Genomic DNA, 106,336 nt, shown 5'->3' on the forward strand with positions numbered 1-106,336 from the left:
CTTCACTACTGCTTAGGGGAATAAGATCTGTCATCTTCACTCTATTCCACTATTGAATGCAGAGAGGTAGAGTTATCGGCTTCAATGTACTCCACTGTAGTCAGGGAGGTAAAATCCGCCATCGTCGATCTGCTTCGCTGCCAAATACAGGAAGGCAAGATCTGCAATCCTCAATCTATTCCACTGTCAAATACAGGGATAAGATCTGCTTTCTTCGATCTACTTCACCACCAGTATGGGAAGACAAGATCTGTATCTTGGATCCACTTCCTATCAATATAGGAAGATAGGACCTGCTATCTTCGATCTACTTCACGCCAATACATGAAGACAAGATCTGCTTTCTGCGATCTACTTCGCCACTAATATGGGAAGACAAGATCTGCATCTTCGATCCACTTCTTACCAATATAGGAAGATAAGATCAGCTATCTTCGATCTACTTCACGCCAATACATGAAGACAAGATCTACTTTCTGCGATCTACTTCGCCACCAATATGGGAAGACAAGATCTGCATCTTCGATCCATTTCCTACCAATATAGGAAGATAGGATCAGCTATCTTCGATCTACTTCACGCCAATACATGAAGACAAGATCTGCTTTCTTCGATCTACTTCGCCACCAATATGGGAAGACAAGATCTGCATCTTCGATCTATTTCCTACCAATATAGGAAGATAGGATCAGCTATCTTCGATCTACTTCTTGCCCCGGGAGATAGAACTATCAGCTTCAATGTACTCCACTGTAATCAGGGAGGTAAAATCTGCCGTCTTCAACCTGCTTTGCTGCCAAATACAGGAAGGCAAGATCTGCAATCTTCAATCTATTCCACTACCAAATACAGGGAGATAGAGTTATCGGCTTCAATGTACTCCACTGTGGTCAGGGAGGTAAAATCTGCCATCTTTGATCTGCTTCGCTGCCAAATACAGGAAGGCAAGATCTGCAATCCTCAATCTATTCCACTGTCAAATACAGGGATAAGATCTGCTTTCTTCAATCTACTTCACCACTAGTATGGGAAGACAAGATCTGTATCTTGGATCCACTTCCTATCAATATAGGAAGATAGGACCTGCTATCTTCGATCTACTTCACGCCAATACATGAAGACAAGATCTGCTTTCTGCGATCTACTTCGCCACCAATATGGGAAGACAAGATCTGTATCTTCGATCCACTTCTTACCAATATAGGAAGATAAGATCAGCTATCTTCGATCTACTTCACGCCAATACATGAAGACAAGATCTGCTTTCTTCGATCTACTTCGCCACCAATATGGGAAGACAAGATCTGCATCTTCGATCCATTTCCTACCAATATAGGAAGATAGGATCAGCTATCTTCGATCTACTTCTTGCCCCGGGAGATAGAACTATCAGCTTCAATGTACTCCACTGTAATCAGGGAGGTAAAATCCACCGTCTTCAACCTGCTTTGCTGCCAAATATAGAAAGGCAAGATCTACAATCTTCAATCTATTCCACTGCCAAATACAGTGAGATAGAGTTATCGGCTTCAATGTACTCCACTGTGGTCAGGGAGGTAAAATCTGCCATCTTTGATCTGCTTCGCTGCCAAATACAGGAAGGCAAGATCTGCAATCCTCAATCTATTCCACTGTCAAATACAGGGATAAGATCTGCTTTCTTCGATCTACTTCACCACCAGTATGGGAAGACAAGATCTGTATCTTGGATCCACTTCCTATCAATATAGGAAGATAGGACCTGCTATCTTCGATCTACTTCACGCCAATACATGAAGACAAGATCTGCTTTCTGCGATCTACTTCGCCACCAATATGGGAAGACAAGATCTGCATCTTCGATCCACTTCTTACCAATATAGGAAGATAAGATCAGCTATCTTCGATCTACTTCACGCCAATACATGAAGATAAGATCTGCTTTCTTCGATCTACTTCGCCACCAATATGGGAAGACAAGATCTGCATCTTCGATCCGTTTCCTACCAATATAGGAAGATAGGATCAGCTATCTTCGATCTACTTCTTGCCCCGGGAGATAGAACTATCAGCTTCAATGTACTCCACTGTAATCAGGGAGGTAAAATCCGCCGTCTTCAACCTGCTTTGCTGCCAAATACAGGAAGGCAAGATCTGCAATCTTCAATCTATTCCACTGCCAAATACAGGGAGATAGAGTTATCGGCTTCAATGTACTCCACTGTGGTCAGGGAGGTAAAATCTGCCATCTTTGATCTGCTTCACTGCCAAATACAGGAAGGAAAGATCTGCAATCTTCAATCTATTCCACTACCAAATACAGGGAGATAGAGTTATCGGCTTCAATGTACTCCACTGTGGTCAGGGAGGTAAAATCTGCCATCTTTGATCTGCTTCGCTGCCAAATACAGGAAGGCAAGATCTGCAATATTCGATCTACTTCACTCCAATACATGAAGATAAGATCTGCTTTCTTCGATCTACTTCGCCACCAGTATGGGAAGACAAGATCTGCATCGTCAATCCACTTCCTACCAATATAGGAAGATCGGACCTGTTATCTTTGATCTACTTCACGCCAATACATGAAGACAAGATCTGTTTTAATGACTTCAATCCATCCCACTGTAACTTCAGGGGTATAGGATTTGTTTCTTTGATCTGTTCTCTGGGGAACATGACCTGCAAAATCCATTTCATGGACCTATTTATGCCTAGTGTTTAGGATGACATGATCAGAATGAATCAAATGCTCCTAACTAGATGTGTATGTATTATATTTGTAGAATGTCATGAGAATGATCCATTTTTAATGCTTAGGTTGTCATTCCTCATTGTTCATCAAGGTTCTATCACTGATGCCTTCTTGTTCAGCTAGTTTGACAGAAAACCTAAAGAAATAGACGCTATTTAGACTATCATTTCTCAAATGTTTCCAACCCTTAGGTTTGGTTAGTTCTAAACAATAGTCCTGTTTCAGGTCCTCGTATTATTTAGAAACTTTTAGAGTAATATGCAGAACTCCTTCTGCATGTGTATTGTCAGTCCATTAATCGTTATTTCAATGAAAAATGCTTGAAAAAGATTATCAAAATGGACAAAATGAAATTTTGTTGAGAGCAAAGCTCTAAACAAACAAATCAATCAAGATAGCAAATTTTGCTGAGATACGAGATGAATAAGATGGAAAATATTATCACAATGGATAAGATGAAAATTTGTTGAGAGCAAAGCTCTAAATGAACACATTAATCAGGATAGCAAATTTTGCTAGAATGCAAAATGAGAATAAATTAATCAAGATGATGTATTTTGTCAAAAATACAAAAAATGAATAAAATGGGAATAGGTGCCCCAGATATCGTAGCATAAGCTTCTCTGCCCCAAACTTCTTAAGGACCCTTTTGAACTTGATATGTGTTTAGAAGTCCTAGAAGGCTTTGTTGATGCCCCAAGATGTAGCATCTCTCCTTCTTATTAATTCAGAAAGGGCAAGACTACCGCATGCCCCACCTTTGAACAAAGTTTGAACTGCCCATTCATGGGTTTTCAATTCAAAACCCTTTGGTCTTAATGCGCCCTTTGCGGGTTTTCACCTTGGCCTCTCCTTTTTCTTTTTCTTTTTTCTTTTCTTTTTTCATTTTTTCATTTTTCTTTTCGTTTTTTTTAAGTGAAGTATTTATTTCTTGAATCAGAATTCTCGAGATTAGGCAGGTTCTTGCCATCCATCCTGTCAATATCAATGCTTTTTCAGATAAGGCCTTCCACATAAGGTCCTTTCCAGTTCGGCATCCATTTTCTTCTGAAGTCCTTTTGTATGGCAAGAATATTCTTCGATATCAGGTCTCTGGGGCGAACTTTTTGGTGAGCTCGCGTATTTTATTTTTGGTACTTTTGACCAAGACGGATAACCTTGAATCTTTCCTCTTCAATCAAATTTAACTGATCATATCGGGTTTGGATTTGCTTCATCCAGATTCAGCTCTGACAAGACTTGAAGGGTAGAAATATCAACTTTGATGGGTAAAACTACCTCTATTCCATATACTAGTGAGAACTGAGTTGCTCAAGTAGAGGTTTTTCTTTTATTTGGTTTTTTTTTATTTTCTCGTTTTTTTTTTACTTTTTTTTTGTCTTTTTTTTTCTTTTTTTTTGCCTCCACTGAACTGTTCATTTTGGGCGGCATGGTGTTAATCTTGAACAGACTGCAAACTTCTGATGTCGTGCGGTTGTTCAAATTCAATGCATTGTCTAATATGATCCTTTTTGGCATTTCATATTGACATATGATTCTTCAAGAAATTTGCCGAGTGTCGACTTTATGATATTGGCATATGAAACAACCTCTACCCACTTGATGAAGTAATCGACGAACACAAAGATAAATCGATGACCGCCAGAAGCTTTTGGCGAGGTCAGCCCAAATAACATCCATGCCCCTCATAGAGAAAGTCCATGGAAAATTCATAACATGAAGAGATAAAGGAATCACATAAATCTTGTCTCCGTAAATTTGGCACTTGTGGCGTTTCTTGGTATAACTGGTGCAATCCCCTTCCATGGTGGGCCAGCAGTACCCAAATCTCATGATTTGCTTGGCCATTGCAAAACCATTAGCACGTGTTCCTCGTCCAAGATCTTCTTAACCTTAAGGGCGTCCATACGTCTTTGTAGCTCAAGCATATCTTGATAATGTGAAAACATCTTTGAATTCTTGGAGTAACTCAATGACATCTCGCTTCGTCTCTGGGGTGATACAGGCTCTGATCTTCACCTTTTTCTCTTCTCCTAAGCTCACAATTTCCAACTGATTTTTTTGTAAGGTAGGATTTGCTTTTCGACTTACTCTACCATCCTTAATAAATCAAGAGATAAATTACAGTCTCGATCATCTTCGAAGTCTTGAAGTTCCCTAGACACATATCTTGCTCAAAAGGAGATTCTGAGTCAATAGTAGTGTCGCTCATATCATTGATATTTGGAGACCTATTCTAGGGACGAAAGAAGACTCAAAGGACAAATGAATCAAAGGGTAATTATCTGTGTAGTATGAGTTTGAATGAAATGGAAGGAACAAAAGAATATTTGCCAAAACCAGACACAAAGATGCATTTCATTGAAATAAAAAAATGTGGACATACGCCTTTTTCACAAAAGGATTTTCTATTGCTCCTAGGCTTAGAGCAATAAGAGCGTTCCGAATGTTACTCTGAAATGGCCCTAAAAATTACAAGAATCTCCTCCACAGTCCAGTTGTTTTGAATGCCTCTAGGGATGTAGAAACAAGTCCCTGATAGGTTTTTTAGTTCTTTCTTCAAAGGCACAAACATCTTTACTTTCCAATCCATCGATATATTCAAAGAATTCTAATTCTTTTTCATCTATCTGGCTCTGTACTAAAGTTCTGAACTCAATACACTTTTGGATTTCAGGAAATTTATTGTATGCAATGAAATGTAATGTTAATGAATAAAAAGATGCTTGCAATGAAATATAATGCAGATACATGAATGCAAAAAGAGACGTTGATTCTTGATTCAATTTTATTAGAACAACTTTACTAGAAAACAAATCTCTTTACATAAAGCGGATACATATACGGCTTTGCTCTCATATGCGGAGACATTCGATCATTTTCTTCGTTCGAGCGTTAAGATAAGTCTCACGAACTCTTCAAAAGGGACGTATCTTATATCTCCTTTTTACTCAATCCGGGTCGTGACTCGTTGCTCACTAAACCTCATGGTGCTCGTTGGCTTCTCTTTTAAAAAAGTTCAGCGGCTCTCGAATAATCCTTGTCACATTAAATTCTCGGGCCACGGAGCAATGGTTGTGTGGTCCTCTATTAAACTATCATCCTTCATACGGCTTTGCCCTCATATGCAGAGACATTCGATCATTTTCTTCATTCGAGCGTTAAAATAAGTCTCACGAACTCTTCAAAAGGGACGTATCTTATATCTCCTTTTTACTCAATCCGGGCCGTGACTCGTTGCTCACTAAACCTCATGGTGCTCGTTGGCTTCTCTTTTAAGAAAGTTCAGCGGCTCTCAAATAATCCTTGTCACATTAAATTCTCGGGCCACGGAGCAATGGTTGTGTGGTCCTCCATTAAACTATCATCCTTCTCTTATCACGTTTTCTTGGACCATATTCGAACAACCGTATTATTATCCACTTTATCAAGAAACCCATTTCCTTATGACAAGCTCTCTATTTAACAACTGAACGTGAATCAACACCTCTTTTTATGATGAAAATGCAATGCAATCATAACAAAAGAAAACAGGTTAGTACAAAGCAAAAGCAAGCAAGAATAAATAGAACACCTATTTGGGTGAATACTAGGGGTTCGAAGTGGTTCTACCTAGGGTAGGCTCCTAGGTCTCTCTATATGTGGTTTGGTTCTTGAGTAAGAGTACCTGAACCAGCAGATTCCTCGATCCTCACCCATTGTAGGCTCATGCGGACCGAGTTCGGTTCAGGGGGATACATTTCTCTATGGCCATGCGGAGATGAAAATCTCACGAAGACATAGGTACGGATGTATCCCGGAAGCGATTCACTATCCCATGAGGAGGTGAAAACCTCACGAAGGCGTAGTTTCTAAAATAAAATACGGAACATGATAAAAAATATAACTCAAAACAAAAAGAGATGCAATGAGAGGATCGTAAATTTAAATCGAATTTTCCACTTTCAACAAAAAGACAAGAAATAATCAACACGTGGCTTGACTCTCTTATAGTCCCCAGTGGAGTCGCCAAGCTGTCGACACCATTTTTTTGGACAAAACGGGGTCGACTTGGATTTAAAAAAAAGAATGAAAACGGGAGTCGCCACCAATCTTTTTTGATGAGGTGTGATCGGGTCACCTCGTAAAACGGTTGTTTTTAATAAACGATTTAGATTTTATTAAAACAACGATTTTTGTCTACGAAATTCAGAAAAATGGGTTCGGGAGTCGGTTACGCACGAGGAAGGATTAGCACCCTCGATGCGCCCAAAATTGGTACCTAGTTAATTAGTTAGTGTCTTAATGTCGAAAATTAAAAACTCGAAAAGAATTTTAAAAATATGATCCCTCCTTATATCGTGTTATTTTAAAGATACTCGAATAAATCAAAATGGAAAATGCCTCCTTATCTCGAAGTAACAAGATGTTACATCCAGTAAGTTAGGACACGACACCTCATGTTTTTTAGAGTAAACTTGCCTTTCATTTTCTTTATTTAAACCTCATTTATTTTAATTTTAAAAGGATATTCGATTACTTAGAATCAACGAGAAAAATCGAAGCTCAGTAAGTTAGGGCACGATTTTCTCGAATTTTCTAAATACGGAATATTGCCTTTACTTTCGAAAAATCCTCATATCGAGAAAACCACGTGTCATATCCAATGCGTTAGGACACAACATATTGAAATCCCGATAATGAGTTTTTATTTATGTTTTTATTAAAGAGCATTCTCGAGCATTTAGATTCAACAGAAAATTAGAACCCAGCACGTTAAGGCCCAATTCTCTCGAAGATCCCAAGTATCGAGTATTGCCTTTATTTCCAAAATTTTCCTTTTTTACGAATTTGGGTAAAAATTGATGTGACGGAATAACAATTACGATAATGCGAGCAAAAATAATACGAGCAAAAATAACAAAAATAAATATATAAAAAAATCAATTATATACAATAACAAGTAAATAAACAAAATAAAAAAAACGAAAACATTTTTAAAAATAATAATGGACACATAAATAAATAAATAAACATAAAGTAAAACAATAATAATAATAAAGAAATGAATAAAATTATAAACATTTTAAAAATGTATGTATGAATTTTAAAAAATTTAATATGAAAACATAATTACATATATATAAAGAACATGCGCATGTGTGTATATATATTACATAAAGACAAAAAAAGATATAAATATGTATATTATAAAAATAAAATAACGTAAGTGTGTACATACATTTATAAGTATATGAATTAAAATATGTAAATATATAAGTATATATATATGCATGTAGAAAATATGAAATATAAAAATATATATTTAAAATAAATAAAGAATATGTACATGTATATAAATTATAAAAAGAATATGTATGTGCATATATAATGACTTAAATTAAATAATACAAATAAAAAGAAAGATATTAGGTAAATAATAAATATATATATATAACTTAAAATAAATAATAGAGGAACTCCCCTTTTCTAAAAAAAAAATAATTAAATGAACTAAAGGATGAAATTAAAATCAAATCAAAATCCGGGGGTCCAAACTGTAAATATATGAAATATGTGGTAAAGGGACTGAAATAAAAGGCGCTGAGGACATGGGGGACCTTTAGGGAGATATTCCCCATCCCAAAACGCAGTGAGAGTCTGCGCATGGTCCAAGGACCAGATTGAAACAGACGCCATATTTGCAGCCCAAATCTAAAAGAAATAAAGAGTTATATTGCACCTCCACGCAAGATGGAGGGACTAAATGCATAAATTACCCATTAGGGCAAAGCATGCGCAGATCTCCCCCTCAAACGGCGCCATTTTAATGTCTTTATTACTTAAACAAGAAAAATAAAATTTGAAACCCTCATCTGCAGCCCCTGTTACAAAAAGAAAAAAAAATGGAATCCTCTTCAGCCCCCTCCCACTATCCGGCCATAGGGCCACTGCTTGCGCCGCCGGGACCAAAGGCCGACGACGAAGAACATAGGCTTTTCAGCCCTTGTTTCGCGGCGTACCCGAGAGTCGGGCTTCCAACCCGAGGGACCGAAGGAGCATTAGACCCACCTTAAGACCCGATTCCGACGACGGCGAAAAGATACCCGCCGACGGAGCCACCGGTGATCCAGGTACGTTCCTTCCGGTCTCTTTTTTGTATTTATTTAATATGCGAAAATAAAATTAAAAAAATCAAACAGAAAAAGGAAAGAAAAAAGATGAAATTTTAACCTTTGAAAATCGGTGTTCTGTTTCTTTTTTATTATTAATGTTTTGTCGAAAGCCCCCCCCCCAAAGAAGCCAATACAAAGAAATTGGAATGGCTTTTTATAGCTGAGATTACAACGCTCCATCTCTATTGTTTTTTTGTTTTTTGCGATTTGTTTTCTTCTCTATACTGCGTGTTTATTGCTTTTTGCAGGTGGTGTTGGTGGTGGGAGTGTCAGACGATATGGGCGTCGTGGGGGCGAGGGCGCGCATGCGATGCTGGGGGGCAGACGAGGCTGAGCGGCGCACATGGGCATAGGGCTGCTGGCGGCTGAAAAGAGTTAAGGAGGCTAGGGTTTATTTTTGCTGAATGTTAAGATAGGTGGGCTAGGGTTTCTTAATTTCTGGGCCTGGGTATTTTATTTTCTGATTTAGGCCATATTGGCCTGCTTTAATGGACTGTGGCATTTTATTTATTTTGTTTTATTTTTGACACTAGGCCCGGCAAATTTGGGCTTCTACATTAAATTAATATAATTGTTTGTGTATGTAATATATTAATATAAAATGATACTAATTCGATAATATTGGTGGATTAGTAAAGAGTAATCCAAGTACGAGTAGGGTTAGTGGGTTACTGCAAATGGAGAAAGGCGATGTTGTTGTTGTGTTCTCCCAATCTGTTGGATTTGTTATTCCATGAATGGCTGAACTCATGGTTGTTAAGGAGGTGTTTAACTATTTCTTTGCATCCAAGTGTTGCAACTCACACAAGTTGCTGATTGAATCTGGTAGCCAAAAGATTTTCAATTGGTTTTTAGATCCTTTTGAAACTCCTTACTCCTTGAGGATTGTGGTCTTAGTTGCTTCAAGATTAGGCCCCAACGATAGATGGTTAATTCGACACATTGATGCCGATGGTTTTTGCAAATGTTAAGTCTGCGAGTGTAGTTAATTTCTTAATTATCTATTTATAATTTTTTAGATTGAATAAATAAAAATTACCATATGTTTTTTTTTTTATGATTATTGCATGTAAAGTAAAATAAATAAGTAAATATTTATTTATTGGTTACCTTAGATTTCATTAGTATTAAGTTACATTATATAGTTATATTATATAAGATTTTTTACAAAAGTAAAACTATCCCGTTTAATCGTTAAAAAAAATTATTTTTCAATTGAGAAGATTTTAATTTTCGATCTTTAAATATTTAAAACACTCATTTAAATGAATCGATTAAACGAATGTCTTTAACTTCATTTATAATTTTTAATAATATCCTTTTGGTAATGAGAATTAGAGAATTCATACACACATATATGGTAAGAGCACATACCATGTTTAAAGAGAACTACACAAATAAAAGCTTCCTACTTACTCCTTAAAGATTCAATCTCGAATAAATTTTATAAGTGAACAGCTCTAGCCCATTAGACGAATGATGAAAATTCTCCATATAATGATATTTGAATACATTTTGAACAACAATACCAAATATAAACACTAAATAAAAAGGAGTTTATACATGGATTCAATTTTCAATGACCTTATGAGACTTGAGTTACTGGAGTAACTTAGGGAGTAAAGACGCAAAACGAAGGGTTTACCAACCTAAACGAACCATTGGTCGGCGGGGCCGGGGAGGTTGGTTGACGCAGGAAAGCAAGAGAGCGATGGCGATAACTAGCGCTAGCAAAAGTCCCATCATATCCACGTTGAGCTCTATGCACAACTGCCCCATCTCTCTTCTTCTTCTTCTTCTTCTTCCTTTCTCTGCACTACTCCAGAAACAATGGCAATTATTAAAGTTTCAGCATAGGCGGCTATTCTACTTTTTGGAGTCAAACACTAAATATATAAAGGATGTTGTGAATCGTTTCCTATATTAAATTCCAATTTTAATTCATACACATGTTTTTAAAATAGAATGAAATTTGTAATTCAAATTTAATAATAATTTATTTATTTAAATTTATAAAAAAAAAGTGTAAATATTAAAACTTTTAAAATTTTTATTATAGTGGATGATAGTGATTCAAGGGTCAACCAAATTTGGCCAAAATCAAGTGCTGTCGGATTTTTGAATAAATTTATTTTCCAAATTGTGGCCATCGTTAATCATTTCAAAAAAATAAATAATTATATACAATCAAAATTGGTGACGTAGAGAGTGTGAATGACGTTGTAAGCTGTAAAATCGTGACTTTTTCTTCACAAAACGACAGGGCAATGACTAAGACGAAAGTAAGCAAGTGAACCAACTCAAAGTGACTTTATTCTAAACAAATAAATGTCAACATCCAAGTCAAGTCTCTAGATGTAATATATCTATTGTTTATGTATACTGGCATGGCATGCAATGCATACACTTTAATAAGTCACATTTTGCTATCCGTCGTTATATTATTTATATTACGTTAAAAATTTTAAATTTAGTTTCTATATTTTAATTTTATTACTTTTAATTTTAAATTTTAAAATTTTAATTTTAACTCAAATGGTAATAATTAAAATTATTTGGTTAAATTTTATTATTAGTACTATACTATGCATAATATTGGTAGATTTAGTTCATATTTTTTAGTTAACTCGTTCTTTGTCTTTATATTATTTGAATTTCAAAGTTTCAATCTTACTATAACCATTAAATTCATTTATTGGATTTTTTAAGCAATGTGTACAAATAGTAAACTAACATAACATTACACGTGCGATAATATTTGCCGCATCATATTTTGAAAATAACAAAATTTAGCCTAATGAATTTAATAATTATCATTTGACCAAGAACGAAATTTCAAAATTCAAAGTGTATAAAGACTAAAAAAATTAAAGCATAAGAGCTAAATTTATAATTTATGAAAAAAAGAAGGCAATCGGTCAATTACTATATCGTGTTTAATAGTTTTATTTTTATTATTAGTAACATAAATTTCTTTCTAAAAAATTAGTGATTACATCAATCTTTATTACGTTTATATAATTTATTTGCTAAATTATATATATTTTAAGATAGGATAATACAACAAATACTATTACAAGTTTTATTATCGTGTGATTTTTTTCAAGTTTCATATGCTTTTTTACTGAATCTTATTATAGGGAGTAGAATATATTTTTACAAGTGTTTGTTTTTAGAGTTTACTTTTTATCATTTAATTATTCAATTTTATTGTTTTTATCACCAATCATTAAATTAATTGACAAAAAAATTATTGATAACCTTTAAAATTGACATAATAACAATTTTAACCCTCAACATCTATACACTATATTAATTTTATTTTGATTCTAAAAAAATTTAACCCGATTTTGTATTATTTCTTATTACCATTTCACCTAAAAGCTAAAAAATATTAACTAAATTTAGTCGAAAATATATCAAATAAAAACACCCAAAAAGTCCAAAATAATAATTTTATTTTAGATTAACCCTCAATGTAAAAAAAAAAATCAAATTACACAATATCTAAATGCCAAATACATGTATATCCTCTAAGGCATGGGAATATTTAAGGCGAAAGCCTTGAATCTTTTAATGTCCTAAGTCTTTGAGCATCATTCGGAGTCCAACCATGCACAATTGCGATGCACGGATCTTTGATTTCAACATGTATGTCATAAATGAGTTTTATCCAATTATTTTCACTTACTCATCTAATTATGTTTTATACTGATTTAATTCTATGTTGGAATTGCTTGAGCATACATTTTTACTACAGTGCGTATTCTCAATCCTCGTATATCCTCCATATTATGTTCCCACTCCAACCAGATTTGCAACTATATTAATCTACATAAAGATTGATCTGGCAACACTGAGAAACATATGGAGGATGTACCTGATAATCTGTTCTTGAGATCGAATGAGCCGCCATAGTTTGACTACTTCAGATGAGATCTATGGAGAAAGCCTCAAAGCCAAATCTTCATCCTTCGTCCAAACAAAAGGAGGCATGTCAAACCTTGGCCCAGCCACAGATCGGTAGATATAGAGCTTATCAACTGTGCAGTTTTCGGGTCTTGAATCAGGAGGTCCCCTCTCATCTATAACTTCAACATTCAGCCTCAGCTTCTTCTGACTTAGCAGCTTACAAGCTCCGAAACTCACGGAGCAGGAAGACATCCAAAGGGATCGCATTGTCTCCAGCTTTGCAGCATTGGTCAAAAGAGCCTTGTCTCCGAAGGGGCAGTCCCTAATTTCTAGTTTCCGTAGGCTTTCACACCCTGAAAGCACGTGATGGAGTCCCAAATCACTATCTCCTGCAAAAGCCACGGATAGCATTTCCAGCTTTTTTGCATATTTTCCAATATATTCAAACACGCAATCTGTGAGGAGACCGGACAGGGAAAGCCGTATGAGATCCTTGCAATGCTCAACAATGGCTCCAAAACCAACATCAAATGGCTCTCCGGTCAGGTAATCAGTTGTATTTGGCTCAATTATACAAAGACGAAACCGGGTCAAGTTTGGACGGTTCTGAGCAATTGTGACTAGAGCTGCATTAGACATTCTGCGGCAGAAGTACAAAACTGATTGTAACTTAGGACAACCCAAAGAAACAGCAACAAGGCCCTGTTCTGTCAAGGATGCATTTGGTTCTGCATCAAACGGGTCAGATGGAAAAACCCGTAATTCCTGCAGGTCCTTGCAATTAGATGCAAGTGCTTCAAGGCCACTGTCTTCAATATAATCAAGTACCTGAAAGCATAATTGACAATTTAAAAGAGAAGGGAGATTCAGTTCAGTTATTAGAACATTTTATGCGACGGTTGGCATAGTTTAAAGGTGATCAGTAAACCACTTAATGTTCAAAATATGTGCTCAATTGTTTTAAAACAGTTATGAACAGAAGATACCATAACAAGCTTACCAATAGGCGCTGCAAACTCGGACAGTGGCTTACAAGCTTGATGAGATCAAGGCTTTGTATAGTTGCGTAACTCAAGTTCAGTGACGTTAATCTAGAGCAGACAGAGTAAATAGCTGGAAGGTAATCCAGAACCACATCCCAAAACCCACACAAACTCCTTAGTTCCATGCAATTAGAAAAAGCTCCAGCCAAGTTTGAGAAGACATCTGAACGTAGCTCAGCCGAATAGGTGCAAGTGCCGAATTCAACCAGCTGCGGTGCAAGTCGTAATATGTTCGCAGTCTTATCAAGGGGAACAGCGCGGTTGAGCTTAAGGGACCTGAGGTTCGTACATCTACTGACCAGGCGCTCCAAAGCTGAAAAACTAACTTCATCTGATCCTAAACAGGAAATGTTAAGAGACACCATGGATGTGTATGTCTCAGGAAAATGGCTGAGCCAATGCACACTCGAATCATCCACTTCACTTTCTCGCAAGTCCAGCTCTCTCAGGTTCCTACATTACCAAGCAGAAAATCAACATTTTGTATACTTTTACTAGATTAAATCCAAGAGTTGAAACATAAGAAATCAAGAAAATCTATGGTGGCTAATGAACAAAATTAGGAGATGACCATTGTCATTGAAATTGAAAATGATTAATCAGATCCGATAAAAGGAAACAATGAACCTTAAAAATCTACAAGTAAACAGTTCTTTCAATCAACTTCATTACTAGGTAACGTTATAATTACTCCATTAAGAAAAATGCAGCTAAAAACAAGACAATTTGAAGTAAAATTCCAATTGAAAGTTAAAACGAACAGGTGTTTATGAAGTTTACTTGCAACTAACAGCAATGGCAGCAAGTCCATCAGTTGAAAACCCTTCACAAGAAGCAAGCACCAATACTTTGAAATCCTTAAATGACTTAGCAATAAGCTCCAAGCTTTCATCCGTGACGACCATCCGTTTAAGCCGAATCTCTTCGAGCCAAGGGTAAGCGCCAGCCATCTCCGTAATCCACGGCAAAACGTAACCGCCCCAGCCGTCCGGTACCAAATTGAAGTCAGCGAAGTGCGGTTTCCCTTTCAACTCAATGGATCTAACTTGCGGGAACCGTCTGATCACCATCTTAGGGCTCACAGCATAACAGTTCCCGACGAATATCTTCCTCCGACACCACCGCTCAATCTCGTACCACGATTTACTCACTGCCGATACCACGTTCCGATCTTTATCCGATTGTATGAACGAGAATACATGCTCCAGCACCTCATCTGGGAGCGAATACGCTAATCTCTTCGGCATTAATTACCCCCCCCCAAAAAAAAAGAAAACTTCTGACAGAAAAGATGAAAATTTTCTCTCAAATTTCCTCCTTTTGACGGATACTACAGTTTCGTTAAGATTTTAAGTTCGTTTTCAGAAATGAGACACCATTAAAGGAGATTAAGCTTAGGCTGACGAGAGAACAGTGAAGAAGAAGAAGAGAGGATGAGGATTTTTATTTTCGTGTTGGGAAGAAGGGTTAGATTTTAACCATGATTAATTAAGGCATTCTCTTGTTTTTGTGGGGATATTGATAGACGTTTAGGGTAGTGACACGTGGGGGGAAGACATGTGGGCCCGTACGATGGACGGTGGGAGGGGTAGATCTTATCCATTGACGATGAAACGGAGCCGCACAAAACGGATTTGTGTATTTTGACTAAATAGTGTACTTTTTCTTTTTTTACATTTGTTGTATATTTTTTATTTCTTTTTTATACCACACTTAAGCAGTAACAGTTGGAATCTCAAGTATTAGCCTAACGATGAAGAGAGTTTATTGTTTTAGGTGTGATTTTGATTTAAATTGTGTTAGTCTTTATTTGTAATTCAAAAAAAAAGAATAGTAATAGTTTTCTTTTAATTTTTAAATAAGAGAATAATATATTTTAATAGACTCGATCAATATATATTTTTTAAATAAATTACTAAATTTTAAAAGTCCTTAAGCATTTTTTTCACCTAAATAATATAGTTTAATTTATATATAAGATTGATTTTATTTTAAATAATGGTTTATTCCAAGTAAAAATTAAGATTTAACGTTTATTTAAGTTTAAAATAAAAAAATTAAAGGCTTATTTAATCAAAATTTTTTCTTTAAATAAGTTTTTAATCTAAATAATCATCCATAATTTATTGTTTATATAATTAAAAATAATGGGAGAGTTGAGTTGTCCAACACGTAAAGGTTATTATTTAAATTTCAATGCAGAAAAAAGATGGTGATTAAGATTAAACATTGATGATTAGTTTAATAATAATAATAAATGATAATTAAGCCCCACGCATGGTTTCCACGGGAATCTCTCGTCCCCCTCGAGTGGGACGGCTTAGACTTAGCTACACATTCTGAATTTTCTTGAGAATATGATTATTAAAAGACGAGAATAAATTATTTATTTAGATGATTATCTTCATATTATTAAAATTTAAGATCGGTAGACTATTTTATTCGTTTTCGGTCCTATCATTAACCTTCTAATAAATTTAGATATTATAAATATATATTTATTACTTGTAACATTTCTCGGCCGTTTTAGTTACTGGGTTCAAGTTTTAGGATGTTATATTTATTATTAGAATAATTACTATTAATTATACAGTAATTAAATTATTTAATCATACATTCATGTCATAAATATATTTATATTATGATATATAAATTTTTTTGAATCTCAATCGAATCTATAAAAAAAAATTATTGACCTAAATATCTTGTAATCCAAATTTAATGATCAAATCAGACGATTAATGTTACATTAAGAAAACAAAAAAATTAATTTCTCGTGTATTATTAAAGAGAAATGCATAAACATAAACAAGGAAAATTTCCCCAAGTAATGAAACGATAGCCATCAAAGCACCGACATCAAACGAACTTTCACAACTATATATTTATTAATCCTTATTTTTAAAATTAAAAAAATTATTTTACTTATTTTTAAATGATGTATTTAACGAGTGAATCTATATAAATATTGATGGAATGGGTGGATCTACATGTTAACTTATATATTATTCTATAATTCATAGTTAAATAATAAATTTATATATTGTTTTTTTAACACAATATAGAAAATTATTATAATCTCTCTCCAACTCATAAATAGGAGGATAATATGATTCAACACATTTAAATTTATATCCTCTTACATTAATAACAATGCTCATGCCAATCAAGTTAAGATTTAATTGACTATATTATTAATTTTTTAAAATGATAATTTTAAAGGAGTTGGTGTATGTTGATTTAAAATCCATGTCTAGTCAAATAAAAAATATATTTTATTTTTTTATAATTAAAAATAAGATTTAAATATATATTTAAAGATTCATATAATAATATTAATTTGTAAGTAATGAAATATAAAAAATAATTATAGCAAATTTTATTTTTATCTTATTTAATAAAAACTAAATTATTTATTGTTAATTAATTAAAAAAATTTAAAAAAATAATTCTAGTTTACATAATGATGATACTTTTCTATACAATTTGTTTGGCCAGCTTTTCTCTACGAAATTGAGAGGAAGGTGGCATTGGGTCTTACATTAGATTTCACCACAGATTTAGCTTTGACTTCTCTGCAGCTAAATGATTCTAAAATTACTACCAAATCTTCAATTCTGACTTCAATTATTTGGTGCTATCTTTCGATTCTAACAATTCCAATAGTTTGAAGGCTTTTAATTTAGCCTTTTTTCCCCCCTTTAGAAGATAATTAATGAATAAACGATATTCAAGATTTTTAAATTATTATATATGATAACAATTAATTATAAATAAAAAGTTCGAACTTAAGTATTCGAAATTTCAATATCTCAACTTTAAACCTTCAAAGTTTCAATTTTATCGAATAACCAAATCCACATTAGTAATATGTTAAGATCTAAAGGTTTTTTTTTTTAATAATTGGGGAAGAAGAATTAGATTGTTTGGGATCAAACCTAAACTCTTATGTATACAACACAATACTCTTGTTACTAGGCCAAGAAATTATTGGCTAACAGGGGTGAAGCCAGGAGGTTGGCATGGGCTCTGACCCCCCTAAAATGTAAATTTATTCTTTTGGCCCTTAAAATTTTTTAAAAATTTAAATTAGTAAAGGTAAAATTACACTTTGGCACCTCTAAAATTATAAAAATTCGATTTAATCTTTTACAAGTTATAAATATATAAACTATAAAAAATTAAATTTTATCCGGCCCCCCCTAACAATTTGATCTAGCTTCGCACTTGTTGGCTAAGGCGTAAAGGGTTTAAAACTACATTTGTGTTATACCTACATACATATAATTTTAAAAATATTGTTATCCAAATACATGGAGGACACCATCAATAAGTAATGGGAAAAAGTAGAAGTGGACCTTTTTCTCAAGTATTTGGATCAAATTCAATAAGAGAGTTTTACCTGAATACCAGCCCAATTAGGATTAAACTTAGATTATAAAATAGATAAAAACAACTATAGTTATACAAAAGAAAAATACAAGGGGATGCTAGGATAGGCAAATACCTCAGCCTTAGAAATGATAAAATTATGAATGTAATCTTTTTAAAAATTGCAAGTTATTATCAATATAAAATTAAATTTGGTCTACTTAAAAGAATATTTTTTTCTTGAATTGTCCAAGTATATATATATAGTTAAGGGATGGCAATTCCCCAACAATTGAAGGTATTGTCCCTTAACGGGGGTTTTTAACTCCCCCTCACATACAGTACTTTGTTGAGAGCTAGTATATCGTGAACATCTACCCGTCGAACTACACATTGAAGAATTCTCCCTCAAAGTCGAAACCCCTCCTTAATAAGCCTCATCAAGTGAACTAGAACTTTTATCTCGTATGAAACTCGAATTTTAGAAGTAAAACTCAATTCAACTTGAGTTCAAAATTTTTATTAGGGTTAATGAATTTTTTCCTTGAATTTGAAACTAGGTCTAGTTTAATATATGTCCATTTTTTAGTCCATTTTGGTACAAGAACTTGACAAGCAAGTCAATTTTGATCCCAGAAAAATGTAAAAGTTTTGATGGTGTGATTGTTTTATGTCATCATATCTTTACGAAATCTAAATTTAAAGACTAAAATTAACTTAATTGTCAAATTCAGATATTAATATAGACAAAAAAAACATATATTAAAGTGGACCTATTTATCAAGTTGATGGGCCAAAATTTATATCAACCCTTTTTATAACTTAATTGTGGATAACATTATTATTTAAACTAGATAAAATTAACCAAATAAAAAATCTATGGATATATCAATTTAAGCATAAAATTTAGATAAATTAAACCAACTAAATAAAAAGCTGATAATTTGACTAATACAATTAGCTATGCGATTATTAAAACATGGCTACTCAGCTGGATTGAGTGTGCTAATGAAATCAACACGCCATGTTCTTGACAAATTTTACAAATGTTGTTCACAAGTTTTATGTACCAGATCACAGATTTAGATTCAACATCATGGTTGAGGCAAAGATTAAAAAATCATATTAAAAAAAATAAATTAATGCCGATTAAATTTTAGTTTGATTGGCATGAATATTATTATCAATAAAAGAATACATGAATTTAAGTACGTTGAAGCGCATTATTCTTCTATTGATCAAATTTTGATGGGAAAATTGTCTTTATTTAACAATCTATATAACTATTGACATACTTATTATAGGACTTTTCAAGTGTATGATTGGCCTCCAAATCATGTAATTTTATTGATTCCTTAATTTCCGTTAATAAATTCTATTTTTTTCTAAATAAAACATTAAAAATACATTATATTTAAAATTAAATAAAATATCATATTTTTATTATTGAATTAATCCGAATCTAATTAATCTAATTAAAAGATGATTAATATAAAAACTTGAACAGAATTTAAAATTTATATATTAGGTGAAGTCAAATCTACATATTAAATTAAAATCCAATCATACTTCCGAACACTTTTAACTACCATTTATTTACAAATAAAGTGACGTAAACAAAATTTGAGACACATATTTTAAAACATATCGAATTTAAATAGATGCATATGATAAAACATTGGTAAGTTCCTCAATAAATGTTGGCCCAGCCAACGTGAGGTGCAAATATTGTTAATGGGGAGCATCGTTTGTTAAATTGCCCACTATGGTAGACTCCATGGGACCATCAGTTGGTGAACCCTCACACCAAATGTTAGCTTTGGCTTTTTTTTCAACTTAATTGAATTATGTTATTTTTATTTTTATTATACATTTGTATTTTGATTTAATTAATTTTAATTTTTATATTTTTAAAAAATTTGAAATTTCCAATCTATTTAAATGGTAATTGTTAAATTTGTTAAGTTAAATTATGTTGTTTCCAAAATATTATATAGTAAACATATTATCACATATGTAATGTGATGTCAACTTAGTATTTTCACGTAATATTTTACCAACACACATGTTATTTTAGTTAATGAATTCAACAACGATTGTTTTAAGTCAAGATGAAATTTTAAAATTCGAAAAGTATAATGACAAAAAATAATTTACTTGGAGAATAGGGATAAACCCATAATTTGTTGGACTAATAACATAAATTGACGAAACAATTTAACTACTATAGATTGGTTCAGAGCTGAAATTTTAAATTTTAAAAAATATAAATACTAAAATTAATCGATTCAAAAAATAAAAAAATTAAAATAAACCAAATTAGAATATAAAATTAAATCTATAACTTACGCATAATACAAACATCCTTAAATTATTAATTTCATTTCAAGGATATCACTTCTTCTCATCATCATCATCGAGGAAGGACTGTATGAAACTGTGATTCCACGTCATCCCTATCATTTTCCAATAGGAAAATGATAGATTTTTTTTTTAAAATTTTTAACATTTTTAGTAGGATTTAAATTTTTTTTAAGAGGAAAATTTTGATTTATCAGTCTCCTATTAAAAAAATATAAAAATAACGTAAAATCACAATTTCTTACAATCATTTTACCATTATCATTTGATATGAGCTATCTCATGAGCAGTCCAATGGTTATTTTCCATTGATTGAGCCATTTATGACCATAAAACTAAGCTCATAACTTGAACCACTAATCCATTGATAACAAATATGTGTCCCCAACTCATAATATTTAGCCATTGGGTCCCTATTTTGCCCCCCTTGATTTGATGGTATCTTTATTTCTTCATTTAATAACAACCTGATATTAATGTCCCAGCCAGATTTTACTGCTTTGTTTTTCTTAAGAAGATAATACCATTTGGGAATAACAATACCAGCAATAGATTCAAACAACAAGTAGCATAGATCAAATATAAAAAGCAGAGGAAAATACAAAAAGAAACAAGGAACGAAAACATAAATCGGAAGGTGATTTCGTTTTTCGTTTTCTTTATTATCTTCTTATATCTGTTCCTTTTTCTTTTCTTCTTCATTTCTAACGTATATATACACATATATTCGAAAATAAAAAAATAAAAAATATAAAATTTTACCTTTTCAGCCACCGTGTACGGTGGCCGGCGTCGGTGACAGACGGCGGCCGACGATTGGCCGGTGACCGGCCCCCTGGCCGAATTCCCTTCCCTTCTCCCTTTTCTCTCCTTTTTTTTTCTTCCTCCCCTTCCAAATGATTTTTTTTTAAACTTTTTATCTTTTATAGGGGACCAAAACGGTGCGTTTTGGTCCCCCCATTAAACGAAAAACGACATCGTTTTGGCCCCGGGTCGGGTCGGACCCGCTCCAGCTAGGATCCGCCTGTTTTTTTAAGGGAGGGGTTATTTGCGCATTCGATCCTTCCGCATTTCCGTGTTTTGTAATCAAGTTATCTTTTATTTTTAAATTGGCCCTAAAATTTAGTGCGATTTGCAAATTAATCCCTCTTATTGCGCAGCGTTTTGCAAAATTTGAAATATTGCGCGTTTGATCCCCCACAGTGTTATGCGCGTTCTAATAAATCCCTTCTTCTTTACTTTCTTTTAAAATTCGCCCCAAAGATTTGATTTTAATCTAATTTCAGTCCTTTTTCATCTATTTTTCATATTTACCCTAAATTTCATATTATTTTTGCTATTTAATTCCGCTTTAAATATTAATCATGGTATATATAGTATTGTTATCACTATTATTTTTTATATATTATTATTATTGTATTATATTTAGCTATATATATATTTTTTATATTTCGTTTCTTACTATTTTATGCATATATATTTATTATTATATTTATTATTAATATTATTAGCATTAGCATTTTCACTTAATATGTATATATAGACAGGCATGTACGTATTAATAGTTTTTTATCATATGTATATATTGTATATATTATATTTATATTATGTATAGATTTTTAATGTTATTAGTTGTATATTTCTTATATTATTCCATATATGTTTTGTATTGTCTCATGTACATACTTTGAAATACTATTATATATATGTATTTTTTAATACCATATTGAGTATATATTATTATATTTATTTTTATTCCTATTATATTTATTATTAATATTAGTGCATATATTTCACTATACGTATATATATACATTTTTGTGTATATGGTATTATTTTCGTATACTTCATTATATTATTTTTTAAAAATAATTATATTATGTATAAATATCATGCTATTCGTATATTTTTATGTTATTTCATACATATATCTTTATGTTATTTGTTATATATTTCTTTTACTATTTCATGTATATGTTTTTTAAATACCATAATATTTATATTTTTTTTGTACTATCTCACGTATATATTTTATCCATACCATTATGAAGAATAGGATATGTTTTATTATTTATGTATATATCTTTAATACATATAGGTATATGTTTATTATTAATAGATGTTTTCAATAATATCATTATGTATGTATATATTATGTAAATATTTTAACATTATATCGTATATGCTCTTATACATAGTTTATATATATATATATTGTTAATATTATTAGTTACATGTTTTATCCCATTTCATATATATATATATATCTTCACTACTCTTTTTGCCGTTATTAATATTAGCATGCGTTTATCCATATATCTTTATCAAATGTACGTATATATGTATCTTTTAATGGTGTATTTTTATTTTTTATTGTTATGCATGTATTGTAATACGCATATGTATATTTTAATTAATTGTATATATTCCTCATGCTATTTCATGTATGTATTTTTATATAATCCTTATTATTGTTATTAATACTATTATATATTTCATCATATACGTGTATATGTATATATAGTAGTTTTCATTATTTCATTTCAATATTTTATATTATTTGTTTCTTTTTCGTGTTATAATATTAGTATATATATTGGCGTGTATATTTCTTATGTGCGTACATTTTTCAATATTTATTTTATATAAGTATATATATTATGTATATATTTTCACATTACAAGTTATATTTTTATTATCTTAGACATATACTTCAAACACTATATATGGTATATTTCTAATACTATTACTATTTATATATATTTTTACGTACATATTCTAAATATCATTATTATGTATATACATTCATTGTTTCCATTTCATGTTTAATTCTAGTATTACGTTTAATGTCGCACATATCTGTATTATTTTTAATATATTTGTCACACTTACATTCGCTTCAATATATTTCTAGCTCTGTCATCTATTTTCATCAATTCGCTTTGCATTATTTCGAAAATCTTATTCTTGTTTTTTAATAAGTAAGGCAACGTATCGGTTTAATACTAAGTAGCCGATTTTATCGCTATGTTGGGTGAACATCAATCGACTCATGTTAAAACGGTACACCCTTCTAAAAAACGAAAAACTAAAATTTCTCGTCTTTTCAAATGGATCACGACTAAATGTTACATTGAACTCGTATTTTTGAAAATCAAGACAACACGTGTTTTATAAGATACCAATTTTGGGCGTCGCGAGGGTGCTAATACCTTCCTCGCGCGTAACCGACTCCCGAACCCTGATTTTTTTTCTCTGAATTTTGACGTAGACCTAAACTCGGCCTTCTTTTTGTTTTAAAAATAAATTCATTAGGTGTTCGATCACACCTATAAAAGGATCGGTGGCGACTCCCTTTTTTATTTATTTCAAATCAAACTTCAGTTTTCAAGTTTTCACTAAATTGCTACAATTAGCGACCAAGCTAAAAAATTTTACGTCGCTATACCTCTATTACCAGATCGTCTACAGAATTCAAGATCATGCCTTTAATCTTTCAAGGCATGGAATAGATGACTCCCTGTTCATCTCAGTAAACACAAATGATCAGTCTCATTGTGTTCATGCTCCAAGGCAGATTCCAAAGAAAGAACTCATCAGACTCCTCCCGGAAAAATGGATTACTAGCTATGAACAATTGCTTGAGCATAGCTAACCAATCCAATCTACTACAAGTAAGATCACATCCAAGGGAGATGGAACGACTGAGATCAAGTTTGACCACAGTCATCTTCAAAGTCCAAAGAATCCTAGTATTTTCCAGACCCAGCTGATGATGCAACCAATTGAAAGACCAGCACAACTTCATGATCAAGAAGATCTAAATTGTTGCTGCCCTTTGTGTGAATCCGGCCCAGAAAGAAGCCTGATACAAAGTTTTTCTGCAGATGGAAAACCTTTGTATATGTTTAAAGACCCTATAACTGGACATTGTCCTTGGGCTCTAAATTGCTCATGTGAGTTATGCGCAGATGACAGAATGACCACCTGGATTGATAGCATGGACAAAACTGCATCAAAGTCAGGAAAGAAAAAGAAAAAGAAAAACTCCACTCAATCTGAGTTTTACAAGAGATGGATGGAAGGAGATCCAGATATCGGCCCTCTTAGAGAAGATAATGGTAAATTTATTTACCTTGTTGATTACTCATCTCATAAATCTTCACCAAATACACAGGTTCCACTAGAACCTTATAAACCTCCTCCTCCTCCTTTAAAATCATTCACTCTACCCCTTGAAAAAACTCCAAAACCATCAAAGCAGAAACTTTTCTCTCGGCCCTGTTTCAAAAAGATAAACAAATGGGTTAAGAAAAACCCAGATTTCCTTGCTTCTCAAAATCTAGTCCCTACTATTTGTATGATGCAACCTACAGCGTCATATGACAATGAATTCCCTCATCTTGAAGAGTATTCAGAAAAAAATTACACTCATGTACCAAAAATTCCTTCAAAAATTCAGACAAATATTTTCGATGCTTCTTCAAAAATAAGTGCTGCAGAAGGCACTCTAAATTGGCAAACAGAAAATGCTATTGCCCAAAATCATGCTTTAAAAATGATTGACACAAAGATCTCAGTTGTTGAAGTAAAAGTAGAAGACAATACCAAGATGGTCAGAGATCTTATCCAGCTTTTGCAAAAAAGATTAGATGCAATAGCAAGAGAGCCGGTAGCACCAGGACAAGATTTCTTTTCTCATCTTGCCTAATGAGAAAAAGAAATCCAGAAGCTGAAAGATCAAATTAAAACTCTTTAGGATACAGGAAAAATTCCTGAGCCACCACAAAGAATAGAAACAATTGAATTGTTTCCGTCGATCAGACAAAATAATTCTCTTTCAACAGAGGGAGTAAGAAACACTTTTCTAGAATTTCTAAAACGTACTAAACCAAGTACGTACGAGATCTTCTTAGAAATTAAGAAGCAAGAAGCTGAGAAGAAAAAGAAAAAGATTGCTGAAGAAGCAAAAATACCCAGTGAAAGTGAAGTTTACCAAGCTAAAAAGAATCTTGGAAAAAGGCCAATTATAGAAGAATCACCACCAAAATCGCCTCCTCCAAAACAGGTTTCAAAGTCCCTAATGATTCAGGACGAACATCAAAATCCTTTAACAACTTTTTTAAAGGATTACACAAAGTCTACAATCCCAAGAATTTCAACCTTACAAGATCAAAAAGAACAAAAGTCAGATGATACTGAATTTGATTTATGGGAAAATACAAGCACCCTAGAAGTGTCAGAATCTTCATCAGAAAAAACAAAAATAGAAGAAGAAAATCTTCTGAAAGCCTTCCAAACAACCAAAGTGGAAGAACCAAGTGATGATGAAGAAATGCAAGATATACCAGAATCATCTTCTACACCACAGAGACAGATGCCAAAGACTTCTATAGGCAGAACCACTTTCACTCTTGATGACTTACCACCAGAGAAATGGCCAGACAGGATTCAAGAATTCCATTTCTGGTTAGAAACCTGCAAATTAACTGAAGATAGCAATTACAACATTCTCATGCAATTTGTTTCTAGATTTACGAGAATGTTAAAAGATTGGTGGAATGCTATCACCCAACATGATCAAATGCAGTTTCTAGTCCTTCAAGACCTAGCCCAGCCAATCCGAATCATACATCAGTACTTTGTAGGAAACCCTGAAGATTTGTTGACCCTAAAAAGAAGGGAATTCTACAAAAGAAAATATTGTTCATACAGAAAAAGGGATTCAAAGCTCTTTAAAATAATGACTAAATTATTTTGTGCTTTAGGCTTAAATCCGAATCTCAAGCCAGTCATCCTATCATCTCTTCCGGATCTAATTTAAGATGCAGTCAATCAAGCTCTTCAAAAATAGAATAAAGACATCCTCCAAATTACATTTGGAGAACTTCAACAAGAAGTCTTTATTGCTTTAGAAAATATCTGCAACAGAAGAAAAATATTCAAAGATTATCTCCATGGTAACAAGAAGATTGACAGAGCCTGTGATGATTCTTATTTGAAGTACAAATATGCAAAAGAACAGTTATGTGACTGTCGCACAAAAAAGAAGAAGCATTTCAAGAAACATTCTTTTTCAAAAAATACTTTAAGAAGAAAGAAAAGAGTCAGGCCTCAATGGAGATATCTCAAGAAGAAAAGAAAGTCGACAAAATCTGATTATTGCTACAACTGTAATCAAAAGGGACATTTTTCAAAAAATTGTCCAAAAAAAAGCAAGCTAAAAAGATTGCACAAATGGTGAGACAATTAGGGATTAAAATTCGAGAGGAAGATGATATTGAGTCTGTTTGCTCCATTGAAGATGAACCATCAGACAAAACAATTTGTGCTATTCTTGCCTATCTTAGTGAATCTTCAAAGCCAGATTTAGATTATTCAAATATACAGATGATGCAAGCTAAAGTTCACAATCTTTCTGATACAGTTCCAGTTTCTCATGTACCTATCAAGATCTATTTAGACAAATATAGTAAACCTATTACTATAATTGCCTTTATAGATACTGGAGCAGTTGAAACCATCATGAACCCGGATGTTTTACCTCTAGAATGGTGGAAGCCCCATGTAAGGTATTTCAATTCTGCTGCTGATCATCTTTTTGCTATCCATTTGATTAGCAGGCCCATTACTATTCAGTTTTTCCCAGGCTGTTGTGTAAAAACTACAGTGCTTGGCTCAAAACTCCCAGAAAAAGATATTGTAGTAGGTTTTGATCTCTACACAAAAGCCCAACAATTGAGAATACTCCTAGACGGAGTAAGATTCAAAAATCTTTTCCAACCTTTTGTGAAAATTCCAAAACTTTTTTCTATTCAGTCAGAAAAAATCTTTCACATCATTCAGGAATTGAGAGCCCAATCCTGTGCAGATTCTTACTCAGAATTCCTAAAAAAATTCCCAAATCCTTTGTGGAAAAATTTAGAATTCTTCATTCATCTTCCTTTCAAGAAAAATGAAGATATCAATCCAACAAAGGCTAGTCACCAAGGAATGAATCCAAATCATCTATTGCTGGCAGAATAAGAATGCCAAGAACTCCAACAGTAAGATCTAATTGAACCATCAAACTCTTAATGGGCATGTGAAGCTTTTTATGTCAATAAAAGATCTGAGCAAATCAGAGGAAAATTAAGATTGGTGATAAATTATCAACCACTTAATCATTTCCTCTAAGATGACAAGTTCCCTTTGCCGAATAAAGATTTACTCTTTTCAAGTCTGGCAAAAGCTAAAGTCTTCTCCAAATTTGATCTTAAAGCTGGATTTTGGCAATTAGGAATACATCTTGATGACAGACCAAAAACGGGATTCTACATTCCTAACAGATATTTTCAGTGGAAAGTTATGCCATTTGGGTTGAAGACAGCACATTCTCTCTTCCAAAAAGCAATGATAAAGGTTTTTCATCCTTTGATGAAAAATGCTTTGGTCTACATTGATGATATCTTGCTCTACAGCCAAGATGAAGAATCTCATGCTCAACTTCTTGAGAAATTCAAATCTCTTATTTGTAAATATGGGATAATGCTTTCAGAAAGAAAGATGCAGATCAATAAAACAAAAATTGAATTTCTAGGAATAGCCATCAAAGATGGAAGATACTCTCCAGGTTCTCATATTGCTCAAGAACTCCTGAAGTTCCCATCCAAAAACCTGTCTTTTAAACAGGTACAGAAATTTTTAAGGATAGTTAATTATCTTAGAAATTTTATTCCTAAAGTTTCTAAGTATATTAATCCTCTAACAAAAATACTGAAAAAAGATCTTCCCTTATGGTCTTCCTTTCAAATAAGAGCAGTGCAAAGGTTAAAGGAATTAACCCAAGATTTGCCTCAACTTCAAATTCCTTCTAATGGAAAAAGAATTCTACAAACTGATGCCAATGAAAAATATTGGAGAGCAATCCTACTCGAAGAAAGCAATAGAAAAAGACGCCTTTGCGGATATAAAAGTGGAAGATTCACAGATGCAGAAATTAACTATCACTCCACTTTCAAGGAGATTTTTGCTGTCAAAAGAGGTATTGAAAAATTCAAATTTCATCTTCATGGATATCATTTTCTTGTTGAAATGGACATGTCATCCTTCCCACAAATGCTTAAATTCAAGCAGAAAATAGTTCCTCACCCTCAACTCCTCAGATGGGCTGAATAGATTTCTCAGTTTAAATTTGATGCCAGCCACATGAAAGGAAAATAAAATGTCCTTGTTGATCTACTTTCCTGGCCCAAACCAGAAATCCTTGCCTATAGAAGAATTTTTCAGCCCAAACCCATTATGATGTACAAACCATCTTCCTCATCCTCCACTTTCCCTACTACTTATCCTGTTGCTCTAAAACTCAATCCAGAGCTTCCTCCTGAGGTGATGACTTTGATTGAACAAGGAACCTTTCATTCAAAGACAAAAGGACATGATTTTTGAATACCATATCTAAGTCTTTAAAAATTTTGGAGGACTCATCTTACGACCATGGGGTGTACATCCTGATTATCCTTTCATCCACCCTATCAAGTTTGAATTTGTTGAACAACCAGATGAGGTAAAATGGTTCTTGTGGTAGCTCACTCATCTCCACCACATAGCCATTCAGTTTCTCATTCCTGATCTCCGTTATTTTCTGGTAAAAGCCATTAGAGGAAATGTTGAACCGCACCATCAAAATTTCTTCACTTTTTTATGTTGGTTCTATCCTCTAACTCAATGGTTAAATATGATTGATTAGTATTACTAAGAAAATAAATGAAATTATATGGTCATCATTTTCTACAAGCCTCAGTATTTTGTTACACGAGGAAGAGCAATCCATTTAGGTTCTTTCCCTACCGCCTGGATTCACAAAGTTCTTGATGAAGATATCAGAAAACATGATGTGCAATAGAGGATCATACAGAAATTCTTCTGCCAACTCAACAAGGTTATCCCATTTGAAGTATGGCCACCTCCAGAAATTGATGCTCCTTGGGACACATGGCCTATTAGATATAAGCCTTATCACAAAGGAATCTTAAATGCCATACAGGAATATTATGAGAGTATCCTAAATCCTTCAGAATGGTCCCAAGAGTACCTGTGGTATTGCAGTCAGATCAATCTCTTAAAATTGCATCAAGAACAAGACAATGATGGAAATAAGGATATGAATGAAGATAGCGGTGTTTTGAGAAACCAGACATGATAGCAAATAGTGATGATTCCATGGATAGTGCTTAGTATCCCCACTCAAATAGAAACACTTGAAAGATGTCACTCATAATTCAACTGCTTTATGTCTATAGTACTGTTATCCTTTAATAATGTTTGTTGTACTGTTTACTTTATGTCATAACAACTACTATTTGTTACTATTTACTATTTTGTTGTATTATCCCTCATTTGGCTATAAAAGGAGAAGAAATCAGCATGTAAGATCATCGAGCTTTCTATCAATAAAATACCAGTGTGTTTTAATACCCATGGCCTTCTAAATTCTCTCTTTTTCTCTAAGTCGTCTTCTTCTCAGAAAATTTTAGATGAGTGTTAACAAAATGAGTTACAATAAAGTATGCTTTGTGCTTGCCATATAATGGATCTTGCACAACAGAAATATTGAAATCCTGATCAGTGATAACAATATCGCTGAGGATAGCATATGTCTCTTGGATTAAGGATTTGAAGCTAAAAGGCAGTGCCTATTTGAATGACCTAAGAGGAGAGATCTGTGTTTTGGCATAGCATATCTGCTTCAAATTCTTCTTTCTTGCGGTCCATATGACTATCCTCCCTGTTGTTAGTATCAGATTTATAAATTACTTCATAAATTTGATAATTTTTCACATTAATTTTTAATTTTTTTAATAATCTCATTATAGATTTTGATCATATCTATTCTTTTTGACAGAATATCTAGAACTACTCATAGCCTCTCCTCAACCTATAAATAGGAGGATAATGCGCTTTAGTGCACTTGAACACACATCTTCATACATTGACAATAATACTCATGCCAATCGAATTAAGAATAAAAACTTGACCATTTTTAAAGGATGAATTGCACCCAAAGTATTAAACTATTAGTAAGTTTTGTGGTCATTCAATTTCAAAAAGTTATAAATTTGTCACTAAACTATTCGAAAGTTTTCATTTAAGTCATTGAACTATCCGTTATGTTTTCCTTTTTAAAAAGTTTGGCTAGTGAACTTCAAACGATGATTCAACGATCGATGTGGTAGATCAATACCAGTCGACAAGTAAAAAAATATACCTTAAACCCACATTGATTTGATAGTTAATATCGAAGATAAAAAAAATTTAATTGAGAAAAAAAACTAAATTGTAAAAGTGTTGAACATATCGCTATTCATAAATTTTAATTATTTATATAGTGTTAAACATCAAAAGCATTAAAACTTCTACAAACTGGTATAAATTTTCATGCAATTGAAGCCCATACGCAAGGGGGACAAATTCTATAATAAACCGCTAACTTTTTTCTGCTCATAATAATAGTATAATTTATTGTGATTTTCTATATTTTTCAGATACATATTTAAATACAATAAAATTATAATAAAATAGTTTATGATAAATTTAATTTTTTTAGTAAACAAAACACTTTTTCCTTTTCCAATTAATGCCTCAAATTTTGTAGTAAATTGCTGGTGTTTACATTATGTGAGGAAGATTAAATACTAGCTAAACCTGATCATGATGCAATATGTAAATTCGATTTTATTTAAAATTTTAATTTTCAATTAAGATTTTGAAAATAAAATGTCTCAACTAGTATTCTTGATGTTTTATATTATATTATTTTTTATTTGATAAGGTTTTATAAAAGTTAAAAGAGTCTTAACTAATATATATTTATAAAATTAGAAGATAGGTACTTCAATAAATATTTCTGGTGGATTTGTCCAGAACTGCCCTAAATCCAACCCAATGTTTGTGACAAAAAACGAACCCGTCAGACGTCAGAATTCTATTTTCAAGTAGGATAAACAAGGTGATTAATAAATTTACATTTTCATCATTTAATTTTAAAAAATTATAAAATAATCATTAAATTATTCAAAAAAATTTCATTTAAACCATTGAATTATTTGAAAGTTTCTATTTAAATTATTTGGTTAAGTTCTTTCTAAACAAAAAAAATTTGACTAACAAGTTTCAAGCGACCATTCGACAATCAATATGGTGGAGCAGTACTCAGTAACAAGTAGAACAAAATTGATTTGATGCAAACAGTACAGGCAATACAACAACAATTTTACTTTTTTTTTTTATTCTGAGTGAGCAAAACCTAAATTTATTAATAATTTAATTACTTTTGGATGTAATTTATCCTTCAAGCAACAATCCTTACAGGATCTGATATGATTGTATATACTATAAATTCTAACATTTGCAATTCCTTCCCTATAATTATCAGGAAAGAAAAAAAACCTCACATTTATTATTAAAAAAATCAGTAATGTCACCCATTCCCCCCCGCCTCCTCAAAAACTGATAAATCAAGTATATGTTCGCACAAACACATATCCCAAACCAATGCCAAACTGTGATAATCATAAATCAACCATTGCATAATCCCAGCTTAAGTTTGAATTTCTACATTGGCCTTAAAAATGCCAAAAGGAAAACAACAATGTCAAAGTTTGTCTTTTATCAAGTTATCACATTCTCCATATGCTTCAAGTCTAATACATAAATAACCCTTCTAAAACTATTAGCATGCAGCGGTAGTCATTGGAAAACTTCATGTTCAACAGCATCCATGGGCTTAATCTCTTTAGGTACAGAAGGAAGGCGCGTGGATTTTACCAGATTACTGATTAGCTTCAGAAGGTTGTGCGTTGGCATTGAAATTGTCAAACCCGCCACTTGTTGGGGCAGTAGGATTGGCCTGATATGGTGCAGATGTAGTGGGTGCTCCGTTAGAAGAACTGGGTGTCGTTGCAGTTCCAGAAACTGTTGTTGGGGGAGCCAATGTAGGAGGTCGTGGAAGGCCATTTACTTGTCCAGGCAAAGGAGCACCAGGTGGTGCCATCATTGGTGGCATGCCTGGAACGGGAATATAACCTGGCAATGAAACCAAAATGAAAATTTAATATTTTTAAATTCAATTCCATTTTATGTTTGTATTTGAGATCCATAATGGAAAAGCCGACGCCAGAGCCAATCAAACAAGATGAAGTGCTTAACATATAAAGTATCTCTATTGGTATGCAAACAAGTAAGAAATTCCCCAAGTTCACAAGCACCACATAAATTCATGATAATACTAATAACCAAATAACCAAACCCCGTATCAGCAAGAACACGAATAATACTAGTACATATGAAATCTTACATGGAGCATCTAGAAATGGTCTTGGCAGACTATGGGGCCTCATCCTAGGACTATTGGATGATTTACAGGTAACAGTGCAGCCCCAAGAATGAGACAGTGTATGCAAAAAAGCAGTTCAATGGAAACAAAACAAGCATGCAAAAGTTTCATCAAGTTCACCATCACAAGTCGCAACATCAATTCGGGATGGGATATGTTTATTAACCAAAGACTGAAACCCCATACTAGCAAGAACACGAAATATGCTAATATGAATCTAATTCGCATCTCACCTGGGGCACCTGGAATTGGTCTTGGCAGAACACGGGGCCTCATGCCTGGGACCATCGGTTGGTTTACAGGTAATGGAGCCCCAGGAATCGACATAACAGGAAGTCGAGGCCTCTGGGCCATTAAATGTTGATTGAAAGCAGCTCCAACCTGCTGGAAAGCCGCAGCTTGACCAAGATGTTCCTTGATCCTTTGGTCTATTAAGCTCTGGGTCTGTTGCTCCTCAAATTGCTGATAGTAAGTTCTAACATTCGCCTAAAATTACATACAAAAAAATTCAGCAAAAAAAAAAATGTATAACTCACAACATCAATCAATACAAAGACAAAAATCTCTACAAATTACCTTGTGCTTGTAACCTGCATTGTGTTGCTTTCTAACTGATGGCTGAAATTTAAACCCGGAAAGAAAAAAGAACGGTAATCAATTATTGTAAAAGCGATAACTCAAACTAATGAAGTTAATTAATTTTCGTAAAATTCAACCAAAAATTTGACCCAAAAGAAAAGAAATAGGAAACTTACAGAGTCATGGGTCAAATAAGTATCGCAATAATCACAGTAATACCTGCAAAATTTGAATCCAAATAAACATATCCATAAATTGTTAATGAAAATTTGTTGGTAGCGAGAACTTTAATTAAGGTTGGACGAATTTGTAAAGATCCGTACCGAGGCATTGCGAAACGACTCAGAATCGAAGCTAATTGCTTGAAGATCGTAAAACCCTAGAGAGAGGGCACCGTAGTAAAAGCCCTAGCTCAAGTACAGAGAAAAATTAGAATGAAAAACAGAACGGGGATTTTGCGTTTGTCTGTAGAAATTTTAATGGGAGTTTATATTCGATCTGTAATGCAGAGTTTTAGGATCCTCATTAAATATCTTATGTTATAATTAGGGGTAGTCCCACGATTCGGGTAATATTTAAACCCAATTATTATTAATTGAATTGTTGGAAATGTAAAAAACTTTTAATATTAATAAAATTGAAATACTTTTTAGGCTAAAATATTTTTCGGAAAATGATTTTCTGGAAAATAATTTATGGAAAATGATTTATTTTTCTGGTGTTTGGATGAATCTGTGTAAAATGTTTTCTGTTGTTTGGTAAATTTCTTGAAAATATTTTCCTGAAAAGCTGTTTTATAATAAAAATTTATATATTTAAAGAATTTATTATCTTTTCTTTGTTTGATTGAATTTATTTTATATATATATTAATACATTTATATTTTAAATTGTTTTTAACATGTATTGCAATGATTTATTTATAAATAAATAAATCATTTTAAATATATAATAATACTCAATTATTAAACTAGAATATTAACTGTCCTAAATTGAAAACAACCAAAGTCAAATAATTATTTGTAATTGTGTTATAAAAAAATAAAAAACAAGGATTGAATAATTATAAATTAGCTTCCAAACCACAATTAATACTAGAAATTAATAATATTATCCAAATGCATAATTAGTATTACACTACATGATAACAACAACATTATCCAAGTGCATAACTAATATTACACCACATGATAACTAATATTACAGCACATTATAACAACATTGTCCAAGTGCATAACTAATATTACACCACATTATCAATATCTTCAACCTTGAGAAAATTTTTGAAGCCAAATTTTTCTATGCTTCTTTCTTTTAACTAAAAAAGCTTTTGCCTCAGATTCATGACTCACTAAATAATCAAACACAGAACAAAGGAAGTCATCATCAAATCCTTCTACCTCCATTGACATCACTTCTTTGTAAAGATGTGGTGTCTTATCCGCAGTAAATTGTTTCAAAGCATTACCAATTTCGCCAAGTTGTTCACTCACAAGTTTAATTTGTTCATCTTCGACACTTTCTTGAGCCTTTTTTCTTTTACGTTTGGATGTGCCAGATGAAGATACATTTGTTCTTACCTCTTCAGTCGCTTCATTCTTGCAGTCTATAGGCACTGAACCTATGTTATCATCATCCAAATCTATGTCAGCAAATGTTCGGGCAAAACTCCCTGTTGCCATATCTTTGCCAACAACCAAAGCCATTTCATCATAATGATCAATGCTTTTATTCAAAAATGGTTCATACTTCTTGTGTGCCTGTTGGATATTATATAAAATTAGAATAACAAGTAAAAAATAATTGAAATATACTTAACATATACATACATATATTACCATTACTGCTGCATCATATGTCGCTCTATCACATGTGATCATTTTCATGTTATCATCCTATCCAAAACCACTTTCACCCTGAATTGTGCATATAATCTGCTACTGTTTCTTTACAGTCCTCAAATGATTTTCCACATGTTTTGCATCGCATTGGACTTGAAATTTTTCAGAAATAGCTTCGACAACTCGATTAATAGAAGCTGCTTTGAAAGTATTAGAAGGCTTATTTTCTTTGTGGGCCTCCTCAGCTAAAATTTCAAGAAAAAGATGTTCCATCGGTTTTGTCCACCTGAATTGCTTGGAGGTTCCTTCTTGGTTGCCCTTACCCATTCTACATTAATAATTGTCATTGTCAATCATTTCAATATCCAACAAGCTTAAAACATAATAAATTCAATATCTAACAAGCTTGAAACATAATCAATATCTAACAAAATCAAGACATAATAATTTTAGAATCCAACAAACATAATAAACTAAAATTTCAGAATCCAACATTAACAAAAAAAAATTAATAAAACATACATAATATAGAAACTACAACCCTAAGCCCTAAACCTACATAATATTTCTAGCCATATAATCAGTCCACATAGTTTGTGCAATTTCATCTCTCTTAGCAGACCATTCTCTTGCTTCTTCTCTTTCTTCTCACTCCGTAAGAGTTGATATTATCAAATCTTTCTTGATTAAGAAAATCACTAGGATTAACTCCCATGATATGATTATGAATGATGCAACAAGCCAAAACTATATCTACTTGAGTTTGAAAATTCCAAAATGGTTCAGCATCTAATACACGAAACCGTTTCTTCAAAATCCCAAAAACATGTTCAATAGTGATTTGCAATGATGAATGACGAAGATTAAAGAGTTCCTTTTCATTTTCAGGCCCTTGAGCACTAAACTCTTTTAAATGATATCGAACACCACGATATGGGGTAATATATCCATTACGGATGCCATATCCAGCATCAGCAAGATAATATTTACCTACAATTTGACAAAACATAATTATTACTAATAAAATATGAGCTTAGTAGAACTATTTGGTATTTAATGTTTTATAATTCTTACCTTCCGGAATTTTTAATCCTCTTGGGCGTGAAAGTGCATCACTTAAAATACGAGAATCATGTGCACTACCTTCCCAACCAGCTAGAACATACGAAAATTTTTCAAATCAAATGTAATGGCAGCCAATACATTTTGTGTCGTCCCCCCTTTACGGCTACGAAATCTTCCTTGAATGTTAAGTGGAACGGATGCACGAACATGAGTTCCATCTAATGCTCCAATACAATCTTTAAAATAAGGATAAAACATTGGATTGTTTCTGATTTCACTAGGAATTGACTCATCAGGTAATCTAATAACTAGCTTATACAATTTCAAAACAGCTCTCAATACAACCCTAAAGTAACGGTGAATTGTCTCAATTGATCTATAATATCTAGATCCTATCACTCGAAACCTTACATTATGACCAATTATATGTAAAAATATAACTACTTGCTCCCTAATATTCACCGATTTAGTTGATTGTAACAAATTATTTCTACTAAGAATATCACACAAATTAAAAAATACAACCGGTCTCATCCTTATCATATCAATACAATGCCGGTCACCACTATATAAAATACTATTAATATAATTTTCTCTTTCATAATCTCGATTTACACGAGGGTGAGAAGTAATTTCCTTCCTAGTTTTTAATTTTTTTATCCAAAGAGCCCCAAAAGCTAAAACTGAAGCCACGACTCCGACAATTGCATTTTGATGTTGATTACGATCCATCTACACAAAATAATATCACACAAATATTTGATCACTACAAAAAATACATAAACTTTTCATAAGGGCACATATATGACAAAAGTTATCTTGTCTAAAGTGCATACATATATATATAAGTTTCTCAAGCAATGACTCAAGCAATGCCTAAAGTTACCATGACTAAAAAGAATGGAGTTAACTAACCAAACCCAACATAAATAATAACAAAAAAAGGCATAATTCAAGACATATTTATCATAATCTGTAGTACCAAATAGAACAAATTTTACATCCTACACATATTTGTGATTATTATATTTTATTTTCCAATTAGTGAAAATTTTTAAATATTATAGAATAAATATATATTTTAAAAAAAATTAAGAAAACTGATAAATAAACGATTTTATTCAATTTGGTTATATACAATATTCAATTGAAATTGATCTCTATTCTTAATAATAAGACTACATGCGTACATATGTATGTATGTTTTTTAAAGATCAATTTAAGCTACCAATAGTTGTTAGATTATGGCACAATTATAATGGCAGTGGAAAAAAATCCAATGGACAAACAATGGCACCTACTTGGAACCTTTACTATAATATATATATATATATGGTTTCATTTTTTGCTTCTGCTATTAACAAAATGAGATTGACAATAATTTTCAATTGAGACCATTACAAGTTAATTTTGTGATGATAACAATAGTAGACCAAAAGACAATTGAACTACCAATTGCTTAAGGCAAAAAACTACACACTTTTACATCACTTTTTTTTTAATCATAAATCATATTTTAAAATGATAAATCTAGTAAGCATATTCAGACACTGCCAATAACCATGAACTTAAAAAATAAAATATATATTATTTGACTTATTGTTTTTTTTGCTAGTACAACAACTATGAAAGCTGCATAAAAACAAAGTAATCAGCAGGTACAAAATGACCCATCCTAAAAACATAAACATAGACAGATCGCAACAAACAGAACCTTAAAATCCCAAATTACACCTATCTGTTGAACAAACCTCAAACCAGACAAAAATCTAATTCCCACAAGTCACTCTAGGTGATTGTTTCCATGCTATTCCAAGTTCTCACTTTAAAGCTTCCAATCTTTGTAGCTTTGAATGCAATGGCCATCATAAGATACCTTAAAAATACCTCTTTGTTATTCAAAATTTGAAGCTTAAACAGTTACAAATGATTAAAAGTAGTAAGTAAAGTTCGTCCTCAATAATTATCAATTCAGACAAAATGACAAAAGAAAAAACAGAGATGAAAAAATAAAGAAAACCACTGCTACTTTTAACAGCATTTTAGTCATATAACTTGCAAAGGCATACTGCCTAAACACAAATAAACTCAGAAATAAACTGCATACTGCCTTGTGTTTCTTGTGTAATAGTCTAAATTTTAAGCTATTTATCAACTGTTTTTTTCCTGCAGATCAAAATGGAATTAGTCTATATATCACTAAAGGATATCTATCTTGTAAAGACTATTAGTTGAGGTCCCTCGTTAGATTTTGTACTATGTTGTTAGCTTTGGAACGGCCATAGAATCATTTGAACTTGATTTGTAGATTCCATAAAAATGAATTTACTGCCTTTCCTAAATTAATCATAAAACGTTTTGAAAATTTGAAGATTTCCAAATTGGAATTTTAGAATTTCAAGCACCTGGAATAGGATATATGTAACCTGTATTTTTTTATATCCTTTAAAATTCTATACTCCATGAAGTCTTAAGCATGTGGAGGGGTTGTACCCTCCACACCTTATTAGGATTTTTTAGTAGAAGCTTGCTGGGTATTTTTCTTTAAGAGTAAGCTCCTCTGAATTGAGCTCCCTTTCCCTCTGCTAGTTTGTCAAGATCGTTAATCAACATCTCTAAGTTCATCACTATGGCATTAATGTTTCCACACATGTCTTTGTTTCATGATTTAAGGAGTTTTTTTTTTGACAACTTCCAAGTGATAATCAACTAACCTCATTTAACTTAAACAAATGGAGATAAGCATATGTAATTTTAAATTGTTTAAAATCCAGAAATAGAAAATCCTGTCAATAACCTTCAATTCAATGTTTTAAACTGTCAAATGAAAAAAAAAGCAGATTGCAGAGATGGGGTAAGTGGGTATTAGCAGAAAAGGGAAAAACAAAAAGCCTAAGCGTGAGGTTTTTGGTGTATTTGTCTAAACCCTTAAATGCTCCTGTCCTCTGTATATTTGCTTAAATAACGTTTTTACACTTTCAATTAAAGATGAAGACTGGAAGAAGAAGAGGAGAAAAGTTACCTGGATGAGAAGATGAAGAACGACGCAAGGATGATACCGGTTGTATGCGAAAGAGAAAGCACCTAAGACCGAAAAGCTACCATTAGAAGAGATTATGCGAAAGGAAAAATGAAAGAAGAAGAACATAATAAGTAAAAGTAGAAAATACCTGGATGGATGAAGAAGAAGGAAGATGAACGGCGCAAGGGAAAGTGTGAGTTTGGAAAATGTCTTACGGAAAAAAAATCCGTAAGACAGTTTACATAAAAAGCATCCCATTTTACCGTGTTTCTGAAAAGTTTTACTTATGTAAAATATTTTCATGTAACCAAACAGCGTAAAATTAGAAAAACATTTTCCGGAAAATGTTTTCATGGTTACCAAACACAGCCTTAAATATTTTTACTGAATTGAAATATTTTAAAATTTTTAACAAAATTGAAATATTTTGATTAATTCAGTCCATTAATTAAATTAATTAAAATTTATATATTTCTAAACTAAATAAGGTTGATATGTCACTTTTTTAAAAAAAATTATACCTTTACGCCATTTTAAATTTTATTTAGGGAAATATATTGTTTTTAAAGAGAGTGTGGAAAAACGCTTCTCGTTGGATGTGTTTTCCCTTTAACTTACAATTTATTAATTTTTTTAATACAATTAATTTCTTTGGTTGGGTGATTAAACTTGGTAATTTTGTCCTTTTAAGCCCTAAGTTTAATTTCTCTTCCAGTTATACTTATAATTTTTATTTCATGTTGTTTTAAGCTTTTTTTTTAATGAACGTTTTTAACATATTAACTTCATTAGTTAAATAGTTAAATAATAATGATTTCATTATTAAGACCCAGATTCATTTCTTCTTTACTAAATATATTTATAATTTTTATTTCATATTATTTCAAGTTTTTTAATTAATAAATATATTATTTTCAATTTTTTATTTTAATTCATTTTAATTAATAAATATTTTATTCATAAAATCAAATAATTATTACAAATATGATTTTTTAAGTAAATATAATTTTTATATGTGTAGTATTTATTTTATAATATTTATGATCCTCTAATTTTATATGAAAAAACAATGATATTTAAAATATTTTACATATAGAAATAATAATTATATTAAAAATAATTATTTCATTTTATAATATTAAAAATAACCATACCCACAATATACGCGGAGAAAATAAATATTTGACATATAAATAGTATATATAAAGAAAAATATATCAAAAAAAAATTAGTTGATGTTTATATTATATAAAAAGGAGTTACTAATTTCATATATTTTTAACATAACTATATATGTAAAATATATATTTTTATTATATAAATATATATTTATTATTTATTTTTATGAATAAAAGAGTTATTAATTAAAAAGATGAATTAAAATAAAAAATTAAAAATAATATATTTATTAATTAAAAAAAACTGGAAACAGTATGAAATAAAAATTACAAATGTGTTACTTAGGTCTCAAGGATGAAATCATTATTATTTAACCCTTTAACTAAGGAAGCTAATATGTTAAAAACAATCATTAAAAAAGAAGAAGAAGAAGCTTAAAACAAGCTAAAATAAAAATTATAAATATGAGTGGGAGAGAAATTAAACCTAATACTTAAAACAAAACCATTAGCATTTAACCATCTAACTAAAGAAATTAATTATAATAAAAAAGAGGAAAAACGTGTCCAGCTAGGTGAGTTTTCTTGATATGAGTATGGAAAGCTTGCTAACTGGACGAACTTTTCCTCAAAATCGGCCTATATCCTTAAATAATTTTAAAAACAGCCTAGAAGGCTAAATAAATTTCAAAATTGGCATATAGGTTTTGTCGAAACCTTTTTTTGAATCGACTTTTTATTTTTAAAAAGAAGAAGGAGTTGTCACCAATCCTTTTTTTATTTAGGTGTGATTGGATCATCTCAAAACTTGGTCATTTTAATAAAACTTTAGATTTACTAAAACGGTAATCTTCGGTCTACAAAATCCAGAAAATGGGTTCGGTAGTCGGTTACGTATGAGGATGGATTAGCACTCTCATAATGCCCAAAATTGGTACCTAGTTGATTATTTGATGTTTTGATGTCGAAAATTAAAAATTCGAAGAGAATTTAAAATACGATCCTTTTTTGCACGATATTGTTTGATGGTATTGAAAATGTCCCTATCTAAGTTGAATTTTTAATGAGGAGGTTTTCTCATTTTGAATCGATCAAGACAAAAAAATCATGTCCTATAAATTGGGGCACAAAATCTCGAATTCTCGAAAACAAGAACACTCACAGTTTAATTATTGTCTAAATCTTATATATTTTAAATATTTTTTTTTTTAAAAAAAAGGGGAAGTATATCCAATTATTTCAAGTCAATGAGAGAATTGTACCCCGTAAGTTAGGGCACAATTTCTCGAATCACCAAAATAAAGAACATTGCCTTGATTCAAGTTACTAAATATAAATCGTATAAAAAATAGGCATAACATTTAAAGCAATATGTGATTGATTTATTCGAGTGGTGGCACAGAAATGAACGAATATTTAAACGTGTTACATAATATGGTGGTGGCAAAAATATAATAAAATAGCTTACACAGGTAAAGAATGATAATAAGATAATAAAAAGTAATAGTTGAAATAATTTTTAGCCGATTAATAATACTATTTAAAAACGACAATAATTAGTAAAATAAAAAGTGGAACATTAACAATGATAAAAATAGTATAAAAAAATAAAAAGTATGATAATGCTATGATCATGGTTGTGTAATATTAATAATGAAAAAAAAATTAATTAGCAATAATAATCCTTTAACAATAATATCAACATTTAAAAGTTAAAAAAAAAAACTAAAATGAAATGATTAAGAAACTTGAGGAATAAAAATGCAAATTACGTAATTTAAAGGGTAAAAAATATAAATAAGGGAATTAAAAGTGCTGGAAATTAAATAACAGACAGTAAAGGGGTGAGATTAAATATATAAATGGCTAAATTAAAATTTAAACAAAATTTAGAGCATGAATTGCAAAAAAGAAAAAGAAAAAAAAAAGAAAAGGGAATAAAGGGGTAAATTGAAAATATAACAAAATTAAAAGCCTAAATTATAAAGAAACAGAACATAAATGATTAAATTAAAACGGGATAAAATGTACAGGGACTCAAAGGGAAATTATCCCACCCACATATACGTTAGGCCCATAGTGGGTTAGGGGACTAAATCAAGAATAAAATAAAAGGGGTAAAAATAAAATAAAATAAAAGGACCCAGGACGAAATTAAAACAGATAAAAAACGAAGGGGCCAAAACAACAAATATCCCCTCCCTTAAAAAAACATGCGAATCTTGAAGGAATTCAGGTCAGGCATTCGTGTCTCCTCAAAACGACGTCGTTTTGGGCATTTTAAGCTATGCCCCAAAAATGACGTCATTTAGTGTTCCTGTATAAATTTAAAAAACTAAAAAAAAAATCATTTCTCTTTTTTGTTTTAAAAAAAATCCTTCTTCTTTTTTATTTTTTCTCAACTCTCTCCCCCTCCGGCCTCAAGGGCTGCCACGACCACCGATCATCGACGATTGCCGCGTCCGGTGGTTGAAAAATACCCAAAACGCCCCCTTTTTACTCCTTTTCTCACATGGGATGTTGATCTAGGATTTTTAACATGAAAAACTTAGTCGAACCTCGAAAAAAGGGGTGGAAACGTTTCAGTTTCCTCTTTTTCGGCAAGATAAGTTTTCTCTAAATCTTGTTTCTATTTTTTTTATGTTCTTTACGAAAATAAAAAAAAAAGATAAAAGATAAAAATAAACCACCTTTGTAACATGTTCTTTTTTATTTTTTTTGTTGAATTTTTTTTATTTCTCCCCTACATATACAACGAGTTTATTTGGCGTTTATAGCCAAAGTGATTACAATATTCTTTTTTGTTTTCTCTTTTTTGTTTCTGTCTTTGCTTTCTGTTCTTCTGTCTTTTCTTATCTTTTTTTTTTGTAGGTGTTCGTGGTAAGGTCAATGGCGCTGAGGAGTCATGCTTTGCCATTTCGGTGAAATGGTGGTAGAGGAGGGCTTCAGGAGGCGTGCTTGCTAATGTGGCTGGGGCAGCTGCTAGAGGAATTAGGGTTTTTTTTTTCAATTTAGATTTAGGATAGTGGGTTTTGGACTTTTTTTTTTGGCCAATCTATTTTTGTAAATAGACTTAATAATGGACTCTTTATTTATCATTTGTTTTTGTTTTCTAGTCCAAACGAATTTGGCCTATTATAGGTCTTATTTAGCATTTTATCTTTTGATTGAAATAAATATAAAACATATAAAAAGAAATAATTGCTAATTATTTTTAATAGTTCAAAAAAATATATTATATATAATATATTAGTTATTTTGATTAATATAAAAATTACATTGTTCAAAAAATATACTGTTAATATAAAAATATATTATATATAATATATTATTTATTTTTATTAATTTAATTAATTTGATTAATTACTCGACTTCAAATTGTATTAATTGATAATCAAATTTTCAAAAAATCATTAATTAACCTTTCACCAAATTAAATTTAATCACCAAACTGATTAATCAAATTAAATCAATTCGATTTCAATTAAACTATAAACACCTTTAAATATAATTGATATTTTTCTCCAAAGCTAATTGTTTTTCAGATTATAGAAGTAATCCGTTTAAGCTTAAAAGTACCCTTTGAAATTCGAGTTGATGTCTAAAAATGAATATGGATAAAAAAGTTGGCCTGTGGAAGAATTGGGCTTTTAAGTTTGAAGGCTCAAATTCAATTCGGCCTGATAGATAATTTTTTAATGTTTTATTTTATATATGTAATTTATAAATTTAATATATTATAATGTTAATAGTAAATAATATGTTAACTTATTTAATTTTAAAATTTAATCAAATAAATTATTAAATTTTAAATTAAAATATCATATTTAAAAATATATATAAAAATATTAAAATATAATGTGAGAGGCCTAAAATGAGTTTAGTTCACTATTTATAAATATGACAGACTTGACAAATTGTAAAACTATGTCAAGTTTTGACAATAGTGAATAATATTAATATCACATGTAGGTTTCTCTCAAACTTGACTTGGTCAATGAATACTGTCGAAACTATTTTTTTCGTTTTTTTTCGATTTAAAAATGATGGATCGACTTTTTGGAAAGCGAAAATGGAGTCGCCACCAATCTTTTCTTGTTTAGGTGTGATCGGATCACCTAGAAATTTGGGTTGTTTTAATAAAACATTTTGGTTTACTAAAACAATGATTTTGGTCTACGAAAATATGAGAAAATTGGCTCGGGAGTCGGTTACGTATGAGGAAGGATTAGCACCCTCATTACGCCCAAAATTAGTACCAAATCGATTAAATACTGTTCTTTTGTCTAAAATTAAAAATGTTTTTGAAATGTGGTTCTTGTTATTAACATTTGAATAACCCAAGTCCTTTGCCAAAATCTTCTTGTTTCGACGTTCGAAAATTTATAATTCGAAAATAACAAAAGGATGCCCTACTATTTGGTCCAACGAAAAATCGATACCCAGCTCAGTAGGGCACGATTCCTCGAATTTCCAAATATTGACCATTGCCTCACCTTGGAAGATATGAGTGAAATTCCGAAGAGACATTCGATTATTTTGAACAAACGGGAGATTGCAACCCAACACGATAGGGCACTATTCCCCGAATTGCCAAACATCGAACATTTCTTTCATTTTAAAGAGTTTTTAGAAAACGTGAGTGAAATTCCAAAGGAATCTTCGATTATTTTGAACAAATGAAAAGGCACAACCCAGCACGATAGGACACAACATTTCAAATCCTCGATACAAGATCATTTTATAATTTCCAAAACTCATGCTTTTGAAATTTCAAAAGGATATTTAGTTATTTAGGTTAAACAAGAAAAATTGAAACCTAGTAAGTTAGGGTACTATTTCTTGAATTTCCTAAATTTGAAATATTGCCTTATTTTTAATTTGAAAAAAACATGGACGAAATCTCGAGAGAATATTTATTTGGTAAAACAGAAAATCGAAACCCAACACGTTAGGGAACAATTTCTCGAATTACCAAACACGAAATATTACCTCGCTTTGAAATTTTATTTTTTTATTTTTTTTAAAAGGGAGTGATTATGGAAACAAACTTGCAACGCATTTATTCGATTCATTTGAAACAAAGAAAATGAAATGAATAATTTCAGGCAAATAGATTGATTTCAAGCAAATAGGTTGGCAATCTCAATCATAATATAATACATGGGGATGCAAAACAAAGTAACAAATATGGAAAACATATATCAATAATATATTATACAATTTTTTGAAAAGTACAAACACGAAAATTGAAATGTAACACCCCAAACCCGGCCTAGACGTTACGGCCGAATTTGACGTGTCACATTGAAGTGTTTTTCGAAAACCCTGTTTTCATTGAAAACCCTTTTTGATGTAAAACTCATTGGAGCATTATTGTAAAACTCATGTTTTAATTAAAAATATTTGAAAAGAATATTTTCGTTATAGATTAAAGTGAATGGAAGCTGTACACCAGGTAGGAAGCCAGAAAAGAGGAGGTGAGTCTATTGGACTGCTTAAGTACCAAGCTCTTCATGGATCCAATCCTAGACAAGCACACATCCATTGCCATACTTAAAGCATATTACTTGTCCACGAACAACAAATTAAGTTTAAGTCCATTTAAAATATTTATTTCCTTTGAAAACATTTACGTTGCGGAAGCTTTTCTCGGAAATCGTGATATTTTGAAAATAAGTAATTTATAAAACGCGCCCTAGAGCTAACCAATTTAATAACCCAAAATATTAAAAATAATAAAAAGAGCGGCCTTATTACAACTTAAACAAGAATAAAAATGATCAAAATAATAAATGCGAAACTTATTTTAAAGAAAACAGAAACTTAATCTTCGTGGCCACTCTGAATCCCGCCCAGCTCCAAGTCCACCAACTAGGGCTCACCTGCAAGGATGGAAGAGAAAGGGGGTGAGTTTGGAAAACTCAGTGTGTAAAGTATCCCAACTAGAGCCCAAATCAGTTCAAGCTTTACTGGGCCTAAGCCCTATTCAGAAATCAGTGTTAACTGGGCCTTAGCCCATATCAATATTAATCTGGGCCATAGCCCCTTACAGTAACAGAGTATACTGGGCCTAGCCCATATCAGTATCAATCTGGGCCGTAGCTCTATACAAGTCGAGATATATTGGGCCTTGCCCATGTCAGCACAGTTGGGCCCATTTCAATCAGTCTCATATGATTAATGCATGATAACCCCATCCAACCCTGCACTTCCTTCCGTCCATCCCTACACTTCCTGTGGGGAATAAATCACCCACGCCATCCCTACATTTACAGTGTTAGCACCGGTTGCGGCACTAACTATAATCCACAGCAAAGCTGCTTATATCGGAATATGTGGCACAACCACCAGAACGGGTTCTTCCTCCATAACAAAACTCAACCCCATGCAACAGATATACATGTCATGGCATACAACAAACATAATCAGAATATCATGCATTTCAGTCAAAATTAACCCCAGGGGTATGACGGTCATTTTGCACCTAGGGGTAAAACGATAATTTTCCTACTTAAGGGTATTCTAATAATTTAAATATTTTAAGGTTTACATACATATTCTAACCATTAACACATTAGCAGAAGCACTTACCGAGCGTTTTTACCGAATTGGGCCCATTGGCCCGCTAACTCGTTTTCGGCCCATTAAGCCCAAATATATCGAAGTGCACGAAATTGCACACTCTACAATCATACTACTTGCGATTACCAAAATTAACAACCAAACCACCTCGCAAGCGCTCGCACGCTCGCAAGTTCACAAATGCCCGCTTTTCGGCTTTTCGGCTTTTACCGATCTAGTCTATGAGTGGGTGTCGTTTACACACCTATTTTATGACGATTCGTTGACGAGATCCACGCACGAACTGCCTACAATTATATTACTACCACATTAATCTAACTACCGAAACGAACTACATATTAATCCCTTACCTTATTCGGCCAATAACACCTGAGGCACTAGCAATCTTACCTTTGCCGAAATTAGCGACTAGATTTAGATCCACTTGTTCCCCTTGTCCAAGCCCTTAATCAGCAGCCTCTAGATCACACTATCATCAAGATAAAACAGTTATCACAACCCCTTAGGGCTATAAACCCAAATCGACAGCCTCCCTAACCTTTAGGGGTTTCAATTTTTTTCTAAAATACGAAATAAAGACTAGGTTGGAAGGACTTACCACCGATTCCTTTAGTCAACGATTCCCCTTAATTCCTACTCGATTCTGATGCAGTTCTAAGCCCTCAAATGATAACAAAAGTCGAGCCTTCAGTGATATTAAAATCCGGCTGTGTCCCTATGGCTATGCGTTTTCGGCTTTTTGTAACAATGAATAAAAGATAAGGATTTTGTAATGGCTTTGTTGACAGAAACTTGGGGTTTAGAGGACTAGAGTATCGATCAAGAATGATGAAGAGAAGTAAAAAGATTTGCCTAGGAAAAATAGGCACAAAAGAAAATATAGGCTTTTGGGATTTCGGCTTTTTATGACAAATGGTTATGAAGGTTTAGAAACGACTGATAAAAGATGGAGATGTACAAGATGATAGGAAGATTCAGCTATAGAGGAAAAAAGAAAAAGAAGAGGAGAAAGTAAATGGAGAGAAAAAGAAAAGAAAAGAATAAGGAAAGGGAATGGAAGAAGAGAAAATATCAAAACCCAAAGGAAATATTCTAAAATACCCCAAATATATACTGAAGAAAAAAAATCAAAGGGAACAAAAATCAGCAATGGCTAATTTACTCAAATCCAAGAGACTAGCCGAAAAACTCCCCAACTAACACCCCCTAGTTGGCTTAAATACTTACCCCACCTCCTTCCAATTTGAATTCAATTAAAATTTCTTCCTTAATTTTGCCAAAATTTTAATTTGAATTACACCCAAATTCTTTCCCCGTACAGTAACCTGCTTAATTCAAATTCCAATCAAGGTCTGGGTGTTTCGGTCCAGTTCAAATACCTTCCCCACGTGCAGCAAAATAGCAATTTATTTACGTGTAAGGTAGCTCGAACACAAGACCTCCGGGCTACCATGCATGCTGCCATCAACTGGGACACGACCTTGCTCTTAAATATAATAGCGTCGCATTAATTATTAAACCTTACCTGCTGTAGCCTCGTCCATTTTAAAAATAAAACAAAATTCGCTCGGGTACGGAATCAAACCTGCACCCTCTCCATATGTCCAGCACGCTACTGCCACTGCGCCATAAGCACTCTTTGTGTTAAATTAAACCCGCAACTCCTCGTAACCCTTATTCTAGCCACGATCTGCATATTAAAAACAACCCAAACTGCGCACGCCACGCCTTGAACCCAGGCTCCTCCTCCGCCCTCCTAGCCACTAGGCCAAATGCTTGCTTCTGACATGAATTAGCCTGAACATTTAATAAGGCCTACCTGCGACAGCCCTTGGTTTTTCTAAAATAAAAACCCACATTTGCGCACGTAGGGAATCGAACCCGTACTCCCTTCCTACTATTTAACAAGCCTAACCACAAGGCCAGACTCCTCTTTATGTCCAATTTTAGCCCAACTTATTAATAAACCTTACTGCCCAGATCCCCTAAAGAAACAAAAATAATAATTTTTGCTAGAGTCTTGGACCGAATCTTTCCCACACTTTAAATACTTCTAAATTTATTTAAAAACTAAAATAATAATAATAATAACAACCATAATAATGAAAATTTCAAATACGATAATATATATATTTTCCTAATAATAATTATAATTTCCATAAATCAATAAAAATAGATACAGTAAAATTTTCTAATAATAATTTAATTTAAACACTAAATTAACAACAATAATTTTATAAATATATTTGTATCTAATATTTATAATGATAATAATTTTCATAAAAATTAAAATATTAGTAATAACATAAATATTTTATCAATATATATATTTTTAAACACTAATAATATTTAAAACTCCTCAATATTCAGGTTTCCTTCTATCCGAATCCCAGACTCAAAGTCCAAAATGGTTAAATAAAAATCTATTTTAAGAAAAATATTTTAAAAGGTAGTAAAAATGTTAAAACAAATAAACTTGGAATGAACAATTTAAAAGTAGCTAAATTATATATATATATACATAAACAGATAATACATGCAAAAAATTTACAATAGATCGTAAAATAAATAAAAATAAAAATAAATAATACATAAAGTATATAAAGTTTAACATATAAATGAGCTTCAAAATAAGTATTATAAGAGGAAATTTAAAGTTAGTGTTATGCAAAATAATTTAAAAACCAAGATTCAAAAAATGTATATATGTATATAATATATATTATGTGCATAGCAATAGTAATGTGTACTTATATAAAATTTTAAAACGAATAATGTACATATTAACAAGTTGTAACATAGATGAATTATATAAATGCAACCATGTAAGAATATACAAAAGAATATAAGAATGACATACTATATAATATAAATCAATAATTATACAAAATAATTTGAAACAAGGTTTACTTACCAACAATTAACAAGATACATAAAGCATAAAACTTAATATAAACATTGTATATAAAAAAATAGTAATATAGGCAAGTGTTTGAAATAAACAAAGTATAATTTAAAATTGGGGAATAAATGGTATACATAAATAAATTTAAAGGGAAAAATATAAACATATTTGCAATGGAATTCAAATAAGTAATTCAATTAAATTATGTATATATATATAAAATAAAGAAAATAAAATAACAAAAATGAAAAATGAACAAAGGGAGTACAAGAAATTAAAATCAACCTTTTTTTGCTTTAAATTTTTTATCTCTATGTGAAAATACAATGTTTTTTTTTATCCCTCATTCTCCTTTACATTTGGTTTTATGATGGCTTTTATAGCCTTGTTACTACATTTTTTATTATTATTTACTATCTTTTCTTTTTACAAGTGGTAGACAAAAGAGGACTAGGGCGGCGCTTAGGGCGGCACATGTGTGCATTCGATACTGAGTCACACAGTCTATGATGAAAATAATAATTATAGACGACTGTGTGAGGTGACCGAAAATTCATATATAGACTTATTTCGAATGTTCTAATTTTCCACCAAAAACAAAGTCGTTGTGGAATTAAAATTTTGGTCCTAAGGCCCGCTGGATTTTTCACAACCACTATTATTAGACTAGAATTATGTCTCCACGTATGATCGGGTTTAAAAAAAATTTATTAAAAAATTTATTTATTCTAAAATTATTATAATATTAACATAGAAATTAAATTTTGTAATTATTGTTTATAATAGAATATAAAGTCTTAAATTATAATGATATCATGATGGAGAAAAATATTTTAATTTATTAAATGTATAAAATTTATATATTATTTTTTGAATAATTTAAATTAGGGATAACTCTCGAAGTTATACATGAACTTTGATTTAATATGAAATTGTATACATAAATTTTAATTTGATTTAATAATTTACAAGAATTTGATCAAAATAAAATTTGATGTATAAAATTATATAAAAATCAAAGTTCATATATACAATTGTACATTAAACCATAATTCATGTATAGTTTTAAGATTTATCCATTTAAATTATAATGATAATTTTTATATATTAAAATTAATATATTTAATCTTCCTTTAAACGGAACAAGCTACTTGTTGAGTTATTCTATTTATTCTGTAATTTAATTTTAAATTTTATTTATCAATCTTTCACATAATTATTAGAAGAAGAAATTTATGACCATAAAAAATAAAGGTATATGTATCAACTAAATAATAAAAAATCATTTAAAAATAGAAAACTCCCACTAATAGTTATTAAAGAGATCTGTAGATTATCGAATGAAGGATATTTTAAAAACTTTGCTTAAAAGAGTCAGGATCATCAAATGCTGATAGAGCAATAATTTGAAGGAGTCAATAAACTTGTAGAAAGGGTATAGCAAGAGGATGGAAGCTTGACGCCAAAAGTTAAGAGATATCTCCATAATGGTCACTTGTGTTGAGTGTTCTGGGGTGATTGAATTTTCTACATTGAAAACGAAGCTAGAGGACAATTGTTTTCTTGTCACTATTGCTACAAATGCCATTGAATTTCCCACAGGAAATTTTCTACAAATGCTTTTCAATTTTGAATCAAGTTGGTTTATGATTGGAATTACTTGCTGCAATAAGTTAGTTATTTCATTTTTTTGATTTAATACCAACATTAAATAATTTTTTTTATTATTCTCATTAAAAACCCATTAAAATTTCAGTTTTTCTATTTAATATTGTAACTTTAATTCTATTGAATGTTTAGGTTACTCTTTGTTTTTCATTAATACTTTTGGTTTTCTTTTTTTTTACTATAAAAAGCTATTATATAGTAGTTATTACTTATTAAGATATCAACATTGTTAGAGCAAAAAAAAAATGTGTGTGATGGTAAAAAAAATTATATAATTTTTTTTGGTGAATTACAATAACAAGGTAAAATTCGAACAACCAACGTGCTTAACGCGACTCGAACCCAGGCAACACTTGAAGTGTAGTTAGGTGAGAAAGACATTGTATATAATAAAATACATGTGAAAAACAAAAATATTTTGTTTCATTAATTATTAATAAAGTAAAAATATGATTCATTTGGATTTGGTAAAATTTAATTAAACAATAAAATGTTTTTTTTTATTCTCATAGAAGTATATTTCATTGAATAATTTAATTGCTTTTATTGAAATTATCGTCGTATATACGAATGTTGCTTAGAAGTTTTTTTTGTAACAATTATTTTTCATTGTCATATATTGCATATGATATAAAGGCAATATCTGAATGAAGCATTGGTTAGTTTTTCACAGTGAATCCTCCACAACATTCCTTTGTTTGAAGTTGCGGAAATATGACTCATGTTTTTATAAGATACATGTATTTAATTGGTTTCAAACAATTTTCCTTCAGTATTACAAAAAATTATGGATAAAAGTAACTCCTTTATAAAATAGCTACCGATGTTGACGGAGAACATCATACTAAAATTGCAATGCAAAAGGCAAAGGTAATGAGAATTGTAAGCTACCAACCCGCCTAAACGTTAGATTCAAATTCGAAAGATTATATTGGTTACTGAAATGACTCAATAAACTAGCGGAGTTTATAAAATAGTCGTTTTAAAACATTTGTTTATCTTTAGAGGAAGCTTTGTCTATTTTCAAAAGAACTTAGCGTTTGACTTCCCTTCTTACGAAATAATACAGTTAATCCAAAACTGGTTGATTTATAAATTAGCTACTCGTTTAAAAATTCATTTTTCCACAATGCAGCAGAAAAGTGATACTAACGTAGTTTTAATGAAAACCATGTTTCATGCATTATAAAATAAAATAAAAACTCAAGTTTTAATAGCCTAAAAATACCATGCATGCCCTAAATAAACTCAAAACTAACTCTTGTGCCACAGTTTGAATAAGATGTTAAAGTTCTCAAAAAATAGGAACTATAAATAATATTAGGTAAAAAAATATTTATATATCTTCAATCCGAGACTAGCCCTCCAATTTCCCGATTCTGCTTCCTAACCTAGTGGATTAAAAGGGAGTGAGCTATGAAGCCTAGTGTGAGTCCAGTCATAAGAAAACTGGAACAAAATTGTAGGCAAAGCACATGGGTTAGCAATTCTGAGAATAATCACAATCATAAAGCATTTCAGATTAACAGTTTTTCATATCATCACTTTACTATTTCAAAATCACAATTTTATATGCACATGCTAATGAATGACAATGTAATTTCAATTTGTCTGAAAATATCACTCCAGATTGCGGATGAACCATCGTTGATTTGCAGAAAGACTGCCACTTGTTCTGGATACGCGACGTAATTGCAGATAAAAGCTGCCACTAGGTTTGTAAAAATTATGGGTAAACCGCCGGTATTTTTAGATAAAAACATTTACAGACAAGCTGCCACTTGGTTCATGAGATTCTCTAATTTCTCGGATGCTCAAAGGGCGATATCAAGATTAAATGGCTTTATGATTCTTGGGAGCAGAATATAGGTGAAGGTAGCAAGGTTTAAAGGTAGGAGGACAATATGGAGAAGGGTAATCAAACAATGAAAACCATTGTCTATCAAAGAAACAAATCAGAAAGGAGTGGAAGATGAGTTAAAGAAGAAGGAAGCAGAAGAGAAGTTGGAAGTAGTTTGGAAATTGAATACGATCGAAGGAAGATCAGGTGATGGTTCGAGTGTAAGGGAAAGGAATATAGCAAAAGTTGTACAAGGTCACGTTGAGGATGAGCAACTGTGGAAATTATAGAAATGTCTAGTGAGGGAAGTGGCTTCTTTCTGTGAATCGAAGAGTTTAGCTGATAGAGTTGCGAGGATGGGTCTTGGTGACATATGTGTGAAGAGAATTCAAGGAAATTATTTTCTTATTGAGATTCTGGATGAAGAACTTTTTGATATATTGAAACAAAGAGATTGGTCGTATTTGAAGGAGTTATTCATTAGCATTGAACCTTGGTCAGAAAAGACGGTGTTCTCTGAGAAGGTTACATGGATTGAAATATCTGGGGTACCCGTACACTGCTGGAATTACGAAACGTTCAAAAGGATTGCTGGAAAGTGGGGCACTCTGGTGTCGATGGGTGAAAATTTGTCAGGAGCAAACAACTTTGAGAAGATTGATATGCTGATTTCAATCACAAAAGTACAAAAGCTAGATGAGATAGTATTATTGGAGGTGGGAGATGTCAGATTCTCGGTCAGTGTTAGGAAGAAAGGATGGTCAGAGGAATCTATTAATAATTTTTTGAAGAAGGAAAGTCATCAGATGGTGGCTGATGAAAGTGTGTCAGAATAGGAATCGGTGATTAGTCTGGAATCAGAGAAATTGTCGGATGGTAACTGAAACGACTCGATGGACATAAGGAAAAAGTCATTGAAAATGGAATGTAGGAAAAGATTGTCAGAAGATGTTGGGGGAATTAAATGAGGGTGATCATGATGCTGTTAGCGTGGGAATTTTAGCAAAAGATGATTTGGAGCCAGTAGACTTAATAGTAGAATTGATCGGGCGAGTGAGGATGTTGTTAATATGGGTCTAGCCTTGGTTTTGGGCCCAAGTGGGGTCATGATGGTCCGTTGGATATTGAAGAAGGGATGGGCTCATTTAGAATTGAAGGGCAGCATTTGAGAAAGGGTAATACTCAGGTAGCAGATCAGATTTCCCCAATTAATTATGAAATTCCAAAAATAGAGGGTCGAGGCTTATGCTAGGAGATTGAAGAGGAATTCTTAAACACAATCAGAAGCAGGAGGAATAAGAAACAATTTAATAAAAGAATCAGCTCCATGCAAGACATTCAGGACAGGGTGTTGACTTTCAAAGAAAAACAAAGGAGGGATAGAAGTTGGAGAAAAGAAAAGAGCAGAGTTACGTCAAGGAGCAAAGATAAAATTGTGAATCTTTCATTGTCTGCTTCGGACATCAGTAATAGGAGGAAGGTAAATCTAAGGGAGGTTAAGCAGACTTGGGAAATAGGAAAGAAATTAGGGCTTAGAGTGAGGGGAGACGAAAGAGATGTTATTGAGGACATTATGAGCCTTGAAGATCGATAGCAAAAGAGGCAAAACATAATAAAATTACATTTACAATAACAGGTGCGTTTTTTTTTTTGAGTTAGATGATTTGTGATTATTGGCCTTTTAATGGGTGATATGAAAATTGTATCGTGGAATATTAGGGGACTAGGTTTAGATGTTAAAGTAGCCATGGTAAATAGATTAGTTAAAATACACAGGGTGAATATATGTTTCTTACGGGAAATAAAGTTAGAGGAAGTGTCAGGGGATTTAGTTAGAAGAATTTGGGGTGACAATAATTTTGATTTTAGATTTGTAGCTGTTGTAGGTTGTTTGGGAGGGCTAATTACCATTTGGGATAAATCGTTTTTTCTGTTGAAAAAGGATTATTGTGTTAATCGTTTCATTGTGGTTGAAGGGTATTGGTGTTCTAAAGGATGGGAAGGGGTTTTGATCAATGTTTATGCACCCAATATGTTGAGGGATCAGAAAATTTTATGGGAGGAAATGATTGAGATTCAAAAACAATTCACAAAACATTGGATTGTGGGTGGCAGTTTTAATGCGATTAGGAATAAGAGCGAAAAAAGTAGTTGTATGGGATTATTAAGAGGTTTGAAGGATTTTGAGAGCTTCATTGAGAAATGCAAATTGGTGGATTAATTGTCATTGTTGGGGAAAAAATTCACATGATATGGCCCAGAAAATAAAAAAAGTAGGTTGGATAGATTCTTGGTGGATGAAGATTGGTATGAAAATTTTGAAGATATTCAACAGCAATGGTTAAATAGATCAGTTTCGGATCACATCCTGATTCTGTTATCTTATGGCTCTGTGGATTGGGCTCGAAACCTTTTAAGTTTTTTAATGCGTGGGTTAACAAAAAGGAGTGCATGTGTCTAATTAGAAAAGAATGGGGCGAGATGGCAAGCATGAATGGTAGGGTATCGAGGCTCTCAGAAAATGAAATGGAGAGGATAGAAATATTTTGGAGAAAAAAATTAATAAGATTGAAGAGAGAATTAAGTTTCTAGATGCTATAAGTGATAATCGAGAGCTATCTAAGGTGGAATTGGAGGGGTTGAAAAGCTTGAATCCTGAAATGGAGGAGATAATTGAATTTAAAGAGTCGATTTGGAGGCAAAAATCGAGAATGACATGGCTAAAAGATGGAGACTCTAATACTGCATTTTTCATAGAGCGGTAAAGTTTAAAGCGAAGAGGAAAATTATGTATGGGATGAAAATTGGTAATTCGTGGTTTTGCGAACCTAAGGTGTTGAAGGAGAAGATGTTTAATTTTTTTAGAAACCATTTTAGTTGTCCCTCGAGGAGATGGAGAACGGATTTGGCTTTGAAATTTAAGAGGCTAAAAGAAGTTAATGCTTCGAACCTGGAGAAGCCTGTGGGTCCGGATGGCTTTAATTTATGCTTTTTTAGAAAATGTTGGAAGGTTGTTCAAGAGAATTTGTTTGAGATGATGGCGAAGTTCTTTAAATCTGGAAAATTGGGGAAAAGTATAAACTCGTATTTTATTGCGTTAATTCCCAAGAACGATAATCTGCAGGATATTTCTGAATTCAGACCAATCTGTTTGGTGAGCTCGCTGTACAAAATTGTTGTTAAGGTTCTATCGACGAGATGTTATTAGGGATGTGGTCAGTGATACGCAATGTGCCTTCATTCGAGGTAGACATATTTTCAATGAAATTTTAATCGCAAATGAGTTGATACATTCGGTTAAGAAAAAGGATGGTTAGAGGGGTTATTTGTTTTTTAAGTTGGATTTTGCTAAGGCGTACGATTGTGTGAGGTGGGATTTCTTGGAATTGATATTGTTGAAGATGGGTTTCGGAAAAAGATGAACGGGATGGACAGTTGAGTGTGTGCCAACAGCGAGGGCTGCAGTGTTAATTAATAGTGCATTTACAAATGAGTTCAGAATGTTCAGAGGTCTCCGGAAAGGAGATCCTTTATCTCCATTTTTATTCATTCTTGTAACGGAAGTTCTACATCTGATGTTGGTGGAAGCAGAGGAGTTAGGAGTAATTGAGAGTATAAAAGACGTTATTCATGGGCAGTCTATTTCACATCTTCAATTTGCGGGTGACACCATTTTATTTTTGAGGGCGGATGAGGTTGTGGTAAGGAATTCTAAGTACATTCTTCGTTGTTTTAAAATTTTTTTAGGATTAAGTATAAATTTTCGAAAGTCTTGCATAGTTGGTTTTGGTACAGAAGAGGAGTTTTTGTTCAGAATGGTTGTTGTTTGTAAATGCAAGATAGGGGAATTGTCATTCAATTTTTTGGGTATACCTTTAGGTGCTGATCTAAGGAAGATCTCTTCTTGGGATGGTATTGTAGAAAGAGTAAAGAGGAAATTATCGGGCTGGAAAAGTAGGTCTCTCTCTTGGGCAGGCAAAATTGTGCTTATTAATGCTGTGTTATCCTCTCTTTCTATCTATCTTATGTCAATTTTTCAAGCGCCAATTGCAGTGATTAATAAGATAGACAAAATTAGACGAAATTTGTTATGGAGAAGTGTAGGTGGTCGGAGGAAAATGGCGAAGGTAAAATAGAAAAGATTTGTTTGCCAAAGGATAAGGGAGGCGCGAGAGTGGTGAATATCAGGGCTAAAAATAAGTCTCTCATGGCCAAATGGTGCTGGAGATTCGCGGTGGATAGAGAAGCTTTGTGGAGAAAAATTATTGCTACAAAGTATGGTTCCCTGTGTAACATTGGCGTTTTAGAACAAGCAATTTGAAAGATATGTTGATGGTTTGGAGGGGTATTATGGAGAATGAGAAAGATTCAAAAGTGGCTAAATGGATGGAGAATGAGTCTTTTCGTTGGTTGGTAGGGAATGGTAATTCGATATTATTTTGGGAGGATATTTGATGTGGTGATAGTCCTCTGAGAGTGGGATTTCCAAGGCTGTTTCATTTAGTTTTGAATAAGAAAGGAATAGTAAAAGACTTTGTGATGCCAAATGGGTTTAAGGAGGTTAATTGGGCTGATTTCTTTTCTCATCCGTTATTGGATAGGGAGATTAATATGGTTATTCGTTTAAAAGATGCTGTTAGTAGTATGGTTTTGTTACCTGAGGAGGAGGATCAATTAATCTGGATTCATGATAACAAATGGGTGTTTTCGATAAGGAAATTAATAGAATTATTGATCAGTGAAGGTGTGGTAGACATAAGTTTTGCTTTTGATAAAATCTGGAAGTTAAAAGTGCATCCTAGAGTGAGAAGTTTCCTTTGGTTAGTTTCAATTGATCGTCTTCCTACTAAAGATTTCCTCATTAGAAGAGGTGTGAAGATTAGTCAAATGGGGATTGGTTGCCCTTAGTGCTATAGAGAACCGGAGACAGCGTTGCACATTTTCTTCCATTACAAATTCATTGTGGGTTTTTGGAGAAAAAATTTTGAATGATGGGAGGTGAAATAGAGGCCAATTGATGGATTCTCTAATTTTTTTTCTTATTTTGTAATAATTTCTCTTATACAGGTGTGGTTAAAAGTTTATGGATGATCCCGGTGTCAGCGGCTTGCTGGTCAATGTGATTAGCAAGGAATGAGTTGGTGTTCATTAGAAAGTGGCCTACAATGTCCAGCTTGGTTTTTCTTTCAACGATCCGGGCTTTGATGTGGATCAAATCTGTGCATGAAGAATTAAAAGTGGATGAGAAAATTTGGTGGGTCTGTCCATATAAAAGCTGGAGTGATATTAAAAAATTTGGATTGAATGGTATGTTTTGGTGCCCTCCGAGTCTTGGTTGGGTAAAAATTAATGTTTGTGGTGTGGAGATTGAGGATAAAGTCGGGTGTGGAGGGGTGTTAAGAGATTCGGATGGGGTGGCAAGGGCATTATTTTCAGGTCCGTTTGCAGCGAAAGACTCCCTTGTTGTGGAGGTGGGGGCAATTAGCTTGGCTTTGACTGTGTTTTTAGCGATGGGGTGGAAAGGTAAATGCTCTTTAATCATCAAGGTTGGATCCATTGAGGTGTTTAATTGGGTAGAAAACAAATTGGATCCATTAAGGCGTTTAATTAGGTAGAAAACAAATGTTTGAGACCGTGGTTGTTGTTTTCTTTCTTTAAGGAAGTTGAAATCAGGTTGTCTAGAATTGGAAATGTTTCCTTTTCGAAAGCGGATAAGCACAGCCATAAGATGGCATTTGCACTGGCAGTTGCTAATCTCAAAAGGTCGGGAATGTTTAAGGCATGATGGTGATTTTAGGTGTGATGTTGTTGTGTGTTTACAGGTGTATTTGTAAATTGTTTAGTGGTTTAATAGGGTGTTTTGTGTAGGTTTTATTCTGGTTTGAGGATTGTTTAACAGATGGGATTTGTTTGGGTTTTTGTGGGTTTGCTTGTTGTAATCTGTCTGTGTTTGGATTACTGTTTCTTAGGTTTGGGTCTTCTTGTATCTGTTCTATGTTTAGCTTTTCTACAGCTTTGAAAGCAGTTGCACCTTGATTAAGCCAAAAAAAAAAAACATAGCAGACCAAACGATAGAGTGACCTCATTTTTCTTCATTAATGTCTTATATTGTATATGATATAAAGGCAATATTTGAATGGAACATTGGTTAGTTTTTTGCAATGAATCCTCGACAATATTCCTTTGTTTGAAGTTGTGGAAATATATATATTGTAGGCTTTTGGTTTGTGGGAATGCCACCAATTTTGTTGTCAAGTTTTGCTGCCCAACTTCCACATTTTTTATGTGTGCTAGTGGGTTTTTTATCTAAATAATACAAAAAATAAAATTAATAACTGAAATGGTATGCTCATAAGATTATTTACTAAAATGGTATGGTTTTACTGGTGTCGCTTGTCAAATTGGCGGTACTGGACTGAAATGTAATGATCTGAAGTATTCAAGGACTTGATATGTAAATTTTCCATTTTGAGTGGTTGCTAAAAAAGTGAAAGGGTGCCGCGTCTGGCGGCACCAAACATTAAATGTAGCTAATTGCCTTGTAAGCCCTCCTTATTTATTATTTTATTTGTATTCTCCTTCAAGTCACTATATTGTATTTAAACAAACCCTTAACCTATTTTTTGTAATTAAATAAGCCCTTAACTTATGATTTTACTCATAAAATCCCTTTTATTTTAATATTAAAGTAAATATATTTTACCTAAAGTAAAGCTATTTAAAAATATATAAATTAATTCGCAATTTATGTTGATGTGAATTTTATGATAATAGCTTATTAAAAAAATAAAATTTTAAAATTTCTTAAAGAGTGCTTATATACATGATATTCTTAACTATTTTTTTGAAATTTTTTATTATTTTTTAGATTTTATATTGATATTAAAGTGTATATAATTTTTATTGCATAAAAAAAAATTAAGATAAGATCTTAGAATTCAAAATATATTTACTTTAATATTGATTTTTATGAGTAAAAATCAATAAGATGATAGGTAGAGATATTGTCAATATTTTTGGATTAACAAATAAATGAGAATGTGAGAACAAAGTAAAAGATACAAATTACACGAAAGGTTATTTGTTTACATTTTTAATTAAAATAACATTAATATGTCATGGACCAACGTGTCGAATATGCCTCAATTGAGCAATAAAAGGAAACCAACTTCTATTTTTTACTAACTAGAAAATAGATATTGCGAAACTAACGAAATAAATAAATATATCTACCTAAATTACATTTGAAGTTTTACTCCAAATATTGTTTAGGTGAAAATATATTTAAATGATTTTTTGAGAAATCTCTTAAATTTCTATATAATTAATAGTGAAATAAAAGTACGTAAAATAAAATTAAAATAATTTTTTCAGAACATGAATATTAAATCATATCTAATTACCTAAATGAGAAAATTATAAATTCATTTATTTCAAATGAATAAATTAAAAAATCAAATTTTAAGAAAAATTAAACCAAAATTTCTTATATAAATCATTTAATTTATAATTTTTTTAATAAATCTCATATAAATAAAAATACAAGGGAAAATTTACATTAGAATGATATTAAAAATTAAAGTTTTTTGGTACCAATAAAATTTTGTCATATCATTAAATTTTAAAGACATAAAATTATTATTATACACTCATCCATAGAAAAATTATTTTATGAACCCTTCCCACCACATTATTCATGGCCCATTTCGAATTATTTAATAACATTTCAACAATTTTTCCATGTGATTAACACATAATATTTGTAATTTTTTTTACCTTGAACCCCAAACCCAAAACTATGAACATTAAATCGAGAATCTCAAACCTTGAATCCAAAGCCTTAAACCCAAAATCCTAAACTTGAACATTGAACTTGTAACCCCGAACCCTTGAACACTAAACCTAAACTTTAATCCACACTCTTAACCTTTAACCCTAAACCCTTAAACCGAAACCTTGAACCTCAAATCCGAAACTTTGAACCCTTAAACCTTGAACCTACTTGAACCCCAAACTCAAAACCCGAACCTGAATCTTGAACCTTAAATCCTGAATCTAACCTTGAACCTTAGGGTTCAGAGTTAAAAGTTTAAGGTTCAGGGCTTGGGTTCAAGGTTCGAAGTTCATGTTAAAATAATTACCAAAATTATGTGTCAATAACATGGAAAAATTGCACAAAAATTACTATTTTTTAAAAAAAATTGGTTGCAAAAAATAAAAAATATATATTAACTTATGGAAAAATGCAAAATGATTAAAATTTATAAAAGAAGAAAAAATGATTGTTTATAATTTAAAAAATTATTTATTTTAAGTAATTTAATTAAAGTTAAATTAAGTTTTATAAGATATTAGATATAGATAAGTGTATAATAATACTTTGTTATCTTTAAAATTTAATGATGTGATACTATTTTATTTATGCCTAAAAACAATGCTTTTTAAGATGATCCTAATATAATTTATTCCTAAAATACAACTCCACAAAGATATATTCCTATACAATAATTATGTGGTTACCATAATTAGGGAGAAAAATCAATGCAGTGGGGCCCAACTTTTGGAGTAATAGAGGATTTCAAGTTGTGTATAAAGTCCAAGGCTTTGGTTGATTGAAATGCAGGAAGGTATCAAGTGAGTGGTTTGTTGATTTAGAGAAGATGGAGGCTAAATCGTTGTGGGTACTATTCACTACACTTGTGTTCATCATACAAGGGTGGCGACAGACTGAGGGGTGCTTGGAGCAGGAGAGAATTGCTCTCTTCCAACTCAAATCCTTCTTCAATCGCCCTTACAAATTGGAAAGGGTTCGAATTGTTGCCAATGGGAAAGAGTTGAGTGCAACATCACTAATAAACGAGTAATAGGCCTTGATCTTTATTTCACACGTTATTGGGATAACCGTGGATGGAGATCAGATCTATCTGAGTATCTCAATGTCTCTTTATTTCTTCCATTTGAGGAATTGAAGAGCCTTAATTTGAGTGAAAATAATATTGCAGATCTTGTAGATAACCAAGGTTAGTTGCTTTTCTATCTCTCTCATTACCTATTAATCCTTGAAATTTAATTTAACGTTTAATAATTAATTTGTTTCTTTTATTGTTCTAAACTAAGACACTCATTACCAATAATGCAGTATCTTTATCATCTGTTTTCAACAACTTGGAAATCCTTGACTTATCCGGCAATAACTTCAATGACAGTGTGTTATCAAGTAAGCTTCCATCTCTCAATTTCTATCTATATCCAGCAATTAATTGTAAGTTTATGCAAAAAAAAAAAAAAATACCAACTTACAATTGATTGCTACTCTCTCTATTAATTTATTTCATAATACGCTTATTAAATTTCTTTTGATTAACAGACAACAGGTTGAAATAAACAAATTGTTTCCCTTATTTGCATACATTTAAACAAGTTAAAAGCATATATGTACTTCTCTCTAATATTTAAAGATTACAGATTTTTTATATAACTAATGGGAATAACTTACATATTGTCCTAAAAATTAAGGTTTTTTGTCACCAATAAAATTTTAAATATATACACTTATCTATAGAGAAATTATTTTATGGACTTTTCTCACTTCAATAATTTTTTTCATGCCATTAACACAAATTTTAATAATTTTTACTTTAAACCCTAAACTTAAAACCCGTAACTCTAAATCTTTAAACCATGAACCCAAACTCATAATCCGTAACCTTCACTATTTGAAGGGCTGGGTGAATGAGAAAGAGTTGAGTGCAACATCACTAGTGAACGAGTAATAGGTCTCCGTCTTTTTTTTCATATGGGTATCTCAATATCTCTTTTTTTCTTCCATTTGAGAAATTGAGAAGTCTTGATTTGAGTGGAAATAAGTGGATAACCAAAGTTCGTTACTTTTTATCTTTTCAATCACCAATTAATTCCTGAAATTTTATTTAACGTTTTATAATTAATTCGTTTATTTTATTTTTCTAAATTAAGACACTCATGATTATTAATTTTCTCTTTCATGCTGTATATTAAAAGTTGGAAATATATTCTTCTTTTAAAATTAAATATCCTACATTCCTTTTTTTAATGTGAATAAGCCTCGATATATTCCATTTCTCTTTGATAGAATTGAAGAGTTTGACAAACTTGAAGACATTAGATATAAGCAACAATATGATCGTAAGCCTCTACCACTTTGAAGGTATATCTGAATTTGATATTCTATATACATTCAATTATGTTTTAAGGCGTTAGACTTATAAAGGTATATTTATAAAGGCCTTCATATGTGTTGATATATTCCGTTGCTTTTGAATAGAGTTGAAGAGTTTGACAAACTTGAAAACGTTAGATTTAAGTCAAAATAGAACCGAAAGCCTTGAGCACTTTCAAGATATATTTAAATTTGATATTCTTTATACAATCAACTAAACCCTCAAAAGGTTAACCCAAATAAATTGTCCTTTGAATTGTATGACATAATCTTTTTACAGGTGAGAAAGTGCAACCGATGATGAATTTAGAAGTGCTTGATTTGTCTAGTAATCTTTTGAAGAACAATGATCTAACGTATCTGAAGGGGTTATCAAGTTTAAAGTCCTTCAGTATACGAAGAAACCAATTGGAAGGGTCAATAAGTATTAGAGGTGTGTAAAATTTCATAAAATAAAATAATAAGCTATATGTAAATTACAATTTCATCACCTTTTTTAACTGTTAAAAAATTATATCCAAAATGTATTGGTTCATGTGGGATTTAACTTTTTAGGTAGTAAAATGAAAGTATAAAAAAATTATTTTAGCCCTCAATTTAATTTTTCGTCACTTTTAATCTTTAAATTTATATTTTTTGTCAAATCACCCTAAAATAAATGAAAAAGTTAGGCATTTGTTAATTTTGCTAATGTGGCATACATGTGGATTGTCACATAGATGACGCGTCAATATTTAATTCATTTTTTAAAATTTAAGTAATTTTTAATTTAATTCTAAGTTTTAATATTTTTTTATTTTTAAAATAGTTTTTATATTTTTTGAAATTTTAAATTTAAAAATTTTAATTAAATGTTGATGTGTTATCTACATAACAATCCACGTGCACGCAAAAGTGAAAAATTAAATGGAGATCTAAAATAACTTTTTTTTTATAAAGTCAAAGAGTCAAATAAGTTATTATCTCTAAAATGTATTTGATGACATTTTTTATCGAGAAAAGTAGTTGAATTTCATGAACCAAAATTATTGATTTTTTGTGATATGACTTTGTTTGACTAACAAAAGAGATATTTGATTAATTTGAATAGTATTGAATAATCTGACAAAGCTAAAGCAGTTGGATTTGAGTGGCAATAAAATTGAGAGCCTCCAATCTTCTCATGGTATGTGTTGATATGTTTTACTTTATCATATTCTTACATATACATACCAATATCTCATTTAATATTCCATTAGTAATAAATTTGCATATCTAAACGTTTTGTAGATGGTGAGAGGCCACTCAATTTGACCAATTTAGAAGAGCTTTATTTGGATTCCAACTCCTTCACAAACAACTTATTGTCACAACTTAGTGGATTTTCCAATCTAAAGTCATTGAGTATATACGGTAACCAGCTTAAAGGATCAATAAATATTAAAGGTAGAATTACTTAATTTATTTAATCTTCTTTTAAACGAAACAAATTACTTGTTGAGTTATTGCATTCATTCTATGTGATTTAATTTTAAATTTTATTTATCAATCTTCACATAATTATTAGATGCATTGAGCAACTTAGAGCCATTGAGAAAAATATTTTAATTTTAAAAAATGTATAAATTTTATATATTATCTCTTAAATCATTTAAATTATAATGATAATTTTTATATATTAAAATTAATATATTATCTCTTTTAAAATTATATTAATATATTAAAAATAATTTATAAAAAAAAATTGTCTATTTAATATATAAAGTAAAATATATGTACCAAAATAATAGTATTTCAATTTCAATTATTTTTTTTTGTTATCAATTCTTTTAACATTTTTTTAGTATTAAATTAAAAAGTTGTATTTTAATCAATACATACAATCAACTTAAGCATCACACGAGAAAGAAACTAGTTAATATATATGACCAGCTTTGTAGATGTGGAATTAATTATTTCTAATAGTAACATCTATAAATTATACAGTACCATCTTTACTAAATTAGTTCTTTATAATAATCTCAAATTTTAGCACAACTAATTCTATTTCTAAGTGAAATAATAAATAATAAATTTTAGTTAATATATTATTTTAATAATTTAATATAAGATATATTAATCATATTTTATTAAAAGAAAATATTTTTTTAATAAATGGAATTACATTAATAAATTTTATTAAAGATACAATCTGAATCTCGTTAATTAATATTTTTATTAATATATTATAATTTTTTAATTTAAAATTTTTAAAAATTCAAATATGATCTAAATATTAAATATTGTTATAAATATATCACAATCACTTATCTATAACATCCAATATTTTGACAGACGAATGGAGTTGTTATATGGAAGTTGAATATAACTAAATTTTTGTGATGATTACTTTATTCGATTGACAAAAATTGCATTGGATTGATTTGGATAGTATTGAATAATCTGACAAGGCTAAAGACGTTGGATTTGAGTGACAATAAAATTGAGAGCCTCCAATCTCTTCATAGTATGTGTTGATATGTTTTACTTTATCATATTCTTACATATATACATATCAATATCTCATTTAATATTCCATTAGTAATAAATTTGTTTATCTAAATGCTTTGTAGATGGTGAGAGGCCCATTAATTTGACCAATTTAGAAGAGCTTTATCTGGATTCTAACTCCTTCACAAACAGTTTATTGGCACAGCTTAGTGGATTTTCTAATCTAAAGTCATTGAATATAAGGAATAATCAACTTAAAGGATCAATAAATATTAAAGGTGAAACTACTGAATATATTTAATCTTCTTTTAAATGAAACAAATTACTTGTTGAGTTATTACATTTACTTTGTGTGATTTAATTAAATTCGATTTGTCAATCTTCACAGACCTAAATGCTTTGAGCAACTTAGAAGAGCTAGACATGAGCAATAATAAGGTGAAGGAATTTGTGCCCACGAAGAATAAATGTATATATCAACTAAAGAAAATCTTACTAATTATTTGACGTTAGATATCTAGTGAATTGATGCCAACCATTAATTTGACTCTCAAAAAATGAAAGTTTGGAGAAGCTAAAGGTTGCTACATTAAACAATGTGTTCATCAATGGGACTGTTTCTCTAATGCAACTTCTGGAGACATTCTCATCTGTTAATACCTTATATTTGATAGACAATCACTTCAATGACACCATATCTACTCAAGGTATAACATATATGTGCGTGAATATATAGTTTTAAAAATATTATTTACTTAACATCAATCATCTAAATAACTCTTATAAATTTGTAAAGATCAATTGCATGTGTCGAGCAAAATAGAGGAATTGGTGTTGGATGGTTCATATATCAACAACAACATTCTTCAAGGCATTGGTGTATTGGCTTCACTTAAAATTTTATCTTTGCGTGGTTGTGGGTTGTCTGGGACATTATCTACCCAAGGTAAATTAATAATTATGACATAATTATTTAGGCAATCTCTTGATTAATTATTTCTTATCCTCTTAGATAACTGGAATAACTTGCACAATTTTGTTTTAAAGGGTGGTGTGATTTATGGAAGCTTGAGGTGTTGGATCTTAGTGAAAATGCACTTAAGGGAACACTCCCTCCATGTTTGGCTAACTTGTCATCTCTTGATTATTTGGATATTTCTGATAATCAATTCACCGGGAAAGGTGCCTCCACTGCTTTAGCCAATCTCACTTTGCTTAGATTCATTTCTCTTTCACAAAACCTATTCGAAGTTCCATCAATTTTCATATCATTTGCCAACCACTCACACCTCAAATTCCTCTTTAGCGATCAAAACAAGTTAGTCAAAGAACCTACCATTCAAACATGGGTCCCAAAGTTCCAACTAAAAGTCTTCCGTTTGTGGAATTGCGCAACAAAGGTACTCCACATTGAAATTCCCAAATTCCTCTATTACCAAAATGACTTGAGTTTTATTGATCTTTCAGATAATAATTTTGGAGGGAATCCTTTTTGGTTGTTAGAGAACAATACAAGAATGAGAGCATTTTTAATAGAGGGTAACTCTTTTATGGGCCATTTCAATATCCCATCTCATCCGAATCCAAACATGTCCATTGTTGATATATCTAACAACAAAATACAAGGTCCAATTCCAGCAAACATTTGTTCAATCTTTCCACAACTAGCTAGGTTAAACCTGTCAAGCAATTCCCTTCAAGGTAATATTCCTCCCTGTTTGGTTAGTTTGAACACTATGTTGATGATAGATATGTCACATAATCAGCTATATGGAGGAATACCAGAAATGTTAGCTCAAAGTGACTCATTGATGTTTCTTAGGCTATCAAATAATCATCTAAGTGGAAAGATAACCCCAACGATCTTTTGTTCACCTTCATTAAAATTTTTATATTTAGATGGCAATAAATTTGATGGAAATATACCTAGCATTGATATCTCCACTTTCCCTTATTATTCCCTTAGTGATATAGATTTAAGTAACAACAATTTGTCTGGAGAACTACCAAGATGGATATGGAATGTGTCAAATTTACATACATTGGTAGTATCCAACAACCAGCTCAAGGGTCTCATTCCGATGGAATTGTGCTATTTGGATTCCCTTGAAATTTTGGACCTTTCAAAAAATAATTTTTTTGGGCCAATACCATCTTGCTTCCATGCACAATCTATCAAACATCTCCATTTGAGCAGAAATAGATTAAGTGGTACCTTGAGAAATGCATTCTTTAATAGCTCTTCCTTGGTTACTTTAGATCTTCGTGAAAACCAGTTGACTAGTGAAATTCCATACAAGATTGGAACTCTTTCGGCTTTGAGTGTTCTCCTTCTAAAAGCCAATTATTTTGTCGGAGAAATTCCCATTGACATATGTAAATTGTATTCGTTAAGCATCATTGATCTTTCTCAAAACAAGCTTTCTGGTCCAATACATTCTTGTTTGAGTCACTTAACTCTTGAGCCAAATGGTGAAAAATCTTTGACATTGGATTCTACAGAAGTATTAGATTTAATAGGAATTGTGGGTTTTGGAGAAATCTTGAAGGAAGCTAATTACTTTGGAATTACTGAATTTGAATTGTTCAATTTTAGAGTTGAAGAACCATTCAATCTACATGCCTCTATTCATGAACAACTAGAAGAAAAGGTGGATTATACAACAAAGAGAAACTCTTACACCTACAAGAGAAACAATCTTGTGTTAATGTCTGGAATTGATTTATCATGTAATAGATTAACAGGTGAAATCCCCACAGAGATTGGAAATTTGAGTGAAATTCGATCACTAAGCTTGTCGCACAACAATTTGACTGGACATATACCGTCAACGTTCTCAAAGCTCAAGCAAATTGAGAGTCTGGACCTTTCTCACAACAACCTAATTGGAAGAATCCCTATTCAATTGGTGGAGTTATACAACTTAGCGGTCTTCAATGTGTCATACAACAACTTGTCAGGGAGTATTCCGTCTCCAAAAGCTCAATTTGGAACTTTCAATGAAAGTAGTTATGTGGGGAATCATTTTCTCTGTGGGCCTCCCTTGCATGAAAATTGCATCGACATTGATTCACCTTCGATTACAGCACCAAATACCTCAAACGAAGAAGAAGAAAATGGTGTAATAGACAAGTACATTTTTTGGGTGACCTTTTTTGTTTCTTATGTAATTCTGTTGTTGGTTATTGTTCTCATCCTATATATAAATCCTTATTGGCGACAAGCATGGTTTTCTTTTGTTGAACACTGCATCAAGACCTGCCAGTACTTTATTGAGGACAATCTTCTGTGATTTTCCATCTTCAAAAGAAGCGAATAGCTTTGTGCTTTGTTGGTCTTAAAAAGAAGCGAATAGCCTTGTGCTTTGGTGGTTTACATCTGTATGTAAATTTTTTAAAAGTTTGATTGAATTATCTGCTTTAAGTTTTTAGAGCTAGAATGCAATACCTCTGTGATGTAATAATTGCCAGTCTAGTATGAGAAAACGGTATATAATGCTATGCATTTTCATTTAAAACATTTAATATTGCTTTATAATTTGTATTGTTCTAATAGTATAATGTTAAATTCAATATATGTTTCATTTTCCATGTGTTAAGGATTGACCCGATTAAGCAACAAACAAGTAAAAAATAGCGGAAGAATTTGAGAAATTGAACATACAAATTTAACGTGGAAAAACCCCTCCAAAGAGAATAAAAAAACCATGGGCAAGGATAATTTTACTATAATGGCAAAAGAATGAAGAGTACAAAAGATGGAGATAAAAACTAAACCCCGAAACCCTAAAAACAAAAAACCTACAAAATATAAACATAAAATTCTCTAAAAGTGTTATGAGTTCTAATCTTTAATAAGTGTATTTTCCAATGTTGTAAAAGAGCCTATTTATAAGCTAAATTCGTAGGTCAAATAATAATAAAATAATCTAGGCTAATCAGAGTTCGATTGAAACAAATAAATAGAGTTTAATTGGAAGATTATCTCTCAAATTTGACTGAAATATGAGTCATACTCAACAAATCTCCACCTTGACTCGTATTTTCACAACGTCATCTTTGCTAAAGCCTACCACAGGCCTATCCTGAACTATGCAGGGAATTAACTGAGTCAAATCTATGCTTAGAAACTGGAAAACTTCTAGCCTTCGACTTGTCCACTACCAAATCAAAATTAAACCGAGTCTAATTTTCACAAACACAATGCCCTAACTTTTCAAAATTTGCATCTAAAAGAGAACCTCTATTCAACAAAACGATCATACATTTTCCCTCCTATGACCAAGTTGCCTACACTCCAAATAAGTTGGCTTCAACTTCATAACGGAAGAGGGACATCCGGTTTCACTGATCACTATAGAACCTTCCAGAATATAAAGACTGTCAATTCTTTTACCTTTTAACAACACGAGAGCCCCAAGAGACACCTTAATGACGTTCGATTTGATGTTGATTCTGTAACCTTTCGAGTCTAAAATACTCAATGAGATGAGATTCTTTTGTAAATCAAGTACATACCTAGCATCTAAGAGTTTCTTAATCATCCTATCGTGCATACTAATTTTAACAGTACCAACTACGATTACCTTACTGGATGAATCATTTCTCATGCACACAACTCTACCTTCAACAGAGTTGTATGTGGAGAACCATTCTCTGTTGGGGCAAATGTAGAAAGAACATCCCGAATCTAGGATCAACTCAGACATACGCTCAAAGCTATCACTCGTTAACACTAACAAGAAATCATCACCGCTTTCATCAGCCAAATTAGCACCAGTTACATCTTCCTCTTTACTCTCAGCAGCCCTTTTATTTCACAATATATAACAATCTGTTTTGACGTGACCTAACTTCTTACAATAGCAACACATTTTGTCTCGCTTCTTTGATACTACCAAAATGGAAGGTTACATATCTGTCTTGCTATTTAAACCAAACTCATTATCGAGTTTGTCTCTACCCAAAAAATGACCTTTCGCACCCTCAAATAAGAGTTTCTCTACCATAAATCAAGGTCTCCCTACAAGACTTGTATGAAGGGGGTAAAGAACACAATAATAACATAACATGATCTTCATCATCAATCTGAACCTTAGCGTTTTTTAAATTATTCAAAAGAGTAATAAATTAACTAATGTGATCTCTAAGAAGCTCACTTTCATTCATGCGGAATGTAAATAGATGTTGTTTCAACACTAAACAGTTAGCCAGAAACTTAGTCACATAAAGAGTTTCTAACATTCTCTACAAGGCAAATGAAGTTTTCTTCATCAACACATTCTGTAATACTTTATTCATGAGGCATAACTAGATTGCAGATAGGGCATTTTCATCAAGTTCTTCCCATTCTATCTGATCTAGATTCTCAAGCCTTTTCCCGGTAATGACCTTTTTCAAGCCAATCTAAACTAGAATTGCCATCATTCGAACTTGCCATAGATTGAAATTTGTGACACCATCAAACTTCTCAACGTCAAACATTGTTGTTGTCATCTCTGAATGGTTGATCTACGAAAATTGAACTAGCTTTGATACCACTTGTTGGGGATCGACCTGATTAAGCAATGAACAAGTAAAAAATAGCGGAAGAAATTGAGAAATTGAAAACACAAATTTAACATGGAAAAATTCCTCTAAAGAGGATAAAAAACCATGGGCAAAGATAATTTTACTATAATAGAAAAAGAACAAAGAGTACAAAAGATGGAGATAAAAACTAAACCCCGAAACCCGAAAAATAAAGAACACATAAAACGTAAACAAATAAATTATCAGATTATGTGTTGTATTTCAGTACAGCATGGTGTGTGGGGATAGATGGGTCGATTTTATCCCCACATGATATGTAGGGTTGGACGGAGATGGTGTGTAGAGGCTGGTAGGTAGGATTCTGATATTCTGTTTGTATATTGTATGTGATTGGATAAGGCCTTAGTATATTTCTGATTCTGTATCTGAGTGGGCTAAGGCCCAAACTGAATCTGTAATGGGCTTAGGGCCAATCTGTATTTGACTATACTCTGATGTGGTTGCTTATGCATGTTTTTGTGGGGATCACACACTGAGTTTGCAAAAACTCACCCTTTTTGTTTAATCTGCACAGGAAATCCCCAGCCTTAATAGATCAGCACAACGGAGGACTCGATGGTGGCCACTTATATTTAAACTGTTTTAAACTCAATTTCGATATTTATTACTTAATTATTTTCTGGGTTGTTTTGATGTAATTTAGGACTTTATGTACCGTTGGATTTTATTGGATTTTTAAACTGGTTAAGGGGTTTTTAATCAAAAAGACGATTTAACTCGAGAACTTTGTTTTTAATATCCATTCTATGTGACAATATCAAATTCGGCCATAACGTCTAGGTTGGGTTTGGGGTGTTATATTTAGTGGTATCAGAGTCAGGTTGTAAAACTCAGCTGTGGTTTTGAGTTTTAAAGAAATGATTTATAAATAAATTTGAAATATTTTTGGAATGAGTATGTCGTACACCGAGTCTCTAACGTCGATCCTGTAAGTTTTCTGAAATTTGTGCTACTTATTTAGCAATACCGTAGATAGTATATTCTGAAACTACTATAGGTAGTAAACCGTACTGGAAACTGTAGTAAGACTACGACTTGATACTGATTGGCATAAAACATCCGTTAATAAATATTAAAATTGTAACTAATCCATAAAATTTGTAATACTGATAAATTTGATTAGACAATGAGCGCACGAGGTATCCGCGGGTGTGGTACTAGAGGCCGAGGTAGAGGCCGTAGAGGGGCTCTAGTTGAGCCCTCTTCCATGGATAATATACTGAATCTAGACACTAGTGAGAGATTATGTCGCCTGTTACAAAGACTGGGTCAGGGTCTCATGATCGTACGGCTGGGGACAACGTACTGTCTCAAGCTATGCTATGGATTTTGGATAGGGTCGCTGGGCCCAACACTGGATCTGGGGGCCGCGATTTGGTTACGGAACGACTCTGATCCAATGGGGGTAAGTTATTCAGGGGTGTCACGGGAGTCGCCCCTAACGTGGCCGAGTATTGGATGGAGGCCACAAAGAGAATTATGGACGACCTGGATTTCACTGCCGAGCAGAAGCTTAAGAGAGTTGTATCTCTACTTCATGATAAGGCGTAACAATGGTGGTTGACCGTTAAAGAGGGCACTCAGCCCGAACGGCTGACGTGGGATCTATTTAAAACGGCCTTCTAGGTAAATATGTGGGGGCTAGTTATGTCAACGCTAGGGGGCGGGAGTTCCTTAATCTCACTCAGGGAGAGCGTTCTGTGGCCGAGTATGAGGTCGAGTTCCTAAGGTTGAGCCGTTATGTGTGAGGCATGGTGGCTACCGAGTATGAGCGCTGTGTCTGGTTTGAGAATAGTCTCCCGGACAGTTTGCAAGTTCTGATAGCTCCGCAAAGAGAGCGTGATTTCTCTGCCCTAGTTGAGAAGGCGAAGATCACCAAAGCGGTAAAGTGTACTGAGCGCCAAAATAGAGATAGAGGGAAAAGTAAAAGGGATTTGGAGCCCTCAAATTCTGGGATGAGGCCTAAAAAAAAGGCCAAATCTGATGGGCCATTAAGAGTTGGGCCTCCTGTAGCACCTACTGGGGTGGCGTTTTGTAGGCACTATGGTAAACGTCATCTGAGCGAGTGTTAGAGGACTACTGGGGTGTGTTTAATGTGTGGGTTGACTGAGCACTGTGTTCGGGATTGTCCATTGAGGACCAATCAGATGCAAGCTACGAGTATTGATACTACGCAGTTACCGAGGGCAATTCAGTAGCCACCTAGGGGCCAAGGTCAGGCCAAAGGTGGTAACGGCATGGGCCAAGGACAGAGAGCACCAGGCAGAGGTAAGGGACTGACTGAGACGAGGTAGCCTGTTTTGGTTTACGCAGCTCATCACTATGAGGACAGATATACTCTAAACATTATTACAGGTACGTGTTTAATATTTGATGTGCCTTATCTTGCATTGATAAACATAAGTTCTACACACTCATATGTAGCTTGTAACATCTTAAAATAAGGCCTAGTCGAAACAGTGGTTTCGGGACCATGAATCCGAGGCTAAGAAAATTATTTTATTAATATTTTTGGTGTCCTAGCATGATTATATAGATACATGAAAATTTTAGTGAATTAATTTTAGCGATTGTGAGTCCAATTGCGAAAAAATGACTAAATCGCATAAAGTGCAAAAGTCCCAAATTGATAGCTAAAGGCATCAAATAGCTAGAGAACCTAAATTGGGGGTCTTTAAAGGGCAATTAACCCTTTAAAAAAAGGGTAGCCGGCATTAGTAGCATAGGAGACAATTTTTTGGTTTAGGTAAATTTAGGTGGACTTTTTTACTATAATAAAGAAAAGATGATATCACACTTCATCTTTTCCATTTTTCCACCAAAATTTACAGCAAAGAGGAGGGTTTTTGAAGCTTTAAATTTCAGCAACTCATTACCCACACAAGTAAGTGATTTTCTTGATAATTTTTGTACTTTTAAAGTCCCCATTGCATGGGCTTTCTATTGAAGGGACTATTTTGCAAAATGGTAAAGATTCTAGGGAGTTTCCATGAAAGGGTTTATGAGGTTTTCTGAGTTTTCATGGAAGAAAATGAGTCTTTGTGGTTAGATAAACAACTTTTATGAAGGGTGTTACCATGAAAACACCTAATTGAACCATTTTGCAAAGTTTGTAAAATTGGTAAGAAATGTATGATATAGATGGATTTTTAAGATGCCATAAGTATAAATATTATCAGGCTAGGCTTGAATGATTAGAAAATGTGATGAAAATTAAATTACGAGCTCGAGGGAAAAATTGTAATTTTAGCAAGGTTCAGGGGTAAATTGGTCATTTTGCCCTAGGATGAGATAGGGACTAAAAAGGAATTAAATGATGTATTGATATAGTTATTTTGTTGATATAGACCCCGAGATACCGAATTCAAAAATTGACCGAGGGAAACGAAAGGTTTCGGAGTGATCAAAACTCAAATCCGAAACGATCACCAGGTAAGTTCGAATAACACGAAGTAGACTTTTAATGTACTTAAAATGTATGTTCTTAATTACATAAATGTTGTGGATGTTTATTGCATGATAATTATTGAGATTTAATGAAGAGAGTAAAATGCGGATAAAAATGTCCCGGTTAAATGAATAAGGTTATTCGATGGAATATCTCGAAAATGAATTGACAGTGAAAAGGATCTAGCCCGGACAGGTGATCCTAAAGTGATCTAGCCTCCCGAAGAATATGTGTGCCTTAAGGATTTAGCCCGGATGGGTAATCCGAAGTAAGATCTGAATCTAGCCTGAACTGGTAATTCAGATCCGAGCTTATTAGAGTAAATGTCATTGTAAAGGATTTAGCCTGGACTGATAATCCTGACATTTACTCTATAAGTTTACACTATGGGGGATTTAGCCTGGACTGGTAATCCCGCCGTAAGAAACGAGGTTCGCAAGAGAGCGTACTTAGAATGATCACTTGTGGGAATTGACGGGAAATGAGATATCTACCGAAAAACCGAGAAATTCAATGGGACTAATATGAGATGTAAATTTGGGGAATAATGATATAATGAGCTCATCTAGATGTGTTATTATCTTATAATGCCATGAGACTAACTTAATGGTTAAGTGCAAGTGTTAGGAAATCTATCTTATACTTGTTTGGATTGAGTGCTTATTATGGTTGTATGCTAAATAACCGGTAAGTTTACTTTCCCGTTATCCAGACTTACCAAGTATGTTAATGCTTACCCCTTTCGTTTTCCCCTGTTTTACAGTATTCGTGGACTCTTGAGGATTGGAAGACGGTTAGAGGGTTGATCACACTATGGACTCAATCCCGTTTTGGGTATATAGAAACTTTTATTTTGTTATAATGGCATGTATAGGACTTTTGATTATTTTGCTTGGTATATGTCATTAGTTTAGCCAAAGTAATAGCTCATGAATGTGCTATTAATTCATTTTGTATAAAGCCATGGTTAATGGCCAACATTCATTTTAGGGTTACGAATTGAAGGTTGTTGCCTGCTTGGTAAATTGAATTATTCTAGTAGTTAGTTGAATTGCCATTTGTTGTGGTTACTTGGTCCCATGTTGCTTGGGATATTGGTATGGTTGCACGCCATGTAGGTTATTATTAGTAAGGGTGGCTTGAAGGCTTGGTAAATAGTCTATTTTTAGCCACACGGCCTGAGCACACGGGCGTGTATCTTAACCGTACAACTTCATTTAGATCATGACCAATTAGACAAAGAGCTTCACGGGCTGAGGACACTGGTGTGTCATGGCTGTGTGAAGGACACGGGTTACAGACCTTCACACGGGTCACAGACATGGGCGTGTGCCTCAGTCATGTGTTTTCCTTATTTTATAGCCAAGTTGGCAGTATACTCCACGGGCCATAGACACAGGCGTGTCCAGGCTGTGTAAGGAACACGGGCCAGGGACACGGGCATATGTCCTGGCCGTGTGAAGTCTGCACTTGATTTTTGAGAAATTGTGAAAATAAATTGGCTACTCGGGTAAAGGACACGGGCGTGTCCCTAGGTGTTTAGGTCATGTGAGACACACGGACCATTAGCATGACCATGTTGTAATAGTCACACGGGCGTGTTGCCCTTCTGTACGGGCGTGTTGCCCTGTTTTAAAGGCAAGGTTTTCATGGTTTGTTTAAGGACTTGAGTTGGTCCCGAATAGATTTCTAAGCATGTTTTGGGCCTCGTAAGCCCATATCAGAGATATTATGAATGTTTTTATTTTCCAACAAAATTAAATAGCCGTATTTCTCGAATATCTTTGTATGTACCTAGTAATGCCCCTACTTTGTCCCGATCTTTAGTACGGGTAAGGCGTGTTACATATCTAGTACTGTGTCTGAGACTTTGGGAATTCCAGTCGAGAGTACTGATAATGAAGTAACCGTGGTAAGTCCTTTGGGACAATCTGTCTAGGTTAGTAGACTGTATAGAGACGTTCCACTAGAAGTTCAAGGGACGATATTTTTGACTGATCTAGCAAAGCTTCCGTTTGGGAGCTCGATCTGATTCTGGGAATGGACTAGTTGGTTAAATACCGAGTGAGTCTGGATTGTGTGACGCAAAGGGTTTTCTTGAAGACCGAGGAGGGCAACGAGGTAGTCGTAATTGGGGAACGACGAGATTATTTGACCAATGTGACTTCTAAGCTGATGGAAGAAACGTTAGTAAGGAAAGGGTGTGAGGCATTCTTGGCCTACATCAGTATTTTTAATTCTGGAAACTTTTCAGTTAAGGACATCAGAACCGCGAGAGATTTTCTAGATGTTTTTTTCTGAGGAACTACCAGGGTTGTCTCCGAGCTGAAAGGTAGAGTTCGGGATTGAATTGATTCCTGGTACAGCTCCGGTGTCTATTGCCTCTTACCGAATGGCACCGAAAGAGCTTACTGAGCTTAAAGCTCAGATTCAAGAACTGTTAGATCGTGGGTTCATTCGTCCCAGTGTGTCTCCGTGAAGAGCACCGACTATGGGACAATGAAAATGTGTATCAACTACCAAAGCTGAACAAGCTAACGATTAAGAACGAGTTCCCACTTCAGAGGATAGATGATTTATTCAATCAGTTCAGAAGGGCTTCTGTGTTTTCTGAGATTGATCTACGATTGGGTTACCATTATTTGAGAGTAAAGGAGGCTGACGTGCATAAGACGGCATATAGAACTCGATATGGACATTACGAGTTCCTAGTTATGCTTTTTGGTTTGACTAAAGCACCAGCGGCATTCATAGACTTGATGAACTGAGTATTTCAGCCCTACCAGGATTAGTTTGTAGTGGTGTTCGTCGAAGATATTTTGGTGTATTCTAAGTTTAAGGATGAGCACGATGAGCATCTGAGAGTGGTATTACAGATTCTCCGTGAGAAACAGTTATTTACGAAGTTCAGCAAGTGTGAGTTCTGGCTCTGAAAAGTAACATTTCTGGGACATGTGGTTTTAATTGAGGGGATTCATGTGGATCCTCGTAGGATTGGGGCTGTGGTGAGTTAGAAACAGCTGAAGAATGTATAAAAAATTCATAGTTTCCTTGGGCTGGCAGGATATTATCGACGTTTCGTAGAACGGTTCTTCTTGAATGCCGCTCCATTGACTAAGCTTCTGTGTAAGGGAGTTCCTTTCGTTTGGACTGAGGTACAACATGAGAGCTTTGATAAGCTCAAGACTGTCTTAACTCAGGCTCTTGTTCTGATACAGCCTGAACCCTGTAGAGACTTTGTGGTATACAGTGATGCGTCGCATGTGGGTCTAGGTTGTGTTCTGATGCAAGACGAAAAGTTGGTTGCTTATGCGTCTCGTCAGCTCAAAACACATGAGACTAACTATCCCACGCACGATTTGGAGTTGGCAGCAGTAGTCTTCGCTTTGAAAATCTGGAGGCACTATCTGTATGGTGAGAAGTGTACTATATACACTAATCACAAAAGCCTCAAATACTTCCTCACCCACAAGAGTTGAATCTTAGGCAGCATAGATGGGTTGAGTTTCATAAAGATTATGACTGAAATATCGAGTATCATCCTGGTAAGGCTAATGTGGTGGCCGATGCGTTGAGTCATAGGCCATTACCGATCTGAGAGCGATGTTCGCTCGACTTAGTCTCTTTGATGATGGTAGTTTGTTAACCAAGCTTCAGGTTAAACTAACTTGGATAGATCAGATTAATGGTAAACAATGAGAGGATGAGTCTTTGAGTCTTCGGTTCAGACAAATTGAGAGGGGTGACACGAAAGATTTTGGGTTAAACAGTGATGGGGTACTATGTTTCCGCGGTCGGATTTGTGTACCAAATGATAGAGATTTAAGACAGTCGATTCTGAGGGAGGCGCATAGTAGCCCCTATGCTATGCGTCCCGACGGTAATAAGATGTACCGAGATCTTCGAGAGTTGTACTGGTGGCCAGGGTTGAAGCCTGAGGTTACTAACTTCGTTACTTGTTGTTTGACTTGTTAGTAGGTTAAGCCTAAACATCAGTTACCTTCGGGTTTGCTGCAGCTAGTTAGGATACCGATGTAGAAGTAAGAGCGAGAAACGATAGACTTCGTTAGTGGGTTGCCTCCAACGTCCACTAAGAAGGATTTTGTCTAGGTCATCGTGGATCGATTGACCAAGTCCACGTACTTCATCCCAATCAGGATAGACTTTTCTCTGCAAAAATTGGCCAAGCTCTATATTTCTGAAATAGTGAGGTTGCATGGGGTACATGTCTCGATCATCTTTGATAGGGATCCACGTTTCACGTCTCGGTTCTGGAAGAAACTTCATAAGGCTCTAGGTTCAAGATTAGACTTCAGTACTGCTTTCCATCCTTAGACAGATGTTCAATTAGAAAGGGTGATTCAGATACTGGAGGACATGTTGAGAAGCTGTGTTATCGATTTTTGAGGCAGTTGGGAGGAGTACTTGCCTTTAGCAGAGTTCGCTTACAATAACAGTTACCAGTCTAGTATCCAGATGGCGCCTTATGAGGCCTTGTACTGACGTAAATGTCGCACTTCCTTATGCTAAACTGAGTTGGGTGAGAGACGTATTCTGGGTCCGGAGTTGGTTTCTGAGACTGAGGACAAGGTCCGTTTGATTCAACATTGACTGAAAGCGGCTTCTGATAGGAAAAAGTCATATGCAGATCTGAAATGTCGAGAGATAGAGTATTCTGTGGGGGACTTCGTGTTTCTGAAGGTCTCACCTTGGAAGAAGGTTTTGAGGTTCGATCGTAAAGTCAAGTTGAGCCCTCAGTTTATTGGGCCGTACCAGATTCTGAAGCGAATGGGACCGATCGCTTATCAGTTAAAGCTACCTCCGGAGCTGGATCACGTTCATGATGTATTTCACGACTCGATGCTGAGACGCTACCATTCTGATCTCACGCATATTGTTCCAGTTGAAGAGATTGAGGTTCGACCAGATCTGACTTCGAGGAGGAGCCGGTTCAGATCCTGGATCGCAACGTTAAAGCTCTGAGGAGGAAATCCATTCCATTAGTGAAGGTGCTGTGGCGGGATCATAGCACCAAAAAGGCTACGTGGGAATCTGAGGATGCGATGCGCCAGTAATATCCTCACATTTTCTGATCAGATAAATTTTTGAGGCTGAAATTTTCTTTTAGGGGGTAGAGTTGTAACGCCCCAAAAGTTATATTTTCATTTCTGTGAATTTATGACACAAGTGTGTATCTGCTTTAGTGGTTAAGTGTTCTGGATGTGTGTGAGAGGTCCCAAGTTCAAGCCTTATTTTTTGGCAAATTTTGGTATTTTTTTCTAAATAAATCCTTACCTTGTTCAATAGGCTTATATTTAAGTATTTGTACAAGCATATCAGAATGGGCCTACTAGTCTAGTGGTTAGGTGGAGTGTCAGTCTGTGAGAGGTCTTGTGTTCAAATCTCTGTTGTGGCAATGGTACTTTTTTTTTGCTACAAAATTCGGCTAGAGTTTGTGTTTGATCGAAAATCTGAGTGGTGGGTGGTTGAGATAGAGTAGGTAGTAGGATTTGGGTAATCAGTTTCCCAAAATTATCTCCCCGAAAAAAAAACTAACATCTTCTTCTCCACCCTTTCTCCCTCTTTTCTTTTTGCTTCTACCGAATATTCACCTTTCGTGCTGTCAATTTCAGTTCTGTTTTTTGCATACTGCCATTTTTCGTGTCTCTTTACTGTAGTATCTCTAGTACATTATCGGTAAGTTTTGCAAATACAATTTCCTTTTTGGGAAGTTGAATTGTTGTTAATGGAGTTCTGAATTATGTTTAGGAGAGGATTAAGGAGTTTGGGTCTTCAATTGGTGCTGTGTAAATGTGAATGCGCCATTGTTTCATTTGGAGGAAAGGGTTGTTGGTGGTTTTCGAGATTGTCTGTTCATGACAATTTGGCAGTTGTCGTGCCCGCGACGTTTAGGGGGGAAATAAAATATGAAACCTGAAATAAACACAAGAAAACGTAAAAAGTAAAAAGTAAAAGATGAAATAAAAATAAAAAGATGAAATGAAAATAAATAACAAAATGATTTAAAGGAAAATCAATAAAACTTAGCTCAGCCTTAAGCACGGGTTTTCCCGTCTTTGACCCGTTCCTCGAAATTAGGTGAACTCCTCTTTTTCGATAAGCTAGTTATAGCTACCAAGGACGCCTCGGACACCAACTCTTCCTTGTGTAAATTAGTTATGGAACGTCCTATAAATAACCCTTACCGATCGAACAACCTACGAAACGTTCGTGATTTAGAACTCCGGCAGCTTTACGTTCTAGAAGAGCCTAGCTCGAACCAATGCCCTCAAACGTTGAGACATTTAAATCCGGTTACTACTTCCCTTGACGGAACCAAACAGCAATCACCACTTGGCACGCCAATGTGTTCACGGAAGACCAATTAGACAATCGATCCTTTCGGAATTCCAACTGTACGTCTAGCCACACTAACTCAAACGACGTCTTTTTTGACTTAGTATTGACTTGACTTTGTGAGTTGACGAAGTCATACTCTTAATCCGGAGAAATAATAAATATCGAAAGTTGGGAGTTAAACAGCTCGGGTTCGTAACTCACGGGTATTTTGACGGGGTCAACACCGGCTTAAAGCTGAAAGGGGTTTAGTGTGGCATGAATTTAATCATGCTTGAAGGTTATGGAAATGATAGAAATTATATGAAAAATGTAGTGGAAATGGATAGGCAAAATATTTGCAAAGAGACTTAGACAAATTTTGTAAAAAGAAGACAAAATAATCTAATGCTCAATTGAATTAAGAAAAAGAAAACAAAGTGGATAATGGAATTCCAAAATGAAATAGGAATGTAAAGACAATTGATTAATGGATGATTTCCTAAGAACTAAAACCCCCTATTTATATAGATAGGGTTTACTAAAAATAGCTTAAGAAATTAATATAAAATCTAAAATAATAATAATTAAAATAAATAAAATTAAAATAAACTTAAAATAGAATTTCCTATTTTTGGCTTTTACAAAGTCAAATTTATGACTAGTTATTGGCTTGCTCCATCTTTTCGCTTTGGCCCATTCCAATAATTTTCTTCTAATTTGGCCCTTTTTCAGCTTGCTTTTGATCAATTGCATCCCTGACAAGAATTAAATCATAAAAAACACTTAATTAGCAGGATTCAGTTCATCAATAAACCAAATTAAGCATAAAAAATATGCAATTTGACATGTTTATCAAATCCCCCTACTTAGCTCATGCTTGCCCTCAAGCATGTTGTTCTTTCAAACATTAGAATCAATTCCACAATTTATTAAAAATCGAGCCCCTTTTCCATATCCTCAATCAATGCAAACAACATAGGCAAAAAGAAATAAATGTTCAAAATATACATTTTAATCAACAAGTGTCATAATATTGAAATATGTCAACTAAACAATTTCGCTAAATTGAGATTGAATCCCATAATTTGCACGGCATTATTAATTAACTATGCATCAGAAAATTAATAGACAAGATCAAACCTTTTTACGCGAACTAGGATGACAACCCAAGCACCCTATCCCGGTTACTCAGTTCAAACAGTCTTTATTTATTATGTATTATTTTTTTCTCTTTTTTTATTTTTATGGGGTGTTCAGCTAGCTGAATGTTTGTAAGTTATCGACTTGTCACTCGAACCTTTTTACGTGAGACAAGATGACAACCCAAGCACCCTGCCCCAGTTACTCAATTCGGCCACGTTTTCGAAACTTCATTCATAGCCTGAACCTTTATTAGTTTATTTATGCACAAGCAAACATATTTTATTCAATCAATCAATTCATGCGAAAAAATTCTAGCTACATATACCAATTTTAAAACCTAAATGTCGACCAATCTATATACTTAAACATTTAATTCGAAATTTGCCCAATTGCTTAAATCGACTAAGTATGAGGTTTTAAGGCTCAAAAGTTTGAATAAATTGTCGAAAGAATTCATCGTAAGATTGAACACATGCAAAAGAGAAAGACATGCAGCAAAAATTAACATATCAATCCAACCCCCCACTTAATCTATGCTTGTCCTCAAGCATGTGTTATATGCAATAAAGTTTAGTAACTCAAACAATAAGCAAAGAGAAAGGTTAAGAATTCTCCCCATGTGTTTCAACTGATGTTGTCGGCATTGGGGAATAATTGTCAGCATTTAGCACTGTGTGCCCACGCTACCATCATTATCTGACTTCTGCAAAACCTGCATTACGTTCCTGAAAATAGAAAATTCACTAGATTAAATAAAAATTTATTTATTTACAACCTAAATATTAAACTAAAAAAATTAAATAAATGAAAAGAAATTTAGGTTGCCTCCCAAAAAGCGCTTTTGTTTAACGTCATTAGCTCGACGACCTTAAATGTTATCCTTTGGGTTTATTGAGAATTAATTTTCCCATCTTGTGCACTTGGATGTTCTTGCAGAAAGGTTCCGACCTTTTTCCACTATCCTTGAAGCATTTCTCGGATTCTCCTATCATTTGATCTTCTTCGTTAATCTTTACATTTTCCTCTATTGGAATCCTTGTATGTTCTAGAAACGGTTTGATTTCCAATTTCGAGGCTTTCATCATAGCTTCACGTATTGGTTTTTGGATCATCGATAATTCCTCTTGCTTAACATCGAGATCTACATTTCTGCAAGACACGATTTGTGACTTATCATTGAGATGTCCCATATCTTCATAAACATTAAACTTAACTATTTCATTGTCAAATTCCATGGTGAGTGTTCCACTCCAAACATCAATTCTCGTTCGTGCTGTACTCAAGAATGGTCTCCCAAGAACTATGTCAGACGAATTAGCCAAATTGTCATCCTCCATGTCGATAATGTAAAAATCTGCAGGGAAAACTAATTCGTTAACTTTAACAAGGACATCTTCAAGCAGCCCTTCAGGATAGACGACTGTCCTGTCCGCCAACTGGATTATTACTCCTGTCTCTTTTAAAGGACCCGCGTTAATCAGTTTATAAATAGAATAAGGCATAACATTAATGGAAGCCCCTAAATCGCACATGGCTTTCTTAATGCCTATATTGCCTATCTCACAAGGAATAGCAAACATACATTGGTCCTTGTATTTGGGTGAAACTTTCTTTTGCAGCACTGCGGAGACATTTTCTCCTACATTTACTCTTTCGTTACCTATTAACCTCCTTTTGCTAGTACACAATTCTTTGAGGAATTTTGCATAACGAGGGATCTGTTTGACAACGTCGAGTAAAGGGATATTTACCTCCACCTTCTTGAATGTCTCGAGGATTCCTTTTTCCTCCTTCTCTTTCTTATCCCTTGCAAGCCTCCCTGGAAAAGGAGGTGGCATCACAACTGGTTTTTGAACTTTCGATTTTAGCCTTGCTGTTGGATCCGAGATCTGCTTTTCCCGTTCCTTTTCTTGCCCATGATTTTTGGCTAGAACTGTTTCTAGAACCTTTCCACTACGAAGAGTTATTGCACTGACATTCTGGCGAGGGTTCGGCTCTGTTTGAGAAGGTAGTTTACCTTGAGACTCCATGCGATTAACTACCATCGAGAATTTACTAACTTGATTAGTTAACTCTTGTATTGATGCGTCTGTCCTCTGTTGATATTTTGCAGCATCGGCAGCAAGTCTTTCCACGATAGCTTCTAGAGATGTGCTCGGCTTGTGTTGTGGTAGTGGTTGCAGAGGTTTCAGTTGGTATGGTGGATTATATCGGGGATTAGCTCCATAATTCAGGTTAGGATGATCCTTCTACCCGGGATTGTAGGTGTTGAAGAAAGGATCATAGTGTCTTTGCGGAGGTCCTGAAAAACCTTCGATAGCGTCAACATGTACCGTTGAACTGTCGTTAAGGATTGGGCACAAATCCTTCGGGTGTTCAGACGTAGTACAAATTCCACATAGTGGGGTCAAACTCTTCTTTTCTATAAGCAAAGATTGAACAACATTCATAAGCTTATCCAATTTATCTTCTAAAGTTGAAACGTTTACCCCATTAACCCGTCTTGTCGGTTCCGAATTTGGCCGATATTGTTGAGAATTTGCCGCCATGGTGGATATTAGCTCTCTTGCCCTTTGAGGGGTCATATTGACAAGCGCTCCTCCGCTAGCAGCGTCGATTATCTTCATTTCCATAGGGAGTAAACCCTCGTAGAAATATTGAAGAAGTGATTGTTCGGTTAACCCATGTTGAGGACAACTTGCACACAGTTTTTTGTACCGCTCCCAGTAGTCTTAGAGCGATTCATTCTCCAATTGGCGAATTCCTACTATGTCCCTCCTAAGCTCGGCTGCTCGTGACGCTGGGAAGAACCTGTCAAGAAATACACGAGATAAGTCATCCCATGTTGTGATAGAACCGGGAGGTAAGTAAAATAACCATTGTTTTGCTGTATCAACTAAAGAAAAAGGAAAGGCCCGAAGTTTGATCTCATCTTCAGGTACTCCCTGGGGTTTCATGCTTGAGCAGACCATGTGGAATTCTCTCAAGTGAGTGTGTGGATTTTCGTTCTTCAAGCCTCGAAAAGTGGGCAAAAGGTGAATCAAGCCCGACTTCAATTCAAAAGAGGTTTCTCCGGTTGGATAGTTGATGCATAATGGTGTTTGCTCGTTAAGAGCAGCGGCTAGTTGACGAATGGTTCGGTTTGCCATTCTTTCTAGTTCACAGAGGTTTTTTGTTTCAAAGAGTGGTTCGGTCTCAGGTTCAACCTCTTCGACTTGTTTCCCACGTCGAATTGCCTCTGCACGAATTGCTTCGCTCAACTTTTCAACGTCGGATTCTAGGATTCCTTGTCCTAGCTCTACTCCTGTTTTACTTGCACGTTTAAAAGCTTCTGTCTCTTTTCGTCATGCTCGCGCCGATTTCTCGATCTCTGGGTTGTATTCGAGATCTCCTGATGAAGATCTGGTCATGAAGACGATTTAAACAATTGTAAGTGTTGCCAGTCCCCGGCAACGGCGCCAAAACTTATGGCTGTCGATTCCACCAATATAAACCTACACCTAGTTTGCAAATTAAAGCAGTATAGGGAGTAGGGTCGATCCCACAGAGACTGGAATTACTTAAAATTGTTTGTTTCTTGACCAGATTAATGTCTGGGCAGTTGTCGTGCCCGCGACGTTTAGGGGGGAAATAAAATATGAAACCTGAAATAAACAGAAGAAAACGTAAAAAGTAAAAAGTAAAAGATGAAATAAAAATAAAAAGATGAAATGAAAATAAATAACAAAATGATTTAAAGGAAAATCAATAAAACTTAGCTCAGCCTTAAGCACGGGTTTTCCCGTCTTTGACCCGTTCCTCGAAATTAGGTGAACTCCTCTTTTTCGATAAGCTAGTTATAGCTACCAAGGATGCCTCGGACACCAACTCTTCCTTGTGTAAATTAGTTATGGAACGTCCTATAACTAACCCTTACCGATCGAACAACCTACGAAACGTTCGTGATTTAGAACTCCGGCAGCTTTACGTTCTAGAAGAGCCTAGCTCGAACCAATGCCCTCAAACGTTGAGACATTTAAATCCGGTTACTACTTCCCTTGACGGAACCAAACAGCAATCCCCACTTGGCATGCCAATGTGTTCACGGAAGACCAATTAGACAATCTATCCTTTCGGAATTCCAACTGTACGTCTAGCCACACTAACTCAAACGACGTCTTTTTGACTTAGTATTGACTTGACTTTGTGAGTTGACGAAGTCATACTCTTAATCCGGAGAAATAATAAATATCGAAAGTTGGGAGTTAAACAGCTCGGGTTCGTAACTCACGGGTATTTTGACGGGGTCAACACCGGCTTAAAGCTGAAAGGGGTTTAGTGTGGCATGAATTTAATCATGCTTGAAGGTTATGGAAATGATAGAAATTATATGAAAAATATAGTGGAAATGGATAGGAAAAATATTTGCAAAGAGCATTAGACAAATTTTGTAAAAAGAAGACAAAATAATCTAATGCTCAATTGAATTAAGAAAATAAAAACAAAGTGGATAATGTAAAGACAATTGATTAATGGATGATTTCCTAAGAACTAAAACCCCCTATTTATATAGATAGGGTTTACTAAAAATAGCTTAAGAAAATTAATATAAAATCTAAAATAATAATAATTAAAAATAAATAAAATTAAAATAAACTTAAAATAGAATTTCCTATTTTTGGCTTTTACAAAGTCAAATTTATGACTAGTCCTTGGCTTGCTCCATCTTTTCGCTTTGGCCCATTCCAATAATTTTCTTCTAATTTGGCCCCTTTTCAGCTTGCTTTTGATCAATTGAATCCCTGACAAGAATTAAATCATAAAAACACTTAATTAGCAGGATTCAGTTCATCAATAAACCAAATTAAGCATAAAAAATATGCAATTTGACATGTTTATCAATCCCCAGCCTTGATGGATCAGCGCAACGGAGGACTCGACGGTGGTCACTCATATTTAAACTGTTTTGAACTCAATTCCGGTATTTATTACTTAATTATTTTCTGGGTTGTTTTGATGTAATTTGGGAGTTTATGGACTGTTGAACTTTATTGGATTTTTAAACTGGTTAGGAGGTTTTTAATCAAAATGACGGTTTTAACTCGGCAACTTCGTTTTTAATATCCATTCTATGTGACAATATCAAATTCGGTCATAACGTCTAGGCCGAGTTTGGGGTGTTACATTACATAATTATTAAGTTCGGTTAATTTGGTTAATTATCCGATTTCGAACCGAATTAACCGATAACTGAAATTCTAAAAAATCATTAACTGACCTTCGACTGAACTAAGTTCGGCCACTGACTGATTAATCAAATTAGATCAGTTTAGTTGATTAATTCGATTTTAACCAAAGTTTGAACACCCCTACATATATCAAACATGAATGATATAAATAGTCTTTAAATTTTTATATGATATAAATACATTTTTATTTTTATTTAAAATGAACATTTAATAAATTATGAATAAAATTATGTTAGAACTAAAATTAATAAAAATTTAATTCGCCTATATGTCAAATTTCTCAAGTCTTATGGATTTGATCTTCGAAATGAGCATACAACTTTTTAAAGAAAGTGGCTCTCTCTTTTTTAATAATGAGATGTTAGAAAATTTACCATATGTGTAATATGGAGACCATAACTCTAATATGTAACTTTTGCACAATAACTTTAATTTATAGTTAGCCAATCATGAATTAAAAACTAGTTACTTAAGTATATACACTTGTCCAACCATACTTTATTTATTAAGTGAAGCCCAATTAACCTTAATTGTATTAGATCTCTTTTAATTTAGACTAAATATCTTTTTATGATAACAAATAATAACATTTAAGTATTCTCATTATATATATATGTGTGATTTCTATATTATACAACAATCTCCCATTTGAACCGTGCGCATATACAAATATTTATCACCTTATAATTACATGTTGTAATATAACGTTACGAGCTCAAAACTTTACTATCATAACCAAAAGTTATTCTGAATAATTTCGTTCATCAATTATGTTAACATAGAATCAAGACGACGATGTAACATATATAGTAACTAAATCCATCCTTAATTACATGTATTAACACAACCAAATAAAATAGATCAAAAATAGATGTGTAGTATAGAAATTACATTAAATGTAATTTAAACATGTCTTTTTTCAATTTGTCATCCTTAAACATTAGTGAGTACCAAAATTGAAATTTAAATAAATAAAAATATATTTTTTTGAAAAAAAACAACCTTGAAATATTTGTAAAGTGAACTAATAATAAAATGCATCTATAATAAAAAATAGTTTAAAAATTATGAACTCCCACTAAATTTCAATAACCTTACATGACACCCTTTTGAATAGTGTGATTATGAAAGACACTAGTTGGTAGTACCTTTATAAGTGGATTTACAATTATGGAGTTTATACTAATAAGCTTTATAAACACCACTTTAAATTTTTTCTTCAACAACTAAGAACTTAATTTCTATGTGTTTTGATTTTGATGCGTTCTTATTGTTATTAGAGTTATTACAAATTTATAGTCACAAAATATTTTAATTGATATTTCTATTCTATCAACAATTCATAATCCAATAATAAATTATGCTTTCTTATTCTAACAGAATAAGAGTTAATATACCAGATGATCTCTAGCTTATTAGACCTTATATTTTCATGAAAAGATAAGTAAAACTTAAATATTAAGAGAAATAATATTTATCTTAATGATAATTAAATTTTATTTATTTATTTTTATGATAATAGTGTTCTTTATAATAAATATTAAAAATAATTTGATGTTAAGATAAATATTCTTTAACTTCATGTTATTTATCTTTATGATAAATATGATATTATGTTTCACTTTTGAATTTTAAATTTAAACTATATTTTTAAGGATAAATAAAATATATATTATTTAAATTAATTTTTTATGAAACTTTTAAGTTTGAATAAAATATTAAAATTAATAAATTTAAATTCAGAATTTAAAATAAAAATATTAAAATTAAAAGTGTGTTATGTGTTTTTTCTTGAAATTAAAATAAAAAATAGAAAGTTAAAATTAATAAATTAAGTTGACATGAGACCTTATAATATAATATATATATATAATTTATATAATATGAATTCAAATAATATTTACAGTTTTTTAATTTTAAAATAATTGTAGAAATGCAAACTACCAACTTCTTAACATATCAGTTAGGTAGTATTTAATAATTTGTAATTTATGAAATCTGAGTGTCGCAGCCATTTTTCGTTTAACAATAAAGATCAATAAAATCCCATCCAGTATAACAATGGATCCACGTTCTAAATTACTTTTTGAACTTTTAGATTTTCAATATTTTAAATTTTCTAAAATTTTCTTTCTATTTTTATGTTTTTATTTTTATTTTAAATATATATTCAATTTTTTTAATTCCTTTTTTTTAAATATTCATTTTTAAATTTTTATGGTTTTTGAATTTTTTTTAAAAATATTTAAAGATGAAGATATATGACATGTCACTTCTATGTTTGGTCATGCTACTCAGTTGTTTAAAAACTAAATATTATTTTTTTTTAAAAATTACTAAATTCAATGACTAACCTATATTAAAACTTATTTGAATAAACTTTTCACTTTTTTATGTATTATTTCTAGGGGAAAGAAATCACGATTTGCAATAATATGGTTGATTAAGTTTATATCTACAATTAATCTCCGATAATATGTAAGTTATGGATTTAAGTTTGGACACTAATTTAGGTAATTTTTGTTTTATTATTTTTTTGAAATTTGGAATTTTAGTTCGTATTCAAAATGTGATAGTTAAATTTATTGATTAAATTTTATCATTTTTTAAATTTTATGTAATAAATATAATCACTTATATAATAATATGTTAGTTTGCTATTTCTATATAATATTTACAAAAAAACCATGTCCTTTTAATTATTAAGTTTAACACTTTTTTGAGTTAAACTACACTCATAGTCACTTTAAAATAGGGTTTGTTTTATTTTGGTCACTTTAATTTTTTTTAATTTAATCACTCTAAATAAAATAATTGTGCGAATTAGTCATTATTGTTAAAATCTCTTTTTTCTTTTAATGAATTGCTGATGTAGCACATTAGCCCATTGAGTGACTGATATGTGACATTTTTTTGTTAACTTTTGACTAAAGTTTAGGTACCTCTCTATAAAGTTTAGAGGAAAAAAAATTGGACTAATTATAGGGAGGTCCCTAAATTTTAGGCAAAAGTTAACAAAAAAATGTCACGTGTCAATCACTCTATGTGTGAATGCGTCATATCAGCAACCGTTAAAAGAAAATAAAAATTTTAGTGATAATGACTAAATTTACATAATTATCTTATTTAGAGTGACTAAATTAAAATATATATATACTAAAATAAGACGAACCCTATTTGGAATCACCATGGCTATAGTTTTTTTTTTTTAAGGAAAAACATTTTCCACGAGCGTCATTAACCAAAAATGATCCATGAAAACGGCGCCGTCTCTATTTGACTAATAAAGACGTTTCAACTCCATTACAAAATCCCTCTTCCAACGGAAACGCCCAACCGTGCGACCTTTTCTGCCCTGAAAACAAAACGGTAGGAAAATTACAAAAAAGGGGGGAAAAAGCAAACAAAAATGGATGGCAATTCGTCTTCTCGAAATTCCTCACTTTCAGGTCGGTTTCAAGTCTCCTTAAATGTTCTCATCTGTTTGGTTACCCAGAAAAAAACAAAAAGAAACTCAAGGAAAATGGCAATGGTGAGTACGAGTTCGTGAATGTTTTTTCATGTTCGGTTTATTTTTGAAAAATTTTTGAATTTTCCATGGCAGGTGCGTTTAAATTTAACGAGAAGCGAATTCCGGCATCGTCTCCGTCGGGTGCACTTTATCACTTTGGTACAAGTGGGATCTCCGTCGCAGTCGCCACCGGACTTACTCATCCCCTAGGTTCAATTTTTTTTATTTTTAATTTATGCTTCGCGCCATTGATCACTTAATGATTAATTCTCTTTTTTTTTCTTTGATTTGTTAATGGACCTAGAAAGAAATCTAATGAATTAATCAAATCTGATTTTTTTTGGTGGATTGCGCGGTTGCAGTTAATATTAATGTTTAGTTGAAATTTTTTAAAATTGATAGAATTTTTTCTTAAATTATGAAGTGGAATGCCATTAGTGAGAAGTTTCCCATTATTTAGTTTGAATTAGACTAACAATATTGGATAGGATGAAAAAAAATAAAACACTGTACATGACAGGGAAAAGAATAATGGGCATGTATGAATATGTCAATATATATATAGCACAAATTATTAACACGAGGGAAGTTACATAAATATCCTTCCGTAATTAAAATAAGTTGTATTATTTGAGTGTACTTTAGTTTTTTTTTTTTTAACAAAAAACTAATAAAAATATGTATATGGGGATTTGAACTCACATTGGATTAGTAAAACTTCATTTTGATTGAATCTTTAACTAATTCATTTATCTATGCACGTCATGCAGATGTGCTTAAAGTTAGGCTACAAATGCAGCTTGTAGGTCAGAGGGGTCCTTTGATTGGAATGGTATTTGACCAATGCTTTTAGTCTTACTTCCCTGAAGAAGATTTACTGGTTTATAGGATTAAATTGATTCAAAAATTCGATATTTACATGGATATAAACAGGGACCATTATTTGTTCAAGTAATGAAAAATGAAGGACCAAAGTCTCTATATCTAGGATTGACACCTGCATTGACTAGGTCTCTTCTATATGGAGGTTTACGTTTAGGCTTGTATGAACCATCAAAATATGCCTGTGATAGGGCCTTTGGTTCCAACAATATCTTGTTTAAAATTGCATCTGGAGCATTTTCCGGTGCCATTTCAACTGCCGTCACCAATCCTGTAGAAGTTCTGAAGGTAATGTTACATCATTACATATTCTAATCTTTTAATCTTATTGTGGATCTAAGAAATCGTTTTCTTCCATCAGGTGCGGCTACAGATGAACTCAGATTTGAGACAAAGAGGGCCAATTGCAGAAATGCGCAGGATCGTCTCGAAAGAGGGAATAGGTGCTCTTTGGAAAGGTGTTGGCCCTGCTTCAGTTAGAGCTGCTGCCTTGACTGCTTCACAGCTTGCAACATATGATGAATCCAAGCAGGTAAATATGAAATATGCTGTTTTTTGGATTGATTTGAAAATCCACAAAGTAATTTCCAAAGTTGTTGGATGATTTATATCGTGTTTGATTTATCATGCAGCGGGAGTGCCTGTGGTCATTTTTCTTACACTTTGCCTTTTCCACTTTTAAAGTTGTATAAAATGCTATTAATGCAGATATTGGTGAATTGGACGCCTCTTGAAGAAGGATTTTACCTGCATCTTACGTATGACACTGCCTATGCTTCTTTTTTCTCATTTCTTTGCCCTTTCCATTGACGTAATTGAAAGAACATATGATAAGATATACTGCAAAATATTGACTGGACTATATGACTTGTTGAAGTTGATATGTTATCAGCAAATTTTTGGTTTGAGAGCAAAGAGGGGTTTTAAATTGATACTTTGTCAGCTTAATATTTTAGAATGTGACATTATGTTAGTGAAAGTTTTTCTAACACTATTTATTCCTGGACTTTTGCATCAATTGAAGCTCAAGTACAATAGCTGGCTTGGTGAGCACCCTTATTACGGCACCCATTGACATGGTTAAAACCCGTCTTATGTTGCAACGAGAAAGTGTTGTAGGAAGCTATAAAAATGGATTTCACTGTGCATATCAGGTACTGGGTTGGTTTTATTTCTAGTGGCTTTTTATATATTGCCTTCATCATTGTTGCTATAAGAAGTTGTTTTTGTCATTTCAAGTTTTTTTTTCTTTTTGTATTCTAATTTTCATTTACTTTTATTAGTTTTCTTTGGTGCCATGGACTAGATACATGGTTTTGTGTTCACTAGAACTCATTAAGCATCCAACCTAAAATCAATTGATAATAGGTGGAGGGCTCAACTTGAATATAAGACCACAAGAAATCAATACTTAATAGATGTGAAATAATACTACCTAAGAGTTAAAACTCCGGTCTCATGTAGCTCACCAAGGGCCTATATGTGGGCAACCTCATTGAGATTCGTCAACCTCACATAGGGTTAGCAGGAACAACAGAACACGTCTAGTCTCTAATAGAATTTTATGTATCCAATCTAAACCATTTGGTAACAGGTAGAGGGGCTCAGACCTTAGGAAATTCAATGCTTGATAGAGATATTGGATAATACGACTTAACAATATAGAATTGATGTTGGACCAAAATGAAAGTCACCTTAAGTAGGCCAAGAGAACAATAAATTAATGCCTTTCTGCCATTCTCCTTTTAATACGCTAACAGCCTGGTACATGTTATCCAGAATTTATGTCTTATTACATTGAAATTCGCAGCTGCTACACCACAAAGTTATGTCTTCTGTTGTTGTACTCTATGGCTTGCTGAACATTCTACTGTTTTAATTATAAGGTCTGAAGTTGGATGTGTTGGCATTCCTGAGGGCTTCTACCAAAAACAGAAGAAAATTGCTAAGAATCAGCATGTTGTTATCTTTTGCCCTTACATTTTTGGGGGTGCTGGAGGTCATAGATTATAGATTTAACCTCGTTATAGATGCCGGTTGATATGGACTCCTAGGGTTTGACAAAATTTATCTACGAGTTATGCTATTTCCTACACTTTTGCTTTATTTAAAACTTTTTGTGTTGACCTTTAATTATAAATACACAACTAGACTGATGTTCTTTCCAATTCATCTCGGTTCCTGGTTTCAGGTTCTTCGTACAGAAGGCCCCAGAGGACTATATAAAGGGTGAGATTTACATAAGTTTCCATTCTTTCTTTTTTCCTTTTTGATGCTTGCATTGTAAATTTGCGGTCAATAGAAATAAATGCATTATCCATATAGCATGTAGGCCAGAAGCCGTAGAGTTAGTTGCTGGGCATTCATTGTTAAGACATATATTCATGTTCTGATTGTCATTTTCTTGTTAAAAGTTCTTGCTGCTTGTATATATTTGAAAGAGATAGGTGATAACTTCAATGGACTAATGAGCTCAGTAAATCTGTATAGATTTTTTCTTTTGATCATGCTGGGATGGTGTAGGGTTGCTAGAGTTTGAACCTATATTGCTTCGACCTTCCGTTTTTCTTTAAATACTCATGTCTAACACTAGTTCTTGATACATTTGAGCATGAGAATGAGAATATGGCACTCCAAGGGCTCTCGAAAAACATGGAAAAACTTTGAAAAAAATTTTGAACATACCTGAGCCCAACACTCACACTATAGAGTCCAATTCGCATAGGATTAAGCTCTAGAGGTTGTGGTAGAAGATTGTTAATAATTCTTAGCAATGCTATGAGGAGGTTGTTAACTACCAAAAGCTCATAAGCATCTTGCCACTAAGTTAAGAGGTAGTTAGCTTATCCTCGTTTTCCCCATTGATGTTAACGTGCTAAAGTCGGGATATCGATCTTTACATTTTCACCAGGGGCTTTGCCATTTTTGCGAGATTGGGTCCACAAACTACGATTACCTTTATACTGTGTGAGAAACTGCGCAAGCTTGCAGGATTGAATGCAATCTAGTGGTTCGGATAGTTCATATTTAACTACAATATTAGCTGTCTTTGATGATATGGGAAATGCTACAAAGCTGTCCTTCATTGCCAACAAAGCCCATTTTGAAGGAAGGTATGATTTTAATCTAAATTTGTGTTCATTCTTTTGGTAAGAATTCAATTTTATCAGTATTCAATAAGCATGGGAAACCAATTTTTTAGGTTTAGCCACACTTGGAAATTGGCTAGAACTTTATCATTCATAAAATTGTTCATCAATCTGATGAATTGTTTGTATAATTACTTATTCTTTTGCCCATCAAATCTTTTGGGTTTACTTATAGTTGGGAGAATTTGATTAAAGACTGGTAACTTGTCTTCCAACTTTTTTAAAAGTAGCTGTGTTCTATATTTGTGTTTTACGTATGGGCATCATCTTTTAAAACTTAAAAAAAAAAAAAGAAGAAGAAGAAGGTAAACTACGTCCGTAGTTGCTCAATTTTTAATGCATTTATTTTGGTCATTTAAATTTTAGGGTGCTTTCACCCAAACATTAACTAACAGCGGTTAACTGCATATTTTAGGTCGCCCACGTAATGTTTGCATTTTCGTTTTGATCACTAAATTTTTAGTTCATTTTCATTTTAGTTACTTGAAAAATATATTTTTTAAATATTGAGTTGGAAACTAAAATAATACATATAAGTTGTCAAATTGTATTTATTTATCCCATTGTTGAAAATTTTTAAATTTAAATTTTGAAAAATAAATTTTTAAATATTAAAATTCAAAATTTTGGTTTATATTATCAATAGTTAAAAAAATTTTAACATTTTATTTAATTTAATTTATTTAATTTATTTTAATGTTTTGAAATTATTTGCAAAAGCTATAAATAAAAATTATTGTTTAATAGTTTCCTACAAAACTCAAATTTCTTTTTATTATATAATATTGATTCCATGTTAAACTAAAAGTAAAGAAAAAATATTACAATTAATTAACTTAAAAGAAGAACAAGCAATCAGTTTAATTAATTGCAATGATTTTCCTTTAGCTTAGCATGGAAGATTCAAGATTATATACTAAAAAAATTAAGTTTCATAGACAATTATTAAATGAATTATTTAAGTTGATTTTGTTAAAGATAATCAAGAAATACAATAAATTAAGATTTAAAAGAGATTAAATTATTTAATTTTAGTATTATATTAACAAATTGATTGACATCATCAATGAATAAAATTTTCAACAAATTTATCCAATTTATTTTGATGTTTTAAAATTTAAATTTTCAATATAAAAAATTTAAAAAATTTTGACAATAGGATAAAAAAAATACAATTTGATAATTTATGTGTATTATTTTAGTTTCTACTACTTTTTACTTTAATCCTTGATTTTTTTTACCCAATCAATACTTAAAAAATTAAGTGATTAAAATGAAAATATTTTAAAAATAAAATGATAAAATAAAAGTGTCCTAAAAACTTAAGTAGTTTAAAAAAATTAAATATGATTCATTCAAACAAATTAATACAAATATATATTAATATCAAAACAAAAATAATATATCAACGGCGTAGTTGAAATCCCAATCAATAGTTGGAGAGATAAAAGAAAGAAGAAATACTCCTACTTTTTCACTCAACTGAATTGTGACTATTATATCTTAATGTTGATTGTCGTTGGTTGTTAGTTTGTGATTTTTTTTTTTTATGTTTGGCTTTGTTACATCAAGAATATGTCATATGGCATTTTTCTATAAAAATTTTTAATTTTAAGAAAAATATTTGTAAAAAAATATTTTAAAAAAAATCGACGGGCTTATTTATGTTTTATTTAATTTTTTTATATTTTTATATTTTTATATTTTCAAATTTTAATAAATTATAGATGAGTAGGGACCTCAAATTCAAATATTGAGGATTTAGATAATATTCTAAATTTAATTTTAAAATTATTTACTACACAATTGAAGCAGATACTTTAATACCTATTATCTAAATATACATTGCTTATTTGGATAATAGATTTAAATTTAAATTTGAATACCAAATTCTACTAGTTACAAAATGTTTATAATTTTAATATTATATATATAAAGAGAGAATGAATTCATAATCGAATTTTTTTCGAATTTAAGCATCCCAAAAATGACTTAAAATTTTTAAATTAATTTTTTTAAATTCAAATATCCAACAAATAATAAAATTTATTTGAATTCAAATGGTAATACTTAAATAATTTGTAAACAATAAATGGATTGAAAATTTTAGATAGATTTGCATATTTATCATTCCTAAATGGACATAGTTATATTTGAAATAATAATTTATTTAACCCTCCAATTTTATATAAAAATTTCATTTTAATTTTACATTTATTATTTATCTCTTTTTAACTTTTAATCTAAAATTATTTATCAAATCACTCCAAAATGAATAAAAAATTTAACATCTATTAATATTATATATATCATATTAATAATTAATTAATTTTTTAAAAACTAAAATATTTTTTAATATTTTTTAACAATTTTAGTATTTCTTAATTTTAAAATACTTTTAAAATATTTTTTTTAAATTTAAAAAATTAATTAATTGATGAAATAACCATTCACATTGCAATCCACATGACCACCAACTAAAAAAAAAATTAGTTGAAGAGCCAAATAATATCATGGATTTATATTTTTCAAAGCTGTATGTTTTCCTTCTTACCAATCAACTTTTTGAAAGGACTAATCGCTCTGATTTTCCTTATTTATTCCAGCATGCCGTAAGAGAAATTGTCAAGGACCAATTTTAGTATGACCACTTGAAATCATTGGATGTATTTAAATCGAAAAAACTTCGGCAAAAAGGTTACCGAAGAGGGGGAAATTACCTGTCAAGTACTTGGCCATTCCTCTTATTTACTAGATTCAAGAAGCATCATTGCTATGAACTAGTTGAAAAAGAAGATCTCAGCAAAGATTAATAACTGTCAAGTTTCTATCCTATGCTGAACAGCTTATTTTGGCTGTTCCGAGAAGCACCTATGTTTTTTGGTGCTCTGATTTCATAATTAAAACCATTGATGTCAAATGTAAGAACTATCCATGGAAGATTCTCACTAAGCAACTCTGCTATGGAAGATTCTCACCTCTAAGAACTCTAAGAACTCTTTGGCTTCTGGGTTATTTCTAAGCTTCCGAATAGTAGCCGGGCTTGGAGAAGCATTCCGTCTATTTGTCTTCTATAGGCTAGGGGCTTAGAAGAAATTTACAAACACCATCCTCGACTTATTTCCAAACATTAATATCAAGGATGCCGATGTGAGAAGAGCGGCTGGTGTTAATGAGTTTGGAGAGATGGAAGATGAATGTTGCCCAACCCCCTGAACAAATTCACCAAGGAAGCTCGGGAAGTCCCAAGGTAAGTTGGGGTAAGCTTCTTTGGAGTCAAAAACATGTTCCTAGCCATAGCTTTGTAAGAAAAAAAAGATGTGATGGAAATACAGCATTAAGAGAGAAACAAGTGAGCCTGATAATGATATTTCTCAAGCATGTAAAGCAAAGTTATAATTAAACAAAATTGAAGAGCTTCTCTCCTCATGAAAATTCTCAAGCATGTAAAGCAAAAGCAAGTAATGGAGAAAACCATAAAATAACATAGAAACAAGCTTTAATTAATTTATCTTCTACCAGCAATCCTTAATAAAGGAGAGATTATACCCTGTATTTCCTGTAATGAATGCTGTATCCTTAGTTCTTCCTCGATCGACCGCTTAAGGTTTCTAATATGACCCTTCAATGCGTCCGAATTTCGGATATCTTCAACCCTCGTCTCAATCACCTTTTTCGTCAACCCCATCAACAAACTAGAATACCTTGGCATTGTGGCATTCTTACTCAAAAACGTTAACAATAAACCAAGCTCGTCTGAATCCAAATTCGATACGCATTTCAGTAACTTCTTCCTTGCCACCAATTCCTCCATCACGGCAACCACATTCTCCCGGTTCTTCCTACTTAAAACAGAAACTAGTGCATCCTTATGCCTAAACTTCTTCAGTAACTTGTCGTGCTCAGCCAACTTGATCTTCTTATTTCTCATCACTAAATAATCCCCTTCAGTTGGCTTCTCACTCTGCCCTCTATGAAAGTACCTAAAATACGTTGGCCTCAATACCCGTCTTTCCGGTTCCGATATACTCTCAAAACCCAAAACGTTCCCCACTCTACCACTCTCCACATTCTCCTTTCCTTTCCTTCTCCCGGCAAATATGATCCCGTTCGATGTTCCGATCACTCTAGTACGACAATCTGGCGAAAAGCTAACTGACATAAGAGGAGCAGGGAACCGCATCGAATGAGTAACCTTCATATTACCAAAATCAAAAACCTTCATGTAACCATCTAAACCAACACTCAAAATCCTATCCTCCATTGATTCAGCCCCATCATTTTCCTTCCTAACCCTTCCTACACAAATCGATGTAACAGTTTTATTATGACTTTCCATTGAATAAACCATTCTCCCTCCCCCAATCAAATCCCATATCTTCACTGAATTCCCACCAGCAGTTGCAATCAATCCACCAGAAGGCAAATAAATCACATCTTCCACTGGTTTCCCATGATTCACTTCCAAAACCGACCTCGAATTCTCTACCCTAACATCCCAAACCTTAACAGTATGATCATAAGAACCAGTAACAAACAAATCAGGACTTACCGGACTACAATCACTGCACCGTACGTAATCCTTATGACCCATCAAGTCCAATACCAAGCTCTCCCCAGCAACGTCCCAGAACTTAACGACCGCATCGTCACCACCAGATAGCAAATGGAGCTTATCCAGAACCGGGTACTTAACGAACCGAACCGGACGGGTATGAGACCGGAGGCGACGAAGCGGGGTCCGGGTTTTGACATCGAAGACCTGGATGAGACCGGAGAGATCGGAAGCGGCTAAGAGGAGGCCGTCGTTACGGAAGGCAATAGAAGAAACGACGTCGGAGAAGGAGGAGATTGTGGAGGAAGGTGAAACATCGCCGTCGGAGAGGGAGAGCGGGGAGAAGAGGGAAACGGAAGTGGAGTAGGCGGTGGCGAAAAGGTGGGGCGGCGAAGGGGAAAAGGAAAGGGAAGAGATGGAAGAGACGAGGTTGGGGATTTTAGTGGATTTGAAAGAAGACCAGTATTTGGATTCTGGGGTTTGGGGTAGGCTTCTTGGCTTGGATTTTAGCTTGGGTTTGATTAAGAAGGTCTTCGAGATCGTTGATGCTGGTTCTTCTGCTCTGATTTCTGCCATTTTCGCTCGGGATTTTGCTGCAAAAATGGAGGGGTTTTTTTGTGTTTAGGGTTTTTGGTTATTATGTTTTAGGGTTTTGGAACTTCACTTTAACAAAACGATGCGCTGAAGGAAATATAAAATAACTTTCCCCCCGTGATGCCACGTGTAGACTAGAGTGTAATTAAGCCGAGGCGGAATACTAGCGTCTCGAGCAGGCCCTGCTCGAAATTCTGGGTTAGCCCAATTAAACATCTACTTTGACTTTGATTTGAGATATAATTGAATTATTTAAATTTAAGTTTTATGAAGTTATTTATTAATTTTATATTGAACTCGAGTTTAACTTGATAATTAAGTTTAAGGTTATTAATATGTATTAAGAATAATAATATAATATAAAAATATGCATAATAAATATAATATAAAAAATAAAAATAAAAAGCACAAAAAGACCTACAACTCGTTCGAATCAAGTATTTCCTAACTTGAGATTGATTTAATGATTATTAAATCGAGTTCAAATTTTCTTTAAATTGAACTCAAATAATTTATGAACATCAATATCTCATTTACACTTTTAACGTAGACCCTAGTTATTGGTAATATGTGAATTAGGTCTAAGAAGGTTTTTATAAATATTCAAAATGACTTCACTTGAAAAAATAATTCATAATAAAACTATATTATTTTTATTTAATTTTAGTATAAAATATAACATACTTTAATATAATTTATAGTTCTATTTAACATATTATTAGTGTATAAGCAAAGGCGAATTTAGGGGCTGGCAGTGGCCCAATTTCTCTAAAATGAAAATTTGTTATTTAAGCTCTTTAATTTTTAAAAAAATTTTAAATTAGTAAAAGTAAAATTGCACTTTGACCTCCCTAAAATTATAAAAATTTGATTTAATCCTTTAAAAATTACAAAGTATAGACTATGGAAATTTAAAATTTCATTCGATCCCCTAAAAATTATTCTGACTTCGCACCTGTGTATAAATTATATATTTAGCATCAATCGAATGATAAATAAATTTATAGCTATATTTAATATACTATCGATGTATAAATTATATATTTAAATTAAACTAAATTACAAACGGAATTATAAATTAATTATATTCAAATCTTCCACTAACATTAATTACAGGTTAATTATATATAATTAGTACATTTGAGTAACTTCTATATCTAGCTTTAATAATAATAAAAAAAGTCATGCAAAACATGTAATCAATAGTTTAACTTAGAAAAAAAAAACACTTTGGTTTTACTTGAAATTTAATGCTTAAAAGTTCTATTTAAGCTCGAGTTATTGTTTTCAAACTTGTAATTGATAAAATAGATTCAATTAAGTTTGTTTACGTAGTTAGGGAAAAAAAAAACGAGTTAGATTTTCATTCTGAACATTGAGTTTGATTATTTTTGTTTGAGTTGGAGCTTATGTTAGAATTTTGTATTAATTATGAAAATATTAAAACTCAATTAAACATAAAAGATATATGAATCAAGCATTAAAATACTCATATTTAATATTGAAATAAAATGAATTTTTCTTTTCATTAAGATATTAATTACATGCATCTCCAACTTACCAAAATATAATAAAATCATAAATGACTACATTTTCAGTTTTTAATGTATAAGTGAATTAGCATTATATGTTTAGACAATTCTTTTTTGATATTTAATAGCAAACAATCAAAGGAGAATTTGTCTAATCTTGTTGTGATGCTTATTTAATAATGTTGGATTGCTAAAATGTTTAATATAATATTTAATATTTGATTTTGATTTTGATTTTTTTTTAATTTGGTATTTTAAATTTTTACTCAATTTAGTACCTAAATTTGATACTGTTTTCGGTACTTAAATTTTTTTTGGGCCAACTTTGATACTTTAACTTTTTTTTTAATTTGGTACCTAAGCTTCTTTTTTTTAAGTTTAATTTGGTACCTAAATTTATTAAATGTTATAAAAATTACGCAAATTGCAAACGGTCTTAATATTTTTTTTTGTTATGCTACAAAAATATTGTTAGCATTAGAGAAAATCCATGGTGCTTATGGGCCAAGTTGGGTCCAATTAAATTTTTAGGTCCATTTGTTAGGTTCGGGTCCAACCCGAAAATTGGCCTAAATTTTTGTTCAAGCCCGAATAAAAATGTCAAAATTCAAGCTCAGCCAGCCTATTTTAATTTTGTATATTATTTTTATATAATTTTTAATATATATAATACATCAAAAATACTAAAAATATTTAAATAAGTGTTTCTCAATAAATTGAAAATAAATTAAAAAATATATACGTACTTAAATAACACTAAAATAGATGCAACTTAACAAGTAAATGTCTCTAAAATAATAACACAATTAATAATGAAATAAGAGTTAGACATTAACAACATAATAGTAAAATGGTAGGAAAATAGTGAAAAAAACACAAAAAGAAGATAGTAACAAAACAATAAAAAAAATAGTTTTTTTTTTGTATATGTAGGCCGGGCTTGGGTCAAAAAAGTCACACCCAAGACCTAGCTTATTTTCTAAACAGACCTTTTTTTTTTCAGGTTCGTTTTTTGAGCCTATATTTTTATTTAAACCTTTCCACTTTTCGGGAATAGGTCTACCATTGACAAATGTCTATCAATTTAAAATGAATTGTACATCTCATTTGGATTTAATGTTGAAATAAGATATCACAACTCCATTATATAATCATTGAATTTGTCGTTTAATTCTTGCAACTAAGTATCAATCACGACATTAAAAATTTCTAGTTCAAAATAATGTTTCAATGTAATACAATTTTATTAACGATCAAACTTTCAATTTTATTATCGACCGATAAACACCTCTAGTAATTATTTTATCAATAATGTTTAACAAGTTAAACAAAAACATATTGTTGAAATGTGAACTCCATCGAGTATTTCTTAACCTCTGCAACAACAAATGCTAATTGCAAATGATATGTCGTGCAATGAACATAGTAAGCATGTGGGTATACACTTAAAATCAAGGCTGACAAAGCCATTCCACTCTCCTCTCATATTACTTGCATTGTCACAGCCTTATCCTTGAATATTATGAACATTCAAATTATACTGAGAGTTGGCATAAAATATCACACATCCATCCTTCAATGCAACAATGTACTTAGCATCAACAATTGCAAGTATTTGTTTTTGTCACGTATGCATTTTTGTTTAGTACATCTCAAGATAATGGTCATTTCCCCCTTTTTAGACTAATGTCAAGTTTCCTCAACTATATGTGTAACATTTTTGGAGCTTTTTCTGTATCTGTTACAATCTGATTATTGTGAATATGATATCAAACTAAGCATGGCTTTGTCATGTTTTAGCTTCCTCATCACCTCTAAGAGTATGTTCTTGAAATGTACATCAATTGAAGTTTTTAATCAAACATGTGAATATTGATTAATGATATTTTTTTTTCTCCTTTCAACATTTCGAGGAAGATAAATGTGATATTTTTCGACATGTATTAAAAATATACAATTTGTTTTATTATCTTTTATATGAAATCCATTTACAATATTGATTTAACTTTAGTTCAGTTAGTACCATTGTTATTGAAACAATAAATATAATGTAAATTGTGCGTGTTTAAATGAATTTCTAATCGAGTTTTTGTTCTGATTTAAAATCTGGGACAATTATTGGTAGAAGAAGGTAATTGGAGAATATTCCAACCATAGTGGAAATAGCTTAAACCTTGATGCTTGAAAGCTCCAAGGATGTTTTTTTTTTCCTTCTTTTTTTTTAAGATTGTGGATACTTTATTAGATTGCTTTGATATGGTTCAGAACTTTCATTGACCTTAATTCTTCAACCTTTAGTAAGACTATATGTTATAGCCTAAATTTTCAGTGGTGTCGGAATAGTGATTCGAGATCACTAAATCCGACAAATGATTAGAAAATATTAATAATTTAGTGAATATAAGTTAAGTGTGAAGTTAGGAAAATTTTTGAAATAGCGAATAGTGTACTAGAAATAAGAATTTTAAAAATTAGAATCGGAAATGAGATATCGAGAGTTTGAAATTTTAAAAACGAGCCATAAATATTTTTATAAATATTTATGGAGTGTTAATAAGTTAGTATTAAAGTTTCGTTAAGAAATTTTAAAGTTTCGATAGTTAATTGAATAAAAAGGATTAAATTGTAACAAATGTAAAATTATGGGAAATGATTAAATAGCTTAAATGATAAAAGAAAGAGGGTTTAAAAGGAAAATAGACCCAAGGTCTATTTGGGCTGGACGGCAAGGTGCATGAAATCAGCAGGAAAATTGATGAATTAAGGGCAAAATTGGAATATTGCAAAATTTACTTAATAAACTAGGACTAAAGTGGAATTATCTAGAATTCTCATTATTTTTCTGCACTCTCATCAGCGAAAACACCATAGAAGGGTTTTCTTAAGCTGGTTTTTTTATATTTTTACTGCAAATCGAGAACCCGAAGCAAGTCGAGGAAAAGAAAAAGTAGCTGATTAGTCCTTGAACTTTCACAAATTTTACAAATCGACCCAGGTAAGTTCATATGGTTGAAGTTTAATGATTATATGTTAATTTTATGAATTATATAATGTAATATGTATGATGAAATATATTTATTGATAAATAGAGAATAAAATAACAACACGAAAATCGAATAAATGATTAAATTGAGCGGAATGTCGGATTTGAGTACTTCTGATCAGTGACAAGTGATAAGTGGTAGCCTCAGCTACACTTATCTAATCAGTGATAAGTGACAATCGACAAGCGACAAGTGATAAGTGGTAGCTTTAGCTACACTTATCCGATCAGTGACAAGTGATAAGTGATAAGTGGTAGTTTTAGCTACACTTATCTGATCTGTGACAAGTGATAAATGTGATCAGTGTAAGACCTGGCAGGACTTTGACTTCAAAAGGTGATAAGTGATCACACGCAAGACCATAGTTATACTATGGCAAAGTGAAAGTGAAGTACTCAATTTTCCGTAACCATTCCCTAATTTGGTTAAAGAATGATATGTGACAAATGGGCCCAAAAGAATTAAAGGAAATGGATAAGTAGTAGTAAGTTTATACAAGGGAACTCACAAATGGCTGTGGTTGACAGGTGAACTTAATAATTGTGTATATTGTATAAGTGTATAAATATTTGGTAAGATTTATGTTTTATGCCTATGAACTTACTAAGCTTCTATAAGCTTACATGAGTGTAATCAATGTCTCTTGTAGATTGACGTGGAAGTATACGGAGGATCGGATCAACACAGAGGATCACACTATCCAGATTATCTCCGGTAGCTTTTGTAAATTTCTTTTTGATTTATATGGCATGTATAAGGTTTGATGATTATATAAATACTAAGATTTGTTTAAGAAATACACATTAAAGTAAAGAATGATGAATATGTTAAATAGTATAATTATAATAGTAGTATAAATTGGTATCAAATTGATTGAAATGAATTGGTTGGTTGGATTGGTCTCGGTTTTAAAATTTGCAGGGAAAGTTAGATATTTATAAAGGGGTTATATTGAGTAAGAAAAAAAAACTTTGGGATTTTGCGAAAAATTCCCTATGGTTTCGATTTAATTTTAGTTTGATCTCAAAGTATGTTTTGGGCTTTGGAGGCCCATCTAAAGGACGCCATGACATGTTTTAGT

At 32.4% G+C, this 106,336-nt stretch overlaps 7 protein-coding genes and 1 long non-coding RNA gene across 15 annotated transcripts; 3 read left to right on the forward strand and 5 right to left on the reverse strand.

Annotated features, from left to right (window-relative positions):
• Nucleotides 1–10,357: 10,357 nt before the first annotated feature.
• On the reverse strand, nucleotides 10,358–15,334 carry LOC107949837 (protein TRANSPORT INHIBITOR RESPONSE 1). Of its 3 annotated transcripts, none has more exons than XR_005900061.1 (4): nucleotides 14,625–15,334; nucleotides 13,802–14,297; nucleotides 12,770–13,629; nucleotides 10,358–10,700 (listed from the first exon to the last, which is right to left on the reverse strand). XR_005900061.1 is itself a non-coding variant. In XM_041075734.1 (3 exons), the coding sequence occupies exons 1-3, from the start codon at nucleotides 15,089–15,091 to the stop codon at nucleotides 12,829–12,831; spliced, it is 1,764 nt and encodes a 587-aa protein (XP_040931668.1). In that variant the 5' UTR covers nucleotides 15,092–15,334; the 3' UTR covers nucleotides 12,331–12,828. The 3 variants fall into 3 exon arrangements, 1 of the variants encoding a protein (XP_040931668.1); XR_005900060.1 differs by having other exon boundaries at nucleotides 10,358–10,705; nucleotides 14,625–15,317; XM_041075734.1 differs by lacking the exon at nucleotides 10,358–10,700 and having other exon boundaries at nucleotides 12,331–13,629.
• Nucleotides 15,335–32,122: 16,788 nt separating this feature from the next.
• On the reverse strand, nucleotides 32,123–34,077 carry LOC107949854 (U1 small nuclear ribonucleoprotein C). The gene is made up of 5 exons (XM_016884628.2): nucleotides 33,852–34,077; nucleotides 33,705–33,747; nucleotides 33,526–33,567; nucleotides 33,183–33,435; nucleotides 32,123–32,639 (listed from the first exon to the last, which is right to left on the reverse strand). The coding sequence occupies exons 1-5, from the start codon at nucleotides 33,857–33,859 to the stop codon at nucleotides 32,386–32,388; spliced, it is 600 nt and encodes a 199-aa protein (XP_016740117.1). The 5' UTR covers nucleotides 33,860–34,077; the 3' UTR covers nucleotides 32,123–32,385.
• A 538-nt stretch (nucleotides 34,078–34,615) lies between these two features.
• Nucleotides 34,616–39,732, reverse strand: LOC107949861 (uncharacterized). Of its 2 annotated transcripts, XM_041075735.1 has the most exons (4): nucleotides 39,604–39,693; nucleotides 39,456–39,517; nucleotides 35,366–35,696; nucleotides 34,616–35,287 (listed from the first exon to the last, which is right to left on the reverse strand). In XM_041075735.1, exons 3-4 carry the CDS (start codon nucleotides 35,411–35,413, stop codon nucleotides 34,793–34,795), a joined length of 543 nt encoding a protein of 180 aa, XP_040931669.1. In that variant the 5' UTR covers nucleotides 35,414–35,696; nucleotides 39,456–39,517; nucleotides 39,604–39,693; the 3' UTR covers nucleotides 34,616–34,792. The 2 variants fall into 2 exon arrangements, 1 of the variants encoding a protein (XP_040931669.1); XR_001697932.2 differs by lacking the exons at nucleotides 34,616–35,287; nucleotides 35,366–35,696 and adding an exon at nucleotides 37,997–38,309 and having other exon boundaries at nucleotides 39,604–39,732.
• A 14,744-nt stretch (nucleotides 39,733–54,476) lies between these two features.
• Nucleotides 54,477–59,810, forward strand: LOC107949869 (uncharacterized). Its single transcript, XR_001697933.2, has 2 exons — nucleotides 54,477–55,207; nucleotides 58,639–59,810. It is a non-coding gene; the product is annotated as an uncharacterized lncRNA (long non-coding RNA).
• Nucleotides 59,811–62,188: 2,378 nt separating this feature from the next.
• Nucleotides 62,189–69,758, forward strand: LOC107887271 (receptor like protein 21). The gene is made up of 13 exons (XM_041075910.1): nucleotides 62,189–62,198; nucleotides 62,304–62,591; nucleotides 62,711–62,788; nucleotides 63,683–63,757; nucleotides 64,050–64,202; nucleotides 64,860–64,934; nucleotides 65,039–65,194; nucleotides 66,180–66,254; nucleotides 66,361–66,516; nucleotides 66,627–66,711; nucleotides 66,803–66,945; nucleotides 67,035–67,184; nucleotides 67,274–69,758. Exons 1-13 carry the CDS (start codon nucleotides 62,189–62,191, stop codon nucleotides 69,529–69,531), a joined length of 3,702 nt encoding a protein of 1,233 aa, XP_040931844.1. The 3' UTR covers nucleotides 69,532–69,758.
• Nucleotides 69,759–83,635: 13,877 nt separating this feature from the next.
• Nucleotides 83,636–85,387, reverse strand: LOC107887421 (uncharacterized). The gene is made up of 2 exons (XM_016811698.2): nucleotides 85,094–85,387; nucleotides 83,636–85,009 (listed from the first exon to the last, which is right to left on the reverse strand). The coding sequence occupies exons 1-2, from the start codon at nucleotides 85,385–85,387 to the stop codon at nucleotides 83,636–83,638; spliced, it is 1,668 nt and encodes a 555-aa protein (XP_016667187.2).
• A 5,891-nt stretch (nucleotides 85,388–91,278) lies between these two features.
• On the forward strand, nucleotides 91,279–98,786 carry LOC107949885 (mitochondrial substrate carrier family protein ucpB). Of its 5 annotated transcripts, none has more exons than XR_001697934.2 (10): nucleotides 91,279–91,437; nucleotides 91,593–91,709; nucleotides 92,270–92,331; nucleotides 92,433–92,669; nucleotides 92,743–92,913; nucleotides 93,090–93,139; nucleotides 93,406–93,535; nucleotides 94,573–94,610; nucleotides 95,293–95,494; nucleotides 98,137–98,786. XR_001697934.2 is itself a non-coding variant. In XM_016884650.2 (9 exons), exons 1-9 carry the CDS (start codon nucleotides 91,398–91,400, stop codon nucleotides 95,387–95,389), a joined length of 942 nt encoding a protein of 313 aa, XP_016740139.1. In that variant the 5' UTR covers nucleotides 91,279–91,397; the 3' UTR covers nucleotides 95,390–95,724. The 5 variants fall into 5 exon arrangements, 3 of the variants coding, with proteins under 3 accessions (XP_016740139.1, XP_016740152.1, XP_040931670.1); XR_005900062.1 differs by lacking the exon at nucleotides 98,137–98,786 and adding an exon at nucleotides 94,268–94,458 and having other exon boundaries at nucleotides 95,293–95,396; XM_016884650.2 differs by lacking the exon at nucleotides 98,137–98,786 and having other exon boundaries at nucleotides 95,293–95,724.
• An 81-nt stretch (nucleotides 98,787–98,867) lies between these two features.
• Nucleotides 98,868–100,787, reverse strand: LOC107949876 (protein SLOW WALKER 1). Its single transcript, XM_016884647.2, has one exon. It carries the CDS (start codon nucleotides 100,659–100,661, stop codon nucleotides 99,039–99,041), a length of 1,623 nt encoding a protein of 540 aa, XP_016740136.1. The 5' UTR covers nucleotides 100,662–100,787; the 3' UTR covers nucleotides 98,868–99,038.
• Nucleotides 100,788–106,336: the final 5,549 nt, after the last annotated feature.

The sequence above is a fragment of the Gossypium hirsutum genome, chromosome A08 (genome assembly GCF_007990345.1).
Source record: "Gossypium hirsutum isolate 1008001.06 chromosome A08, Gossypium_hirsutum_v2.1, whole genome shotgun sequence".
In the NCBI taxonomy this organism is placed as follows: Eukaryota; Viridiplantae; Streptophyta; class Magnoliopsida; order Malvales; family Malvaceae; genus Gossypium; species Gossypium hirsutum.

What these genes read in the sequence shown, in the direction of transcription:
- LOC107949837 (XM_041075734.1), bottom strand. Translation starts at nt 15,091, where the DNA reads ATGCCGAAGAGATTAGCGTATTCGCTCCCAGATGAGGTGCTGGAGCAT. An exon ending in GCCATTGCTGTTAGTTGCAA is followed by an intron (nt 14,298 to 14,624) that starts GTAAACTTCATA and finishes TTGGTAATGTAG; the next exon opens with GAACCTGAGAGAGCTGGACT. An exon ending in CGAGTTTGCAGCGCCTATTG is followed by an intron (nt 13,630 to 13,801) that starts GTAAGCTTGTTA and finishes TTATGCTTTCAG; the next exon opens with GTACTTGATTATATTGAAGA.
- LOC107949854 (XM_016884628.2), bottom strand. An exon ending in ATGCAGGTTACAAGCACAAG is followed by an intron (nt 33,436 to 33,525) that starts GTAATTTGTAGA and finishes ATGTAATTTTAG; the next exon opens with GCGAATGTTAGAACTTACTA. An exon ending in ACCAATTCCAGGTGCCCCAG is followed by an intron (nt 32,640 to 33,182) that starts GTGAGATGCGAA and finishes TTTCATTGCCAG; the next exon opens with GTTATATTCCCGTTCCAGGC.
- LOC107949861 (XM_041075735.1), bottom strand. Translation starts at nt 35,413, where the DNA reads ATGAAAATGATCACATGTGATAGAGCGACATATGATGCAGCAGTAATG. An exon ending in CATATGATGCAGCAGTAATG is followed by an intron (nt 35,288 to 35,365) that starts GTAATATATGTA and finishes AATATCCAACAG; the next exon opens with GCACACAAGAAGTATGAACC.
- LOC107887271 (XM_041075910.1), top strand. An exon ending in GAGCCTCCAATCTTCTCATG is followed by an intron (nt 64,935 to 65,038) that starts GTATGTGTTGAT and finishes AACGTTTTGTAG; the next exon opens with ATGGTGAGAGGCCACTCAAT. An exon ending in CCCACGAAGAATAAATGTAT is followed by an intron (nt 66,712 to 66,802) that starts ATATCAACTAAA and finishes AAAAAATGAAAG; the next exon opens with TTTGGAGAAGCTAAAGGTTG.
- LOC107887421 (XM_016811698.2), bottom strand. Translation starts at nt 85,387, where the DNA reads ATGAAGATAATCGACGCTGCTAGCGGAGGAGCGCTTGTCAATATGACC. An exon ending in TCCTTAACGACAGTTCAACG is followed by an intron (nt 85,010 to 85,093) that starts GTACATGTTGAC and finishes AATCCCGGGTAG; the next exon opens with AAGGATCATCCTAACCTGAA.
- LOC107949885 (XM_016884650.2), top strand. Translation starts at nt 91,398, where the DNA reads ATGGATGGCAATTCGTCTTCTCGAAATTCCTCACTTTCAG. An exon ending in TCGAAATTCCTCACTTTCAG is followed by an intron (nt 91,438 to 91,592) that starts GTCGGTTTCAAG and finishes TTTCCATGGCAG; the next exon opens with GTGCGTTTAAATTTAACGAG. An exon ending in ATCCTGTAGAAGTTCTGAAG is followed by an intron (nt 92,670 to 92,742) that starts GTAATGTTACAT and finishes TTCTTCCATCAG; the next exon opens with GTGCGGCTACAGATGAACTC.
- LOC107949876 (XM_016884647.2), bottom strand. Translation starts at nt 100,661, where the DNA reads ATGGCAGAAATCAGAGCAGAAGAACCAGCATCAACGATCTCGAAGACC.